The sequence below is a fragment of the Anas acuta genome, chromosome 3, assembly GCF_963932015.1.
Source record: "Anas acuta chromosome 3, bAnaAcu1.1, whole genome shotgun sequence".
In the NCBI taxonomy this organism is placed as follows: domain Eukaryota; kingdom Metazoa; phylum Chordata; class Aves; order Anseriformes; family Anatidae; genus Anas; species Anas acuta.
Window position 1 is genome coordinate 10623662 of NC_088981.1, and position 140228 is coordinate 10763889.

At 46.3% G+C, this 140228-nt stretch overlaps 3 protein-coding genes and 3 long non-coding RNA genes across 7 annotated transcripts; 5 read left to right on the forward strand and 1 right to left on the reverse strand.

Annotated features, from left to right (window-relative positions):
- The first annotated feature begins 31475 nt into the window (after positions 1 to 31475).
- LOC137853375 (dehydrogenase/reductase SDR family member 9-like) lies at positions 31476 to 46081 on the forward strand. Its single transcript, XM_068675662.1, has 3 exons — positions 31476 to 33613; positions 42010 to 42129; positions 43314 to 46081. Exons 1-3 carry the CDS (start codon positions 33214 to 33216, stop codon positions 43412 to 43414), a joined length of 621 nt encoding a protein of 206 aa, XP_068531763.1. The 5' UTR covers positions 31476 to 33213; the 3' UTR covers positions 43415 to 46081.
- Positions 46082 to 58509: 12428 nt separating this feature from the next.
- On the forward strand, positions 58510 to 73634 carry LOC137853376 (D-beta-hydroxybutyrate dehydrogenase, mitochondrial-like). The gene is made up of 4 exons (XM_068675663.1): positions 58510 to 59402; positions 65600 to 65752; positions 68212 to 68342; positions 70902 to 73634. Exons 1-4 carry the CDS (start codon positions 59066 to 59068, stop codon positions 71247 to 71249), a joined length of 969 nt encoding a protein of 322 aa, XP_068531764.1. The 5' UTR covers positions 58510 to 59065; the 3' UTR covers positions 71250 to 73634.
- Positions 73635 to 76020: 2386 nt separating this feature from the next.
- ANKEF1 (ankyrin repeat and EF-hand domain containing 1) lies at positions 76021 to 93863 on the forward strand. Of its 2 annotated transcripts, none has more exons than XM_068675665.1 (10): positions 76021 to 76342; positions 80992 to 81383; positions 81807 to 82006; positions 83388 to 83441; positions 84216 to 84339; positions 85192 to 86014; positions 88851 to 89077; positions 90404 to 90585; positions 91750 to 91893; positions 93353 to 93863. In XM_068675665.1, the coding sequence occupies exons 2-10, from the start codon at positions 81038 to 81040 to the stop codon at positions 93476 to 93478; spliced, it is 2226 nt and encodes a 741-aa protein (XP_068531766.1). In that variant the 5' UTR covers positions 76021 to 76342; positions 80992 to 81037; the 3' UTR covers positions 93479 to 93863. The 2 variants fall into 2 exon arrangements, with proteins under 2 accessions (XP_068531766.1, XP_068531765.1); XM_068675664.1 differs by having other exon boundaries at positions 76026 to 76342; positions 83388 to 83537.
- Positions 93864 to 101683: 7820 nt separating this feature from the next.
- LOC137853378 (uncharacterized) lies at positions 101684 to 104513 on the forward strand. The gene is made up of 2 exons (XR_011094452.1): positions 101684 to 103281; positions 103918 to 104513. It is a non-coding gene; the product is annotated as an uncharacterized lncRNA (long non-coding RNA).
- A 235-nt stretch (positions 104514 to 104748) lies between these two features.
- Positions 104749 to 105690, reverse strand: LOC137853379 (uncharacterized). Its single transcript, XR_011094453.1, has 2 exons — positions 105321 to 105690; positions 104749 to 105214 (listed from the first exon to the last, which is right to left on the reverse strand). It is a non-coding gene; the product is annotated as an uncharacterized lncRNA (long non-coding RNA).
- A 26320-nt stretch (positions 105691 to 132010) lies between these two features.
- Positions 132011 to 135666, forward strand: LOC137852952 (uncharacterized). Its single transcript, XR_011094088.1, has 3 exons — positions 132011 to 132238; positions 132631 to 133988; positions 135002 to 135666. It is a non-coding gene; the product is annotated as an uncharacterized lncRNA (long non-coding RNA).
- Positions 135667 to 140228: the final 4562 nt, after the last annotated feature.

Here is a 140228-nt window from a genome sequence, read left to right on the forward strand (position 1 = left end):
ATTTGTTGTTTCTTTCTCATTCCAGGCCCTGAGGACTGCTTCATTGTGCAGGGTTTGGGGTTCTCTTCACCACGTTTCCCATGAGGTGAGCCCCTTTGTTCAGCTTTTGGTGTTGCTGCACTGCAGTCTCAGATTAATGATTTATTGAGCAGCTTTGTTTTTTTCTTCCCTGCGACTTGAGGAGCGCTTCTGCATTGTCCAAGTTTTGGGGTTCTCCAGAGCACGATTCCCCTGAGGAGAGCTTCATCGTACAACTATTGGTAAGGTTTTCACCTTGTTGCCCCTGAGACGTGCTTCATCTTCTAACAGTTGGTGTTTCCTTTCTCATTCCAGGGACGGAGGATTGCTTCGGCCACTTCTTAGGGTTCTCCTCAGCATGATTTCTGCGAGGACAGCTTCATCGTACAACCACTGGTATTGTTTTCATCTTGTTGCCCCTGAGAAGTGCTTCATCTTCCAACATTTGGTGTTTCTTTTCTCGTTGCAGGCCCTGAGGATTGCTTCAGCGTGCAGTTTCTGGTGTTTTCTTTTTGCGACGCTGAGGATTCTACATTGTCCAACCTTTGGGATCCTCCTCAGCAAGTTTTTCCCTGAGGACAGCTTCATCGCAGAACCCTTGTATTGTTTTCATCTTGTTGCCCCTGAGAAGTGCTTCATCTTCTAACATTTGTTGTTTTCTTTCTTGTTACACGCCCTGAGGATTGCTTCAGCGTGCAGCTTCTGGTGTTTTCTTTTTGCGACGCTGAGGATTCTACATTGTCGAACCTTTGGGATCCTCCTCAGCATGTTTTTCCCTGAGGACAGCTTCATCGCAGAACCCTTGGTATTGTTTTCATCTTTTTGCCCCTGAGAAGTGCTTCATCTTGTAACATTTGTTGTTTTCTTTCTTGTTACAGGCCCTTAGGATTGCTTCAGCGTGCAGCTTCTGGTGTTTTCTTTTTGCGACGCTGAGGATTCTGCATTGTCCAGCCTTTGGGATCCTCCTCAGCATGTTTTTCCCTGAGGAGAGCTTCATCGTACAACACTTGGTATTGTTTTCCTTTTTTTGTGCCCCTGAGAAGTCCTTCATCTTCCAACATTTGTTGTTTCTTTCTCATTCCAGGCCCTGAGGACTGCTTCATTGTGCAGGGTTTGGGGTTCTCTTCACCACGTTTCCCATGAGGTGAGCCCCTTTGTTCAGCTTTTGGTGTTGCTGCACTGCAGTCTCAGATTAATGATTTATTGAGCAGCTTTGTTTTTTTCTTCCCTGCGACTTGAGGAGCGCTTCTGCATTGTCCAAGTTTTGGGGTTCTCCACAGCACGTTTCCCCTGAGGAGAGCTTCATCGTACAACTGTTGGTAAGGTTTTCACCTTGTTGCCCCTGAGACGTGCTTCATCTTCTAACAGTTGGTGTTTCTTTTCTCATTCCAGGGACGGAGGATTGCTTCGGCCACTTCTTGGGGTTCTCCTCACCATGATTTCTGCGAGGACAGCTTCATCGTAGAACCACTGGTATTGTTTTCATCTTGTTGCCCCTGAGAAATGCTTCATTTTCCAACATTTGGTGTTTCTTTTCTCGTTGCAGGCCCTGAGGATTGCTTCAGCGTGCAGCTTCTGGTGTTTTCTTCGCTGCGACGCTGAGGATTCTACATTGTCCAACCTTTGGGATCCTCCTCAGAATGGTTTTCCCTGAGGACAGCTTCATCGCAGAACCCTTGTATTGTTTTCATCTTGTTGCCCCTGAGAAGTGCTTCATCTTCTAACATTTGTTGTTTTCTTTCTTGTTACAGGCCCTGAGGATTGCTTCAGCGTGCAGCTTCTGGTGTTTTCTTTTTGCGACGCTGAGGATTCTGCATTGTCCAACCTTTGGGATCCTCCTCAGCATGTTTTTCCCTGAGGAGAGCTTCATCGTACAACACTTGGTATTGTTTTCCTTTTTTTGTGCCCCTGAGAAGTCCTTCATCTTCCAACATTTGTTGTTTCTTTCTCATTCCAGGCCCTGAGGACTGCTTCATTGTGCAGGGTTTGGGGTTCTCTTCACCACGTTTCCCATGAGGTGAGCCCCTTTGTTCAGCTTTTGGTGTTGCTGCACTGCAGTCTCAGATTAATGATTTATTGAGCAGCTTTGTTTTTTTCTTCCCTGCGACTTGAGGAGCGCTTCTGCATTGTCCAAGTTTTGGGGTTCTCCAGAGCACGATTCCCCTGAGGAGAGCTTCATCGTACAACTATTGGTAAGGTTTTCACCTTGTTGCCCCTGAGACGTGCTTCATCTTCTAACAGTTGGTGTTTCCTTTCTCATTCCAGGGACGGAGGATTGCTTCGGCCACTTCTTAGGGTTCTCCTCAGCATGATTTCTGCGAGGACAGCTTCATCGTACAACCACTGGTATTGTTTTCATCTTGTTGCCCCTGAGAAGTGCTTCATCTTCCAACATTTGGTGTTTCTTTTCTCGTTGCAGGCCCTGAGGATTGCTTCAGCGTGCAGTTTCTGGTGTTTTCTTTTTGCGACGCTGAGGATTCTACATTGTCCAACCTTTGGGATCCTCCTCAGCAAGTTTTTCCCTGAGGACAGCTTCATCGCAGAACCCTTGTATTGTTTTCATCTTGTTGCCCCTGAGAAGTGCTTCATCTTCTAACATTTGTTGTTTTCTTTCTTGTTACACGCCCTGAGGATTGCTTCAGCGTGCAGCTTCTGGTGTTTTCTTTTTGCGACGCTGAGGATTCTGCATTGTCCAACCTTTGGGATCCTCCTCGCCATGTTTTTCCCTGAGGAGAGCTTCATCGTACTACACTTGGTATTGTTTTCCTTTTTTTGTGCCCCTGAGAAGTCCTTCATCTTCCAACATTTGTTGTTTCTTTCTCATTCCAGGCCCTGAGGACTGCTTCATTGTGCAGGGTTTGGGGTTCTCTTCACCACGTTTCCCATGAGGTGAGCCCCTTTGTTCAGCTTTTGGTGTTGCTGCACTGCAGTCTCAGATTAATGATTTATTGAGCAGCTTTGTTTTTTTCTTCCCTGCGACTTGAGGAGCGCTTCTGCATTGTCCAAGTTTTGGGGTTCTCCACAGCACGTTTCCCCTGAGGAGAGCTTCATCGTACAACTATTGGTAAGGTTTTCACCTTGTTGCCCCTGAGACGTGCTTCATCTTCTAACAGTTGGTGTTTCTTTTCTCATTCCAGGGACGGAGGATTGCTTCGGCCACTTCTTGGGGTTCTCCTCACCATGATTTCTGCGAGGACAGCTTCATCGTAGAACCACTGGTATTGTTTTCATCTTTTTGCCCCTGAGAAGTGCTTCATTTTCCAACATTTGGTGTTTCTTTTCTCGTTGCAGGCCCTGAGGATTGCTTCAGCGTGCAGCTTCTGGTGTTTTCTTCGCTGCGACGCTGAGGATTCTACATTGTCCAACCTTTGGGATCCTCCTCAGCATGTTTTTCCCTGAGGACAGCTTCATCGCAGAACCCTTGGTATTGTTTTCATCTTGTTGCCCCTGAGAAGTGCTTCATCTTCTAACATTTGTTGTTTTCTTTCTTGTTACAGGCCCTGAGGATTGCTTCAGCGTGCAGCTTCTGGTGTTTTCTTTGCTGCGACGCTGAGGATTCTGCATTGTCCAACCTTTGGGATCCTCCTCAGCATGTTTTTCCCTGAGGAGAGCTTCATCGTACAACACTTGGTATTGTTTTCCTTTTTTTGTGCCCCTGAGAAGTCCTTCATCTTCCAACATTTGTTGTTTCTTTCTCATTCCAGGCCCTGAGGACTGCTTCATTGTGCAGGGTTTGGGGTTCTCTTCACCACGTTTCCCATGAGGTGAGCCCCTTTGTTCAGCTTTTGGTGTTGCTGCCCTGCAATCTCAGATTAATGATTTATTGAGCAGCTTTGTTTTTTTCTTCCCTGCGACTTGAGGAGCGCTTCTGCATTGTCCAAGTTTTGGGGTTCTCCACAGCACGTTTCCCCTGAGGAGAGCTTCATCGTACAACTGTTGGTAAGGTTTTCACCTTGTTGCCCCTGAGACGTGCTTCATCTTCTAATAGTTGGTGTTTTCTTTGTTGTTACAGGCCCTGAGGGTTTCTTCAGCTTAGAGCTTCTGGTGTTTTCTTTGCTGCGACGCTGTGAATTCTGCATTGTCCAACCTTTGGGATCCTCCTCGCCATGTTTTTCCCTGAGGACAGCTTCATCGCAGAACCACTGGTATTGTTTTCATCTTTTTGCCCCTGAGAAGTGCTTCATTTTCCAACATTTGTTGTTTCTTTTCTCGTTGCAGGCCCTGAGGATTGCTTCAGCGTGCAGCTTCTGGTGTTTTCTTCGCTGCGACGCTGAGGATTCTACATTGTCCAACCTTTGGGATCCTCCTCAGAATGGTTTTCCCTGAGGACAGCTTCATCGCAGAACCGTTGGTATTGTTTTCATCTTTTTGCCCCTGAGAAGTGCTTCATTTTCCAACATTTGGTGTTTCTTTTCTTGTTGCAGGCCCTGAGGATTGCTTCAGCGTGCAGCTTCTGGTGTTTTCTTCGCTGCGACGCTGAGGATTCTACATTGTCCAACCTTTGGGATCCTCCTCAGCATGTTTTTCCCTGAGGACAGCTTCATCGCAGAACCCTTGGTATTGTTTTCATCTTGTTGCCCCTGAGAAGTGCTTCATCTTCTAACATTTGTTGTTTTCTTTCTTATTACAGGCCCTGAGGATTGCTTCAGCGTGCAGCTTCTGGTGTTTTCTTTGCTGCGACGCTGAGGATTCTGCATTGTCCAATCTTTGGGCTCCTCCTCAGCATGTTTTTCCCTGAGGAGAGCTTCATCGTACAACACTTGGTATTGTTTTCCTTTTTTTGTGCCCCTGAGAAGTCCTTCATCTTCCAACATTTGTTGTTTCTTTCTCATTCCAGGCCCTGAGGACTGCTTCATTGTGCAGGGTTTGGGGTTCTCTTCACCACGTTTCCCATGAGGTGAGCCCCTTTGTTCAGCTTTTGGTGTTGCTGCCCTGCAATCTCAGATTAATGATTTATTGAGCAGCTTTGTTTTTTTCTTCCCTGCGACTTGAGGAGCGCTTCTGCATTGTCCAAGTTTTGGGGTTCTCCACAGCACGTTTCCCCTGAGGAGAGCTTCATCGTACAACTGTTGGTAAGGTTTTCACCTTGTTGCCCCTGAGACGTGCTTCATCTTCTAATAGTTGGTGTTTTCTTTGTTGTTACAGGCCCTGAGGGTTTCTTCAGCTTAGAGCTTCTGGTGTTTTCTTTGCTGCGACGCTGTGAATTCTGCATTGTCCAACCTTTGGGATCCTCCTCGCCATGTTTTTCCCTGAGGACAGCTTCATCGCAGAACCACTGGTATTGTTTTCATCTTTTTGCCCCTGAGAAGTGCTTCATTTTCCAACATTTGTTGTTTCTTTTCTCGTTGCAGGCCCTGAGGATTGCTTCAGCGTGCAGCTTCTGGTGTTTTCTTCGCTGCGACGCTGAGGATTCTACATTGTCCAACCTTTGGGATCCTCCTCAGAATGGTTTTCCCTGAGGACAGCTTCATCGCAGAACCGTTGGTATTGTTTTCATCTTTTTGCCCCTGAGAAGTGCTTCATTTTCCAACATTTGGTGTTTCTTTTCTTGTTGCAGGCCCTGAGGATTGCTTCAGCGTGCAGCTTCTGGTGTTTTCTTCGCTGCGACGCTGAGGATTCTACATTGTCCAACCTTTGGGATCCTCCTCAGCATGTTTTTCCCTGAGGACAGCTTCATCGCAGAACCCTTGGTATTGTTTTCATCTTGTTGCCCCTGAGAAGTGCTTCATCTTCTAACATTTGTTGTTTTCTTTCTTATTACAGGCCCTGAGGATTGCTTCAGCGTGCAGCTTCTGGTGTTTTCTTTGCTGCGACGCTGAGGATTCTGCATTGTCCAATCTTTGGGATCCTCCTCAGCATGTTTTTCCCTGAGGAGAGCTTCATCGTACAACACTTGGTATTGTTTTCCTTTTTTTGTGCCCCTGAGAAGTCCTTCATCTTCCAACATTTGTTGTTTCTTTCTCATTCCAGGCCCTGAGGACTGCTTCATTGTGCAGGGTTTGGGGTTCTCTTCACCACGTTTCCCATGAGGTGAGCCCCTTTGTTCAGCTTTTGGTGTTGCTGCACTGCAGTCTCAGATTAATGATTTATTGAGCAGCTTTGTTTTTTTCTTCCCTGCGACTTGAGGAGCGCTTCTGCATTGTCCAAGTTTTGGGGTTCTCCACAGCACGTTTCCCCTGAGGAGAGCTTCATCGTACAACTGTTGGTAAGGTTTTCACCTTGTTGCCCCTGAGACGTGCTTCATCTTCTAATAGTTGGTGTTTTCTTTGTTGTTACAGGCCCTGAGGGTTTCTTCAGCTTAGAGCTTCTGGTGTTTTCTTTGCTGCGACGCTGTGAATTCTGCATTGTCCAACCTTTGGGATCCTCCTCGCCATGTTTTTCCCTGAGGACAGCTTCATCGCAGAACCACTGGTATTGTTTTCATCTTTTTGCCCCTGAGAAGTGCTTCATTTTCCAACATTTGTTGTTTCTTTTCTCGTTGCAGGCCCTGAGGATTGCTTCAGCGTGCAGCTTCTGGTGTTTTCTTCGCTGCGACGCTGAGGATTCTACATTGTCCAACCTTTGGGATCCTCCTCAGAATGGTTTTCCCTGAGGACAGCTTCATCGCAGAACCGTTGGTATTGTTTTCATCTTGTTGCCCCTGAGAAGTGCTTCATCTTCTAACATTTGTTGTTTTCTTTCTTGTTACACGCCCTGAGGATTGCTTCAGCTTGCAGCTTCTGGTGTTTTCTTTGCTGCGACGCTGAGGATTCTGCATTGTCCAGCCTTTGGGATCCTCCTCGCCATGTTTTTCCCTGAGGAGAGCTTCATCGTACAACACTTGGTATTGTTTTCCTTTTTTTGTGCCCCTGAGAAGTCCTTCATCTTCCAACATTTGTTGTTTCTTTCTCATTCCAGGCCCTGAGGACTGCTTCATTGTGCAGGGTTTGGGGTTCTCTTCACCACGTTTCCCATGAGGTGAGCCCCTTTGTTCAGCTTTTGGTGTTGCTGCACTGCAGTCTCAGATTAATGATTTATTGAGCAGCTTTGTTTTTTTCTTCCCTGCGACTTGAGGAGCGCTTCTGCATTGTCCAAGTTTTGGGGTTCTCCACAGCACGTTTCCCCTGAGGAGAGCTTCATCGTACAACTATTGGTAAGGTTTTCACCTTGTTGCCCCTGAGACGTGCTTCATCTTCTAACAGTTGGTGTTTCTTTTCTCATTCCAGGGACGGCGGATTGCTTTGGCCACTTCTTGGGGTTCTCCTCACCATGATTTCTGCGAGGACAGCTTCATCGTAGAACCACTGGTATTGTTTTCATCTTGTTGCCCCTGAGAAGTGCTTCATCTTCCAACATTTGGTGTTTTCTTTCTCGTTGCAGGCCCTGAGGATTGCTTCAGCGTGCAGCTTCTGGTGTTTTCTTCGCTGCGACGCTGAGGATTCTACATTGTCCAACCTTTGGGATCCTCCTCAGAATGGTTTTCCCTGAGGACAGCTTCATCGCAGAACCCTTGGTATTGTTTTCATCTTTTTGCCCCTGAGAAGTGCTTCATCTTCTAACATTTGGTGTTTTCTTTCTTGTTACAGGCCCTGAGGATTGCTTCAGCTTGCAGCTTCTGGTGTTTTCTTTGCTGCGACGCTGTGAATTCTGCATTGTCCAGCCTTTGGGATCCTCCTCGCCATGTTTTTCCCTGAGGAGAGCTTCATCGTACAACACTTGGTATTGTTTTCCTTTTTTTGTGCCCCTGAGAAGTCCTTCGTCTTCCAACATTTGTTGTTTCTTTCTCATTCCAGGCCCTGAGGACTGCTTCATTGTGCAGGGTTTGGGGTTCTCTTCACCACGTTTCCCATGAGGTGAGCCCCTTTGTTCAGCTTTTGGTGTTGCTGCACTGCAGTCTCAGATTAATGATTTATTGAGCAGCTTTGTTGTTTTCTTCCCTGCGACTTGAGGAGTGCTTCTGCATTGTCCAAGTTTTGGGGTTCTCCACAGCATGTTTCCCCTGAGGAGAGCTTCATCGTACAACTATTGGTAAGGTTTTCACCTTGTTGCCCCTGAGACGTGCTTCATCTTCTAACAGTTGGTGTTTCTTTTCTCATTCCAGGGACGGAGGATTGCTTCGGCCACTTCTTGGGGTTCTCCTCACCATGATTTCTGCGAGGACAGCTTCATCGTAGAACCACTGGTATTGTTTTCATCTTGTTGCCCCTGAGAAGTGCTTCATTTTCCAACATTTGCTGTTTCTTTTCTCGTTGCAGGCCCTGAGGATTGCTTCAGCGTGCAGCTTCTGGTGTTTTCTTCGCTGCGACGCTGAAGATTCTGCATTGTCCAGCCTTTGGGATCCTCCTCAGCATGTTTTTCCCTGAGGAGAGCTTCATCGTACAACACTTGGTATTGTTTTCCTTTTTTTGTGCCCCTGAGAAGTCCTTCATCTTCCAACATTTGTTGTTTCTTTCTCATTCCAGGCCCTGAGGACTGCTTCATTGTGCAGGGTTTGGGGTTCTCTTCACCACGTTTCCCATGAGGTGAGCCCCTTTGTTCAGCTTTTGGTGTTGCTGCACTGCAGTCTCAGATTAATGATTTATTGAGCAGCTTTGTTTTTTTCTTCCCTGCGACTTGAGGAGCGCTTCTGCATTGTCCAAGTTTTGGGGTTCTCCACAGCACGTTTCCCCTGAGGAGAGCTTCATCGTACAACTATTGGTAAGGTTTTCACCTTGTTGCCCCTGAGACGTGCTTCATCTTCTAATAGTTGGTGTTTTCTTTGTTGTTACAGGCCCTGAGGGTTTCTTCAGCTTAGAGCTTCTGGTGTTTTCTTTGCTGCGACGCTGTGAATTCTGCATTGTCCAACCTTTGGGATCCTCCTCGCCATGTTTTTCCCTGAGGACAGCTTCATCGCAGAACCACTGGTATTGTTTTCATCTTTTTGCCCCTGAGAAGTGCTTCATTTTCCAACATTTGTTGTTTCTTTTCTCGTTGCAGGCCCTGAGGATTGCTTCAGCGTGCAGCTTCTGGTGTTTTCTTCGCTGCGACGCTGAGGATTCTACATTGTCCAACCTTTGGGATCCTCCTCAGAATGGTTTTCCCTGAGGACAGCTTCATCGCAGAACCGTTGGTATTGTTTTCATCTTGTTGCCCCTGAGAAGTGCTTCATCTTCTAACATTTGTTGTTTTCTTTCTTGTTACACGCCCTGAGGATTGCTTCAGCTTGCAGCTTCTGGTGTTTTCTTTGCTGCGACGCTGAGGATTCTGCATTGTCCAGCCTTTGGGATCCTCCTCGCCATGTTTTTCCCTGAGGAGAGCTTCATCGTACAACACTTGGTATTGTTTTCCTTTTTTTGTGCCCCTGAGAAGTCCTTCATCTTCCAACATTTGTTGTTTCTTTCTCATTCCAGGCCCTGAGGACTGCTTCATTGTGCAGGGTTTGGGGTTCTCTTCACCACGTTTCCCATGAGGTGAGCCCCTTTGTTCAGCTTTTGGTGTTGCTGCACTGCAGTCTCAGATTAATGATTTATTGAGCAGCTTTGTTTTTTTCTTCCCTGCGACTTGAGGAGCGCTTCTGCATTGTCCAAGTTTTGGGGTTCTCCACAGCACGTTTCCCCTGAGGAGAGCTTCATCGTACAACTATTGGTAAGGTTTTCACCTTGTTGCCCCTGAGACGTGCTTCATCTTCTAACAGTTGGTGTTTCTTTTCTCATTCCAGGGACGGCGGATTGCTTTGGCCACTTCTTGGGGTTCTCCTCACCATGATTTCTGCGAGGACAGCTTCATCGTAGAACCACTGGTATTGTTTTCATCTTGTTGCCCCTGAGAAGTGCTTCATCTTCCAACATTTGGTGTTTTCTTTCTCGTTGCAGGCCCTGAGGATTGCTTCAGCGTGCAGCTTCTGGTGTTTTCTTCGCTGCGACGCTGAGGATTCTACATTGTCCAACCTTTGGGATCCTCCTCAGAATGGTTTTCCCTGAGGACAGCTTCATCGCAGAACCCTTGGTATTGTTTTCATCTTTTTGCCCCTGAGAAGTGCTTCATCTTCTAACATTTGGTGTTTTCTTTCTTGTTACAGGCCCTGAGGATTGCTTCAGCTTGCAGCTTCTGGTGTTTTCTTTGCTGCGACGCTGTGAATTCTGCATTGTCCAGCCTTTGGGATCCTCCTCGCCATGTTTTTCCCTGAGGAGAGCTTCATCGTACAACACTTGGTATTGTTTTCCTTTTTTTGTGCCCCTGAGAAGTCCTTCGTCTTCCAACATTTGTTGTTTCTTTCTCATTCCAGGCCCTGAGGACTGCTTCATTGTGCAGGGTTTGGGGTTCTCTTCACCACGTTTCCCATGAGGTGAGCCCCTTTGTTCAGCTTTTGGTGTTGCTGCACTGCAGTCTCAGATTAATGATTTATTGAGCAGCTTTGTTGTTTTCTTCCCTGCGACTTGAGGAGTGCTTCTGCATTGTCCAAGTTTTGGGGTTCTCCACAGCATGTTTCCCCTGAGGAGAGCTTCATCGTACAACTATTGGTAAGGTTTTCACCTTGTTGCCCCTGAGACGTGCTTCATCTTCTAACAGTTGGTGTTTCTTTTCTCATTCCAGGGACGGAGGATTGCTTCGGCCACTTCTTGGGGTTCTCCTCACCATGATTTCTGCGAGGACAGCTTCATCGTAGAACCACTGGTATTGTTTTCATCTTGTTGCCCCTGAGAAGTGCTTCATTTTCCAACATTTGCTGTTTCTTTTCTCGTTGCAGGCCCTGAGGATTGCTTCAGCGTGCAGCTTCTGGTGTTTTCTTCGCTGCGACGCTGAAGATTCTGCATTGTCCAGCCTTTGGGATCCTCCTCAGCATGTTTTTCCCTGAGGAGAGCTTCATCGTACAACACTTGGTATTGTTTTCCTTTTTTTGTGCCCCTGAGAAGTCCTTCATCTTCCAACATTTGTTGTTTCTTTCTCATTCCAGGCCCTGAGGACTGCTTCATTGTGCAGGGTTTGGGGTTCTCTTCACCACGTTTCCCATGAGGTGAGCCCCTTTGTTCAGCTTTTGGTGTTGCTGCACTGCAGTCTCAGATTAATGATTTATTGAGCAGCTTTGTTTTTTTCTTCCCTGCGACTTGAGGAGCGCTTCTGCATTGTCCAAGTTTTGGGGTTCTCCACAGCACGTTTCCCCTGAGGAGAGCTTCATCGTACAACTATTGGTAAGGTTTTCACCTTGTTGCCCCTGAGACGTGCTTCATCTTCTAACAGTTGGTGTTTCTTTTCTCATTCCAGGGACGGAGGATTGCTTCGGCCACTTCTTGGGGTTCTCCTCACCATGATTTCTGCGAGGACAGCTTCATCGTAGAACCACTGGTATTGTTTTCATCTTGTTGCCCCTGAGAAGTGCTTCATCTTCCAACATCTGGTGTTTCTTTTCTCGTTGCAGGCCCTGAGGATTGCTTCAGCGTGCAGCTTCTGGTGTTTTCTTCGCTGCGACGCTGAGGATTCTACATTGTCCAACCTTTGGGATCCTCCTCAGAATGGTTTTCCCTGAGGACAGCTTCATCGCAGAACCCTTGGTATTGTTTTCATCTTGTTGCCCCTGAGAAGTGCTTCATCTTCTAACATTTGTTGTTTTCTTTCTTGTTACAGGCCCTGAGGATTGCTTCAGCTTGCAGCTTCTGGTGTTTTCTTTGCTGCGACGCTGAGGATTCTGCATTGTCCAGCCTTTGGGATCCTCCTCGCCATGTTTTTCCCTGAGGAGAGCTTCATCGTACAACACTTGGTATTGTTTTCCTTTTTTTGTGCCCCTGAGAAGTCCTTCATCTTCCAACATTTGTTGTTTCTTTCTCATTCCAGGCCCTGAGGACTGCTTCATTGTGCAGGGTTTGGGGTTCTCTTCACCACGTTTCCCATGAGGTGAGCCCCTTTGTTCAGCTTTTGGTGTTGCTGCACTGCAATCTCAGATTAATGATTTATTGAGCAGCTTTGTTTTTTTCTTCCCTGCGACTTGAGGAGCTCTTCTGCATTGTCCAAGTTTTGGGGTTCTCCACAGCACGTTTCCCCTGAGGAGAGCTTCATCGTACAACTGTTGGTAAGGTTTTCACCTTGTTGCCCCTGAGACGTGCTTCATCTTCTAACAGTTGGTGTTTCCTTTCTCATTCCAGGGACGGAGGATTTCTTCGGCCACTTCTTGGGGTTCTCCTCACCATGATTTCTGCGAGGACAGCTTCATCGTAGAACCACTGGTATTGTTTTCATCTTGTTGCCCCTGAGAAGTGCTTCATCTTCCAACATTTGGTGTTTCTTTTCTCGTTGCAGGCCCTGAGGATTGCTTCAGCGTGCAGCTTCTGGTGTTTTCTTCGCTGCGACGCTGAAGATTCTACATTGTCGAAACTTTGGGATCCTCCTCAGTATGTTTTTCCCTGAGGACAGCTTCATCGCAGAACCCTTGGTATTGTTTTCATCTTTTTGCCCCTGAGAAGTGCTTCATCTTCTAACATTTGGTGTTTTCTTTCTTGTTACAGGCCCTGAGGATTGCTTCAGCGTGCAGCTTCTGGTGTTTTCTTTGCTGCGACGCTGAGGATTCTGCATTGTCCAACCTTTGGGATCCTCCTCAGCATGTTTTTCCCTGAGGAGAGCTTCATCGTACAACACTTGGTATTGTTTTCCTTTTTTTGTGCCCCTGAGAAGTCCTTCATCTTCCAACATTTGTTGTTTCTTTCTCATTCCAGGCCCTGAGGACTGCTTCATTGTGCAGGGTTTGGGGTTCTCTTCACCACGTTTCCCATGAGGTGAGCCCCTTTGTTCAGCTTTTGGTGTTGCTGCACTGCAGTCTCAGATTAATGATTTATTGAGCAGCTTTGTTTTTTTCTTCCCTGCGACTTGAGGAGCGCTTCTGCATTGTCCAAGTTTTGGGGTTCTCCACAGCACGTTTCCCCTGAGGAGAGCTTCATCGTACAACTATTGGTAAGGTTTTCACCTTGTTGCCCCTGAGACGTGCTTCATCTTCTAACAGTTGGTGTTTCTTTTCTCATTCCAGGGACGGCGGATTGCTTTGGCCACTTCTTGGGGTTCTCCTCACCATGATTTCTGCGAGGACAGCTTCATCGTAGAACCACTGGTATTGTTTTCATCTTGTTGCCCCTGAGAAGTGCTTCATCTTCCAACATTTGGTGTTTTCTTTCTCGTTGCAGGCCCTGAGGATTGCTTCAGCGTGCAGCTTCTGGTGTTTTCTTCGCTGCGACGCTGAGGATTCTACATTGTCCAACCTTTGGGATCCTCCTCAGAATGGTTTTCCCTGAGGACAGCTTCATCGCAGAACCCTTGGTATTGTTTTCATCTTTTTGCCCCTGAGAAGTGCTTCATCTTCTAACATTTGGTGTTTTCTTTCTTGTTACAGGCCCTGAGGATTGCTTCAGCTTGCAGCTTCTGGTGTTTTCTTTGCTGCGACGCTGTGAATTCTGCATTGTCCAGCCTTTGGGATCCTCCTCGCCATGTTTTTCCCTGAGGAGAGCTTCATCGTACAACACTTGGTATTGTTTTCCTTTTTTTGTGCCCCTGAGAAGTCCTTCGTCTTCCAACATTTGTTGTTTCTTTCTCATTCCAGGCCCTGAGGACTGCTTCATTGTGCAGGGTTTGGGGTTCTCTTCACCACGTTTCCCATGAGGTGAGCCCCTTTGTTCAGCTTTTGGTGTTGCTGCACTGCAGTCTCAGATTAATGATTTATTGAGCAGCTTTGTTGTTTTCTTCCCTGCGACTTGAGGAGTGCTTCTGCATTGTCCAAGTTTTGGGGTTCTCCACAGCATGTTTCCCCTGAGGAGAGCTTCATCGTACAACTATTGGTAAGGTTTTCACCTTGTTGCCCCTGAGACGTGCTTCATCTTCTAACAGTTGGTGTTTCTTTTCTCATTCCAGGGACGGAGGATTGCTTCGGCCACTTCTTGGGGTTCTCCTCACCATGATTTCTGCGAGGACAGCTTCATCGTAGAACCACTGGTATTGTTTTCATCTTGTTGCCCCTGAGAAGTGCTTCATTTTCCAACATTTGCTGTTTCTTTTCTCGTTGCAGGCCCTGAGGATTGCTTCAGCGTGCAGCTTCTGGTGTTTTCTTCGCTGCGACGCTGAAGATTCTGCATTGTCCAGCCTTTGGGATCCTCCTCAGCATGTTTTTCCCTGAGGAGAGCTTCATCGTACAACACTTGGTATTGTTTTCCTTTTTTTGTGCCCCTGAGAAGTCCTTCATCTTCCAACATTTGTTGTTTCTTTCTCATTCCAGGCCCTGAGGACTGCTTCATTGTGCAGGGTTTGGGGTTCTCTTCACCACGTTTCCCATGAGGTGAGCCCCTTTGTTCAGCTTTTGGTGTTGCTGCACTGCAGTCTCAGATTAATGATTTATTGAGCAGCTTTGTTTTTTTCTTCCCTGCGACTTGAGGAGCGCTTCTGCATTGTCCAAGTTTTGGGGTTCTCCACAGCACGTTTCCCCTGAGGAGAGCTTCATCGTACAACTATTGGTAAGGTTTTCACCTTGTTGCCCCTGAGACGTGCTTCATCTTCTAACAGTTGGTGTTTCTTTTCTCATTCCAGGGACGGAGGATTGCTTCGGCCACTTCTTGGGGTTCTCCTCACCATGATTTCTGCGAGGACAGCTTCATCGTAGAACCACTGGTATTGTTTTCATCTTGTTGCCCCTGAGAAGTGCTTCATCTTCCAACATCTGGTGTTTCTTTTCTCGTTGCAGGCCCTGAGGATTGCTTCAGCGTGCAGCTTCTGGTGTTTTCTTCGCTGCGACGCTGAGGATTCTACATTGTCCAACCTTTGGGATCCTCCTCAGAATGGTTTTCCCTGAGGACAGCTTCATCGCAGAACCCTTGGTATTGTTTTCATCTTGTTGCCCCTGAGAAGTGCTTCATCTTCTAACATTTGTTGTTTTCTTTCTTGTTACAGGCCCTGAGGATTGCTTCAGCTTGCAGCTTCTGGTGTTTTCTTTGCTGCAACGCTGAGGATTCTGCATTGTCCAGCCTTTGGGATCCTCCTCGCCATGTTTTTCCCTGAGGAGAGCTTCATCGTACAACACTTGGTATTGTTTTCCTTTTTTTGTGCCCCTGAGAAGTCCTTCATCTTCCAACATTTGTTGTTTCTTTCTCATTCCAGGCCCTGAGGACTGCTTCATTGTGCAGGGTTTGGGGTTCTCTTCACCACGTTTCCCATGAGGTGAGCCCCTTTGTTCAGCTTTTGGTGTTGCTGCACTGCAATCTCAGATTAATGATTTATTGAGCAGCTTTGTTTTTTTCTTCCCTGCGACTTGAGGAGCTCTTCTGCATTGTCCAAGTTTTGGGGTTCTCCACAGCACGTTTCCCCTGAGGAGAGCTTCATCGTACAACTGTTGGTAAGGTTTTCACCTTGTTGCCCCTGAGACGTGCTTCATCTTCTAACAGTTGGTGTTTCCTTTCTCATTCCAGGGACGGAGGATTTCTTCGGCCACTTCTTGGGGTTCTCCTCACCATGATTTCTGCGAGGACAGCTTCATCGTAGAACCACTGGTATTGTTTTCATCTTGTTGCCCCTGAGAAGTGCTTCATCTTCCAACATTTGGTGTTTCTTTTCTCGTTGCAGGCCCTGAGGATTGCTTCAGCGTGCAGCTTCTGGTGTTTTCTTCGCTGCGACGCTGAAGATTCTACATTGTCGAAACTTTGGGATCCTCCTCAGTATGTTTTTCCCTGAGGACAGCTTCATCGCAGAACCCTTGGTATTGTTTTCATCTTTTTGCCCCTGAGAAGTGCTTCATCTTCTAACATTTGGTGTTTTCTTTCTTGTTACAGGCCCTGAGGATTGCTTCAGCGTGCAGCTTCTGGTGTTTTCTTTGCTGCGACGCTGAGGATTCTGCATTGTCCAACCTTTGGGATCCTCCTCAGCATGTTTTTCCCTGAGGAGAGCTTCATCGTACAACACTTGGTATTGTTTTCCTTTTTTTGTGCCCCTGAGAAGTCCTTCATCTTCCAACATTTGTTGTTTCTTTCTCATTCCAGGCCCTGAGGACTGCTTCATTGTGCAGGGTTTGGGGTTCTCTTCACCACGTTTCCCATGAGGTGAGCCCCTTTGTTCAGCTTTTGGTGTTGCTGCACTGCAGTCTCAGATTAATGATTTATTGAGCAGCTTTGTTTTTTTCTTCCCTGCGACTTGAGGAGCGCTTCTGCATTGTCCAAGTTTTGGGGTTCTCCACAGCACGTTTCCCCTGAGGAGAGCTTCATCGTACAACTGTTGGTAAGGTTTTCACCTTGTTGCCCCTGAGACGTGCTTCATCTTCTAATAGTTGGTGTTTTCTTTGTTGTTACAGGCCCTGAGGGTTTCTTCAGCTTAGAGCTTCTGGTGTTTTCTTTGCTGCGACGCTGTGAATTCTGCATTGTCCAACCTTTGGGATCCTCCTCGCCATGTTTTTCCCTGAGGACAGCTTCATCGCAGAACCACTGGTATTGTTTTCATCTTTTTGCCCCTGAGAAGTGCTTCATTTTCCAACATTTGTTGTTTCTTTTCTCGTTGCAGGCCCTGAGGATTGCTTCAGCGTGCAGCTTCTGGTGTTTTCTTCGCTGCGACGCTGAGGATTCTACATTGTCCAACCTTTGGGATCCTCCTCAGAATGGTTTTCCCTGAGGACAGCTTCATCGCAGAACCGTTGGTATTGTTTTCATCTTTTTGCCCCTGAGAAGTGCTTCATTTTCCAACATTTGGTGTTTCTTTTCTCGTTGCAGGCCCTGAGGATTGCTTCAGCGTGCAGCTTCTGGTGTTTTCTTCGCTGCGACGCTGAGGATTCTACATTGTCCAACCTTTGGGATCCTCCTCAGCATGTTTTTCCCTGAGGACAGCTTCATCGCAGAACCCTTGGTATTGTTTTCATCTTGTTGCCCCTGAGAAGTGCTTCATCTTCTAACATTTGTTGTTTTCTTTCTTATTACAGGCCCTGAGGATTGCTTCAGCGTGCAGCTTCTGGTGTTTTCTTTGCTGCGACGCTGAGGATTCTGCATTGTCCAATCTTTGGGCTCCTCCTCAGCATGTTTTTCCCTGAGGAGAGCTTCATCGTACAACACTTGGTATTGTTTTCCTTTTTTTGTGCCCCTGAGAAGTCCTTCATCTTCCAACATTTGTTGTTTCTTTCTCATTCCAGGCCCTGAGGACTGCTTCATTGTGCAGGGTTTGGGGTTCTCTTCACCACGTTTCCCATGAGGTGAGCCCCTTTGTTCAGCTTTTGGTGTTGCTGCCCTGCAATCTCAGATTAATGATTTATTGAGCAGCTTTGTTTTTTTCTTCCCTGCGACTTGAGGAGCGCTTCTGCATTGTCCAAGTTTTGGGGTTCTCCACAGCACGTTTCCCCTGAGGAGAGCTTCATCGTACAACTGTTGGTAAGGTTTTCACCTTGTTGCCCCTGAGACGTGCTTCATCTTCTAATAGTTGGTGTTTTCTTTGTTGTTACAGGCCCTGAGGGTTTCTTCAGCTTAGAGCTTCTGGTGTTTTCTTTGCTGCGACGCTGTGAATTCTGCATTGTCCAACCTTTGGGATCCTCCTCGCCATGTTTTTCCCTGAGGACAGCTTCATCGCAGAACCACTGGTATTGTTTTCATCTTTTTGCCCCTGAGAAGTGCTTCATATTCCAACATTTGTTGTTTCTTTTCTCGTTGCAGGCCCTGAGGATTGCTTCAGCGTGCAGCTTCTGGTGTTTTCTTCGCTGCGACGCTGAGGATTCTACATTGTCCAACCTTTGGGATCCTCCTCAGAATGGTTTTCCCTGAGGACAGCTTCATCGCAGAACCGTTGGTATTGTTTTCATCTTGTTGCCCCTGAGAAGTGCTTCATCTTCTAACATTTGTTGTTTTCTTTCTTGTTACACGCCCTGAGGATTGCTTCAGCTTGCAGCTTCTGGTGTTTTCTTTGCTGCGACGCTGAGGATTCTGCATTGTCCAGCCTTTGGGATCCTCCTCGCCATGTTTTTCCCTGAGGAGAGCTTCATCGTACAACACTTGGTATTGTTTTCCTTTTTTTGTGCCCCTGAGAAGTCCTTCATCTTCCAACATTTGTTGTTTCTTTCTCATTCCAGGCCCTGAGGACTGCTTCATTGTGCAGGGTTTGGGGTTCTCTTCACCACGTTTCCCATGAGGTGAGCCCCTTTGTTCAGCTTTTGGTGTTGCTGCACTGCAGTCTCAGATTAATGATTTATTGAGCAGCTTTGTTTTTTTCTTCCCTGCGACTTGAGGAGCGCTTCTGCATTGTCCAAGTTTTGGGGTTCTCCATAGCACGTTTCCCCTGAGGAGAGCTTCATCGTACAACTATTGGTAAGGTTTTCACCTTGTTGCCCCTGAGACGTGCTTCATCTTCTAACAGTTGGTGTTTCTTTTCTCATTCCAGGGACGGCGGATTGCTTTGGCCACTTCTTGGGGTTCTCCTCACCATGATTTCTGCGAGGACAGCTTCATCGTAGAACCACTGGTATTGTTTTCATCTTGTTGCCCCTGAGAAGTGCTTCATCTTCCAACATTTGGTGTTTTCTTTCTCGTTGCAGGCCCTGAGGATTGCTTCAGCGTGCAGCTTCTGGTGTTTTCTTCGCTGCGACGCTGAGGATTCTACATTGTCCAACCTTTGGGATCCTCCTCAGAATGGTTTTCCCTGAGGACAGCTTCATCGCAGAACCCTTGGTATTGTTTTCATCTTTTTGCCCCTGAGAAGTGCTTCATCTTCTAACATTTGTTGTTTTCTTTCTTGTTACAGGCCCTGAGGATTGCTTCAGCTTGCAGCTTCTGGTGTTTTCTTTGCTGCGACGCTGTGAATTCTGCATTGTCCAGCCTTTGGGATCCTCCTCGCCATGTTTTTCCCTGAGGAGAGCTTCATCGTACAACACTTGGTATTGTTTTCCTTTTTTTGTGCCCCTGAGAAGTCCTTCGTCTTCCAACATTTGTTGTTTCTTTCTCATTCCAGGCCCTGAGGACTGCTTCATTGTGCAGGGTTTGGGGTTCTCTTCACCACGTTTCCCATGAGGTGAGCCCCTTTGTTCAGCTTTTGGTGTTGCTGCACTGCAGTCTCAGATTAATGATTTATTGAGCAGCTTTGTTGTTTTCTTCCCTGCGACTTGAGGAGTGCTTCTGCATTGTCCAAGTTTTGGGGTTCTCCACAGCATGTTTCCCCTGAGGAGAGCTTCATCGTACAACTATTGGTAAGGTTTTCACCTTGTTGCCCCTGAGACGTGCTTCATCTTCTAACAGTTGGTGTTTCTTTTCTCATTCCAGGGACGGAGGATTGCTTCGGCCACTTCTTGGGGTTCTCCTCACCATGATTTCTGCGAGGACAGCTTCATCGTAGAACCACTGGTATTGTTTTCATCTTGTTGCCCCTGAGAAGTGCTTCATTTTCCAACATTTGCTGTTTCTTTTCTCGTTGCAGGCCCTGAGGATTGCTTCAGCGTGCAGCTTCTGGTGTTTTCTTCGCTGCGACGCTGAAGATTCTGCATTGTCCAGCCTTTGGGATCCTCCTCAGCATGTTTTTCCCTGAGGAGAGCTTCATCGTACAACACTTGGTATTGTTTTCCTTTTTTTGTGCCCCTGAGAAGTCCTTCATCTTCCAACATTTGTTGTTTCTTTCTCATTCCAGGCCCTGAGGACTGCTTCATTGTGCAGGGTTTGGGGTTCTCTTCACCACGTTTCCCATGAGGTGAGCCCCTTTGTTCAGCTTTTGGTGTTGCTGCACTGCAGTCTCAGATTAATGATTTATTGAGCAGCTTTGTTTTTTTCTTCCCTGCGACTTGAGGAGCGCTTCTGCATTGTCCAAGTTTTGGGGTTCTCCACAGCACGTTTCCCCTGAGGAGAGCTTCATCGTACAACTATTGGTAAGGTTTTCACCTTGTTGCCCCTGAGACGTGCTTCATCTTCTAACAGTTGGTGTTTCTTTTCTCATTCCAGGGACGGAGGATTGCTTCGGCCACTTCTTGGGGTTCTCCTCACCATGATTTCTGCGAGGACAGCTTCATCGTAGAACCACTGGTATTGTTTTCATCTTGTTGCCCCTGAGAAGTGCTTCATCTTCCAACATCTGGTGTTTCTTTTCTCGTTGCAGGCCCTGAGGATTGCTTCAGCGTGCAGCTTCTGGTGTTTTCTTCGCTGCGACGCTGAGGATTCTACATTGTCCAACCTTTGGGATCCTCCTCAGAATGGTTTTCCCTGAGGACAGCTTCATCGCAGAACCCTTGGTATTGTTTTCATCTTGTTGCCCCTGAGAAGTGCTTCATCTTCTAACATTTGTTGTTTTCTTTCTTGTTACAGGCCCTGAGGATTGCTTCAGCTTGCAGCTTCTGGTGTTTTCTTTGCTGCGACGCTGAGGATTCTGCATTGTCCAGCCTTTGGGATCCTCCTCGCCATGTTTTTCCCTGAGGAGAGCTTCATCGTACAACACTTGGTATTGTTTTCCTTTTTTTGTGCCCCTGAGAAGTCCTTCATCTTCCAACATTTGTTGTTTCTTTCTCATTCCAGGCCCTGAGGACTGCTTCATTGTGCAGGGTTTGGGGTTCTCTTCACCACGTTTCCCATGAGGTGAGCCCCTTTGTTCAGCTTTTGGTGTTGCTGCACTGCAATCTCAGATTAATGATTTATTGAGCAGCTTTGTTTTTTTCTTCCCTGCGACTTGAGGAGCTCTTCTGCATTGTCCAAGTTTTGGGGTTCTCCACAGCACGTTTCCCCTGAGGAGAGCTTCATCGTACAACTGTTGGTAAGGTTTTCACCTTGTTGCCCCTGAGACGTGCTTCATCTTCTAACAGTTGGTGTTTCCTTTCTCATTCCAGGGACGGAGGATTGCTTCGGCCACTTCTTGGGGTTCTCCTCACCATGATTTCTGCGAGGACAGCTTCATCGTAGAACCACTGGTATTGTTTTCATCTTGTTGCCCCTGAGAAGTGCTTCATCTTCCAACATTTGGTGTTTCTTTTCTCGTTGCAGGCCCTGAGGATTGCTTCAGCGTGCAGCTTCTGGTGTTTTCTTCGCTGCGACGCTGAAGATTCTACATTGTCGAAACTTTGGGATCCTCCTCAGTATGTTTTTCCCTGAGGACAGCTTCATCGCAGAACCCTTGGTATTGTTTTCATCTTTTTGCCCCTGAGAAGTGCTTCATCTTCTAACATTTGGTGTTTTCTTTCTTGTTACAGGCCCTGAGGATTGCTTCAGCGTGCAGCTTCTGGTGTTTTCTTTGCTGCGACGCTGAGGATTCTGCATTGTCCAGTCTTTGGGATCCTCCTCGCCATGTTTTTCCCTGAGGAGAGCTTCATCGTACAACACTTGGTATTGTTTTCCTTTTTTTGTGCCCCTGAGAAGTCCTTCATCTTCCAACATTTGTTGTTTCTTTCTCATTCCAGGCCCTGAGGACTGCTTCATTGTGCAGGGTTTGGGGTTCTCTTCACCACGTTTCCCATGAGGTGAGCCCCTTTGTTCAGCTTTTGGTGTTGCTGCACTGCAGTCTCAGATTAATGATTTATTGAGCAGCTTTGTTTTTTTCTTCCCTGCGACTTGAGGAGCGCTTCTGCATTGTCCAAGTTTTGGGGTTCTCCACAGCACGTTTCCCCTGAGGAGAGCTTCATCGTACAACTCTTGGTAAGGTTTTCACCTTGTTGCCCCTGAGACGTGCTTCATCTTCTAACAGTTGGTGTTTCTTTTCTCATTCCAGGGACGGAGGATTGCTTCGGCCACTTCTTGGGGTTCTCCTCACCATGATTTCTGTGGGGACAGCTTCATCGTAGAACCACTGGTATTGTTTTCATCTTGTTGCCCCTGAGAAGTGCTTCATCTTCCAACATTTGGTGTTTCTTTTCTCGTTGCAGGCCCTGAGGATTGCTTCAGCGTGCAGCTTCTGGTGTTTTCTTCGCTGCGACGCTGAGGATTCTACATTGTCCAACCTTTGGGATCCTCCTCAGAATGGTTTTCCCTGAGGACAGCTTCATCGCAGAACCCTTGGTATTGTTTTCATCTTTTTGCCCCTGAGAAGTGCTTCATCTTCTAACATTTGTTGTTTTCTTTCTTGTTACAGGCCCTGAGGATTGCTTCAGCTTGCAGCTTCTGGTGTTTTCTTTGCTGCGACGCTGTGAATTCTGCATTGTCCAACCTTTGGGATCCTCCTCGCCATGTTTTTCCTTGAGGAGAGCTTCATCGTACAACACTTGGTATTGTTTTCCTTTTTTTGTGCCCCTGAGAAGTCCTTCATCTTCCAACATTTGTTGTTTCTTTCTCATTCCAGGCCCTGAGGACTGCTTCATTGTGCAGGGTTTGGGGTTCTCTTCACCACGTTTCCCATGAGGTGAGCCCCTTTGTTCAGCTTTTGGTGTTGCTGCACTGCAGTCTCAGATTAATGATTTATTGAGCAGCTTTGTTTTTTTCTTCCCTGCGACTTGAGGAGCGCTTCTGCATTGTCCAAGTTTTGGGGTTCTCCACAGCACGATTCCCCTGAGGAGAGCTTCATCGTACAACTATTGGTAAGGTTTTCACCTTGTTGCCCCTGAGACGTGCTTCATCTTCTAACAGTTGGTGTTTCCTTTCTCATTCCAGGGACGGAGGATTGCTTCGGCCACTTCTTGGGGTTCTCCTCACCATGATTTCTGCGAGGACAGCTTCATCGTAGAACCACTGGTATTGTTTTCATCTTGTTGCCCCTGAGAAGTGCTTCATCTTCCAACATTTGGTGTTTCTTTTCTCGTTGCAGGCCCTGAGGATTGCTTCAGCGTGCAGCTTCTGGTGTTTTCTTCGCTGCGACGCTGAGGATTCTACATTGTCGAACCTTTGGGATCCTCCTCAGCATGTTTTTCCCTGAGGACAGCTTCATCGCAGAACCCTTGGTATTGTTTTCGTCATTTTGCCCCTGAGAAGTGCTTCATCTTCCAACATTTGTTGTTTCTTTCTCATTCGAGGCCCTGAGGACTGCTTCATTGTGCAGGGTTTGGGGTTCTCTTCACCACGTTTCCCATGAGGTGAGCCCCTTTGTTCAGCTTTTGGTGTTGCTGCACTGCAGTCTCAGATTAATGATTTATTGAGCAGCTTTGTTTTTTTCTTCCCTGCGACTTGAGGAGCGCTTCTGCATTGTCCAAGTTTTGGGGTTCTCCACAACACGTTTCCCCTGAGTAGAGATTCATCGTACAACTGTTGGTAAGGTTTTCACCTTGTTGCCCCTGAGACGTGCTTCATCTTCTAACAGTTGGTGTTTCTTTTCTCATTCCAGGGACGGAGGATTGCTTCGGCCACTTCTTGGGGTTCTCCTCACCATGATTTCTGTGGGGACAGCTTCATCGTAGAACCACTGGTATTGTTTTCATCTTGTTGCCCCTGAGAAGTGCTTCATCTTCCAACATTTGGTGTTTCTTTTCTCGTTGCAGGCCCTGAGGATTGCTTCAGCGTGCAGCTTCTGGTGTTTTCTTCGCTGCGACGCTGAGGATTCTGCATTGTCCAACCTTTGGGATCCTCCTCGCCATGTTTTTCTCTGAGGAGAGCTTCATCGTACAACACTTGGTATTGTTTTCATTTTGTTGTGCCCCTGAGAAGTCCTTCATCTTCCAACATTTGTTGTTTCTTTCTCTTTCCAGGCCCTGAGGACTGCTTCATTGTGTAGGGTTTGTGGTTCTCTTCACCACGTTTCCCATGAGGTGAGCCCCTTTGTTCAGCTTTTGGTGTTGCTGCACTGCAGTCTCAGATTAATGATTTATTGAGCAGCTTTGTTTTTTTCTTCCCTGTGACTTGAGGAGCGCTTCTGCATTGTCCAAGTTTTGGGGTTCTCCACAGTACGTTTCCCCTGAGGAGAGCTTCATCGTACAACTATTGGTAAGGTTTTCACCTTGTTGCCCCTGAGACGTGCTTCATCTTCTAACAGTTGGTGTTTCTTTTCTCATTCCAGGGACGGAGGATTGCTTCGGCCACTTCTTGGGGTTCTCCTCACCATGATTTCTGCGAGGACAGCTTCATCGTAGAACCACTGGTATTGTTTTCATCTTGTTGCCCCTGAGAAGTGCTTCATCTTCCAACATTTGCTGTTTCTTTTCTCGTTGCAGGCCCTGAGGATTGCTTCAGCGTGCAGCTTCTGGTGTTTTCTTCGCTGCGACGCTGAGGATTCTACATTGTCGAACCTTTGGGATCCTCCTCAGCATGTTTTTCCCTGAGGACAGCTTCATCGCAGAACCCTTGGTATTGTTTTCATCTTTTTGCTCCTGAGAAGTGCTTCATCTTCTAACATTTGTTGTTTTCTTTCTTGTTACAGGCCCTGAGGATTGCTTCAGCGTACAGCTTCTGGTGTTTTCTTTTTGCGACGCTGAGGATTCTGCATTGTCCAACCTTTGGGATCCTCCTCAGCATGTTTTTCCCTGAGGAGAGCTTCATCGTACAACACTTGGTATTGTTTTCCTTTTTTTGTGCCACTGAGAAGTCCTTCATCTTCCAACATTTGTTGTTTCTTTCTCATTCCAGGCCCTGAGGACTGCTTCATTGTGCAGGGTTTGGGGTTCTCTTCACCACGTTTCCCATGAGGTGAGCCCCTTTGTTCAGCTTTTGGTGTTGCTGCACTGCAGTCTCAGATTAATGATTTATTGAGCAGCTTTGTTTTTTTCTTCCCTGCGACTTGAGGAGCGCTTCTGCATTGTCCAAGTTTTGGGGTTCTCCACAGCACGATTCCCCTGAGGAGAGCTTCATCGTACAACTGTTGGTAAGGTTTTCACCTTGTTGCCCCTGAGACGTGCTTCATCTTCTAACAGTTGGTGTTTCCTTTCTCATTCCAGGGACGGAGGATTGCTTCGGCCACTTCTTGGGGTTCTCCTCACCATGATTTCTGCGAGGACAGCTTCATCGTAGAACCACTGGTATTGTTTTCATCTTGTTGCCCCTGAGAAGTGCTTCATCTTCCAACATTTGGTGTTTCTTTTCTCGTTGCAGGCCCTGAGGATTGCTTCAGCGTGCAGCTTCTGGTGTTTTCTTCGCTGCGACGCTGAGGATTCTGCATTGTCCAACCTTTGGGATCCTCCTCGCCATTTTTTTCTCTGAGGAGAGCTTCATCGTACAACACTTGGTATTGTTTTCATTTTTTTGTGCCACTGAGAAGTCCTTCATCTTCCAACATTTGTTGTTTCTTTCTCTTTCCAGGCCCTGAGGACTGCTTCATTGTGCAGGGTTTGGGGTTCTCTTCACCACGTTTCCCATGAGGTGAGCCCCTTTGTTCAGCTTTTGGTGTTGCTGCACTGCAGTCTCAGATTAATGATTTATTGAGCAGCTTTGTTTTTTTCTTCCCTGTGACTTGAGGAGCGCTTCTGCATTGTCCAAGTTTTGGGGTTCTCCACAGTACGTTTCCCCTGAGGAGAGCTTCATCGTACAACTATTGGTAAGGTTTTCACCTTGTTGCCCCTGAGACGTGCTTCATCTTCTAACAGTTGGTGTTTCTTTTCTCATTCCAGGGACGGAGGATTGCTTCGGCCACTTCTTGGGGTTCTCCTCACCATGATTTCTGCGAGGACAGCTTCATCGTAGAACCACTGGTATTGTTTTCATCTTGTTGCCCCTGAGAAGTGCTTCATCTTCCAACATTTGCTGTTTCTTTTCTCGTTGCAGGCCCTGAGGATTGCTTCAGCGTGCAGCTTCTGGTGTTTTCTTCGCTGCGACGCTGAGGATTCTACATTGTCGAACCTTTGGGATCCTCCTCAGCATGTTTTTCCCTGAGGACAGCTTCATCGCAGAACCCTTGGTATTGTTTTCATCTTTTTGCTCCTGAGAAGTGCTTCATCTTCTAACATTTGTTGTTTTCTTTCTTGTTACAGGCCCTGAGGATTGCTTCAGCGTACAGCTTCTGGTGTTTTCTTTTTGCGACGCTGAGGATTCTGCATTGTCCAACCTTTGGGATCCTCCTCAGCATGTTTTTCCCTGAGGAGAGCTTCATCGTACAACACTTGGTATTGTTTTCCTTTTTTTGTTCCACTGAGAAGTCCTTCATCTTCCAACATTTGTTGTTTCTTTCTCATTCCAGGCCCTGAGGACTGCTTCATTGTGCAGGGTTTGGGGTTCTCTTCACCACGTTTCCCATGAGGTGAGCCCCTTTGTTCAGCTTTTGGTGTTGCTGCACTGCAGTCTCAGATTAATGATTTATTGAGCAGCTTTGTTTTTTTCTTCCCTGCGACTTGAGGAGCGCTTCTGCATTGTCCAAGTTTTGGGGTTCTCCACAGCACGATTCCCCTGAGGAGAGCTTCATCGTACAACTGTTGGTAAGGTTTTCACCTTGTTGCCCCTGAGACGTGCTTCATCTTCTAACAGTTGGTGTTTCCTTTCTCATTCCAGGGACGGAGGATTGCTTCGGCCACTTCTTGGGGTTCTCCTCACCATGATTTCTGCGAGGACAGCTTCATCGTAGAACCACTGGTATTGTTTTCATCTTTTTGCCCCTGAGAAGTGCTTCATTTTCCAACATTTGCTGTTTCTTTTCTCGTTGCAGGCCCTGAGGATTGCTTCAGCGTGCAGCTTCTGGTGTTTTCTTCGCTGCGACGCTGAGGATTCTACATCGTCGAACCTTTGGGATCCTCCTCAGCATGTTTTTCCCTGAGGACAGCTTCATCGCAGAACCCTTGGTATTGTTTTCATCTTTTTGCCCCTGAGAAGTGCTTCATCTTCTAACATTTGTTGTTTTCTTTCTTGTTACAGGCCCTGAGGATTGCTTCAGCGTACAGCTTCTGGTGTTTTCTTTTTGCGACGCTGAGGATTCTGCATTGTCCAACCTTTGGGATCCTCCTCAGCATGTTTTTCCTTGAGGACAGCTTCATCGCAGAACCCTTGGTATTGTTTTCATCTGTTTGCCCCTGAGAAGTGCTTCATCTTCTAACATTTGGTGTTTTCTTTCTCGTTGCAGGCCCTGAGGATTGCTTCAGCGTGCAGCTTCTGGTGCATTCTTCGCTGCGACCCTGACGATTCTGCATTGTCCAACCTTTGGGACCCTCCTCAGCATCTTTTTCCCTGAGGACGGCTTCATCGCAGAACCCTTGGTATTGTTTTAATCTTGTACCCTCTGAGAAGTGCTGCATCGTCTAACATTTGGTGTTTTCTTTCTTGTTGCAGGCCCTGAGGATTGCTTCGGCCACTTCTTGGGGTTCTCCTCACCATGTTTTCTGCGAGGACAGCTTCGTCGTAGAACCATTGTTATTGTTTTCATCTTGTTCCTTCTGACAAGTGCTTCATCTTCTTACATTTGGTGTTGTCTTTCTTGTTGTAGGCCCTGACGATTGTTTCAGCGTGCAGCTTCTGGTGTTTTCTTCGCTGCGACCCTGAGGATTCTGCATTTTCCAACCTTTGGGATTCTCCTCGCCACGTTTTTACCTGTGGAAAGCTTCATCCTACAACTCTTGGTATTGTTTTCACCTTGTTGTCTTTTAGGAGTGCTTTATCTTCCAACATTTGGTGTTTCTTTCTCATTCCACGCCCTGAGGACTGCTTCATTTTGGAGGGTTTGTGGTTCTCTTCACTGCATCCCATTAGGAATTCTGCATCGTGCAGCTTTTGGGGATCTCTTCAGCACATTTCCCATCAGGAGAGCTTCTGCGTCTTGCTTTTGGTGTTTTTTTTCGCCTTGGCACTTGAGGAGTAATTCCTTGTGAGATCTGTTCATCTGATTCATGTCAATACAGGACAATGCTAGGGCCACATGAGGAAATGTGGCCTTCTGTCGTACATACCCTTGTATAACTACAAGTCCAAGAGAAGCAGAGTGGTTGATGTATACAGTTTCTGTATCTTGCAAAGGTGTGGTCTAGCAGTTCGTGTCAATAAGGGGGTTTGAAGGGTAAACCTTGAAACTCGGGTCTAGGGGCTAAGAGCACAGAGGGGTAAGAGCACTAAATAACTGCTAACTATCTCATGGGGCGCTGCACGGGTCTCTGATATCCGGCTAAGAGATGAGCAAATAAGGAGAAGGGGGGGGGAAGATGAATAACCCTGCCTTTTCCAAAAAGCGGTGTGGAATATGGATTAGCCTAGGAGCATAAAAACCAGCCGCCTGCTGTAACTTGTGTGCATCTTGCTGGAGGGGAGACTTCCGACACAGCCAACGCTGTTTGCTTACCTCTATTTGTTTAATAAATTGTAAATTTAATTGCAATCCTATTTGGGACTTGGTCATTTATTACATTCCTTGTGGAGCATTTCGTATTTTCTTTATCTTGTGGCCCTTGGCTCCACGGAGCACAGTGGAGCAGGGGCAGAGAGGGACCGAGAAGGAGCGGCGGAGCCCAAGTGCTCCAGGTTGAGCGCAGCCCCCATTGCCCGGTTCCCCTGCGCCGCTGGGAGGTAGGAGGATGGAGAGGGTGGATGGGGGAGAAATCTTTCTCTCTCCCTCCTTGGAGTCTGTTTTGCCCATCAGGAGAATTGCTGGGTGATCTCCCCGTCCTTATCTCAGCCCTTGAACCCTCTGCATGGCATTTTCTCCCCCGTTCCCTTGGGGGAGGGGGAGTGAGGGAGCGGCCATGGTGGAACTCGGCTGCCCACCCGAGTCAAACCAGCACACCCCAACACCTTGACTAAATTCCCTTTGCTGCACCTGGAGCCCTTTCTTCCTTGTCCTAAATCTATAAATACACCTATAAATTTGGAACATAACGCTCTGGATGCAGTGCAGGCACCACAAAAAGGGGCAACGACCTTGCAGAAAGAGCACTGCACAACGGAATGGTGTTAGATTTATTCCTCACCTCACAGGGAGGAGCGTGCACTGTAATTCATGGGGGTTGCTGTGTGTATGTAGATCAAATGGGACAAAGAGAAACAATCGGCCTGTGTACTTAGTGCATGGTGTAAAATTTTGCGTAGACCTGTGCTGTGCCAGGTTGTGGAATCGATGATCCTTTTGGGGCCCTTCTAACTCGGGCTATTCTGTGACTCTATAGTGATGCTCTAAGCTTTTCTTTCATGGAGTGCAACTGAATCACTCAAAGCGAACAACAACAACAAAAAGCCGAAACAAGCCCCCCAGCTCTACGTTTTCTTTATTGCCTATTTAACAGCCTGTTGGAGAAAGAACTTTGTCAGTAGGATGCTGGCATGGTCTTCTACCATTTGGGTTACCGTCAAGGTTGCCAGTGGGAAGAAGCAGCCTGTCTAGCTCTGGTTGGGATCGCTCTGAAGCCCTTGTAGGACAACCCGACCGAAAGCCCTGGGACAAATAAACACAAGAACCAGCGTTCTGTGCCATAAGCCAATGTATTACTGCGTGACACTATCTTATATAGTGTCAAAGTGTCCCACCCAGGAACCCAGGACCCCTCCCACTGTGCTCACAGGCACTCCAGACCCCTCCTTTCGTGCACGCAGGCACAACCCAGAATAATCCCACAGCCGTGGGTTTGAAGACGCCAACCAAGGGTGAGTTGCGTGGTGGGGCCTTGTTCAGCATCTTCATCGACGACCTTGATGAGGGAATGGTGTCTGCCCTTCAGAGGCACGCTGCTGAGACAAAGCTGGGAGGAGCGGCCCACACGCCAGAAGGCTGTGCTGCCTTTCTGTGAGGGCTGGGCAGGCTGGAGAGCTGGGCAGGAAGAAACCAGCTGAGGTTTAAGAAAAGGAATTGCGGCTGGGAAGGAGAAGCGCGTCTGTTAGTCCAGGCTGGGCGATGAGCTGCTGGAGAGGAGCTCTGCGGAGAAGGACCTGGGGGTCCTGGTGGACGACAGGTTGGCCCTGAGCCAGCAGTGTGCCCTGGTGGCCAGGAGGGCCAGTGGGATCGTGCCTCGGGGTGGCTTCGGGGAGACTCCTGTGTGCAGTGTGAATGAGACGCACCCCAGCTCTGTCCTGATCCGAGGTGACGGCGAGTGGTGCCCCGTGGGTGGTGAAGTGCAGAGCAGCACGTCAGGAAGGGCTGAGGTTAAGGCTTCCAAGGTCAGTGGGGTGGGGGCACAGACCCTGGGATTGTGCCTAAGGAGAATCCTTTGGGGAGAATGGTAAAGATTTGGAAAAACAGCCCGAGAGCTAGCAAAAAGAGAAAAATAAAAAACTGAAAACAGTTAGGTATGGTGTAGTTGTCTGGCCAAAAAAGCCAGTAAAAGGAATTTCAGTATTTTGGCCAAAATGCGGGTGTGATGAGAATTCAGGCTTTAAATGTGTATGTAAAACAGTAAGGCTCCCTTTTCCAGAGGAGGAATCAAGTTCTGCTCCATGTAGTCCTCCTATTGCACCGCAGGCAGCAGCAGCTGCTCCAGGAGGGGCAGCAGGGAGTGCAATTGGTGCTGTCCCTGCAGAAGGAGCGCGCTCTGGGCTCTAGCAAGAGTTCGAGCAATGCAGAAGAGCTGTGGAGACTTTCGCCTTCCCTGATACGAGCAGAACTAACGCCCCCGGGTACCCTCTTAGGGAGGTTCCCGTGGGACAAGGCCAAACAGGTTGTGTGAGCTCCCTCCCTTAGCAGCAGAGAGGTGAGGAGTTTGGAGAAGGCTTTTTTGGAGAAACAAAGTCTTGAATTGAGGACCCTGTAGGACTGGCAGCACAGTCAAATCTGTTTCTAAGGCCTTGTTTGTATTGCTGGGGGGAGAGCCGCCAGTCTTGGGTGTATTATTCCCTGGAGTAGAGTGCTTGGGAGGGGAAGGATTCTGGGTTCGTTGCTGGCCTGTGAAGTATCAGGGCTTCAGTGAACTAATGAAACCCTAAATGCGATGGGGGTAGAAGGGACTGGGATAGCAGTGCCACTGTGCGGGGACGCCAGGCTGAGGCCAGGGGTAGAACGATCACTGGGCAATTCCTGCATGCACCCGAGGCAGGGACTAACATGGTGGGAAAGGATTTGGTAAAGAAATCGGGCATTGAAATGTCAAATTGGTAGGCTGGAGTGACGGTGTCCCTAATGGAGGGCTCTCAGAGCCTGGGAGCAAAGATAGATTTGCCTTGGGGTGCAAAGACCTTGCCATGGGGCGGAAGGAACAGTACAGATGGACGATGCTACCTCAGGGACTTACAGTGCCACTGAACTTATTTGGGCAAGTTCTAGAACAATTTTTTGAGCAGTTCCAACCTTGGGAGGAGGTGTTCCTGTTACAGTGTGGGGATGATCTTTTATCATCAGGTCAGGAGAAAACAGCTGTGAAGGAAGCCACCAACAAGCTGTTTGACTTTCTGGGAAAGCAGGGCTTGAAAGTACTGGAAAATCAATGAAGATAACGTAGAAAGAGAAGTCGAGTGTTTAGGGCATCTGGTGTCTGAGGGAGAACAAAGAATAAATCCAAAGAGGATCCAGGGATTTGCTGAGTTACTCCCACCCCAGACTAAAAGGAAATAAACTGTTTTAGGAGAAAGAGGTTTTTAAGGAGTTAGGAATGATGAACTCCAAAGGAAAACAGATACTCCCTGAGGGGAGAGAAATGCTGAATAAAGTGCTACTGAAGCAAATATGAAGTATTTTCCATCAGGAGAGTCATTGGGGAATTCAAGGAATGTGTGGCGCTGTGCTGTGGCAATGTGTATGTGTAGGAATATAGAGGCTCTGGTGGAACAGGCGTGCAGGAGCTGTGCAGTGTGTCAAAAGGTAAACGGGAAAATTATCCGCAGTCAGCCCAAAGGGGGGCGAGACCCAGGAATGCAAGGCTTCCAGAATGTACAGGTAGATTTATAGAACTCCTTCGCAGAGTGGGTAGAGTTAATTACTTCTTAGTCTTGGCTGATCGTGTGTCAGGGTGGGTGGAAGCTCTCCCTTCAGCATCTGCTCCTGTGAACACAGTAACTAAAGAAATTCTCGAACAATAATTCCCGGGTATGGAATTGTTGAAAATATTGACTCTGAGCAAGGCAATCACCTCCTGTCAGCAATATTGCAAGGGCTAATGTGGAGTCTAAGGATCAAGTGGAAATTTCATACTCCTTTGCATCCTTCCTTTTCTGGAAGGGTGAAGCGGAGCAGGTAGTAAAGAAGCAATGGACCCAGTTCTGGTAACTCGGCCCCCCTGAATGAATGCTTACCTTTGGCACTTCTCTGAATTGCAACTGTCCCAAGAAAAGATGTGGGAGTTTCACTATACGAAATGTTATTTGGATTGCTGTACCTGGACAAAGGAATGCATTACCTCAATTTGAGACAAAAGATGCTTTTCTTAAGAACTATATGCTTGGGCTGTCACCTCTGTCATCTCTCAGGCCCTGTGGATCGTTAGCCCAAAGCCCACCCTTGGAAGCCCTGATCCATCCATTCCAGCAGGAGATTGGGTTCTGATGCGAACATGGAGAGAATTGAAACTGCAGCCTGTTGGGACAGACTATTCCGAGTGCTCCTGACTACTGGGACAATGGTAAGAATGGTTGAGAAAGGGCAGACTCCTTATACCTGGGCAAAAGCATCAGTTATAACTCTGATCCCTGGGAGACTGCAAGGTTAAATCTGTTGAAACCACCTGTTGTAATAAACATGGGATTAGAAATTAGAAAGCGATTGATTAAGAATGAATATGTAGGCAACACTCATTGCTTAATATGTGCTACGTGTGCGATGTGCCTGTGCTGCGCTTAGGCCTCCAGGTAACAGGAGCCCCTGGGACCCTGAGAACCAGATCAAACCAAACCTTATGGTTCGCACTGTGACCAAGGGCTCAGAGAGAAGGAAGACTGTTCTTAAAAAGGGACGTCCAACATGCAAGGCCTCGAGGTAACAGGGGTCCCAGTAAGAGCTGGCAGTCGGGAAGCAACGAGCTTATTCAGAAGCTTTCCTCCTGTCCTGCTGTTAGGGGCTAGCTGAGCCTTGTAGCTGTAGGATTTGCCTTTGCCACTCTTGTTCCTATGTCTGCGGTCTCCTCTGATCCCGCAGGGGCTACAGCTGCAGCAAGGAGCCCCGCTGTGCTGTGTACCAGGGGCATTTCCCCACGCAGTGACAAATGTACTCTGTGTGGCACTGCTCTGCTGCCTGGGGATTAGCTCTAGTCCATGGCTTCCCAATGCCGTGCACACTGCTGTAAGAAATCCCTACAGACACCACTGGCCCTAAAGAAGGCACATGGGAAATGCCCTTACATAACAAAGCCCTAAATTTCAGCCTGGTGGAGCACCCAAGTGTGCAGCAAAGCCAAGACAAACAGAGAACTGCTGTCTCCTGAAAGCCTGTGCAGTTTGGCAATCTCCGCTGTTGGTATATCCACGACCGTGACTCATCCTCCCCGGGGGCTCTGCCTTGCCTCCGCACGTTTCGCAACGCTGCCTGGCTTTATAACAGCCCGGCTGTGCACAGAGACTCCCCGCAGATTTCTCAGCTCGCCTGTGAGGGAGGAGGAGGCTAATCCTAATGATGATTTTCCTCTTCCAGCACTGGGTCTTGCTGGCTGTAGACTTGTTCCTTGCAATGACCCTTTCCTGCCTCCTTTACGCCTTTGTGTTTGTTTCCGTCGTCTTTTTGGCCTGCTGCATTATCTTCTTGTCCTTCGGCATTGTGGAGAAGAACATTGACGTAAAAGGGAGAGCAATTGTCATTCTCGTGTCCAACAGCTCCATTGGGAGGACATTTGCCAGGAACCTGGATAAAGCAGGTTTTAGGGTGTCTGCTGCACACTGGCCTCCTCGAGAGGAGGGGATGACCACGAAAGAAGAGTGCTCTGCGAGCATGGAGGTAGCACAGCTCCACATGACTGACGATGAGTACCAGAAGACAGTGAAAACCTTCATAGAAAGCCACTTGTCCCTGAAAGGTAACTCTGAGGGCAAACTTGCAGATTGCACCTACAGCATATATCAAAATGCGCAAGATTGTGAGGTCGTTGCAATTCACCAGCAAACAAGAGTGCTGTAGGAAATGGGCTATATACTCTAACTGCATTGCTTTTTCTTGTGCAAAACAAACATTTTGCTTTTTCCAGGGATAAGAGCCTACTCTGGTGGCTGTGAAAGGCCCCAGTAGACCCCAGTCCCCGGAGGAAGGCAAGGTAGGCCAAGGAACAGGGGAGATGGTCCCACCAAGGCACAGAGGGCTGGACTGACCATGGGGAGAAAACACAGGGATGAGGAAAGGGGAGCAGAGACTTGGGACAGTGACCTGTGTATGATTTTTAAGTTCTTCTGCATTAAAGAAAAAAAATGAGGTTCCTCTTGGCTCCTTGCCTGCTGTGGGATTCGTAAGAGCCAGGTCTGAGCTTTGGCTGCCAGGCTGGGACATCCTGAACCCCGTTGCTGCTGCCATTTCTGTGGGGCTACGGGACTGAGAGCGACCGCAGAGCCACCGGGGGGCCACGTGTAAGCACTCTGCCTTTCTAGGTGCGGGATGAAGGGTGCGGGTGGGCAGGCTGGTTCCCGCCCCCGCTCCATTAGCTCTGCTATCCAGGAGCCTCTGTCCTCACAGCCAGAGTTTTGTGCCACTTGGGAGCGACAGAAAATTCAGCCTTCGCTGGCCAGGCTGTAACCTCACCGCTCGCAGGGCTGCAGGGTTACAAGGGAAGAGGCCAGCCCTCTCCTCCTCCATAAGCCTAGTCAAGGCACGTCCGAGCAGTGAAGCTCCCTCACCGCCTCCCCATACTGCTTCCTTTCTTCTCCAGCTTACCTATTTCTTTGCTCTTTGCTCGGTGGTTTCTGCGGCTCACCTTGAGCTTCTCTGCCCGCTCACACCGTGCTGAAGTCTGAGAGCGTCCGTCTCTTACCAGGAGCGATAGCGAGACCCCTCGCGTCGCTGCCCGGCACTGAAAATTCTCTCTGTGCCCCCAGGCCCTGCGCAGGACAGCTGTGCTGGAAGGCAGAGCACTCACCAGGAGCCGCCCCTGCTGCAGGCACCCCCAGAGACACGGTAGGGAACCCCAACAACGCCGGCTGCCACCCGCAGCTGTCGGCGACCCAGCACGGGCTGCCTCCCGTCCCGCTGCTTCCCTCCTCAGAGGCACCCGGCAGACCAGAAGTGCCTGTGCTTGGATCCTGTGAAACTGTGCTGGCAAAACCTGCCTGCGTGGACAAGGCCTGACAGCTCACAGGGCTGAGCACCAGCACCCCCCTCCTCCGCAAACCAGTAAGGGAGACTTCCTCCACCAGTACGGCTCCAGGGGCCTGTGCTGTTTTAACTACAGGAGGATCTGGCCCAGTGATATCCTTTCTCCTTTAGGTTACTTTGATCATGGTATTGGTTAAATAAAGGCTCTTCCAAGTCTTTTTTTTTTTTTTTTTTTGATGGGGCTCTCTGCTGTAGGATCCATGAGGTTTTGTTTTCTGCTTAGGATCTCCTGCACTGTGTTCACATCATAGATGTGGATGTATTAAATGTATTTCCCACGTGCTGACCCAATTGCATAGCACATCAAAGCACTGTGCCAGGAATTTAAGGAAAAACAAACAAAACTTCAGACTTTTTGTTAATGATTTCAAGCGAGTGCTGGCATCTATTCTGTAAGGTTTGCTGTAGTATTTTGGCATAAGCTGGGTGAATTGGAACACCTGCCAGCAGCTGACTGGTAGTAAAACAAACCAAACCAAATCAAAAGACTACACTGGTAGGTTCCCATGTGCAACGTGCGGTTTGGTCAGCAGGGTCTGGACCAGGAAAGAAGAGAGTTTGCATTGTGGGGTGAAGACGTGGCAGAGCAATCATACATCTTCCTCCTTTTAAAGATTTCCCTTATGCACTTCATGTGTATGCAACTTTTGGTTTCCAAAGACTGGAATGTTCATATTTGATTGTGTATTTTCTGTTTGTTTTTATATAGCTGGTACCCATGGGAAGTCTTTAGTGCTATAACTGTGCTAGTGTAAATAAAGACATTTGTTTGATATAAGCACAGCTTCTGAAATGCAAAACGTGTCACTCCCAAAGTGACACAACACAGAGAGAACCCCCTAGCCACAGTTCCTTCTGGAATTAAAAGGCTTATTACAAATGAAATCACATATTTGCTATCCTGGTGCAGGCCCACAGATCTAAATTTCCAGGTAGGCTTACACATTTATTTTGAGGTTGCAGTATGAATGATTAAGGTGCTGTTAGGTGTAAAGAGAACATAAGGATACAGAGAAATGCAAGGCAGCCCCCTTCCAAATTCATACTATTTTGTTTGCAATAGCCTAATTTTTTTCATAATAAGTCTTTTGTTCTTATAGCTTTTTAACCTGTGGTACCTTTAGATCAGATGTTTAAATTTTCTGCAACCAGGAGGCCAAAGAGATAGAGGGGAAAGGGGGAAAGAGCAAGTCTTAATTGCTCACCTTCGGGAGCTGGCCGTGTACTATCAGACATTGCGAGAGCTCTTGGCCTGGCATCCCAGTGCTCTGGGCTCCAGCTACTTGAGAAATTGCTGCGCTGTGTTGCTCTTTGGGCACGCTGCCTGGAAATGCTGGCAATTGCTTCACGGCTTTCAGGGCTGGCTGCGGCGAGGGTGGGGCAGGACAAGGAGGAAAAGATGTGGAGATGGGCAAGGCCCAGCAGACCAGCACGAGAAGGGTTCAGACAACCGGAGTGCTCGTCTAATTAATTGCTGCAGCATGTTGGCGTTCAGCTAATCACACGCACAAGCACAACAGGCATGGGGCTAAGCAAAATTAGTATGTACTGCTCCCTGCCCGAAGAGTGACTGCCTTGGGCTTTGCCAAGAAGTGCAAGTCTCAAAAAACTGCCAAGGGTCCCCGCCCTGCCAGCCTGCACAGAGTTGAGCTCCCCACGTTACAGTGCTGGAGCAAGACGGAGTGGAGAAACTGCTGTTTCAATCTAGCCTCAGCCTACTCGTGTTTCAGAGATTATCTGAACCGTGCTTTTTCTTCAGCTGCTCCCAAACCACTTCTTCTATCTTGAGAGATTCCATCTCCTCTTTTTGGTGTCTTTAACCTTCCTCAAGTCTTTCTGTGCTCCAGGCATCTAGCATCTGCATGTCTGTGGATGGCCACTGAAGCACACAGAGCAGCCACTGTGGCAGTGTTTGGCAGAGTTCCCTTCTTGCTGTACTTCAGGGACCACTCAAAGTTGGTTTCACTGGCTTGCCACATTTCTTCCCATTCCTCTACCACTCCTCGCAGTATTTCATACTGTGCTGCCAACCATCACCCTTCCTAGATGTTCCATCCACTTTCCCGTTCCTTGTTTTTCTTCTGCAGTAGGTAGCAGCCATAGATGCTCTCCCTGTACCTTCATTCGCCGTGCACCTCTCCCTCAGCACCCACCTGCTTTGGTTCGCCATGCAGCTCAGCCCATGGAGGCACTCTTGTGATTAAGAGAAGAAGAAAGTGAGAGCCCAGTGTGTCTGAACAGGAGACACTTAAACCGCTCCTTTGTGCAGTGGAAGCACTGCACAAATCCTTTCACTTCATAAGGATAGCGGTGCAGTAAATCAGGTGGTTTTATTTGAAGATAACCCTTCCTCACTCACTTAGCCATGCTACGCTTACCTCAAGACAAAGGGCTAGGCCATACAATCATTCCTAAACTCAACGGAGGGAAAGTTTAGTTTTATTTTGCAACAGCATGGCTTAGAGCATGGCGCAAGCCAGGGAGAGCCACAACAACCTGCTGTTCTGGCTCCAGAGACAGATCGAAGAGATGTGATAATCATTGACGGCACTAAACTACTAGGCAATAGGAATTATGAATGAATAAGATAAATGAAATCATATACTCATGCAATTTTAAAGAGTACTGCATTATTTAACTTCACTCAGCTACAACAACGGCGGGCCACCTTGGATAAATCAGGCCACTTTCCACGCTGCAAATGCCTATGTTTGGAGTTATGACTCAAATGATTGATATTTGTAGCTATGTTTTTGTGCCTTTAATGTGGGTTATCTAGAAGTCTTTGAAAAACTGGTTTGCAACTGTATTGCCTTCCTATCTCCTGGGGATTTATTAGAACTAGAGCAGCACTTTGATACAGCAGCAATCATGACCATGCAGCTACTCAGAGAAAACAGATCTCATTCTGAAACTGTAGCTCGGGAGGAGCTATTTATTTTAGGATGAAAGGGAGAATGAGAGCTGTAACGTGAATCTATGCATCACCTATACCACCTGCATTTTCTTCCTCCAAAAAGAAGCTATACATCACCACCTATGGACATTTTATGAGGCCAGTTTTCCCTTTCCTGAAGTGCTTTTGTAATTCTCTTGTTTCAACAGACAACTTCTCTGCCAAGCACCCTGGACGAACACATTAAAAAAATAAACAAACAAACAACAAACATGATTAAAGAGTTGCACAAGCCAGAAACACTGCAGCAACACTTCTCCTCCTCCGTCCCCATCCCTCGCTCATCGCCAGTGGGCAGAGCCCAATGTGGGTGTGCAGCCTCCGTCCCCACACCACGTCGCTGCCGCTGACACTTGCCTGCTGCTGCCAGAGCAAGGCCGCGTGCTGGAAGGGGCCAGCACCCGAGACCCCGTGCCGAGTCCTCAGACACAGCCCCCAGACAAGGGTTTCCAAGCTTCATCAATCATTAAGTCATACAAGGCTGAAGAGTTTTTTCCAGGAATCACGTGAAAGATGCCTATATTTATGAAATATAGTTCTTGAAACAAACAAACAACACATTTTCATGCATTTGCAGTGGTAGGATTAGAGATGCAAGGTAAAATAAAAAACAAGTTGCCTGGGAAGCTATTTATTCATCTCCTGTGCATGATGCTAGACTAACCTCTGGTCCTGTAAGTCACAGGAACTATTCTGAGACGTAACATAATCTTTATGCCAATGTAAAACTGTCCCGAACTAGGGCTCAACTTTGCACCAGTTTAGAAACCGAGCACTGGTTTTCATTAACCAGAGTTGGACAGCTTCTGACCAGAAAAATATTTTGGAAAAACACCAGGTTTAGAGCTCAAAGAATTGTATGGTTTTATTTCCCCTTAGAGATAACGCAGTTTTTCAGAAAGAGTATTAAGAGTGTGGATGCCTCTATCTGTATTTTTTGTCATTCCAAGCCTTCAGAAAAAAAATTCTGGAGTAGGGTTTTGTTAGGGAAAGGGAACCAAGTGAGAAATGTTATCTGGAATGCTGTTTTCCCCTGTTACAGTGCTTAAAGGTAGAAACCTTCTGAGCAGTTCCATGACATACACTTAGAGACTTAATTTAAACTATGTAGTAAGACTGAACATAAATAAAAATTGAATACTTCTGTATGTGATAATTAAATGCTTCCCTAATACACACAAATAAACTACCTATTTTATTAGAGATCTTCTGAGTAGATTATTTTAAATCTACTCTCTTGAAATTCTCTATCCGACTGGCAAACTCTTTTCCCAGTACTTCCTACGCTGCAAGCTCCCAGGTAACACAGAAGAATGGCTGTGGCATTTTCAGTAAGAAAAGCCACAAAAGGCACAAGCTCCTTCAGAGCCCTCCTTGCTGCAGCACGGAGGACTTGGCAGGCCCAGCTGAGCCCCAGCAGTCTTGCTGGTGGCACTGAATTGTGCCAGCAAAATCCAGAATTCCTCCCCTGGGAGGAAACATCTGACAGGTTGAGGCTGTGCTACAGAAGCTGTGCAGATCCCAGCACAGAGCTGAACTGCAGCCTGAGCAGGATGACTTCGTAACATTTGCAAAAGAATCGCACCAGTTCAGACCGGGCAATGGTCTGCCACCAGAGGCTTCAATCAACCTGTTTTTCAGGTTGATTGAATTATAAATGCACGTGGTGCAAACCTCCTCGACTTGCTGCTTTGTTATAGTTAGTTAACTGATTTGTTACGAAGACTTTGTCCATAACCACAGCCTTCTTTCTGTTCTTGGGCCATTTGCCCTAGTTTCTGGGACTGCATTTATTACAGCGTTGTTTAAATTTTATTTTGCCATGTCCTAAAAGGTGGAAACTTAATGTATGCATTGTGCAAGTCCATTTAGGCCTTGGAGTTGTGCAAAAAAAAACCCACCCCAAACTAACCAACCAAAAAACACCCAGATTTTTTTCTTTTTTAATTTTTCTATTGCCCGCAAACCCATTTGGTATTTGAATTGTCCTTTTACTGTAAAAGGGCAAGTGCCTGTCCCCCACTAGGGGCTTGTTTTCCCCACTCCCATCTTAAGCAGTCATCGTGAAATTAATTGAGATGTCATTAACGTAAAACTACAGCTCCTTTCAGGTCATGTGTCTTCCACTCCGTCCTTCTGGCTACCTTTGTGGTTTGATATTTGCATATATTAAAAATTCATTTTCTCTCTTTTCTTGCTACCCAAGACTCGCACAGAATCAGGCAAGCTTTTAGTCCTCATCAGAAATTCGAATTTCCATCCTGCTTTCAATTTATGGAGACCGCACTTTCCAATGAGTAAACACACTGATGGAAAATTCCCAGTCAGTTCCCATAACCACGCACGCAGCAGTGACTGATTTACCAGGTCATGCCCGTAAAGGGAGGGACCATTCCCTTCTTCCCTATTCCTTCAAGAACAGCAAGCTTTAATGTTATTTATAAAAGGTCCAGAAAATAAAAATGCTGGCAGAAAGATGAGAATAAATGACATTCTTTTAAAAAACATGACCCCAAAGTCTGCAAATGTTTATGGGCTGGAAAAGGAGGTGTCAAGAGGAATGCTTCCTTCACCCATTTGGTCTCTGCACCTCTCTTTAGACATCTCTAGCAGATCTTTTATTCATGCTCCCAGCTACGGGGCACAGGTCGTGTCTGTCTGTGTCAATCGTGTGGAGTCACACTGTCTGATGCAAAACAAGGCAATGCAACCGACTCTGCAGCTAAAACCTGGCATCAGGTAAAATGAGACTAAGTCTCACTGCAGTTTTCTGAGAAGCAGAGGGGCAAAGGGGCCAGGACATGTCTTTTTGCCTACTCCTGGAGGGCAGCCCATGGGAGTCGGTCAGCCCAGGCACCGCCGAAATACAGCTGGCACTGAGCTTTGTGCATCGGGCACAATTCAGTGAGATATGATAAACATCTGATATATGAAAATGATGTAATGAGTTGAAAAGCAGGACAGACAGTTCGGTCCAGGTTAGATGTGCAGCAAAGATGTTGAGACTCAGTCACTTTTTCTCGGGGTCAGCATTCCGGCGTGAACGGACAGATAACAGGAGCTGAGCATTGGTTTGCTCCAGCTTTCAGACACCTGCACAGCTCCCAACACACCTGGCACAGAGAAGGCCAATTTTTGGCCATGAAAATTCATCCATAGATCTCCGTGGGCTCTTCCTAGGACACTAAGGCAATACTTCCCTCAAAACCTCATTCCAGCTCTCTCTTTCCCTGAAGCAAGACAAGACAGGTCACTCTTTTCTCAACTGTCTAACCAGCAATCACCCTTTCCCTAACATGCACTGTCTGGAGACAACTTCAAGCAGATGGGTTTAAAGGAAATATGGTGCTTAAGTAGACATTTTTAATGGGTCAGACCTATTTTGAAGCAAACCAATAAAAGTCACCTCTCAAAGATTATTCACTGTACCACAGACAAGCAGGCCCCAGTTCTGATTCTTGTGCCCAATAAAGTAGAAAACCTTTAAACCTGAATTTGTCCCTGGATGATGTTCGGATGCAAGAGCTTACCATTAAGAAAGGAATAAGTGCCTTGTTTTCTCTTGAAGAGAACAAGTTTCAGTGAGTGACGGTTTCTAATAAATGCAACTTGATTTTTCCTCGAGTATTTCTTGGAACATCCTTGCTTTGATTCTAAGAAAAAAAAATTGCTAATGTTTGGCTGGTCATAAAATTGATTTGACCTTGTACAAATGATCTGACATCACTGCATGCTGCTGAGCCTTTTGAAGTGCATTAAGTTATTCATACAATAGGGTTTTTTTCTGCTTATTCTGTATGGCCTCTTTGTACAACTGACAAACATTTCCAAAGCTCTCATAAAAATAACTTCAAATAGCTAGTAAAAAACCCTAAAGATTCTGAATTCCAATGGAGCACATAACAACAAATTTCAGTGGGTGGGAAGGATTAGCTGTCTCTTGACCGGCTCTATTTCTAGTACGTCTTGCAAAAGATGGCCTTCCTAATCCCTGGCATGGGTGGCTGCTACAGAGCTCGTTATATTCAGTTTTTTAATTGGAGTAATTGAAAGTGGCTGTATCATCTGCACCCGTTATGCCTTCAGAGGAAAGTCGTGATGTAATTCAGGAGTGAGCTGTATGAGTACCCTTAGCTCATACCCTGTTAATTTGGCAGGCATGTACGGGCTGATGAAGAAGCCGTCAATCTTGATATGGGAAGAAGAGGAGCCAGACACATGCAGGTCACCCAGGAGAAAAACCTCTTACACATGGAAAAGGGTTTTCAAGAGCCCAGGTAGGAAGCACTTGTAGAAGCTGAGTACAATTGGGTACACTGCATTTCTGCAGCAATGTCTAGGTGAGGGGGGAAATGTCTTTAAAATGATTTACCAAATAAATGTGTGTTTGTTTGTTTGGTTGTTTGTTTTCCCCAGTAAAAAATAGTTTTAAAAACATGTTAAGTGTCCCTGAGTGTTCAATATCTTTGAAAGCAAAGTCCTTTTTCTATGTCCCAAGCCTCACAGGGGTTGGTGATTGACAGCTTAAAACCTGAATCCAACCAGAAGTGTTAGCTAGTATTCTGGAAAACTCTTGCTCTCCAGCCTGGGCTTGTAATAAAATGACCTGGGAAGCAAAGAGCCAATACGTGCAGAATCATCTCTGCAAAGCCCTCCCTGTCCTGGGAACCACCTGAGCTCCCTCCTCTGGCGATGGAAAAGATGGAAACGCACAGTTCCTATTGATGAAACACAGCTGCAGCACTGGGATTTATCAGATGGTGAGCTTATCACGCAGAAGATACTTCTGCCTTAGCACTCACTGAGAGAGGTGTGTTACCAGGGCTAGCTGTTCGTTGGAAGGAGGATTTCCCAATTTGAAATAACCAGCTAATTAAAGTATGACTTTAATTACAAATGAATGTGTCATGTAAATACGCAGATTAGTCGCATTATAAATTTGTTTGTATTATAAATGACATTTCCTTGCATGCTAAATCTCCTTGGCAGGACTTGTCACTGTTCTGAAGTGTTCTTCAGGCTTGTAAGAGCCTCGATTCTTAAGGCAGACTCTGGCCTCGAGGGGATGTTTCCAGCCACAGCATCCCAGTGCTCTTTCCTTTCTTAGCAAAGAGAGTGATGACAAAAAGCTGGAAGAGCAGGCAGACAAGGCCTCCTTCATGAAACAGGAAAGCAAGAGGGCATCTTCTCCTTTTCCAGGTTATATGCGGTAGATATGGAGTATGTCACAAAAATAGATTGGGCACAGAACCAAGAAAACTGCCACCTAGCTCCCCAGATGCTCTATCTTTACTCTGGACATCGCCCTGCTCCTGACCCCCAGCCATTTTTTTTGTTTGCTTTGGTAATCCAAAGCCCATCTGGGCTGAAGGTGCTTTCCAGTTGTTGCTTTTTGAACAGTTTATTGTTTCCTTTTGCTGCTGGGCTAGTGGTTGACACAGCATCCCTTTTCTGTTTGCAGCCCTCTGTGTCGCTGTCCTCTTCTGCCCACTGAACTGTGCCCTGACTTCCCTGAAGAAGAGAGCTCTGCAGCTCCTTGTGCCCCTGAAGCCCAAAAACTGAGAGGTGAGGCAGTGTGCTCACAGCTCACTTACATACACCTGACAGCCCGCCAGCACCTCCCGCAAGGCCAGCTCTTAGTGCTGCTGGGACACAAAGGGCTGGGGGGCCAGGAGCACAGCGCAGAGCAGCTCCTGCACCTCCAGCACTGACACCTGGAGGACACTTCCTTTTCTTTCCTTTCCACGCTCATCTGGCCCTGAGGAGTCCAGCCTGGGGCACAGCCGCATGCAGCCAGCCACCTGGGGAGCTAAACCAAGCCAAATTATCAGAGGCAAAGTGTTAGGTGCCCTCTGGCATCTTGCTGGGATTTAAGATGCATGGTAGTTGCTTTTGAAGTGCAAAGCCAGCTGGTGCATTGCTGGATCATTCTGCCCTCATTCCTGTCTTCTCTCTGCTGCTCTGATGGCTCGAGCCACAGGTACTCCGGCACACACGTAGGAGAACAACTGGAATAGTGCACTCTTACACATCCCTGCTTTAGACAAAGCACCCAGAGCCAGCTGTGATTCACCCTAGTTATTAATCCAGGCTTTAGGACAGAGGAAGGGGGAAAAAAAAGCAAGCTCTTGCGTGAGAAGGATCCCCAGGTTGGTTGGTCTGATCTTTTCCTGCAAAAGGGGGAAGAGCCCCTGGATCTCCATCTGAACCTCTCCCATCAAGTGCCTAGTTCTCTGTAGCACCTTTCCTTTGATCTCTCTGAGTCTGGATCAAGCTACGTAGCTTGCTGTAGATGCTGTGTTGAACGTTACACGGAACTGAAGTCCATTCCCCGCGCTGCAAGATGCTCGGCAGAGGCAGCTGTAGGGACAGCGATACAGTGCAGGTGTGGTGAGGGAGGGCAGGCAGTGGCCTAGCCTGAGTGAAGCCAGATGAAATGACTGAATGGCACCGAACAGCTACAGCTCTCCCAGCATCTTTCAGCAGGGAAGGAGACCCAGGGGGCAGCACGGGTTGATTTTGTAACAGCACCCTGAGAAGACGCCACAGGAAGGAGCACAGCTGGGATCACAGGCGGCAAACTCCTGGCAGGGGAGAATATAAGGAGGGACTTCAATCCCAGGACAATGAAAAACTCTGCAGATGAAGACAGAAAGCAACTCCTGAACTGTGAGACAGCTCTCTAGCTTACCTGCAAACCTAATCTGTAAGGAAGAGGACACTGAAGTTCTGAGGTGTACAGTACAATGCTGTACTGGACACACTGGGATACATGCAGAGAAAGAAAAAACATACGAAGTGAAAGGGAATAAAGGAAAAACTCTGCTGAGAAGAAAAATGCTGGGGCTTGGTTTTCATTATCTGAAGCCCCAACTCAGAACTGTCCACCTGATGGTAAGAGGTGCCACCCACCCAGGAGCTGTGTCTAGGGAGAAAAAAGAAAGCTTTTACAACTGCTGCCATAAGACACTATATGAGCTTGGTATCCAGCCAGACTGAAAACAAATATTTTAATTCTACAACATCAAAGCACTGGGAGAGAACATGCAAAAGCAGAGAATTCCTGAATGAAAACCTTGCGGTTTTAGTGTTTATGCATTTGGCAAGTGGCCCATTATATGAATAACACCAATGCCATATATTCTGCAGAATATGCCAGGAACGGTTTCCTTTAGCCAGAACCCAGCGTTGAGCCACAGCTCTCAGGTCCCTCACTGCGTCATCCCCTCCTGCACACACAACCCGGTGCAATCGCAGCTGATAGCCATCATTTTCTCCCCCAGTCTACTGAGGGGTACTTGTGTGGGCTGCTCCATGGTACTGCTTTCCTCCCAAAGTGACCTTCACTCAAAGGCCAACACCTACCTGTGTGCACAGCAGCATTCACAGTCTGCCCTTGGAGGTGCTACATGAACAAAGCTCCCAAAGATTTCACTGGAGGTTTTGCTTGCCCAAGGACCTGAGGATGGCCTACCCAGTCCATTAGGATACTGAGAACTACTGCATGCAATCATAAAACTGACTGAGGAAATACCACCATGAGATAAATTACATCGTAGCTGCATTCAGAAGTGTGTTTAACACAAATTAGCTGTATTGAACTAACACTGAAGTTATAGACTAAGATTCCGGAAGCTGACTAAGGGATCTGAACACCTCAATGCTTTTAATTTGAGTGGGAACGAGGGATTTGAATTCCTTAAACAGACCTGAGTATTTCATCATCAATGTATAACAAAAAAGTAACTTGATCTTAAAGCCTAAAAACCTAAAGCCTAACCAAAACATTTTAGCAACACCTTTGGGGAAAACCTCCCCCCATCCCATCCCAAAATTACTGCTGTTAAAAGTAAAGGTTTTCAGAAACCCCTGCAAGTGTTCCAAGTTTTCAAGTCCTCCAAGAACATTTTCAGAAAAAAAAAAAAAAAAAAAAACCTGCAGCAAACATTCCTCAATAGATCACTTTCACCATTTCAAAATAATAATAATAAAAAAGTAATTAAAATCTATTCAAAGAGAACAATCCTTTCCTTTAGCACCAAGCCCTCTGTCCTACAACTCAGGATGGAAATAACTGATTACCCAAGACCTGCCTTTTCTCACCGACCTCCATTGCAAAGTTTCCATAAGTTTTAACCTTTTTAAGAAAGCACAGAATTGGACTTTAATTTCCTGACAGAACCAAAATGTTAGCGATGATAGAGAATCAGAGGGACCCTGCTTACATGAATGCATTCTTTCATCATTCAAAAATATATTAATAAAGAATCTGATTGATGCTCTTCCTTCCTGGATGTCTGTATGCCTGTCAAAAAACACTAAGACAAGGATCCCCCTGGGGTAAATACATCTCATCATTGCCATTCTCTTACTTGCAATACCTATCTTTTTTTTTTTTTTTTTTTTCCAAGCACTTTTCTGGAGATTGCCCTCTCCAGTGCAGAGGTTAGCCACATAAATAGCTGCACCGAAGCCAGAGCCCAACGTGCAGGTACTACGTGCCTCCACAGCCAATGCCTGGGAGGACTTCCAGACAGCCAAGGTCGCTGAGATGAGAATGTTTCATCCCCTGCATGTGTTTACTGTATTCTAGAAAAAACATTCAGGGGAGGAGAAAGAGGGAGGAGAGGGGAAGAAAGCAATATAATAATGGTAAGCATAATGTGATCTGCTCATCTTTATTAATAGTTTAATCAATATAAACATTTACTGAACCCTCTTATGCACTTGCCACGATCAAGGTGCTTTATGTTTAGCTTAGCACTTGTAAGCCCTGGTTAGTGTTGTCTGCATCTCTGCTGCCCACTGCCTTCTGCCACAAAACAGCAAGGGCTGAAGCCTGGGGCCAGGACCTGGATTTCCCAGTGCCTGAAAGCCCCACCATGCTCCAGTGCGTGCTGCTGGTGCTGGGTTCCCCTGCACACACGAGGTGGAGGTGGCAGGTCTCAGGGCATGCGGGGTGTGCCCTGTGTGCACAAGTGAATCACAGAGGTGCTGTGCTCCGAGGCACCACTTGCACCACGCACGGGGCGCTTCTCACCTGTGCTGGAGGTGGCCCAACACTCCTCAGGCTTTGCAGATGACACACAGTTGGATCCTGCACTTCTCACAGCCTTTCCTTAGCGCAATCACTTCGCAGCAGCACCTGCTTTGAGAGCTCATTAAGTAGATGCTGAAGGATATGCGAAATATATAAAGCAGCCAGATGCAGAGAGCTGGGCAGGGTGCTGGTGGCAGGGTGGGACAGCACCAGTCCCACAGAGCTGCCCAGAGCAAGGCTGGTGGTGCCACAGCTGCTATGTTGGGTTTTGTCCCAGAGCAGTTGTATTTGCGATTTCATAGCAGGTCATTTATGCTGTGTTATTGTTATCGTATCACAGAACACAGCACATGCCCTATGGAGCCACAGGCCTCTCTTACAATCCTTATTGTTCAGCTTGGTTTTAGGCAGAGAGCAAGATTGCCTTAAGTTTTGCTTTCATCTCTCTGAATAGATAGTGCTAAAAGCGCATAAAAACATCCTGTTGGGTTATCAGCTATAGGGCTAATTTAAAAGACTTAAAACTGGCTTTAAAATAAGCTGAGAGCATCTTCAAATCAATGACTGCAAGGGGAAAACAACAACAAAACCCAGCAAGGAGCCCCCAGTTCTGCCCCAGTGGGTGCCCCAGGCAGCGTCTGTGCAAGGACCGGATCCCATGTTCCAGCACACGGGAATGCTGAGTTGTGTAGTCATGGGATTAGGTGGCTGTAACGTGTCTGATTTATTTTGGCATTTCCTAGGGGAAAAAAATAGCAAAACCAACTACAGGCAGTAGTTGGAGCTTCAAGCTTCTCACCACACAAGCGTATCCAAAGAGAAGCAGATACTGGTAACTCAGCAAGATAGGAAGTGATCCAATTAGGAGGATTGGAATAACAGCACACCTGTCATGCTCAGGGCCACATTGGGTCAGCCAGCATCAACAAGGGCTTGGTGTCAGCACTAGAGGTCTCCGACTCCTTCGCTTCTTTTGCAGCCCATGCGAGAACCTGGCCCCCTGCCCAGGCAGCAGGTTACACGGACAGAAACCTCGTGGAGTTTGACAGAGGGACAGAAACAAAGCTGAGGGGGGTGGAGTCCTAATGCAGTGTCCTGGGAGCCATTTGTGCTTGTCCCCCAAACGAGCTTTGGGTAGCTCTGCTGAGCCACCATCCCTCAAACTTCTCACTCATGGCCTAGATACAGACACGAACCTTTCAAAAGCCTGGCTGAGTTTGGTGCCTGGAAACTCAGGTCAGGAGCATCAGACGTAGGTTATTCCCTCCATTAGTCAGCTCTCCTAAAGAGGAGAACTTGAGGGAACTGTTCTCTTGGGAATTTGTCCATAACAAGAGTGCAGAAGCTGAGCAAAAAATCTTTGTTCTTCCCTACTCGTGGTGCTTCCCTTTTTGAATACAAGAATGCATTTCCTTATTTGAAAGACTAAGAAATGCTCTGTAATAAATAAGTAAAGGAATGAAGCAAGAAGAAGCTGACTTAAAATGTCCTGGTAGATTTAATATCTATTTTCTTAAAAATAAGTAAATGACTAGATAAAGAGAATTCCCAGCTCCTTCAGGTAACAGGAGCAGGGCTTTCAAGGAGAACACAATCAAAATGATTACAGAATCCTATGTAAGTGAAACATCACATAGCCGGTTTCCTACTTGCACATTTAATGGAGCTGTTATGTGCAGACGGCTGTAAGGAAGATAATACCTTTGAGTAAAAATAAAAAGGAAGCTTGCGAATCCTGAAATTAACTACAGGAGAAAAAAATGATGCAAAACATTAAGCAGACTATGAAGGCGTGTAGATGAAAGGCAAGAAGAGCCCAAATGCTCATAACACTAACAGCATTCAGTGGACCATTAGATGCTGAAAATCTCTGTCTAGTCATCAGCTTGTCTGCAGTTATGAGGCTGCCATCTTCTATGCTTTGGGGAGCTGCAAGAAGCCCGCTCTGCATTACTTTCCTCCATCAGCCTCTGAAACGAGCAAAATCAAGGGGCTGAGGCAGAGTGAGATGACGCCAACAGCTTTTAGTTAACGGGCTAATTAACAAGTGAGGTTCAGGTTAGGCCTTGGGGCTTACTGGTTGTTTTGTGCACTCTCCTACCGTGTTCCTCCCTGGGCTCATCCCAGTGGTGACAGTGCTGCCTGTACATTTGGTGTGAGCCCTTTCTGCAACATGGCATTGTTTATTCAGTCAGCTTTAAGCCATCAAAACCTTTCATCCTGATGGATAAATCAACGACGCATGTAGCTGTTGTTCTCCGACCTGGTAGAACTATTTAGTAACCCAAATTAAGTGTTGCAATACGTACATTTATATTCAGCAGAGGGACTGGGCACTGTCCCACCTGAATGGCAAGTTGGTCTTGTTTTTCAGCCACCTCTCTAACTTGCTAAGAGCATACTGAATTCTAATCCCATCCCGTGTGCTCACAGCCTCTTCCAACATTGTGTCAGCTGCAAACTGAAATTGCAGCCCTCTCGTCTTACCAGCCAGATCACACACAGAAATGCAAGAAGCGCGCATAGACCAACCCCATCAGAACCTCCCCCAAAGGCCTCCTTCTGTCAGTTTGCCACCAGCCTTGGTCCCAGGTATTTTCCTCTGTGCCACCCTTAAAAGAGTGCTTATGAAACGGCTCCCAAAGCCAAAGCCATGTCAGCATGTTGCCCTAGATAGGGGGAAATCAGATTGGTCTGAACCTCTTGCATCTCAAAAAAAAAACAACAAAAAAAATCTACACTGCCCGTTACTCATCCTGATGTTTTCTTCCAGGTGGTCGCAAACAGTTTGGTTATTTGTGGAAGTATTTTTCCAGGAAACGAAGCTAAGCTGACAGGTCTGTAACTGCCAACCTGCCATTTAGCACCACTTCTGTACCAATGAGCTCGAACCCACACCTCGTAGCACCGGGCTCTGCTCCAACAGACCACTTTAGCACGCACTTAATTGCAAGAGAGAGAGACGTCTGTGGCTGCAGGGGGGAGGAGTCGCACGGCTAACGTTACACGTGTGCTTGGATATTCCTCCAGCTCCTAACCATAGGCACACCAAGGAAGCCCCCCCAAACCAAGCCGAACAAAGACAATACACATCTTCATACAGTGCTTATGACTTTATGAGTGCAAATACCAATAAATATCAAACATCGATGGCCATGGACAGCCAAAAAGCAGAAGTCATTCCTTGTTACCCTGCGATCACCTCCACCACGATGAATTCTGTTGCTGTTGTTGCTTTGTTACCTAGTTTTATTACGTCTTTCTCAAGTCTCCCTTATCTTAGTATCAGTAACATTGTGCCTGCAGCAAATTTTTAAGCCTCGTGAGTCCTTTCATCTAGGGAGTTAATGAATTTATCAGATGTCACTTAGCCTAGCACACACTGCTTCTGATACCTCTCGCAGCACCTTCCTGTGCATTTTAAGTGTATTTTATGGTTCTGCAAGACAGAGTACTGACAGCTGTGGAGAGCTGGACTAATCTCACTGGTAGGTCAGCTCTATCCAGCTCAGCTCTAACCAACAAAGCTATCAAACCCCGCACCTCACCTCCCAGCTGCAGGATTACCTGTGGCAATATCCTGGGAGGAAGCAGCGTGTGGAGCCACCCATCTCTGCTCTGTCACACGGCCATCAAATCACTTCTTGCTCTGCTCCATCTCCCTGCTTCTCCCTGCTCCTTGATTGTTTCTGGACATACTTGGCCAGGCGGGCCCTCTGCCACACCTCTCCTAGCTCATCCCTTCGCTCCTACCACACAGAGCACTTCCCCAGCTCAGCAAAGAGCCCTCAAAGCACACTGCTTATCCCAGGCTAAACTTATCTTATCCATACAGAGATGGGGAGGAACTCCAGCTACCAGAGCTCTCCTGCAAGCTAATTATTCTTCAAAGAAGTTTTAGGCAGTCCCAGAGAGCATCTAACTATCGATTTTCTACTCTGTACAATTTCCTTGCAAAATGTAATACTTCTCTTCTTGTCTCGCACCGTCACTTGTCTCTCAGAACAACCTGGGAACAATAAAAAAAAAAAAAAAAGGAATAGAGAGCACCAAGAAGGGCACTGTAAAAAAATCCCTCTGTACAAGCAAAGCCTGTAAAAGCAAAACCAAGAAATGTATGTAAAACTTGTTAAATATTTATCAGCCAGTACACTGTATAACTGAAAACCAAATGTAACTGTTATGAAAATTCAGGCTAGAAGGAAATCAAACGGGGACGGCTTTCTAAGGGCTCTTGCACTGCCGAGTTTCTCATTTCTGATTTCCAGCATAAATGTACCATGGAGAGAAATTTTATTGAATATATTGGTTGCTTACAAATGGCTAAATTTGTATATAAATTCACCTCTTAAAAAAGAGAAAACAGAAAAGGAGTTGACAATAAGAGGCTCCAAAGAAGAGGCTTAGCATAAATCTTATTGCTAGCACATGGCTTTAAGGAACAACAAAATAAAACTGGAATTGAGACCAGCAAACCTAAACCCCCTGTTGTGCAATATTAAGCTGCATTTTTTTTCCCTTAGCTCCCTGCCTAAAAAGTACTCAGATGTGTGATTATCTTCATGAACACTGAGAATGCCTTTTGACTTCCAAAAGCATCTTTACATTTACCTGCACACCGAATACTGAGGATTTTAGCAGAGGGAGAGGTTTATGCTGGTGCTCAGGTCTCGTGCTCCAGCCCACTGACGGGCAGCTTGGAGCCGTTCATCGATTCTGCCCTGTGGATCTGTGGGGCGAGGGATGCCCATAAACTTTCAGAAATGCTCCTTCCTACTTCCCTTAGGAAAACAAATTCTTATCAGAAGCTGTATAATGAAAGAAAGAAAAACCAAAAATGCCTGCTGCGGACTACGAAAAAGTAGCTGAGCAAATTTAGGTAAGCTCTGTCCCACTGCGCGGGCTGCTAGGCAGAGAAGTGAGTGCTTGGAAGAGAGCTTCTTTTGGGTATCAACACTTTGCTGTGCATCCTGGCATTCGTTATTTAGCAGCCTCCATGTGACACTGAGCTTTTAGAAACACGGTATTTGGCAACCCAGATAAGAGCTCAGCCCTGAGATGTTCTCCCTGCCGGCTGAGCACACCCCAACGGCTTCGCCTCGCACCGATCTGAAAGCACGGCTGCTCAGACAGCCCCACCAGAGCAATGCCAACGGGCTCTGCTCTAACCAGAGCTGGTTTCACAGGCAGAAGCACCATCACAGAGCTGAGCAGCTGTGTAGCATGCTGAAGTTGAGTCAAATTCATGTTCCCTTGTCTTCTGGCACCCTTGGAAACATGCCAGAAATCAAATAAAGGTCAAAATCCACGTGCAAAGCTTATCGTTAAAACCTTAGATCCCAACTTCCAAATGCTTAAAGTTATGCTCTTAGCTCCCTGTGAGGAGCATTGAAACCGACCTGGTGCAGAGTGAGCAGCTGGGGTCCTCTCAGCAGCTTTGAACATTGACTGTGCTGCCCCAAGGCAGCCCCCTTGCCTCTGCGGGCCCATTCCACAGGTGGGTGTTTGCACAACGACACAGAGCAGGAGGACCTAAGCTTAAATCAGACCTGGAGGATTTAAAAGACTATTTTCAGTTTCCCAGCATTAACAAGAGCACTCCCCTCTACACTTTCAGGCACCCGCATGCCAAGAGACGAGGGCACGATGCAGAGATGCTGCAAGCCAAAGGAGAGGACAGACTGGGAGGAATGCAAGCTTCACCCCGGAGCAGAACGGCATTTCAATACATTATGCTTGGGAGGGTGCCAGCCCAAACGATCTCCTACGCACTGCCTCGGCTGGAGAAATGAGCCCCCATACTTCTGTAACAGTGCAGTTACAAGTTCCTACCGATGATGCAATGGTTAGAGGAGGGAGAGATCCCTGAGTCAGGAGAACTGCTCAGCTGAGGGCTCTGGGCAAACTCAGCTTCTGAAAAACGGCTCCTGTGTCTTCGCACTAAATTAGGATTACATGAGCGAGCAGGTAAAAGGGGTTAGAAACTGCCCTGAAGAACAGCATTTACATCCTGGTGTGGCCAGAGCCCTGGTCCTGCCAGCCTTGTCCTCCCGCTCCGAGCACACAGCTGGCCGCACACGCTCCCTCACTTGCTGCAGGGCCAAGAAGGGAACCCTGTGCCTGCTTGGTAGCACTCTGGGGAGCTGCAGATTGAATGATATCAGAGAAGCCAAGCCTTTTTTTTCTGTGGGCTGTTACTTTGTAGGAGGAAACCAGACCTATTGATTAACTCCTTCCGCACAGTGTAGGCAAGGTCTGGCAGCAGGTGCAGGTGGCTGAGCAGCACCTGGTGCCTTCTGAGTGCTTCTCTGCAGGGCTCAAACTGCACCAGTGTGTCCAGTTTCAACACTGGCGTTTCACACGGCATGTTTCAACACTGCAACGTCTGCCCCTCCTCTTAAAGGCCCCCTAGTTACACTGTCGGCAGTACCTCTCCTTCTCCTGCAGCCCTCCAACTCCATGACTTCTTTAAAGAAAAAAAATTACAAAGCAAACTTTCCCCTCGAGGGGAGCTCATTCTGCACACGGGGCACTCAGTAAGCAAGGAGCCCAGGCTTCTCTGTCACACTTGGTCTCTGATTTGCCCGGTGTCCTCAGGCCACTTCTACTCCACTTCCTTACCCATCTTTGTACCCTTGCTATCAGCTATCCTACTGCTAATTAGAGGCAAATGATAATTAAAAATGCTGAGTAATTCCCATAGGGCTGTTTCTAGAAGAAATCAGTGTCTAGGATCCTCCATTTGGATCAACTGGCAAATTGTGTGCCATGTTCAGGGTTGTCCTTGAACAACTGAGCACAGGGACAATGTGCCCTCATACCAGCAGCCCTCTGATTTATGCCCTTAACAGTAAAATTGCCCGTCCTTAGGACATGGTTCTGCAGGCTGATAGACCTGCTGGGTGGGTGCTTCCCCAGCAGACTGAGGGCAAACCTGAAAGCACAACCTGTCTTCATGGGAAGGTGACTTTACTCTACAAAGATGCACCCATCTGTGGCTAGCCTCACGTACATCTTTGTCCCGGGATGAACAAAGCTATGCCCTGCCGGAGCTGGTAGGGCAATGGCCCCGTGGCGCAGAGCCCAGAGACACTGCTCCATGTGAGGCAGAGGAGGAGCAGCACCCTCTTGTATTCGTGTGCATTCAGCACACTGCAGGCTCACAGCAGTTTAGCCACTCATCAGCACGAAGCATTTTTTTGCTGCCTCCTGGGCCTCTCGCATTGCACGCCCCACTCCAGACTCTGCATTTTCAGGGATGCAGCTTTCCTGCACGCCCCTAAACCACCCCAGCCTGCCTGGCTTCTCTGGGGCATTCATTTCCTTGCTTCTCAGCTTGCCTCACCTGGGGGACCCTGCGGCACAAGTGGGCGCAGGCACATCCCTATCCGAGCTGCATGGGCCCCAGCAGACACCTCCTTCGCCTGCAGAGGAGAGGTGGCACGGTCACAGGGTGCTCATCTCCCGCAGGGATGAACAGGTCCGGGGTTTCTGCTGCCCAGGCTGCCATCTAGTGGGCCTCGTCTGGCACATGCATCTTCCTGGAAACGGCTCCCAGGAGCCAGGATCACCGCCCTGTCAATATTCTGCTCTGCTGATCCTACGCGCAAACCTATTTATTTCTTACACAAAAGCTCATACATGGAAAGGAGAGAAGATCCTGGCGCGTCTTATCTGGCTTCTTTGAGGATACTGCAGCTTGAGTCAGTTCTCACGTTTCCACCTCTCGCACTGTGAACAAAGCCAAATCAATGTAACCGTGCCCTCTTCTTTTTCAGGCCCTTACTACATAACATTAAAAAAAAAATACTGAAAGTTAATTCTGGGTAAATTTGGTGTGGGATGTTCGGGTAAAATTACTTTAAAAACTGCTAACACTTATGCTGTGGCACCCTAAATCTGTTTTACCAACCGAGTCTGAGTTTACAAAAATGTGCAGTGAGATTTTAATACAACTCATCGCATCATACAGAACCAGACATCCTGCTTGGTCTTCAGAGTCTTGATATTCCCCATGCACAGCCCCCATGCAACTCCTCCCACCCAATTCCATGCAATGATAGCCTCTCCACGATAGCTGAGCATTCGCTGTCTGCGTCCTGAACTAGGACGCACAGTTTGCCAGCTCTAAAAGCTGCGTGCGTTGCTGTTCAGAACGCCTTTGGCTGTCGAACTGCACCAAAAATACACCGGTTTAATTCTCTTCCTGGAAAGCTGGTTTCCCAGTCCTGAAATGCTTGTCTGCAGAGGCAGCCTTGCGCTCAGCTCTCTGGATAGCTGCAGCAGCAGTGTCATTTATGTGCTAGCACCAGAAGGCAGGGATGCAAACTTTTATCCAGATGGGCTGTTAGGAAGAGTTCAGTGCTTTTTCCCGTTAGATAAGCATTGTTTTCACTGCAGCAACACCAGAAGTCCTAGCTAAGGTCAGCAGCATGCTGTGCTGTTCCCTGGAGGATAGCAAGAGTTGAGCAAAAAGGTCGGCAGCCTGAGCTGGCGAGGCACAACGGAGCAAAAAGAGTCACACTCATGCTGAAGTGAGCGCAGCACAGCCAGCTCCTGCTGGTCAGAAACCCTGAGCCTGCACCCTGGACATCGTGGCACCAGCTTCAAAAGCACAAGAATATTAAACAGAAGAGGGGGCTGTGTTTATTGTTTTTGAGATTCGTTTGGCTATTTGGAGCTTTTAGGAGGCAGCTGGTCACACTCTCAGTGTTTTTCTGAAGCTGCGACAGAGACACTTCACACCAGAATGCTTCCTGTGAAGCCACAGATGGCTTTGCAGTTACCTGAAAGGCATCAATTTCATCGTCGCTTCAGAAAATAAAAAGAATAATGACTTCGACATGACACCGGAGAGCTGAGGCTGTAAGAAAGACATCAAATATCATTACTCCTCCTCCCCACCACCGAGAGTGGGTACCACTGAGCATGACAGATGGCAAATCTTGAGACAGCTCCAACTTGCAGTAAGACTGAGAGGAGGGGGAGAGATGAGGAGCTGAGGGAACAGCAAGGGAATGGGTAAAATAAACAGAGGTGAGTAGGCATGAAAATAGGCAAGGGGATGAAGGGCAGGGAAAAGCTCATTGCCCCCTCCCTCACAGCTGGATTTTCCTGGAGTTAGGCTGAACGGAGATCTGAACACTGCTTAAACAGCATGAAGCAAGCTCCGCTCCCCACAGCCACTGACCCTTTGCTCAGGAACTAGGTCAAGGGCAGATCTCTCTCCCCCGGGGGTCGAGCTGGAAGTCCCGGGGCGTGCTGGAGGAGCACAGTCCTTCCCAGCTTGCCTTTGCCATGTTCCTCTCCAGACACTGCCTGAGAACAAGCTGGCAGTCCTTTAGAAATTCCTTCCATGTTCTGAGGGTGAGGACAACATGGCAACACGCCCCTGCTCAACAAGCATCATTTTTTTTTTTTTTGCCATCTGATTTGCTTCAGAGTAGTAGCTAATAGAGTCAGTAAGGTCTGAGCAGTCATTTTTCCAAGAACCTATGCCTTCATGCACAATTTGGCCACAATTTGTGGAAGTGGCCTGATTTTCCAGGGTATGTAAGAAGGGCAGGTGCTGAGATCCTCAGCAGTGCAGCACCTTTGCATACCTAGCTGTCTATCTGGTCACCTGAGAAGAGATTCTGAAGCCTCCGAAAAGCTTTCTTTTCTTTTCTTTTCTTTTCTTTTCTTTTCTTTTCTTTTCTTTTCTTTTCTTTTCTTTTCTTTTCTTTTCTTTTCTTTTCTTTTCTTTTCTTTTCTTTTCTTTTCTTTTCTTTTCTTTTCTTTTCTTTTCTTTTCTTTTCTTTTCTTTTCTTTTCTTTTCTTTTCTTTTCTTTTCTTTTCTTTTTTCTTTTCTTTTCTTTTCTTTTCTTTTCTTTTCTTTTCTTTTCTTTTCTTTTCTTTTCTTTTCTTTTCTTTTCTTTTCTTTTCTTTTCTTTTCTTTTCTTTTCTTTTCTTTTCTTTTTTTTCTTTTCTTTTTTCTTTTTTCTTTTTTTCTTTTCTTTTTCACCTGGCCATGCTCTAGGCATCTAGGCGCAGGCTTGTTCAGTCCCCCAGCAGTACCAGCCTCCAGCAGCTTTCACTTCCTCACCTCTTTCCTTGAACTCCGGACCTTTCCTTAAACTTGCAACAGGAAAGCCACAACTGACTTGAGTTACATAGGAGGAAGAGCATATTAAGACAGGCATAAAATCATAAAGATTTTACTTAAAACGAGTTCTAAAGAAGAAAATGGGATTTGGGATACTAGACAAAGCACAGAGTTATTAATTCAACCTGCATATTAACACATGCATGCACAGAGTAACATGCGTCCAGAGAAAAGCACTCCAACTAACCGAGAAGCTGCGACGAGTCCGTACTGGAGACCTACGTGGCCTCCTTGACTGGACTGGGTCATCAAGAAGTTGTTGCTAACTGGGCAGGATAAGTTTTTACAGTTCTCATCCTCAACTTTCAGGCTAAATTATTCTGTTGCTCTGACAACATGCTGCTCCTGCTTTCGGATGAGAGCATGCCACATTTGTGCGCCGCATTTTTAATATCTTTCGAAATTTATTTGGAGTACAGACAGCATAATATTGAGAGGTTAGGAGGGTCACCTTTTGCTCTTTGGGAGAGTGCTTTAGGCACTGCCTGCGATCCTCAGGTTATTACCAGGACAAGAAAGCTGAGAGAACAGAGGCTGGTGGAGGCAGAAGAGAGCCGGGCAGGAGGCACGGAGGAGGCGAAGCTGGAGTTCCTCCCCATCTTCTCCTGCAGGAGGGAACCAGGCAGGGAAGCTGGCGGGAGGACTGATGGGTATCGACTCACGATTTGAGGGTTGCCTAATATTTTTAAAATGTAAAGAGAGTGCTTTGTGACTCGGGGTTGCAGAACATCGAGAGGTCTTTTGAAGGCTAAGAAAGGGCAGCATCTCCCAGTGTGATGGAGCACGAGCAACTAGGTGCTGCTGAGGACAGGTAGCAAGACAGGTTTTGGGGTTTAACCGTTCCATTCCCTGCTTTGTCTCCCAGCTGCAAAGCAAAACCTCCTTTTCCAAGCCACTTCAGGTGTTAAGTGCCATTAGGCCATGCCTACTGAGGACCTGGACAGCAGATCAGCAGTGAAATACAATAAATAGACGTGAATGCCTTGGCCCATGGAAAAGAGACTTAAACAATAATTACTCAGTTTCTCCTTAGAAAAGAGAAACTCCTCAGTTTCTCCTTCATTCAAAACTCGCTGTGCCAGCACAAAGGGCTCCCAGCACAAACATAAATGTGGCTGCCTCCAGGGACAAGTGCCATTTTTGGACACTCACGCCCAGCGCGGCTCCGCCAACTCTGGAACACCCCTGCCATGGCCAGAGACAGGCGGTATCTGTTTGACAGACAAGCTCCTAACAAGAACAAGGCTGACTGTGGAGCTACAGGGATGCAAATTAGGCAAATGCCTAGGAATATCCCTGTGTGTATTAAGTCCAGCTGCTTCCTCTGATGCTGTCTATGTGTCGATGAATGACTCTGTGTTTTTTACAGGCCAGCTTTAACTCACAGTCAATGATAAAGGCACCTGGTTCTTTCAAGCACTTCATTTTACTCAGAGGAGGCAGATGTGACATACCTTCCCTTCCGATAGCTGCTTGGAGAGTTCCTCAGATGAAAGCAAGGGCAGAGAACACACTGCCTAGCCAAATGTCTCCTGTAGTTTTGGCACTTGGGGATCTTTGCTCAGCAAAGCAGGACTGTCAGAAACAGAAAGGGAGCCCCTGCCGAGCAGTGCCTATAGGCACCTTTTGACACAGCACAGCAGACACAAACCTGTACCACAGCAAACCCCACTCACTTAACAGGCCAACTAGAGCATAGGAAAGAAGCTGGATTACAAATCCCGATCGCATGGATCCTGAAACACTTGAGATGCTTTCATTTCATGCCCTAGGGCCAAAATCTCCCGCAGTGCCAACACACACTCGGAGGACACCTTGCACTGCCCATGGGAGCTCCGGCGCAACTCCAGCTCCCGTCTGGCCCTAGCGATGCGGCCAGGAGCCAGCTGAAGCCACCACCCCTGGGCAGCGGGCGGGCAGCTCGGCGGGGGAACCCCCCGGAGACCCCGCCTGGACCGAGGGCGGTGCTTGAAGGGGGGGCACCCTCTGCCGGCCGCCGCCTGGGACCCACACGGTGCGGTGGGGCAGCATGTGGGTCACAGCCCTCCTCCTCCTCTTCCTCCTGCTGCTGCTGCTGCTGCTGCTGCTTGGACGACGAGGGGCGTCGCGGCTGGAGCCTGCCGGCCGGGCCGTGCTCATCACCGGCTGCGACAGCGGCTTCGGGCACCTGCTGGCGCTGCGCCTTCATCGCCTCGGCTTCACCGTGTTCGCCGGCTGCCTCTGCCCGGGCGGCGCCGGGGCGCAGCGGCTGCAGCGGGAGGCGGCCGCCGGGGCCGGGCGGCTGCGGGTGCTGCGGCTGGATGTCACCTGCGGCCGCGACGTGCAGGCGGCCAAGGAGCTGGTGCTGAGCCACCTGCCCGACAGAGGTGAGCGGCAGGAGGTCCCCCGTGCCGAGCCGGGGCTGCGGGAGGGTGGCAGAGGGGAGCGGGGCGCTGGGGATGTGCGCGCAGCGGGGCTGAGCGCGGCGCGGCGGGGAAGGGAGAGGGTTTGGAGAGCCGCGGGGCGCGTCCTGGGCTTGGCACCAGGGGAAATGCCAGGGGGCAGGGATCCCCCTGGGCCCCCCTGGGTGGCTGGCAGGGGGAAACGCCAGGGAACACCGCAAAGAACCAGAAGTGTGCCTGCATGGGGGGTGGTGGGGATGGTGGCACTTTCCTAGGCATGGTTTGTGAGGGAGTGGATGAGTCCATGGAGAGGGCAGCTGCTGCGCCACTTGCCTCCCGGTACAACTTGAGGTTTGTTAGGCTGCTCCAAGGAAGGGTTGCTTGGAAGGAAAGCTGGCAGTTTGGCACCCTATGAGGAGCATTCACCAAGGAGAAAGGACAGATTTCAGCTTGCACACTAAGTGTAGGCAACCTAAATCCTAAATGAGAGCATGTGATGCGGTACGCGCAAAATGGCCATGTTTACATCAGGGCAAACGTCACCCGCTGTAATACTGAGGGACGCACGCGGCTCAGGCACACTTACTGAGATCAGGCAATTCCCTCAGTTACAACCAAGCAGTCCCTGCTCACACAGGGAATACAAGCGGAGAATAAAGCATGCAGAGGGAGGATGACACACAAGGCCACTCTCTGCCTGGTTCATTAGCACCTTGGGAAGGGGTTGAAATCAGAGGTGAGGTAAGAAGAAGCCTCCATGCTGCTCATTAAGGATGTATATTTATGGTTGATCTTGACCTTATCTGATTAAGAGGCAGAGCCTTCCTCAGGCTCCTTCCAAGGTGTAGGGCCAGTGCAGATGACTCACAAAGCCTTTAGAGCCAGAGGGGGCACAGGATCTGCATCGCCTCAAACTCTGGGTTACAAATAATTTATCCTGTGGCTGTGGTGCCTTATGCAGTGGCCACGCTCATGCTAGCGTGTAGACTCTGGAGTCCAAAGTTCAGGACACCTTGCTAGCTGTCCTTGCTGCTTCTAGGCATGTGGACATGCCTCCAGAGCAAGGCAAATCTCTCCAGAGACATCAGGGCTCGGTGGAGGGGCCGGAGAGGACGTGAGCTGTGCAGCAGTGCGGATGCTGTGCATGCACTGTGTGCACAGAGAGGGGCTTTCGGCCTGGCCCTTATGCCCTCAGCGCAGTGCTGGGCACATGCTGACAGCACGCAGTTCTTAGGAAACCTTGTTCCGGAGGTCAGCTTTTCTGCTGCAACATCGTGAGGGTATGCTGCAAAGACAGAAAGGAGAATATAATTTTATAGATCCCGATAGAACATATGCCATTTGGGGAAACTCCCTATTATCAAGTAGTCTTCTTCCTAGGTTTATTAAATAAGAAGGCGCAAAGGAGTTATTTTAATACCTGGTATTAATGGAGTGAATGCCACAAGTTGTCTTCATAATTTATAAAGTACACAGGCATAAATATTTTTATCTCAAATGTAATGAAACTGTAAGGATACTCTATGGTCTTTATACAAAAAAAAAAAATCAGTAGGGATGTTCCCTCTTGGCATATCTGAAAACAGATGTGTTTTCTTTGGTATTTTAACTTTACGAGAACAGTTTCAATTTAATGATTCAACTAAAGGTTAACTCTCAAATGAGCCATTTGATTTGGTAAAGACAGTCATTGTAATTTGTTTACATTTGGGTCAAAGATTCTTTCAAATTTTTAATTCCACCTCCTCCCCCGCCCTCCCCCTCCCCCCCACACACACTGGAAAGAGAATTCTGAACCAATTGAAATGATTGAACAAATTGAAACCTTAGGGCATTTTCCCTAGTGGACCATAGAGCAGCCAGGGCCTACAGTATGAGACCAACCACACCAAAAATTGAGCACCTGTCAGACGCTTGTAAAAGAGAGAAAAAGAGCAGGTGATGAGCCCAGCAGACTGCTTTAAGAAGGCATTTGTCGCTATAAATCTGCTCTTCGTTTTTGTGCAAAGCATTCAAACCAAAGCAGAAATTCAGTGGGTTGTGTCAAAGGTAAATCAGCATGATTTACTCCGATAGTAAATCAGGGGTTAGCTTACTTAAAAAGCTATGGAAGCATCTGCCATTACAAAAGTTACTGGACGGGGTCTGTATGTCCGGGCCAGCCTCTAAGTCCTGCTGACCAGCTCTGGCTCTGCCTCTCCGACCCCTCCCTCAGCTCAGGATAATTCTGCTCAGCGGCTCCCTGCAGAAACTGAGAAAGAGGCTTCGGCCACCAGAGCCACTGGGATCTCTTTAGGGGCTGTTTCCTCTTCTCTTTACGCCATTTGTACTATGATCAGTTTCACTCATGTACCAAAGATGTTAAATACGTCACACTGTGCTGGAATCTAACTTCGGATCACTAAACCACTCCTGCGTCATTCCAAAAGTGGTCAAAAAGAAACAACGTCAGCCACCTGCAGGCTTTATGCAATGCATTTCAACCTAATGCATTTGAAGATGTACTGAAACGGTGAGAAAGCAGTTAAACCATTTGATGGCATTTTGGCGTGGCCTCAGTTTAGATAAGAAACTCCAAAGAGCAGTGAAATCAAAAACAGACATTCGAGTTCAGAAAATGTGGCTGACTTCAGGTATTACCTGTGTGCAGGCACCTGCACAGAAATGTGAATGCACACAGAACTGTGTCTTGCAAGCACACAGCTTGATTGACTTGAACAGGAAGAAAACTTGAAGAGTTTCTGGAAAAACATCAGGCACCTCTTGGGCCTAGACACAGACTTTGGATGTGTGCTTTTTGGCCAACATGCGCTGACGTGGAAATTATCTGGGAGGTTATGCAAGAGCGAGTGTTCTCCTGAAAGCCTCACTAATCTTAAGTTAGGTTTCCTAAAGTGATTCTTTAGATCCCCTGCTATCTCTCTTAATCTTTGTCCTCAGAATCCATTTTCCCAACACAGAGATCAGCGAAAATCTCTTTGACGTCCAGTTCTGCTTTCCAGTTTATTTATTCCCTGCCTGCTGTAGTCTGACATCCCTCTTCCCAACCGCTACTTGGACTGAGTTCTGTTTTGGCAGTCTGAGCAAATTTTGCCTTCTAGATCAAACACCAGCTGCTTTTTCCTACCGTGTCTGTGCATGGGCACTCTGACAAAATGTGATGTCTCTTTCCTTGGGCTGTTCAGTCTCACTTGTGCCGTGTCCTTCTAGGAGGCAGTGAATTGACTGGCTCTGGGTATGAAAGACTCCATCAGGCTCTGCCAAGGACATCTGGATGTCAGGACATCCAGAGCAGAAGGCTTTCACTAGATGCACACACCTTCAGATCTTCCTTGAGCTTTCTTATGGCCATTACATTTCCATATTGCAGATTGCCTCTGGATTTTTCCCGGGGATCCTGTTGTTAACATGAACACAGGAAATCCTCCTGCATCTGACCAGTCCCTAGGCTGGAAATCATGCCTGACAACTGCCACCAGGGATCCTTTCCCCTGCAGGATTCAGCAAAGCATTACGTGTGTGTGATACGTGGTGCTTGGGAATCTCCGTACAGAATCAGGCACCCGGGGAACAGGGAGCCAGGCTTTTTGGTAATTTCTCTCTAAGGACTGTATTGCTCAGGTTCCCCAAGCTGCACTTGTCTAAGCAAATATACAAAATATTTTGCAGGCAGGTTTATAGCATTATTTTTTACCTCAAGTGTTTCAAGAAGGAGGACTAAAGCTGATTTAAGTAACCTTACTACATAGCTGGACAGGTTGTTTTTCATGTGATAGTAGATTTTCTGAAAAAACAAAACAAAACAAAACAAAAACAACAGTATGTGGCAGTAATGAACTGCTCATTATTTGGGTAGAATTTGGCAAATTGATTCATACACAGTAGTGTCAGAAAAATTTGTAGAAAACTTCAGAAAATTTCCCCTTTGGAGATGCTAAAACGTTCTGCTGAGGAACAGTATGTTTCACTTGAGGGCAAATAAAGTGCTTTGAGCTGACCCCAACCAAAGGCTCTTTTTATGTTTCACTTAATCTTTTCCTCAAAAGAGTCTCTTTCAGTTTAACTCAAGCCACTTTTTCTTCTCTTGACTTTTGATCTGGCCACTGCAAAGAAAGAAGGAGCCTTTTTTCTGTGACCCCTACCTGTTTGTACACACGGGCTGACCTCAGCACTAACAACCTCCAGTCCTTGAAGTGCACAAGAGAAAGCTGGCAAGTAGCTGAAGAGAAAACTTTTGCCTTGCAAACCAAATTCTGCATTTCATAGTTCAGAGAAGGAGGAAGAAAATCAATCTCTTCAAGTCCAATGGCCATATTTCTGAAGTCCTAATGAATCCTGGGGTACATGGAGCAAGCGTTCTCGCTGCACTGTGCAGGATACAGTAGCAAAAGCAAGATGACTTTTTTGAATTAGAAAAGGTAAAGCTCAGAAGATCAAGGAACAGCTTTGGCCATGCTGTCAGGCCTTAGATTGTGTTGTGTTAGAGCTAGCTTATTTAAAAATAAACCTGAGTACAGATACCTGCACCCTTAAGTGGAAACTGATGGGGTATGCAGCTACTCAGTCCATCTGCAGATCAGATCGCAAGTGCAACTACTGATAATTGTCTCTTTCAGAGGATGCTAATCCATTGATCTCGCAGCATTTTACAAGGGGATCAGTTCCGGGGTGCTGCTTCCATTTTAAGATGGGGAAATAAAGCCAAAGAAGGATTGGAAGGCCTAGAACAGGGCAATGGCAGGGGAAAGAGGGGTCTCTTGTAGTAGTATACACAAGCAGTTGTGTATACTGCTACATATATATGTTAGGAGATCTTATAGAGCTCCGTTTTACAAACTAATTCTAGAAAATTGTCCATTTCAGCTTTAACTATTGCTGTGAATGAATTCCTGTATTAGCATTTCTTGGCAGGGCTCTGGAAGGACCATGATACAGTGAAGCCATCACAGGAGCTTTGTCAGAGAAGCTCAGAAAGAAAAGAGGTCAGCCCAAGGGGTTCTGCAGCACCTTCTCCAGGGTCACCAAAGGCCTCCTGCAAGCATCTTTGCCCCCATGGGTACAGGAGACATCACACACAGACTCTCTGGCCAGGGGAAGGAAGAGAGGCACTCTTATCCACTGCCTCACCAGAAACCTAGACCTGGAGGTCCTGTGGAAGGCATCAGAAAACAGTCATTTGCCTCAAACAGACATTCACAACACCTCTTAAAATAGTAAACTTAGCTATTTCTCAGGCCACTCCATGTATTTCTTAATTATCCCGCTGCTCACCTAGAAATCCCCATAGTCAGGATTTGAGAACAGAAACAGCAGTGTTTCCAGAAGCACCATGTCAATGCTTTACCACGCACCTGCAGCTATGGGCTCTGTGGGCCAGAAAAGTCAGCACGGCTTCATCAGCATTTAGGCAGAGTGTCAGCTCCAAACTGCCAGCACTGCCACACTCTGACACCAAGCACGTCCAACAGCCAGGGCTCTGTGCAGTGCTCACGTGAAACCGCCTGTGGCTTTGGGCTAAAGGGCTCAGAGCAGAGTTGGGTCAGAACAAGCTCCTCTGCCTGTAAAGATCTGCTTGAAAATGCTGAAATCTTCCTGCGTTTCAGGGGCTGGGCTCCTCGTGCCAAGCCCTGTTGTTGCCTGGGGAATAGAGCTAGCCAAGGCACAAAATCCAGAAAATGCTAGAGCTGCCGACCTTGGTTACGTTACCCGGTGCTGTGCCCATGTACCCGACTGTGGCTGATTTCAGAAGGAATTGATGCTCAACCTCCTGGAAAAGAAGCCAAGATGTAGGCTCCTAAATTAGTCAGGCACTTTGAAAATATTACCCCTTAGCCTTTAGACTGCTTAACGTAATTTTCACAAAGCTGCTCGTAGCACACAGTGGGATTCAAGTAATTAAAATAGCATGATACACCACATTGGCAGTAATAAGTAGTCTCCCAGATCATGTTATTCATAAATAACTTAAGAAGACTATAAAGTGAGTGATTATTAAATAGCACTGAGACTTACATTGTCCAGCTAATGGCCAGAATTACATTCCTTCATTAAACATAACATGCCTGTGCTTATCAGTAGAAAAGACAAAAATAATGCAACTGAAAAATTGCTTTCAAGGCTTCAGATCACTCATGGTTGTGTTTTCTGTAAAAGATGCTTGCTAAGATGTTTCTCTTCTTTAGGGTTTTGGGGGCTTGTGAACAATGCAGGAATATCAACGTTTGGTGAGACAGGATGGCTGTCTATGGAAAAATATGAAAAATTTACAGATGTGAATCTTCTTGGGAGCATCAGGACAACCCTGGCATTTCTTCCCCTTCTAAGGAAATACAAGGGTAATGCTAATCCACTGTTATTTAGAGTTGTAGAATAATTAGCTTACTATAATCAGGGTAATGTAGCACCTATAAAAGAAGCCTTAATTGTATCTCGTTGAACTGAAATGACAGCTTCCTTCTGCGTGGCCTGAAAGAGCAACTTGATCCTGAAAAGAGGGTAAAGTCATAAGGAGAAAATAACCCTTAAAGATTCTGGCTTTGCGATATATAAAACCCCCACTCTTTGCCAACAAGGAATTGTCTCAGTATTTGGCTCAAAACAGAGAGAAAAAGAAATGCTTACAGCAGGTTGTGAAGCTCAGGCAAGGCTCTGTAAGCACTGCCAATCAGGAAAAAAAAAAAAGATCCAATAAACTCCTGTTTAACTTTTTTATTTAGGCCTCACTGTTTTACTGTGTGGCAATTAGAAGACGAAGGATGATCCTACAGAGGTAAACTAGAGCCATCCCGCTGCCAGTTCCAGGCCTAGCAAGATCCTATGGCCTAGGGCAGGAAACTCCAAGTATGTGAACCAGTGCCATACAGAGACACATGGGTAGCAAATGGGATAAATGTGTTTGCATGAAGCTCTGTACGCATGTGCTTTGCCCTTTCTTCTGATCAGAAATGGTTCAAATAGCTCTCTGCAGCACTGCAGCATGCCTCAGTTGCTTTGCAGTTTGTTCCTTACTTGTCCCCCCCTGTATCTGGGAAACAAAGATACCCTTTTCCTTTCTCCCCCTTTTGCTTAGCTTGTCTGTTTAAGTTGTAAGCTCTTTAAGGCAAGGATTTGTTCCACTGTGCGTGCACGGCATCGAGCCCGGTAGGGGCTAGCTCTCATCTGGAGTCCCCAGAGGTCACTGATACACACGACGCTGGTAAGATGAAAGGATCCTCATTTTCACTACCTTGCTTCTTCCTGCTTGGTTGCCTTTGGCTGATATTTTGATGCAAGAAAAAAGAAGCCTTTAAATACTGCAAGCTGGATGTGTTTTTGTAAAAGAATGTCCCCAATGGGAAACAGCAGACGTATTATGTGGCTATTATGTGAGAAGATACCACTTTCTTTCTGTGATGTCCTACTAAATGCTAGAACTCTGCGATGCCCTAAAACTCTTTGATAACTCCTAGTATTCTCCTGGGAAAGCCAGGTTTCAGTTACCTGAGGTAAAGAGAGAAGTTAAATGATGCGTCCCACCTCCTGGGTACACGCCCCACGTTGCTTAGCGAGTGGGAAAAGGAGGCAGCGGTCATCCTACTGCCTCTTACCCAGCAGCCGTGTCCCTGTGGAAGTGGCTGGCTGCCATTTCAGGATGGGCGACTGTTCCAAGAAAAGCTTCAGGGTTATTGGTACTCCTACGGGGGGTATTTCCCTCCAGCCTAGGACCATGCATCTAACTCGGAGAGGAGCACCATCCCCCATAGCCTTCCCAGATAGCGAGGCCAGCTGATGCAGCACCTCGATCAGCGAGCTGGTCGTCCTTCTCCCACTGTCGCATACAAGACGTAGCCCAGATGCTGCGTAGGAAGGCAGGGAACCTAATTCAGAATGACAGTTTTCACTGCACTCCCACCATACCCTTTTGGTAGCCCCACACCATTTGGTTAGGTCTGGAACCCAGACGTTTTCTGCATCTGTGGCAGCAGTAGGAATGGCGCTGCGTTTTCACAGTGGTCAGCTACCAGGATGCTCTCTCTCACCTCCAGTATTTGTATGTATTAGATATAAATATATACACCACATTCGCACATCTCTTACTCTGTGGTATGACTGTCTGATGGAAACTGACAAGTAAACAATGGAAACAGACCGTAGCCCAATGCCTCAAATCAAAAATCTCTGCTGCTTAACGCATGCAGGGGCTTGGCAAGAGATACAAAGGGAAGTCACAGCATGGCAGGGTAAGGCTGCACACACTTTGTCAAGTCACCTTTCTCTGGTGAAGCTTATCGCTGCGCAATCTGATCTGGACTTTATATGCCCAGCTGTAAGCCAGGACTCAGCGCAGAGACATCATTAGCACAGAAAAAATGGTGTTCACAGGCATGTAGCCACCAAAAGGAAAATCATCTGCTTCTCTCCTCTGCAGTTCTTCTCCTATTACTAGTCTTTTATTACTATTTTTCAGTGTAAAGATTTTAAAGGAATGCTTTGCTTCCATCTCTTTCATCTTCTGTCATCTGAGTCAATTGGCTCAGAAGGAATAAGCAGCACATTGGGAATGTGTTATGCTTTGTCTAGTCCAGCATCTGTCACTAGATGGATTTTTTTTTTTTTGCATGAATTTCTCTGCTTTACAGAGCTGAGTGAACTGTTTTGCTGGGACTGCACATTTACACAGCCCAGCTTTGGCATCTTGCACAGTAAAATAGCAACATGCTAAATACCACATTGCTACCAGTTCAGAAGACTGCAGTACATCAATTCTGTTTGAAAGACTGAGAGTGAAAACTTATTTGCACTGTTTTCTTTCCAGGACGTATTGTCTTCATGTCCAGCATTATTGCCTATTTTTCTTTGGGAAATGGCATTTATTCTATGACCAAGGCAGCAATTGAAAAATTTTGTGATGCCTTAAGACTGGAAATGAAGAAGTTTGGTGTTCAGGTGAGTGATGCAGTAAGCAGCTGTTCGGTGACACCTCCTGCTATTTCAAATCTTGGTTTTTGTATGAGAAAGAGACACGTTTCACTCCTGAATCTTCCTCCAGAGCTGAAATGCATCGTTTTGTGGGAAGGAAGCAAGTAGCTTCTACCAATACTGAACAATGGGGGGGGGGGGGGGAAATTTAGGTGGAGGGAAGACCATCTCTGTAACAACTAGGCTACTTCTGCCTTTTCTCCACATCCTCTATAGTGGAAAAACTTTCTGAGACAGGCCTGCCTGAGCCGTGCCATGCTTTGTGAAGAGCCTGTAATAATATGAAACAACTGAAACTTTTCCAGAGTAGCTGCAGGAGCAAAGAGCCCAGGCGTGAGCACCATTCAGCAAGAAGGAAGGCTTGTCACCTACCTTAAGTTTTTTTTTTTTCTCTCTCTCTTTTCTCTCACATCAGTGCTTAAAAGCTCTTTTTTTTTTTTTTTTCTTTTTTTTTTCTTTTTCTGGGAACAGCCACGCTGCAAGAGGCAGTATTCATGCACAGTAATTTTTTATTCTCTTCACCTAAGAGGCTGTAAGAGTGCTCTTAGTGCTCTACCTAAGAAACACTGAGAGTCAAACCTGAAGCTTAGATCACTAAGTAGCTTCACTAGGCTTTTTCCTTGGAATCACTCCACTGCTGAAACACTTCTGAAACACTGAAAACCCTCCCTGGAGGGTTTACATTGGTGTACTTTTTACATGCACAGACTTAGAGCAGTGTTTGTAAGCTTTGTGTTGGAAGGAATTGCTGCTATGGCTCTGTTAAGTGCCCCTCTTGGATAAATACAACATGATATAAAACGCAAGTGATTTCACACATGCTAATACCACACAGCACGATGAGGATTTGAATCGATTAGCTGAGGATAATCTCAAATGGATGGAAGAGCTTAGTTTAACAGGTTAACTACTGTGGTGTTTTAGGATTTTTACTGTTCCCACCCCCAGAATAACCCTAGCACACAATATGGTAGCTCAGACTGACAAACATTTCCAGAATATCTATGGAAGTTATTTTTCTGTTTCTCACAGTGTGCAAGACACTGGCTGGCCTTTGCTGCGGGACCTACCCTGCAGAGAGCCTGCAGAACACACGCTTCCTCTTCACTTTGCTCCCTTCTCCTGCCCTGCTGCTCCCATCTTCCTGCCAGGAGGTGGTGGCCCAGGGGTGGCAAGGGACAGATGGAGCCATGGCTCTGTCCCACTGAACTCTGGCCAGGCAAGCTGGCTGCCTACAGGAAACAAAGCATGTTTTCCACTAGCAAAACCCTACAGAAAATCAGGGAGGAAAAAAAAAAAAAAAAGCGTAATCTCTTCTAGACAACTCCAAAAAGTGTTCAAAGCCTTTCTTTAAAGTGAATGTGGGAAGTTTTCTATTGGGATTAGCTTGGTTAATACAGAACACTGCTGAAAAGAGCACCTAAAGTGAGGGCTCTGCAAGATGCCCCATGGCCAGCCTGCCTGAGGCACTCTCAGGCGTTCCCCGCTGTGTGTGCTGCACCCCTCCTGCTGTCTGCATGTGGCCCCAGCACGTATCGGTGATGGTGCCCCAGCCTCTGGTAGATGGGCTGGAAGGCAGACTGGGGGCATCAAGGTTTGAAATTAACACAGATTTCCAAAGAATGTCTGTCGGATCCCCAAGTCTCTTACATGGCTCAGCACCCTTCTTCTTCCCACTGTGTTATAGTCTCTAGGAATCAGGTCAGTTAAATGCCACGGAGATTCTTTGCTTTGTTTGCACATCCACAAGCAGTTTTAACAAGCCAGCAGCTAGCTGAGGTATTCCAGGAAAAGTGTGCACACTGTGAGTGCCAAGCCTGCTCTGAAATTCCCTGGAAGTCAGCAGAACAGCAGAATAATACATGCAAAGGAAACAGGCTGAGCAGCAAAGGCTTTGTGCACTTTGGATTTAAGTCTACATGCACAGAAATCTGTGGAAATTTGCTAATGACTTCACTGGAGTGGGACCTTTGGCCCTCTTTGTACCGGTTGTATTAACTATACCTATTTCCTTTTAATTACACCCACTTGGGGAAAACAGCACTTCTTTCCCCAGAAGTTGCTAAGTTTCTTTGACATCCCCTTTTGTTCCAAACTGGGGCAAAAATTTGCCACTTGCAAGATTTGCCACTGAGTAAAAAATTCAAAGTATTCCACCTCGGAAACATCAAAGTCACACTGAAATGCTTTGCCTCAGTATTGTCACAACATTTACACTGCTAAGCGTGCCATACAAATCAGCGATGCACTCGGGCATTCTGTGAAGGTGTGCCGAGTAGTCAAAACAAGAACATGAATACCAGAGTGAAATGAGGAAGCCAGAATAAAGCACCTCTGCAACTGTAAATGCTTCACGGGAATATATTTGATTTCAGTGAAGTTTTCAAGGTTAAAATTTCCACAAAGCAACATTTTCTGGAAGAAATCTGTTTGCAGAAAGCTTTTGATCTGTTTTACTGTTTATGGTATTGAGTTGAATTCAGAATGACCGATTGCATTTTGGTAAGTTTTCCATTTTGCTTGTAGGTCTCTATTATTCAGCCAGGAAACTATGCACGCTCTACCAAAATTCAGCCACCAGTCAGTGCCGAAGAGATTTGGAATGAACTCAGCGAAGAGGAAAAGGCAGTTTACAACAAGGAGTATGTTCAAGAGCGAGCAAACTTTTTCAACAGCATTGTCAGCGAAGGAAGCCCTAATGGCAATGAAGTTGTAGATGCTATGGTTGATGCTTTAGTGTCTCCTGCACCCAAGGCACGTTACATGGTAGCAAGGCTAAAGGAAAAAGCACTGGTGCTTGTATGTGCTTTATTTCCAACTGCTGTGATGGATTTTTTTCTGTCTTACGCACTGAGTAAAGTCAAGCTGAAATAGCCAGCATTGGTATCATTTAGTGACTCAGGCTAGGAAATTTTTTTAACTGCGAAAGCCATGGCTCCATGTAATGCCCCCAGAAATCACGTTATGACACCGACTGACACAAACTTTGGAGGGTCTCCCTGCTCAGAACTGTCACTTGTTCGTACAGAAGAACATGTAGGGCCTCAACTAAAATTCACACAGTTGTCTAGTAACTGTATTTCTCTTTTGGAAAAAGAACAGGGCAACTTATGCTATTTTAGGTATTGCCTAGAAAATTTAATGCGGCTTTTCCTAATACAATACCAAATTACTGTGTTAGAGACGTGACAGAGGCAAAATGGAGCATATCCTACAGGGAAACTGCATACCTGAGATCAGTATGGCAGAGATGAGAGCATCTTATGTGTAGGAGCCTAAATAGTAATTTATTAGAAGTGATAGGAAGAGGCTGATGGAAAAATGGGGAATGAGCAACAGACCTTGAAACACTTTGAATGTAGCTAAGTGACTTTAGAAAGTTAGTGTTAAATGGGTAACGGAGTCTTATTCTTAGCAATGAAACAGTAGCTTGGCTAACTGCAGTTCAGTGCTTATTCAGGTGTTAGGGATAAATCTGTAACAAGGCCCATGTGTGATGGACTTTGAAAAATAAGTAGCACGTTTTATTTACAACTGAATATTCAATCCTAAATAAACTCTATCTATTTATCTGATGTCTGGATAAATCAACATACTAACCTAAAATGTAGTCAGAGGGCTAAACACCAGGGTGACAAGAAACAGAATGCAGCAGCTACCTGTAGCTTAAGAAGAACATACTAAGCCTGGAGTTCTGTTTTTAATACTACTGTAGGGGTTAAGGTCTGATGGAAAAAGTATCTGTTCATATGAACAGGAAAACTTCAGTGACATACGACAGTAATTGAGCACTCTGGCTTCATTAGCAGTCTCCTTCTACCTGCCGTGGAAAAGATTTCTGGTTTACACATAAATAGTTTTAGATTTGACTTGTTTGTGGCATGGCACAAAATCCAAGAACTACAGGAACGAAGATCCCAGAATAACTGGGATCAGCTATGGTGACAATGGTAGATACAGGGCAGCAGCATGAAGCATTAGCTTCCCTTGTGCCAGGTCTCCCATATCAAACCAAAGGCTCTAGTATAGTAATTTGGGGGGGGCTGAACCAGAAATCACATGCTACACCTGGGATGTCTTTCCTAATAGATGCAATTAATTACTGAGAAAAGTTTTTCTCTCTCTCATGGTGGGCAATTTGGACATCTGACTCAGGAGCATGGGGACAATGAGCAAACAGACTGACGATTCCTGGTCCTCTCCAGCCAGCACTTGGTGGTGGAACAGCCACCTTGTTGACCTTTTCTAGGCTGTGGAACATTTATTTCTCTTCCCAAGTGCTGGACCCATCCCTGCAGCTGACTTTAGTAAAAGGACAAGCCAAGGCTCCCACCCATTCCCCTGCCTGTCAACAGCAAGATTATCAGATGATTATCTTTCGCTCTCCTCATTTAACCACAACTGAGCAAGGCCAAGCAAGGGAACAGGAATGAGGCTTACTCCAACTGAACCAACTGATTTCTTGTATAGGAATTCCCCCTGCTTGACCTCAGGGATTTCAGCAGCCTTACATTGCTTGGGACCAGGGCGTTTCATGCTCTTAGACATTCTTTGTGCAGATTACCCTTCCTTACAGTAAGCAGCACTGAACTCAACAAGCAGCTCTGAAAAACAGATGTTTCCCCAGGAAACACACAACTCCCCCCTCTCTGCCTCGGAGATGCTGCTGCTTTCCATTACGTGCTCTCCCCTCTATCTCCGTTTCTAAAAGCTGCAGCAATACCTCAGTGCTGCCGAGAGCCTGCACCTTCAGGAGAGCAGCCTCCCAGATACGGACGGGATGAAGTACTTCCAACTGCAAATTCCTCCTTTATTGGCTGCGTATGTGGTGAAGCATCTGATCAATATTTCATTAGCCTCCTGTAACATCAGATGAGCAACACTCCAGAACATTTATTCCTTGGTCTTGAAAACTAAGAACATGCAGTGCGTAGTGCCTCACGCAGGGTACAGGGACAGGCTGGATGAGAACAGATGGGACAGATGAAGGCAGTTTATATTTTCATTGCTGCCTAACCTGCCAGTGTGAAAGCTAACTGAAAAACAGCCACAAAAAGATTATCTTTCGTCTTCCCCCTCAGATTTTTAATATTATGATTTGAAGATAAAGAACTAATCAAGAGAGAGTCAGAGCTTCACTTATTAACAGGCCTGATGCACTCCCACTGAAAGTCATCTGGAGCCCTCCCACTGCATTACACGGGCTCCAAGGCATAGCATTAGACAAGTAAACCCCCCCAAAAAAAACAAAAAAAAAAACAGAGAGAATGATTTCAGAGTCCCTGGGCTTAATAGGAGAGAGACCCTCAGAAGCAACATTGATGAAAGGGGTGCAGAACTCCTCTTTTGCAGGTCTCACAGAGCACAGAATTCACAGGGTTAGTAAAGGAAGCTTCTAGTGAACAAATATTGCTAATAATGCCAAGTTTGTGACAAACTCTGAGGACCTCCACAGCTGCCCATTCTTCACCCAAACTCCTGCCCATCTATTTGTCACTGGAAAGCTCACCTGGCTCTAGGATCCCAGTCTTCCTCCTGGCCTGTGCAGGAAGCACTTGCTGCGAAGTGGGAAACTGCTGGACTGCGCCACCATGCCCTTTGTTACCTTGCCATGCCGACGGGTGAGGAATGCCTCCTGCTTACCCAGTCACCCTAAGATCACCTTTACCTCAAGTCAAGTTAAAGTACAGACACATACAAGAAGCCTGCATTTACAACATCCAAAGTAAGCAAGTTACAGTGTTTTAGGAAAAGCATAGATGATAACGACCCCCAGAAGTTCACTGTTCCTTCCAGAACGAAGCTTTTCCCCTAACTTGAGGGGTGCGGTTTCAGAAGGGCCCTGGTGACAACTCCCCAGAGCAGGCTGAAGGCTGCCCCGGTGGGTAGCAGATCTGTCACTGTCGCTGCATCCACCCACATCTGCACCAGTCACACAGGCATCCTCCGAGCAGTAGTGGCTGCACTGCACCCTGCTGCAGTGCGATGGGCTGTGCAGGGAGTTTTTCTGACACCTAGCAGCACTAACACCCTGATTTACTGCCCTGGTTGGATTTTATGCTCCTTCAGTGTAACCGACAGCTGGCTGTAACAGTCCAGATGACCTTCAGAACTAGACAGATTTGTAAGCTTGTGTCATTCTTTCACACTGGCAAATCTGAGTGAGGAGATTTGGGTGTAATGCACCATGCAGCAGACATTTTGCAGTAGCATCAGAATCCAGAGAGATGAGTAACAGTAATAATTACTTGTGCTGTAAAAGGCTTAAGCATAAACCATGCAGCTCCCAAAACAGCTTCCAGCTAAAGTCAGGCTACCACCTAGCCCAGCTTTGACTGATGTCAGCAGGATTCTCCAGTGCCAACCAGCACAAGAGCCCTTAGAGTGCACAGCCTCCCTCCAGATATCAGCTGTGGGACGTTTATGGCAACCTTGTGCTTCCACATTGTCAAGTAAAAACCATCACAACACAAAGACAGCAAGTTGTACCGAGGATGGCAGCTATATTACTGCACTTGTTCTGTACAGGGGCTGTGTAGTGCTGTCAGTCTGGCACCTTCTGCTAGCACCAAACCAAACTTCACAGCCTTTAGCTTTCAAACACTTTGGATCAGCTGTTAAGCGGTGTAATCTTTTTATTTGTAATTAGACCACTTTGGAGCTTTAAAGTGACCATGTCATTAATGGAGGCTTTACCCATCTTGATGAGGTATGTATCTTGTAGGGCCAATTGAGGTTAATGTTTATGGGTGAATAATACAAGGGGAAAACATAAACTTCTCAGTAATAAATGTTCTTTGGAGCAGATGTGGTTAGGAGATAATTTACTCCTGATTATCTCACTATCAGGTGCTGGCATGGTGGGTAAAATCTGTGTGCCGTGAGCTCCATAGACTGCATTCATTCAGGTAACAATGAAGCCAGCAGAGCACCTCTGTGACTGTCCACATTCAGGACACAAGGTTGTGTGCTACCATGAAGTAGGTTCTGTATAATTGGCACTTCTTGCAGGGAAAATAATGAAATGCTTTATGTTAATATCTATCTGTATTTCTTGCTGTGATTCACCACTCAGTCTGGTGCCTTCAATCGCCCACCCTTCTGCTTTGTTGGACATGCGTCCAGCTGCACAACACCACTTCCCTGGTGAAACATACCACATTTCAAAAAATGACTTGACCTCAGACCTCCTAATATTAGAGGTGTTTTGTAAATAATTCAACAGCCTGTCCTGGCTAGCTAGGCAATTGCTGAGCCCAACAACAATATTAAGGGCCAATTGGCTACTGGCACTTAGAGGCTGAAATTAGCCATGACAGACGACAGAAAAGAAGTCCAGACAGCTTTGGAAGTCCCAGTGGTAGCGGTGTTTGTTTTTTAGGAGGGCTTCTCCTTTAACTCACTTAAACAGCATTGAGCATTTTTCCCTGACTGTTGGCACTGACATTTTTCCTGTTGATAAATAGGTTTATCCTCCCAGTCAGGTCTATGAGCAATTATGCTTCGATTCAAGCCCAACATGTTTAATTTATGTTACACAACCACACAGCCTCCTGCAAATAGCTATAAAGTTGGTTTACCCGCGCATCTTGAGCATAAGCTTCAGGGCTGACACTACTACATTGCACTGCCTCTCACGGGAGGGCGAGGAAGTTTTGCAAGAAAACAAGTCAGAAAACCACCAGAGGCTGTCACATCCCAGTGAGAGACCCCATGCAGGAGGGCTGGCATTGCCCTCGCAGCCCCTGGCCCCTGATCCTACAGCCAGGCCCTGCAGGCGTGGGGTGAGCCCCCCTTCTTCACCTCGCCGCCTCACAGCCTCTCCACTGCCAAGGGCTGGTGGCCAACGGCCAAGTCCAACCTCTGACGCCCGTCGTGTCGCCGTTGCCAAGGGCAGCGCGGCTGTCTGGGCATAATGGCGGGCACGGCGCCCTGAGGCGGGTTGGGGTCGGTGGTGGCGGCCGCAGGTGAGTGCCGCTGAGGGGCCAGGCGGGTGCGACAGGCTTGTTGCTGTGAGGGAGACATGCAGCTGCTGCAGGGCCCCGGGGAGGGTTGCTGGGTTTTGTAACCAAAAGGTGATTTCTGAGGCAGGCCGCCCGGTGCCACCTCTGCCCCTCACCTCTCCTCTCAGCGGTGCCCTGCAGCTCCTCGCCCTCCTGGCTGCGGCTCCAGCCACTCCCAGACAGACACTGGCACGGCAAGCTGAATACAAAAGGCACATCTTAGAAGAATAAACACGGCATTACAGGCTATTCATTATGCCAGGATTCAGTCTGAGGAGGATTTTGTTACATTGCTCCTGTTAAACGTTAGCCACAGCCAAAAATCCATAGTAATTATCTGTACAAAGCCAGAAATATAACGTGGCAGCGTTACCATATCAGTTTCTTTTGTACCAGCACAGAGGGCTCAGGCTTATCTCTACGGCCAGCATGCGAATGGGCCAAATTTAGAAAGTTCCAAGCTATTTTCTCTCACTAATGATAAAAGACATGAAAATTTTGTTTACTGCTTTGTGAATAGTGATAATTAAAGGGATGCTTTCTACTTGAAATGTTGAAACTGAAAAATGTTGCAAACTGAAAAAAAGGAGTCACAAGTGCTTCCAGCAGCGGTCGGGCACCAGGCTTTGACAGAAAGCGAGTGAGAGTGCTGGGCAGCAGACACTCCCTACCAATGCAGCTTGGCCACTGCCTGGAAAGCTTTGTGAGAAACCAGCCTGATTAAAATGCCCTTCCTAATACTAGGTATACTGGGAAAAGGGTTCATCGGAATTGGAAAGAGTTCATGCTTTCAACCAAAACAATAACAGAAGCTGGCAGGATGAAAGCGGCGATCCTGTTGATGTTTGTCAACAGATAAAGTTGCTGCTCCACAGATGTTACAAGCCCAGGATTTATGATTATAGCTTCATGAAGTGCTCCCCAGAGTATGACTGTCTCAAAGCTGTGTCAACAATCCTTTGTTTTCTGTTAAAAGGTCCTACGGGTTAAGTGATATAAACCCTATGAAATGCACACAATTGGCAGCATTTATTTAATGAAAATCCCAGGATGCTGTAGTTACATTTTCATTATAAAAGGCTGTTTCACTTGCTTGCAGTTTTACCTGACTCTGGGTATAAGCTTCTATCCCACCTGTCTTATTTTAATTCTGTTACTGTAGAAATTTCTAATAAAACAGGACCCAATCCCTTTAAAGAAATACTAAAAAGAAATATTAACCATCACAGCTAAATTGTTATGTTTGTTTTCATGTAAATTGTTGGTTCTTAATGCTCTGAAGCAGACTTTAAACTTGCTAGGGGATCTCACTGGTGGGTAAACTGAGATAACAACATACTTCACCATTATGTCGAAAATAATTTCACTTATGTTTACAGAAATAATTTTGTTTCTGTGTGTGAAGTACTAAAATATTGCCAGGATAAGCATCTCAAAACCAACAGGAATCACTGATCATAGTGCACTGGGACTAACATTGGGATAGAGTATAATACATTGCCCTATGAGCAAAAGGGAAAGCGTGGAATAAGTGGAAATTGTGCTGTGAGTCCCATATCATGAACGAGGCAAAGGTTTTGGGGAGCAAAAATAATACCTAGTCACATAGTTCAAATGCTTATTGGACATATATACAGGGATATTGCATGAATAATGCATGGTTTGTTGTTTTTCAACCATATTTTGTGGTGTTTACCACATGCAGCACGTCTGTTTTCCATCAGTGCTGGTGATTCTTCGATTGCTTCTTGACACTGCTGCTGTTCCTGTGTAACCCTGTGTCCCTCTTCTGTGTCACTGCTGGGGACACTGACAGCAACAACACCAGTGATGGCAGGTGTTTACTTGCAGCTAGTAATTGCTGAAGCATGCAAGATGTGCTTCAGATTCAGACTTGCTTTCCAAGTGTGTCACCTTGCCCGCTGCAGAATGGCATCTTAGGATGTGCTTGTTCTGGATATTTCAGATGCTGAGTGTGATGGTTGTACTAGATGTGGCTCAGGTACTGTTACGAATCTCAAGGATAATCCATAAAATGAATCCAAAGCTCTATGCACTGAATATTACATTCATTTAAACCTTCATTGGATGTTACTAAAAAAATGTTATCAATTATGATAGTGCTCTTGTGCTCTTAGCTTTACTAACCTACTTCCAGGGAGAACATCATTTTTTTAGTGTTTGCAGCTTCCTGGGGGAGAAAGAAGGGAAAAATAAGACAAGTTTTGATCTTAAATAAGTTCCTGAAAAAATGCTGTGCAAAATCCAGGTGTTTGTGCAGAAAGCGCTAAGAAATACAGGAAAAATCCTCAAACACAAGATCTTGTCAGTTCCTCAGACAGTGTCAATAGGTGAGTATTGATTTCCTCGGAGCGCTGCAGACTGGGCTGGCTGCAGGAGCATGCGGCTGGCACCCTGCGGGTGGTCTCGGCAGCAGTAAGCCAGGCTGCAGACGAGCCCTGCAGCTTTTTTGGGGGCCACAGCCCCAAAGGCAGCGAGGTGCATGCCCCTGCTGCTCTGCAGCCTACGGTGCTGGCTGGGGCAGAGGCAGAGCAGAAGCATTTCAGAAAGAATGGGGCAGAGCTGCGATCATGCCCAGCCCTCCTTCAGGGGGGAAGCCCATGGGCTGTGGAATGGGCTCACTCTGTGCAGGCTGCCCAGAAGGGATCAGGCAGTGTTTTGATCATTTAAACAGCACCTAAGGAACAGGAGCCTTGGCTCTTTGTGTGCACGCAGATGCAGTGGGAAGAAAGGGCCCATTTTGGAAGTGAAACCAAGTTTGTTACAGCTACAGGGTGGTGCGGAATAGAGAGCAAGAGTACAAGAGAATAGTTTAAGCTTGTCAGCTCCACCTAACCATTATTAAAAAGATTTTTCTTTCTGAGCTTCAGAGTCATAAACAGTGTAAGAGCCTTCCCTGTAGTACCTTTGTGCTGTTCCTCGCTGCAGAGGTCACACCGCTTCACCAGAACCCAGGACAAACGTCCTTGTCAAGAAGCTTTGCTCAGAAATGACTTCTAATGTCTCAGGCTCTAAAAGCTAGACTCCGCAGGGTACTCTGTTTTCCTTCCTCCCAGGGCTTTACCCATAAGTAGCCTTATTTCTGAACTCTAAACATTAGGACTGAGTGCTACTATTGTTGTAACCCCTACCAGAAAAATATAATAAAAAAAAAAAATGCATTTATTCCCTTTTACAGGACAACGTACAAGAAACACAACATAGTAAGGATTTAGGTGACAGATTTGAGTTATTGATGCTTAATGATTTAGTCATGTGTTGTAAGAATATATTTTGTATATGATCAGAATGAGAGTTCTGATTTCAAAAGAAATGAAAGGCAGTAGTTACAGGAACAACTGACATGGCATACCTGTGGTACAAAAAGTACTTTCACCTGTTCCCAATATGGTTAGCCTTTATTCACTCTATTTTTCCTGCAGTTTTATTTCAGATTTCCTTTCCAGAAAGGGAGGTGGTGACACAAAAAATCTGTTGAAATTGTGCATCCTTCTGAATCATTCCTACAACTCACCTCTTCTCAGACAGCCACAAAACACTCAATAGTAGCCAGGAAGATTGCTAAGTGGTACAATTTACAGCCTATATGGATAATAAAATAAAATAAAATAAATAAAATAAAATAAAATAAAATAAAATAAAATAAAATAAAATAAAATAAAATAAAATAAAATAAAATAAAATAAAATAAAATAAAATAAAATAAAATAAAATAAAATAAATCCCTAAGGGGACCTGTTCTTCCACATTTTTTATTGTCTGTCCTATAAGTGTTGTTTTTGAAGCACAGGTTGATCCAGGGCTTGCTTGAAGCTGATAGGAAGCTTCCCATTCACTTAAGCAAGCTCCAGAAATGGCCTTGACCCTTGCTTGTCCCTGCAGCCACAAGTGCTGAGACTAGCTAACAGAGGATAAAAAGTCTAAAAAATAATCACAACCGAGGAAAATGCAAAGCTGGTATCCTGCAGCACACTTTCCTCTACAAGTATTTGTTGCATTACCTGGAGGAATCTTTTCCCATGTCAGCATCTCACTGCCTGCACCTTTTTTCCCTGAGGGATTTACCACAGAGAAACACAATTTACCCTTTTATGCATGCAGCCCAGCTGGAAGTTCATGCATTAGATACTAACAAGGGAAGATGCTCCGGTATTGACGAAGTGATCCTAGCATCTATTTTATGCTTTAGCAAAACTCGTAACTGGGACATGTGATTTTTTTTTTTCTCATATACTAAAATGGCAGGTGATCAGCCTCAACTTGGGCCTCCAAGTAATTATAGATTATCGCAGTTCCTTGAATGCGAAGCAGTTAGCTTACAGTTCCCTACCTTAAGTTTCACCTTGGAAGGGATTTCTTCTGAACAGTTTGATTACTGGAAAGAGCAATTTGCAAGGTGCTTCCTGTGTTTATGTAGTCTCTATATGTACCATATACACTAAATGAGAGAAATTCACTTACAGCTCTGTGCTCTGTCAAGTTTAAGTAGGTAAGTAGATATTTTGCGTGCCTTGAACATAGCTTGATACCTGTTCTTCCTGGCATGTCAGAGTAATCTCATCTCTGTGTTTACATGTTTTCCTCTCTCCCAGTGCAGAAATTCCTTCCTTAGATGAAGCCATTTTTTCTTACTCAGGGATGCTACCAGTAGATGACAGACTTCAAGACTTACAGATCTACAAACTTCTCCAGTGTGTCCACCAGAAAGACAAGAAGCAAATAGAAAAGCTTGTCCAGCATGGCTTCCCCAACCTCATTAACTTCACCGAGCCTACAGATGGGTACAGCGCCCTCTCTTTGGCCTGCTCTAAGAATGACACCGACATGTGCAGCTTCTTGCTACAGCTGGGAGCTCATCCAGATGTCCAGGACAAAATGGGACGTACTCCAGCAATGAGGGCAGCCGAGCTAGGCTATGACTTGGTTCTGGACTTACTAGTAAAAGCTAAAGCAGACATGACTGTTGTTGATAACGAAGGGAAAGGTAAGTAAAAAGGAACCCAATCAGACCGGAAATAGCACAAAATGGCTCCTTACTGTGTTATGTGCTTGCTATGTATGTCATGCTCACTCTGAAGAGAGGAACCACAGTGGAGGGTAATGCTTAAAGCTCAACATAAGCTATTGGCCTTTGGTAAAAATGAAAATTATTCTCCCTGAATCCAGGCCTTTAAATCATAGATCCCTCCAGTGTGTTCTCCGATGAGCAGCCACATACTCAATTCTGGTAAACTCCCTGAGTTCAGAGGTCCTAAACTAGAAATCCTTTTTACATTTATATATGTGAGAGAATTTAATGGGCCTCTGATGAAGGAGTCTCTGCCCATTCTTCTGTGAAGTTTATAGCATAAATAACCTTTCTTATCATTTACCATTACACCATAATCCTTGATGTTTTTCGTTGCAGGTGTTTTGTTTTACTGCATTTTGCCTACACGACGGCATTATCACTGCACTCAAATTGCCCTGGATTATGGTGCAGATCTTAACAACTGTACTACTGATGGGAAGCCTATATTTCTACAAGCCTGTGAGCAAGCTCATGATATTAAAGAAATATGTCTGAATTTATTGGAAAGAGGAGCAAATCCCGATTCAAGAGACCCAGTATGAATATTTTGGTAACTAAGAATGTGTATACAGGAGTAAAGAATGGTCACCAGACTGGAATGTATAACCATAAATCCTCACATTAAAATTGCACAACAGTGGCAATTTCATTACTCTGTGGGGATGTCTATTCCCTTTTTTATCAACATTTTTTTTGCAGGAACAGAGATTTAAGTCTTCTGATTGAATCATGTATCCTGAGTCAGATTTTTGTAGGTTAGAGTGTAAATATTTAAAAAACAAGGGGTAAGTGTGCCAACTCCTAAGAGTTCTAGTTCACTGTGCTTCAGCTGGATGTGCCCCAAGGTTTTCAGGGTTGAAGTAATACTAAAAAGGTGAGTCCAACAGAAGAAACATGAATGGGGATCAAGGTAATGATGAGACATAAGAAACTCTTTTCTCCCTTTTGTACATCTTAGTCATGTATTTGTTTACTTGCTAAATTTATCAATGGCATTAAGGACATGAAGCCCTGTGCTACTGATCAAGTCATAGAGTCATTAAATCATGTAGGTTGGAAAAGACCTTCAGGATTATCAGGCTTTCCCTTAGAGCTACTCCTGGCTTTTGCTTTTGTCCTAGCATTTGCGGCATCCTTCCTAATTTGTAGCTATACCAAAACATTTTACACTACCAATATTTGGACATCTTTATCACATCCTCTGAGGCACGTTCCCACCTTCTGCACTCTGCATGCCTGCAATATGATGAGAAATCTGAATCTTGGGTCAAATACTGTAGACACATACCTGGCAACATAATGGGAATGTTTTGCTAGGCCCAAAGAAAGATATCAGGGAACAAATCATGGTTCAGTACAACGAAATCCACAGCTCATTGTCTGCTTCCTGCCCTTCCTTTATCTCTGCCCCTCTGTATAGCAGCAGGTGAGAGATTTTAAGAGTTGGTGTGGGACATTAGGTTAATAGAACACTATCCCTGAGCTGAGAGGTGCTTTATTCTTGAGACAGTCACCGAATCTACCAAAGTCATAGTTACTTATGTTCTTTCAAGATATAATTGGTATTTTGTGTTAAATCTTTATACACAAGAGCATGCACCCAGAAAGAAAAAAAAAAAAAAAAAGTATTTCCTCAAATAGGGAATTGATTTTTGTGTGGCTATTCAGGTGAGTCAGGTTACTAACATAATTGAGTCACTAGGATTTGACTACTCCTGATTTAGAAGCATTAAGACTAGATTCCTAAAGTTTTCATACAAATGCTGTTGAAAGTATTAGACATGTCTACTTTTTTCAATAACACCTAAAAGAAGCCTTCATTTTATGCTGCCCTGCAGCAATCAGATCATGTTGGACTCTTTCAACCTGAATTAGCACACAATGCAAATTCTGAATTGTTTTCTTGCTACCTTGCAGGCTACGGGTCGCACAGCCTTAATGGAAGCAGCACGAGAAGGTGTTCTTGAGCTGGTACGTGGTATACTTGAGAGAGGAGTCGACGTTAACCTATTTGACAAGGAAAGACACAGTGCTGCACATTTTGCAGCCAAAGGAGGCTTTTTTGAGGTATCATCATTTGTGGTGTTGAACAGCTTGCTGCAAATCCAGGCCGTTATTTATTTATCTATTTGGAGTCCAGTATCTCAGCTGATCAAAGCACAGTAATTAGTAGTTAAAAGCCACTTCTTTTTGGGTATCAAAGGAAAGCCAGAAGTGACAGAATCTCTCTCATAATTGCAGAGCTTTTTTGCCAAGGTAACCCAGAGTGTGTGTGCTACTGTGGCTGTCTGGTGTCAATTTGAAGAGCTTGTTTCCCCCAACATGTAGCATGTCACAGTTGCATAACATAGATGAAACCTTCCCATTGTAGGAAAGGCAGATACAAATAGCTGCAGGGAGGCCATTTCTTCCCTGTATCTTCCCAACTACTGTCTTTATTAAATTATGCAATTTTTATTATGCACACAATGATTACACATAGGTCTTGAAGATGGCAGGCCTGCAATAGTGAAGGTTGTTCTTGATATCTACAACTGAAGGAGATTTCTAATTCCTGAGTAAAGTAGGCACGTACTATAGAAAACATGAGTGTCATGTGTGCTTTGATCAGCTGGGCAAGGGAGAGAAGTTCACTATGTAAACCGGGAATATACGATACTGCATTTCATTTGTAAATCAGTCTCACAGTTCCCCCCTCCTAAGAAACACAGATGACTTTTGGTGGTAATGTTTTTGCTTTTCTAGATCCTGAGGATTATTTCAGCTTATAATGGAGACTTGGGCCTGATCGCTATGAACGGTAACACACCACTTCATTACGCTGCAGAGGGAGGATTTGCAAATTGCTGCAAGTTTATAGGACAACGAGGTACATTAAGAAGTTACTTCATGACTATTGTATATATTATTTTTCTGTGTTAGAGGAAAGACTGACATCACTCGGGCATCTGCGAAGGAATTGTCTCTCTGGGGTATCATGTGACAAGTGCGATTCTCATTAAGAAGTACCTAACATAGGCTATTGCTGTTCACTTCTACTAGTGTGGCTATGATGAAATAAAACATTTCTCAAGAAAATCAACAGAAACAACACGGGTTTGTGTAACTTAGAACTGGACAGCATTAAGTGGTTTTGTTTCACTGATCATTTTAACAACCTGATCTCACTGTAGTCATGGGGAAAACTTAGCACCCGTGGGTATTAAAACATACTCCAAATAAGCTGTGATGATTTTCTAAGTTACTCAAATGATCATACCACTTCCAATTGTCTTTCTGTAGGACCACGTACAATCCTACGTTATGTTCTTGTGGTCCAAATATTTAGCTTACAGTCCATTACCAAATCACAATGTTGGGCTACAGAAGAGTGAGTAACATCTTAATCTTAGTTGGTTTCTTCTTAAACTTGGTTGCTACTTTAAGTAAAAATGTAAAATTTTCACTGAACTTCTCTCTTCCCATAAGTATTCGTGAGTAGATGGAGTAGAGTATGGGTTGCCTAGTGAATCTCCCTTTGGAAAACAAATGTGGCTGTGTGCCTAGCTTTCCAGGTTGGGATCACTGATACGGTTGCATTTACTATTGTTATTTATAGTTAAGACTTTATAAAATTGTAGACCTGTGCTAATTAGCTACACAATTACAAGACTGTTACGTTAAGTAATTGCCATTTATTAATTCCATTGCACTATCAGTGAAAGTGTGTCTATATTGTTAGGCTGCGATCCTACATGGACAAACTTGTTGGCAAAGACTCCAAGAGCAGTTGCCAAGGAAGGCGGTTTTAAAGCAGCAGTAACTGAATTGCGCAAAATTGAAAATAACTTTAAAAAACAGTCTAAGTCTGAAGCTAAGGAGAAGAACCCCCAGTGGGCACTGAGGCTGTACGACTGGTCCTTAGAGCACCAGGCTGCCCTCCGGAAGGCATTTGAGGCCGTTGACCAAGGAGATGGAACAGTAGCTAAGGATGATTTCATAGCAGTTATTCAGAAGCAGTGTGCCTTTGTGGACACTGAGCAAATACAAACTATTGCTGAAGCGCATGAAAGAGCTGACCCTGAAGGAATCAACACTGAAGAATTTTTTAAAGGTTCTAAATACTTGCAGAAAAACTATCTTATAACATCTTATGGACCCAAAGGGAAGAAAGGAAAGAAAGGGAAGAAACGAAGAGGCAAAAGAGGCATTGCTGTCCCCATGCCAATTTGCATTATTCCAAAGAGTGTGTGTCCACTTAGGGAAGACGGCTTCCCTGTATACATGATTGAGGCTGTTCAGAACACTGCTGATAGCTACCGCTTTAACCGAGACCACCCATCTGCCCACCCCGTGCATGACGACCGTGCCTGGTATATAGATGAACCAAGGAAAATGTACATGAACATTAACTTCCTTGTCAGGGCAGGAGACATTCTGTCTCTAGAGAAAGCATTTGAGGAGGGTGTGCCAGTAGACATAAAAGATAAGTATTACAAAACACCTTTGATGACTGCATGCGCAAGTGGGAACATAGACTTCGTGCAGTATCTTCTGGAAAAGGGGTAAGATCATTCCAAAGATTTTCTTTAATTGCTATTTTGGGAGCATAAATTTCCAATAAACATTTGGATGCAACAGATTATAGTCTTTGTATGCATGCTATTTAACATAGTAATTCCGTAAGATGCTGAGTTACAGAGGTTTAGTTTATTTTTTTTTACATTTTAGTAATGAGGAAATAAAAACATCTAAAGGTAAGTTTCACAGATCTGAAATTGTTGGTGTCTGAACTACTGACATTTCACTTAGATGCAGAGCACCTACATGTAGTCTATTGGAGCTGCGGCTAGTTTATATCCATGTCTCAAGGAGTGCATCTTCAAAATAACTTTCAAAATTACATGAATGATTTTTTGAAAATCTGACTTAAGTGGCTAGCCTGAAATCATTGAGATACTTTTAAATGAATCATCAAGGAAGTCTCAGACTTCCCTGTTCCACATGCCAGAGCTTTTGCATGCAAATATTTTAAGAGAATCAGCTCTACCAAGAATCACTTTCCTCTGCAGCCTCAGCAGGCTGAGGCAGCAGGATTTACTCCAGAAGTGCACGTTGCTATTTAGTCTGTTCCCCTCTTCAGAAGTGCTTCAGCAGTTTTGTAGCCTACAGATACACCTGTGGAAAACCTTCATAACAGCTTAAAAATGAAAGCAATTTAAGAAAAAATCAGTCATATTTATGTAATAGCATAATCTCTTCTTTTTTTTTATGATCAAACTGCCACAGTCCTACATTCAGATAACTGCTTAAGAGAACATTTTACAGAGACAATATTTATGTTAGCTATGTTCTCTACCTGTTGCTAGAATTTATTTTAATGTTCATTTATAAGGATAAGTGTCTCTAGCCATTGCTCAAGATCCTGCAGAGACTTAACAGCATGTACAAATTTATGCACCCTGGTAATTACACTGACGTTCCTGCAGCGTATGTAAAGCTGTGTAAGTGTGTAAATTCAGGTCTTCCAAAGATAAGGATGCAAGAGTTATCAAATTAATCTAGCAAATTTATCTCCACTGCTTTCATCAGATCTCACTAGACAGTGCACTAGTCACATCTCATTGTATTTAGACCTATAAATGCAATAATAGTTAAAAAAAAATAAATCTAGTTTTGATATTTTAAATTGATTGAAATCAGAAAGGAAAGTTTTCAGTACAGTTTTAGCTTTGCATCTTTCAACATTGTGGACTTTCAAACACTTTCATTTTGGCATGGGAATTTAAATACTTTTTACAATATGGCCATTTCAGTATTATAAATGCATACCAAATGGAAAATTAAATACTTATCTAGAGCTATAAAAAATGCTGAGGTTTAAGCATAAATCAGTGGTATCTACTTTCTACCTTGTTCCAGAAAGACTCAAATAAGGCAAATTCACCCATGTTTGATCCAAAGAAAATGTTGAAGAATTTTATGCCAGCACTGTGTCTTTCCTGTTCCCTTCAATCAGTTTGTTTCCCACAGAGTGAAGTTAACAAAAGAGAGTCAGGGACAGAAAGAGGATCAGTCCAGGCATGGGGAGTGGGTAGGGAGAGAAAGTAGAGTAAGTGTAACCCTGCATTTTAAATGAGAAATATAGAGGAAATGACATCTGCATACAAGTAAGTCAGAATAGCTAAGCAACTGCAAGATAACAAAGATAAAACCGTTAGATCTGGGGAATTTACTGCTATATGATCTCAGCAAAGGCAGAATTCTGAAACAGATTAAAAATTTAAGGAAGAAGAGATGAATAGATTAGTCTGTTCTTTTGATCCACAGTTAAATATTAACCATCTGATCAGATAAGCAAAAAAGCTCTCTGGGCAAGCAGCTTGCTTCTTAGTTTTTCTTCCCTCTACCTCCTTCCGTGTCTTTCAGGCAGACATCAGTTCTTTGTCCCTTGAGTAAACGGGACTGTCCCTAGTGCAGTTCAGGACCTGTAGGCTGTCCTAAACACAATGGAAAGTAATTGACTGTGCAGGAGTTTTAGGGGATTCCCTCAGTTTTGACCCCTTCTGAACCCATGCATGGCACACGAGGGAGACAACAGATCCAGGTATGGTCACGGACCATGGTTTGTTCAAAGACATGAGGAACCATATTTCTTCCCTTTTAACATGACAAAGTGTTGTTTTTTTTTAACACTAGTGGCTCTTGTTCCCCAAGCCTCACCTTTCCATGCCCCTGGCTGAAAAGCTCCCAAGGCAGCCAGCTGCTAAAGGGCTGGTAATGCTTTTCCCTGAGATTCTTCTGAAGGCAGCACACTGCAAATATCACCCCAAAACCAGCTCTTGCAGCCTCCAGAACACGCCATTACTAACCTGGGAGGCAGAACGATCTAGACCAGTGACACGGTAGCTGAAAAAGTTTTAAATCCTTGGCTTTTCTGTAATAGATCTTCTCTAACTCATTTTTAAATAGTGCAGGAAGCAATTTTGCCATGTATTTTGGAGCACGTGTTCTTGGCCCAGAAGTTTTCTTTTTTGGATTCTTTAACCTGCCTTTGGCCATCCTCAGGGAAGCTGGAGCACAAACACTACGAGCATTTTTCAGAAGGACTAAGTTGCCCCAAAGCTTATTTTTCTCTGTACGTGTGAAAACTTCCCTGGGGAGGACCCTGTGTCAGCTTCGAGAGGACCATGATCACCACCCAGGCACACACAATGAATATGACAAGCTACGTATCACATTCTAAAACAGTTTCAAAGTAGCATTAGCAATATGAAAATACTTATTTACATTGCATATGCCACTATCATGCAGTTGTCATTGATTGTACTTAGAGCCGTGGAAGTAAACTGTATTTAGTGTCTGGCATCATCTGCCACAACCCCTCTTACTCTTTTGTAGGGCCGACGTGAATGCAACAGACAATTTCATGTGGACTCCCCTCCATCATGCTTGCTATAATGGACACCTAGAGATTGCTGAGCTGATAGTGAAGGCTGGAGGAGCAGTGGATGCACCTGCAATAGGCAGTGCAACCCCACTAATGAGAGCCATTGAGATCTGTAGATTGGATATGGTACATTTTTTAATCAATGCAGGTGCTGACATCCAAACAACAAACAGCAATGGTAAATATCAATGTCTCCCCACAGGGACTGCTTAAGTGCATACAAGTTTTATAAGAAAAATAAGTTATTGGAATGTTTTGAGAAGTATTCTGAATTTATGACTGCTATCAGGATTATGATGAAGGTAAAGTTAAGTTCAACTAGTTTTCTACAGTATGGAATCACTATTCTAACTAGTCAGCTTTCCTGCTTATTATATGTCTATAAAATAAAGTTACATAATGACATGATTAATAAGTACAACCTCCCACCCCAAGAGTGTGGCTGAAAACATCCCTGATAGCTGTTACTCCTCACCTGATACATTTGGAGATGAAAGCGACTTTAATGAAAAAAAGATCTAGGCAGTTATTAGTATTATTGAATGGAAAAGTAGATTTTAGTTTTGGCCAGTGTGCATTCTGCCACACATTTCAACTGCCTGTAATATTGCATGCACAGACAACACTAGTTAAATAAAGAAATTCTTGCTGCTTAGCCTGTAAATACTTGTCCCTGAGATAAAAGCAGCTTAACAGAAACACAAATCTGAACTGATACTGAAGGGTTGCCTCCTCACAGCAGACCTTTCAATGACTATTATTGTCTCTATTTTAAGAGCAATTTAAACAGTTAACATTGCTTTTTTGGCCCTTGCTGTAATGTAGGAAGCAATGTTGCTACGTAATAAGACTTTCCTTCCCAAAATGCCTAGAAGGTGAAACCCTGCTTGTAGAAGCACTGTGTACTCTGCATTTCTATTATAATGGGAAATTCTGTATAACTGATGGTGGCAGTTTGGTTTCACCATTACTTTAAGGCCTCATCTCATAAGATTTAGAAGAGTTTCCCCCTTTATTACGCTCTGAAGGGGTTCTGAAGGGGTTCAGCCCCACTTAGACCACAGGGCTTTCCCTTGACTCTGCCAGCCACAGAGCAACCACTAGCAGAGGCAGATACCAACAATAACTTTGTCTGAATTCCAAACTCTGTAATATGCTAGCCATTCCTAAGTGCTAAATGCTCTCACCTCTCAGAGATCAAAGTGACAACCTGCAGGACCAGTATATTAAGATGCAAACGTCAGGACATTAAGAGCAAAGCAACCACGTCCAAGAATTCCTTCAATATCTTGTTTCAGGGCTCGTTTCTGCAAGCCCTTATTTCTGCAAGCAGTGCTGCTGACTGCCAGCCCTCACACCAACATCAGGCAGGCTACTGGCACACTGAATGGCTAATAAATTAGATGCCTAATTAAGTTCTGTTGACTGTAGTGTCATTATCCAGTTACAACAAGTGCCAAGATTTATTTTCATGGCTTAAACAGGTATTTATTTTCAAATACAGGAAAGAACGCTCTTGATATTGCTAAGGTGTTTGCAGATTCTAGAATAATCGATCTGCTTCAAAATAAACTGGACAATTTGCTTATGGTATCGGAAAAAAAAGGAGCAGAGAAAGAAAAAGTTGCAAAGCCAAGGCCACCTTCTACAGTGACACCTGCAGAGATGCAAGCTGTGAAAGAAGAGGTATGAGAAATGGGGAGAAAGGACTGATTTATTAGTAGTGTTTATTTCTTTAGTTGCCATCAGTCTGTATAAAGCAGGAAGTTAAAGTATTCTCAGAAGCAGGGCTTGTTTTTGCCAGTACTACTACTTGTTAATTGTTCAAAACAGTAATTTGGTAATTTCTATGGATTTTGTGCCTTCTCTAATCCCACTGCAGAATTGTATCCTTTACCACTGACAAGGAATGTAAAATCTTTCCTCCTTTCCTTCCCCCTAAAGCTAATGATCACCTAACTATGATGTCCAAATACTGAAAACTGCTAACTGCAGTTTCTCAAAGGAAGCATGTATTTCTTCAAAGGATACGACCAATTCAAGGCCCTTCAAGTCAGTAGAAGCATCTTTTTCCTCTTCTAAATTGAACATACTGAGTTGATATCAGTCTTGCTGACTTCTGATTTTCCCATTTGTCTCATATTCTTCTTCTACCGTCGAGAAGAGTCCTATTTCTTAAAGCCCACACCGACGCATTTGGCTGCTGTACTTGCCGATGCATTTTCTGCACCCTCCTGGAGCCTTGAGTACCTTACTATTTTCCCACCACCCACACAGACATCAGCCTCAGTGACCATATTCTGATTACCTTATTGTGGATGAAGTCTTCCTGATTTACCAGTGTTAACTGCTAATCAGACCTAATCAGTGCTATTTAGAGAGAAAATGCCATTTTATCTGCATTGCTGGCAGTCTCCATCATCAGTCCCACCCTGGATGTCATAGTCAACGTGTTACAGTAGCCACATGCTGATTTCTGCCTTTTGAACATGTTTTAAGTTTCTCGGGGGTAGCATAGGATTTTCACAGAAGGGAGGATGACAACTTCTGACACTTACTCATCATCTGCCACAGGATGGAAACACCAGTGGCACTAGGTGATAGTCTAGTGAGTCTTGAAGAGCAGTTAATGTTCTAATGTCCAAGAAGGAGAGTCATCCCCTACCTTTTAAAGTGCTTCCCTCACAGATTTCTGATATATAAAAAAAGCTTTAAGAAAAACACATCCTGAACAGATTCAGAAAACACACACACACACACAGTGAATGGATGGTAAAACAAGTATCAGAGGATGTATGCTTTGTTTCTAAATGCAACATGTGTGCAATGGATTAACCACTTCTCTTTTAGCTTTCACAGGTATCTCTGGCAGTTATAGAAAAACCTGATCTTGAAAAGGCAGCACATTCCCTTACGGACAGTGTTATTTATCTGAACTCTCTGATAACCAGTGGTGCTACTAAGAAAGAAGATATCGCATTCGAACCCAGAAAAGTACGTACAGTAGCAAACCTTAACTACAGTTTTATGTTAAAGGTAGACAGATCACTTTCTTTGCAGGTCAGTATGAAGAGTTTGGTCATTTAATTAGTGAAAGCTGGACCAATTATACTAGCAAGGAGTCTGGCCCAGAGTCAAAGTGCATTAGCAAAGCACCCAGCATTTTGCACAACGTGCAGCTCAGAGCCAGGGCTTCATTCCAGTCATGTCTTCAGAAGCTGACATCTCTCACATTGTACATTTCTGAACAGCTGATTAGAAAACTTGGCATCCCAACAAAATTTAGTTGGAAAAAAAGACAATGGCTTCACAGTTTCAGCAAAGAAGTTGTAGAAGGGTTCACAGTTGATTCCAGTTGGTTTGTATTAGATCTTGTTTGCTTTCTCCTTCAGTTACTGAAAGTCAGGAACATAGGAATGGCTTCTTTCAGAGAGAAAGATCTCTTGAAAAGTAGGTGCTTCCAACATGATTCAATCCTGGATCAATTCTGTTTTCTAGCTACCTATGATTATTTTTTTTCCCCTTTGTGAGCAGGCCTTACTGTAGGTCCAAAACAACAACAAACCGATGAAAGGGCTTCACAATTTAACTAACTAATAGGTGATATGACATAGAGTAAAGATTGCCACAAAACAACAATAAACCTAAAAGGTGATATGTATGTCCATATGTATTATAACAAATCACAGAAACTGAGCCCTTACCAGTTTTAAAACTAGGATGAAAGCAGACCACATTAAATACAAATGCAACCATGTTCACAGTTGCATTTTAATATTCACACAGAACACTTAAAGGATAGGAGTCCTTGTTTAAGGGACCAGCACCAACTTCTGATTTACCTTCTCAGTCACTTATTACCTGATTTCTTATGTCAGTGACACTGAGTGAAATGAATCACAGCACAATAAACATTTAACTCCTGGAGTTAAAATAATTAAAGTATCACTTTTGTATTAGGGACCTGTTAATGCTCACAAATAATTGAGAAAATGAAACAGGATCATGGAGATTTTTATTATATATGAAACAAATACCATTGCTGACCAAGAAGTTTTGTTTGTTCAGAATTTACCATTTCCCTAACTCTGATTTGAGCTTGTTTCTGCAGTGGTCTCAGGGAAATAAGCCTATGCTGCCAGTGACTCTATGGTTAATTACTGTTTTCCACTCAGAGGATCTTGGGCCTGAATCAGTCATTCTACATAAAAAGCTTTGGGTCTTCTTCCCTGCCATTAGCCCTGAGCTGGGCCCTCAGCATATTACAGATTAGAAGTGACAGGAGTGCTCTGCTTGTATATACAAGATGATGTGGTACCTGCACGGAAGCTGCACTGGTTTTGTTCTACATCTCAGGATAGAAAGGAGGGCTAAAACATAGCTTGGTTTAGCCAAGTGTTTTCTTATTGCAGAAGCCCTGCCCAAAGAAACTACAACTAATTTTATTTTATAGGTTTGGACCCCTGAAGCCACAACAAAGGAGCTGATAAGAAAGCAAGAATTGCTCCGGGAACGCTCTACTCTTGCTGGCAACTCAGAAGCCTTCCTGACCCCCTTTAAGAGAACAGTTACGGAATAAGCATATCAGCTACAGGAAGCTACTTCTACACATATTTTGAGGGGACAAAGATCAAAGAAGGCTACACCTTTGTAAGAAAGGAATCATGTGGTGCTTAGTAAATGCATCTCAGTTATGAAAAAATGTATAGCAAGTTTTTCTCTGCAAATTATACTGCTTATGTGGACTTTTGTTAAGAGCTTAGTACTGGAAAAGGTTTATCCTCATTATTCTAAGCACTGGAGCTCAGTGTATTTTATGGAACAGCAACTTGTGACACATTCGTTTTAAGGGGATTGCTTTATGAAGCTATTTTTCACCCCAAGATAAAACTTTTTCATGGACAGTTATAAAGGTTACCCTTCCCACTGAAAGGGCATTAAAATATAAGGATAGGAATATGGTATTTCAGATTTCAGACATGTTCTTAGTCGTCTGCAAAGTCAAGAGAAAGTACAGGAGTTAAAGCAGTTAATAGCCCGGACTACTGCTGTTAACTATACTGCCTTAATGTTCTGTCTCATACACATACCTCTTCCCTCACTCACTGAGGTTGTATTACCCAACTGCACTGTTGCAAAGCTGTTATCAGGATAATAGGATATTTTCAAACTGGCCTACACATTGAAAAACATTCAGAAATTTTGTTAAGGCAGGTTCCTGTATTAAGAACTACATACAAAACCAATCCAAGTCAACCCTTGCCCCCTCAAATGAGGTAAGTCATTTGAGATATGTCCTGCCATTGAGATCTATGGGTGGGGAAAAGTTAGCATCTTAAAAAAATGATCTGGCCAGGCTGCTGTAATTTAGTGTAGAGGTTCTGCAATTTTGTTGTAGGAAGCATATAATGTCAAGATTTGTGTTATGACCAGGATGAAATTGCACAGGTTCTGCTGAAGGATGCAGCATCTCTTGAATTCTGTTCAGTGTATCTGCAAGAGAGTTGAGAGCACAGAAGTGAGCTTGATTTGGAGCTTCAAAAAGGTAATAACAGATGAGCTTTGGGTAGGCAGAGGCTGAAAATACTGGAAACATTTAGCTAAGAAGTGGGAGGGAATGCTATGAAGGATATCTGAAGCAGCAAAGAACGTGGAGAACTGAACTGAAACCTATTCTTTTGTAGGGTACAAGAACAGTCAGAACACTGAAAAAACAGGAAGGCAGCACACATTAAATAACACTGTATAGTGTGTAAATATCCTATGGAACCCTCTGCCCAATTATTGTTGGAAGCTTAAAAAAATATTTACGTAGATTGTGAGAAGAGTCTCGTTAGCTAAAGCATAAGGGATAAATTCCCTTGTGTTTCAGGACCTCAGCTAATTACTATCTGCACATAGTACAGAGTTTTCTAGCAATGCAGTGCACTCCTTGATCATCCAGTGTAGTGATGTTCATGTTCCCCAGGAAAGAAAGCCACTGGCCTAGACAAACACTGTGAATGTGATCAGCATCTGGTTTGAGAGCATGCATTTTTAAAATTTATTTTTATGCTGAGATAAAATATGCTGAGATGGCCTCAAGAGCCATCTGGCTGCAGAAAACAGCTACTTTTGAAGATTTGTTTTCAATTTTACTGATTTTTAAACTTCAAATCTCTGGAATCTGAGCTTCAGAAGGTGTTCTTCCCTTCTGGTTGTATTATTTGTAATAAGGACAGATTTTTGCCCTTGTTGGTGTGCAATACAGCATTTCCATGAGTTTGTCTAGGTATGAGAAGAGCAGAAGTGCTTTTGGTGGAACTTCGCTGGGGAAAGACTATGCAGTCACCTTGAAAACACCACTGCTTGCACGACACCACATGCAGCAAACCCATTTCAACTCTAGCTGCATATCCAAATGTAGAATTCAGACCCAAGACAAACACAAAGCAAGGAGATATAACTAGTGAGGTACTATTTGTATTTTCAAATACCACTACTGAACATAACATTTGAATGAACACAGTTGTGTATGATTAGTTTATGACAAGTTGCTTACTTTCAGAAAATTTCCCTATATGTTTAGCATTTTAATAGTCCAGTATGAAGACAGACTTTGAAGGCAAGTGAGATACCATTTCAACGTATCAGCTGTCTTGGAATTCTTAACATCAGCATATCATCTCTGCCTGTCAGCATAAAAATTCTTCTTGGCTGCAGATGACTGCAAGTAACAAAAATAAGTGTTCAAGCTGGGTGCAGAAGGCAGTGCAGGCAAGGAGCAGGATGCCCATAAACAGTTATAAATAAAAACCCATCTCTCAAAGGAGAGGCATGGGGTCAATTCACTAAACAATAGCCATCAAAATAAATCAAGCAGGACTGTCAGAAACTCCTAGTTCATCCTACAAGGTAAAACTCTTTCTGGCAGAGCTATGCTGTGGAGGTTAATCAGCAGAGTTCTCCACCCTCAGAGAGCTGCTCAGCTCTCCGCTGCACACGTACTGCAGACACTCCTCACTTGGTAACTCAGCCTGTGTCCATTAGGGTAACTGTAGGCAAATGGAAGGGAAAGTAAGTGCGAAGGGAACTAGCTAACCTGGCCAGCAGAAGGGGCCATAGTTCAGATCACGATGTAGAAGTTCGGTTTGCTGGCAGGTAGCCTCTGAAAAGATCCCCTTCCTCGCAGCTTTTTTTTCCTCCCAACAGCCATTTTCAGCACAACAAATCCTTATCAGCCTCATCCTTGAGATTTTTCATTCCAGGCAGAATAGGCTGCGAAGTCTCACACAATCTTCACACATTGTACCCCCCCAAAAAGGGGGGAACTTGTGCTTCCACTGTAGGCAGCACAATGGAGGAGTAGAAATACTTGTGCTCCTTTCACCTGTGTTACTGTTCTACACAGCAGGCAGCCACTCCATCCCTGCACAAGTATTTGTGTGCTTGTGGCCCGAAGCAGACAGGATGCCTCCAGCTTGGGTAAGCACTTTTAGGGACTCTCCCAGTCATGCTACATTACCACGTGTACAGCACAGAGGTGCCTGGAGACACGTCCTTTGTGTGTGAGTGCATTGTGCCATCAAGATATCCAGGTCTGGCAGTGAAGCAGGCCTGGATAGACCTCTATGTGAAGAACAGGGCAGTCAGCATCCATCTGCTCAGTTTTCCTGTGCATAATACAATGTTATGCCACGTATTTCCAAATAATGAATAACACCAGGCACACACACACAACAAATTCACACAACAAAAATCTTAGTGAACTGGATGCAAAAACATCACGTGGTCCTTATACACCAACAGCAATCACATTTGTGCATCAATATGGCACTGTAAGAACGAGCTGTGCTTGTTTTGCCTTCAGTATTGGTCTGTAGGTGTTACAGCCTTTATAATTGTAAGAAGCCAGCACCCTGTGCGAACAAAAGATGTGCACAGGTAAAGTCATCTGTTCATTTATTTTGAAAGAGGGGTTCATATATTGACGACAGAAAACTGCATTACTAGAAACAAGCATCCCAGGTAAAGCAGAATGTATCAGCACAGCCACGGCAAGGGGTTCTTGCTGCTCCTCTCAGCCACCCCAGTGTAGGGCTGGCTTCCTGCATCAGCACAGCACCAGAATAATGGAAGAGGAAGAGAAGCGGCACTGCACGCAGCCTGAGGTGAGCCACCCAGCTGCACGCAGCTGGAGACAGCTCGCTTTGTGCAAACACCATGATCTGCACAGGAAGGGGGTTTGATTCAACATTTATACTTCTGTGATTTACAACTATTTTAAGCCCTCAGTAACAGAGGGCTTCCCTGCCCAAGGCACTGTTTGCCTTATGTCACTTTGCAGCAATGGGGCCGGAGCTGCCTGCTGTCCCTCCCGAGACACGGAGCAGCAGCTTTTCCTCATTCAGACAGAGCCACACAGGGCTCTCCCCTCCGCAGCTCCAAACATACCCAAGGGACATTACATAGGACTCCCTGACCCAAGATTTTCTATTCTCACCCCCAGTTGTTTTCTTTGGCTGGTTTGGTTAGGGCTTTTTGCAGATTATACAAGGCTGTGTTATCGTTTAGGGCTTTCAGAGTCTGTCTCAACATTAAGAGTGGATGATCTGAGCAGCCACAATGCTGTCTGCTGATGGTATCAAACAATAAATGGTGTCACTATTACATATCAGAGCCTTCCCTGCTGTTCCTGTACTTGTTTCCAGGAGGAAAAGGCAGTGATGTTTATTTTTCAGCATGTAAACAAACACATAACTACCTCGTGGCATTTTCAGAGAACAGAGTATAATAAGCATCTAATGCTGACTTGATTGGGTGTTAGACGTCAAAACACCATTAAGGAATTCCAGTGCTCAGAAAGCATTTCTGCATGAACAGCCAACTGCTTCAGGTAGCCTAAGGCCAGCAGCCAGCGGCTGGGCTCTTGCATCTTTTCTTTTTAATGCTACTGCAGCCTCACTGAACAAGTAATGCTGTGCCAGGAGAAAAACCTGGATGCCAGCTTCTGTTAGAGCAGCCGGCTGCGCTGAGATGGAAGGTGAGGGTAGAAAGGGTCTAAGGCTGAGCTAAGCTCTCAGACTCTCAACAGAAGCCAGCCACTAAACATGTGCTTTTGGTTAAAAACAAACAAAAAAAGCAACACTAACCCCAAATCCACACCACACAGATATTCCTGAGTCCCAAGTCACATAGGAAGCCATAGAAAGCTCTTTGCCACAGACACAACAGGTCTGTATGCCAAGCAAAATGGGTTAGTGACAGCTGGGAGGGTGCTGAGCAAAAACCAGATGCACACACTGAAGAACACAGGCAACATCTCTGGCAGCCTGCCATTATAAAAAGAAGGGAAAAGAGACCAAGTTTAGCAAGAGCCATGTATTTTGCAATAGTTTTTGCAATATTTATCAGTGCTTTAGCTCTGCTGTCCTCAGATAACCACATCTAACCAAGTACAGAAGTGTCAGAAGGGTTTGATTCAGTCTGGCCTTAGACAAGCTCACACAATTTGGGACACCACAAGTCAGCACAGGTGTAAGTTTCTTGAGCCTGTATAACTCCTATTCACAGCAGGGTTACAGTCAGTGTTGACTGAACATCCTCTTGGTCCTCAAACTTAGCAGCTGCATCCAACTGCTCCAGTAGTAAGGAAAAGCCTGGAAGCACCCATTCATTATGTTTTGGCCTCCTACGTAGGAAGGGAGATACACCACAGTTTGGCTACAACAGAAGAGAACAGTAAGTCAGATTCCACAGAAAGAAAAGGGTAAAACCCACAATCCATATTTATTCCCCACTCCACAGTTTTCCACAAGGAAGCATTGGCATTTATTTAATGGTCTCTCCAAGGCAGTTTGTTCTTTAGCCAGGGTGGTCACCAAGACCAAGTAAGCACCAAGATTTATTCCCCATGAAAGCCAACATGTCAGCCTAAGGCAAGCATGGTGCCAAACACATGCAGGTCCCTATGAAAGCATTCAGAGATGACTTTCTCCTCCAAGTTGTGAGGCCCAGCATTTGCCTCTCATGAATTCTGAGTTCCCACAGCTTGCTGCTCATCCTGCAGCACCCAGACCCAACAAAACGAGCGCACATTGCAGCTTCCTGCCTGGGAGGGATGTGTCCCCCCAGTTGTTAATATCGCCTTCCCCTTGTGAGAAGGCTGACAACATATATTCTTGCTTCAGAAGTCACTTGAAAGTCACCTGAACCTCCTCAGCTGGCAGCAGGGTTATCAGGAAACCTGGATGTAGACCAAGAAACAGATGAGAATCAATGACACCCAGCTTACAAGGCTGAGCAATAGGTAGGATGGGGAAGCTGTCCAGTGGAGAGAGGAAAAAAAGGACTGGAAAACTGTCTTCATATTTGTTGGCCTTGAGCTCAGTGAGATGAAGGCAGGTATGAGAAGAAAAAACTGAGGGGTTTGGCTGGAGTTTAGAAGCACCTTTCAGGATTGTCACCTCGAGCAAGGTGATGAATATGTGTCCAGACTGTCCTTGTACACCAGAGAGAGAGTAGGAGAGTTGCATGATGCAGCATCAGGGTAAGAAGTTTTTAGGAATCCGTAAGCAGGTATCACAAGGGGAGTCGAGCTGCAGAATTGGTGTCAGAGGAAGGAAGGGCTTGAAGGGGAGAGAGAGACAGTGGTAATGGACTGGTCACTGAAAAGCTGAGTGGTGATTTGATGGACAGTGTTAAAGGGTACCAAGTGATAGGAGACCTTGGTAGCCAAGAGTAAAGCACCACTCTCCAGGTGAGGGAGCCTTCTGGAAATCTGGATCAGCTGTGTGCCAGAAAAGGTATCAGGAAAAAGGAAACATACAGGTAGGAGGTCAAAGAAATTGAGGCAGAATCGTGATTCTCTTGATACAGGCAGCACAAGCGAGAAATAAATCAAAGCAGAAAACCAGTGCAGAAAAATTAAGCAGACAGAGGGCAGCAACACTGGAAGGAGACGGAAAGAGCACCTCTGCACATCCATGCAATTTAGGACTAGAGGCATTGTACAGCAGTTTTGGCTGACAGTCAGGCTGTAATCTAGCCTTAGTCACCCTTTACAATTTTTCTTTAAAGTTTAAGATACTTTTGAAACCTTGAAATCAATTCTGAAAATTGGTTCAAACTAAGGGAAGTAGCCAAGGAAGCCTCAGTGCAGAGTAACAAATTCAAAACTCACTAAGTAACACGGGACACAATAACAACAGTGCACTGAGGTACTTTTGATGGACAAGACCTCACTGGATTATAAACTTCTTCAGGCCTATCTTGAACTGAAGCTTTGCAATACCTCACCACTGTGCTCCTTTCTTCTCCCACACAGGGATGTGTATGAAGCCAGCTAATTCCCCTCTTCATCACTCCCCCCACCCAAACTCACTCATTTCTACCTGATGCCACAAGCAATGTGCCCCCTTGTGCAGATCCTGTCCCTGAGGCTTCTCTAAGCCACGAGGTGGTTTCACCAGCTTGCCTCCACTGTTGCTGTCGAAATACTTACAAGCTCTGACCATGTTGTCTAGGCACACAGTGGAAGTCAGCACCTAGGGATGACAACATTAGTGCAGCTTCTGTAATGGCCATGAAACAAAATACATCTGGCGAGAAGTCCTCTCACCTCTGACCCCATGTAATCTTACAGGCTTCCCACATTCAGCCCACGTAGTTTTTCCAATTTGCCCCCGTTCCACAAAATACATATTTATGAATTGAAATGTAAGTGCATGGTTTTTCTTCCTGCTTCCCATTTTCAATACATTTGCTATTCAAAACTGTTTTTTGAAGGCAAATTGCAACACAAATATTGTTCCAGTCACAGCAGTCTATTCCCTTAGACTAATACAGAACAGGCAGTACAAGAAGTTGAATTCCTCAGCTGGTGTAAACAAAATGGAAGTAATAAATATGGTTACGGCTTAGGACCTTTGAATGGCTCTCAAATAGCCCAGATTATGAATTGTTTGAGATGGAACCACAGGAAATTTAATTTACCCTTACTACTGCTACAACTCACTTGCCGTAGCTCCAAGGAACATCTCATTTATAATAACAGATCAGGGAAGAGTTCCAGCAAAAAGAACTGAAGAGGCTTTAAAGAGCTGGAGGAAGGAGGATTTCCTCATCCCCAAGCAAGGGCTCCCCTGGCATCCCCCAAAATGAACTTGGCTTGAACAAGACTAATACATGATACACTGTCATTATAAGCATTAGAGACACCCAGAAGATAAAAAAAAAAAAAAAAAAAAAAAAAAAGCAAGAAACATTATATATATATATTAAAATAAGTTAGTATGCTGTTCCCAAAGGGGTAGAGGTGAGGAAACCCACTGTGTGCACAGACCTGACACCCTGCTTACAGCAAAGAGAGCTCACATGCCCTGAAAGGAGAAGATGGAAGAGCCACAGAAAGATGAGGAGTAGACTGTAAGAACAGGAATCTGCTGGGCTAGGGCAGCACAGCTCCAACCTGCTGGCTGAAAGACACAGGAGAAGCCCAGAATGCTACAGGGAGCTGCTGCTGAGCTGTACGACCATTACAGGGGGACAACCAGAAACATTCCCGTGCCCCAAAAGTAACTTCACATTGCCTGCTAGTTCTGAGTGTCCATGTCAGCAGCTACTCTCTGATGGACCAGAATGACCTAACACCCACTAAGGAGAAAAGGAAGAAATTAAATACAAACATTTATTTAAAAGGAATAACTAAAAACAACAACAAAAAAAGACATTTCATCATGACTTTCATCCCCTCCCTCCTGTAATCCCCCAGCACCCCCATCCTCCTGGCAGCACCTCCCTGGAGCAGCCTGCACCTCTCCCACCACCCTCCTGCCCAGCTGAGGGCATTGCATGTCCAAAGGAGCACAGCCCTCCCCCTCCCAGCTGCCTCTGGTTGACCTGGCTGTTAATTGCAAACCACTGGCTTCTTCCCTTACCAGCCTCGGAGTTTCAGGGTTTCTGTGCCCCTTAAAGCCTCGCTGCTTGAACAAATTTCATTTTCTGTTAACTATGAATAACTGAGTTCAACAGTCAAACCTCTTCCTGTGTGCTGAAAGGCACCATCCATTTTTGAAACACTCCCTTGCATTTTTTTTTTTTTTTAAAACAAATTTGTTGAGGCTGGGCTCTTAACCCCGTGTGGTTTGCTTTCTGTGAGCAGCTGTGGGAGGGAACTGCTCCTGAATACAGAAAATATGCAGTGAAAATGAATTTCAGAGATGCGTGTTGCTTTGTTTACAGAAACCAATTTTAAAATGAGCCTTCAGCATTCACAGCGAGACCTGCTGGGGGATTGCTGAAAAGATGTTGAAATATTTTCCTCAATACATTTTTGATGAGGTTTGTAGTCAAAAACTTCAAAACTGGAAAGCTGGCCATTTTCTTTTGAGCTCCAGATAAGATTGTAAATAACTTAAAAAAAAAAAAAAAATCATCCTTAAAATCTCCTTTTATCAGGCTTTTCAGAATTCCCACTAATAGTTTTCACCCCAATTATATGTATACCTGTGGCCTTTGGCCAGTTGTATTTCCTTCTCTATATTTACATGCTTGGGAGAGGTGGGATTGCTCCCAGGGATGAGCGAGCCCTTGGCAGAAGAGTGGGTCTCCTAGCTAGAGCCCTACATTTAAAAATCTGCTCCAAATCTTCAAAAAATCTTCGAGGATGCCAACAAACACCCTTCGACCCCTTATGCTATGGCCCTTGTCACCTGGCAGGGCTGCTTATTTATCTCCTGCTCAGCACCTCAGGGCCCATGTACAGAACACGCCTGAGAAACTCCCCAGCACCCATCCTCAGTATCGTCACAGCTGCTGCCAACATTTTCAGTCTGAAACTTAGCTGCAGCAAGAAACGGTGGTAAAGACGGTGCTGAGCCCACTCGTGTGGAGATCCGTATCTGGAGATTGCCTGTCAGTCTTGCATCAAAGAGGCAGTGGGGAAAAAAGAGCTGAATACCCCTGCAGAGGAAGGAGGAAGAAGGATGCAACCCCGGTATTTCCCAGCAGAGCGCAGAGAAGCAAGAAGCACCCTGCTCATTCCTTTCGCAGTGAGAAATGCCTGAGAGCTTACAAGGCTGATGCTGCAGCAGCTGAGATTTCAGGACTTTTTCACCAGGTTTTCTGCCTGGGATACTGACAACTGTCAGAAACTTGCCTGGAAGCAATAAACTAAGCCCCAAAAAATAAAGCATAAGCGAAAGGCACAAGTGAAAGTCATATCTGAACAGGCGAGACACCGTGCCAAAGCAGTCAGCAGCCCAGTGGATATTTTAGACTGTTTAATCCCTCAAAGATATGCCAAATATATATCTGCAAGTCCTCAGCAGACAGCTCTGCTTCAGGGAGAGGCTCATGCCAAAGAAAAGCAACGTTGGTGCCTTCCTTCTGCTGCAGCTTCTGGTAAGCAAAAGTTATAATCTAATAATTGTCATACGGTGGAAATAATTGGAGCCCTAATGACCCTGTTCTACAGCCCAGCAAGTAGCGTTCCCAAAATGCAAAGCTGAATCACTTTATGAGGAAATTCCCCCACGTTTGAGGCAGCCAGCAGAGCTGGGGCAATGGATACCCAGCGCCTTCCCTTTGGTTTTTGGTAACATTTCCTGGCCTGCCTTGCTGGGCAGTGCCCCATATAGGTGCAGCAGCCTGAGAAAGGGGGTGATGCTGATGTGCTGTGCCGCTCGCCGGTGCCGTGCTGCACCCTGCTGCAGAGATCTGCTCCCCTGCTGCAAACCTGCATGAGCCCAGCCCCAGGAGGCAAGCAGGAGCTGCCCGGCACCGTCTTGGTCGGGTGCCTGCTGCTGAAGCCAAGGGAGGGAAAGGGGCTGACTGCCGCCATGGCATGAACCCAAATCGCTGCCGGGGGAAAGGTCCCTCCTCGAGGCTTTTCCCTCCGCTGGGCAGGAGGCACGGAGAGCATTTTGCCCGCTCTATTTTCCTGGCAGCTCAGAGCAAGGCCTGGGGCGCGGGTGTCATTCCGAATTGCTTTACTCCGTTCCCTGCAAACCTTTAACCACCGCGTTTTCCTCCTGCCAGCCAGCGGACAGGAGTGAGACCTGGTGCAAGGCGCAGGCCGAGAGGCCAGAAAGACATTTGCCTTCCTTCCAAGTGCACCAGCGATGCAGGGCTGAGCCCTCGCTGGGATTTCTGAGCTGGTTGGGAACCAGGAGGGACCGGGGGGACCCGCACCCCCTCTGCAACCCAGCGGGTTGCTCGTGTACAGGCACAGCGGGGATAAATCCCCCCGCCCCTTCCCGGCCGCTGCCGCAGCTTGCTGTCGCCTTTTTTCTTCCGATCTCTGCCGCCCTCTGCCGAGGCAGAGAGGAGAGAGAGCCCTTGCGATTAGCCCGAGCGTCAGGATTTTGCTGCAAAAGATCATGCTCATCCTCAGGAAAACGCCAGCGCGGGCATCGCAGCCCGTGTTCTCCTCCTCTTTGTCCCCAGCATAAGCTCCGAAGCCACGAAGCGCATCCCCGAGGGCGGTGTTTCTTCTTTCATCACGGCACGGTGCTTTAGGAGTTCATTCATCATCACCGCCTTGCATGAGGCAAATACTGGTTTAACCGATTTACAGAAAAGTAGGGAAAAAAAAAAAAAAAAAAGGTGTGTGTGTGTGTAAGAAAAGGGTTAAAGGCTCTGGCTTGAAACCAGGCCCCTGCACTTCGGATTTTGCACCTGAATTTCTCCCTGCCCCTCAGGAACCCTTCTGGGAAATTTAGCCCTGAGCCATCTGCGGCTGCTAACAACCCCAATTCACAAGGGGCATCTGCTTCCCATCAGCAACCCCATGATGAGGCTGCCCCTTGCACAGGCTTGCCTGGGCCCTGTGCAGGTGTCATTTTTAAGTAAGTTAAGAGAAAAAATGGGTTTTTGAAAGAGAGAGGGAGAGAAACACAGTGACAAGCGAGCACGGCTGGAGCCACACAGCTACGTGTGTACATCAGGCACCAGCATTTCCTGAGCGCTGCTGTTCCCATCACCTGCTGCAAAACAGAGGCTTGAACCGTGCGCAGACTGCTTCGCTTCTGCTGTGTGTGCAGAATCCAGGGAGGAGACAAAACCCCTCAGGCAGGCTCCTGTCTGCAGGGGCAGACCGAGAGCCTGGTGCCCAGCAGGAAAAGCTCCCCCAGACACCTGCTGGAGAGCCACAAAATGCCAGCGAGGCTGCTCCCGCACAGATCCGCTCAGCCGTGGGAGGGAGGCAAGGCAGCACAGCAATCCAGCCCCTCGCTTCCCTCCTGCACCTCTAGGAACAATCGCTTCGTTCCTCGACGCCCGAATCTTCCCCTCTGCAAAGCGAGAGCACCATTTCCATCGTAAAGCTGCTTGAGAGCTGTTGGTAACGAGATTTATTATTATTGAGGAGTTATTTAGTGCAGCTTTTAGATCCTGCATCATTGATTTTGCTTTACAGACTCAGTGGCTCCTGCTGCTATTACCGGTTAACTCGCGCCGGCCACTCGGTAGCTTCTGGATGCTGTTTCTCGAGCAGGACCCAGCGTGCTTGGAGCTGCACAGGGAGGAGCATCGGCTGCGACCACCAGAGGATTTGGGAGAAATGAGATCCTGAGTATTTCTGATGAGCTCTGTGGAAAGCGGCAGGTGATGGCAGCCCCTAGAGCAGGCCTTTCCTCATCGTTCCTGCTGCCTGTAGGCCCTGCAGCCAATTCAACACCTCTGAGCAAGCTCTGCCACGCTGTGCTTCTCTCCTCCATATAACCCCTTGGGAAGGCTGCAAAACAACCGTGCAAAGGGAGATGTCCTGGTCAGGTTTTGTTACTGGGTTTCAGGTGGGGAGGTGGGCACACACCTGGTTCACACACCTGCTGGCTCCAGGCCTTCGTCAGCTTGCGTGGCTTGGATAGCAACTTGCAGTTTCCCCCCTCAGCACAATCCGTACCATTTGGCTTAGTGGGATTAATAACAACCGGCAACAACAAGAAAGCAGGTTTGCCACAAGCAGATTGCCTGAGCATCCTTTGTGTTTCTGAGCATGTGAAGGACAAGATCCTGAGTCACCAAAGAGAAAGGTCTCAGGAAGCCCAGACAAACCATGAACCACTCGGCAGCATTTCTGCTTTGTTTGCACGGCTGTCACTCAGCCGTACTCACAAAACTATGTCTCCCTCTAAGCAGCTGAGCTGCCAGTTTGTGGTCTGGTGTGAAACAGCACAAGTTCAGTATTGGTGCTGCCAGTGCTTCACCTCTCTGGCCATCAGTGCCTGGTCCTCACAGAAATCCCACAGCTTCAGTTGCACGCACCAACTTGATGCTCTCACAGGCAATGCCCTGAGGAAGGCAGAAGATGCTGCCAAAGCCTGAGGTGCAGACTGTGCCCAGCTTTCCATGAGCAGGTGAGGAAGAGCATGCACACAACCCCTTTTCTATAGATGCTAGGCTCAGCAATGCTTCTGACGTATCCTCTGAATGCATCATCCTACCTTATGGTTGCTTTTAACCCCCAAACAAAATCCCAAGCAGGAGCTCAGAGCTTGGCTTCCAGTCCCCAGGGCTGGGTTTTCATTCAAGCACATTTCTGTGTTGCTCTGACCCCATTCACAAAGCGATGCAGGACAGACGGCGTCTGCAGGCAGGAGACGTCGCGGCAGCAGACGTGGAAACGGCCTCGTGGTACCGGGAGATCTGGCGTGCGCTGGAACAGCTCAGCAGCAGCACTGAGCCCTCTCCTCCCCAGGACACAAGAAATCATCGTTGAGCCACACTGACAGATTTTGATTTTCATATACTGGGTGAGAATGGTCAATTCTTAACAGGGTAATTGAAGTTCCTCTTTAATAAACCAGCATAAAGCATTTTATGGCTCCCGGCTAGCGTCCAGTGTAACTGAAGTTCAGATAAAGGCATCGACAAAGAAACATCTATTGCATCTAATGTTTATTGACCAGATATAAAAGCAGCAGGCTGTGGCAAGAGTTCTCCAGAGAGCTCGCTGCTTCAGCTCCAGTGGGGGATGTCTTTGCGTTTTGGCTGGCGCTGCTTTGCTGCACGCAGCGAGCGCCTTTGCAGCTCCCGTCTCCCCACGGGGAGATCTGAGCTCCTCCGTTTTTTCACCACCCGCTTCCATCCGTTATCGTGACGGCGGCTGGAAGCTGGGCACGAAGCAGTCTGCCTCGAATCAGGCAGCGAGGCTGAGCTTATCGCCGCCGAAACACAGCTCCCCGCGTGCATGGCTGGGCTGCCGCACTCATCGCCTCACCCGAGGGGCTGCGGGAGCGCGGGTGCGGTGCAGAGGGGCCAGGTGGAAGCGTGATGCTGGAGCCCGCTGCTTTATTTAACTCCAGATTTCTTCGCCTCCCTACAGAGGCAGCTTTCTGCCTGCACTTCTCTAACGCTCTCTCCGTCTCAGCCCCAGGCATCACAACAACTTTGATTTCTTAAAGACAGACAACTGTATTTGTACTGCATTCTTTGTACCCACGAATATCGCAGAGGTGAAGACGGCACAAGAAATGAGACGGCCTTAACAAAACCAACCCCCACGCTCAGAGCCCTGCCACTGCAAGCTGCTTGTGAATAATCTGGAGTTTTCAGGTCAAACTAAAGGCTCGAAAATAACATCCTAGCATCGTCAGATGGCAACAGCACAGTGGCCTATTCCTGCTGTAATTTTTGCTGGAGAACAGACTTTCGCGGTTTCTGCTACCTGCTTTCATCTTCCCTTTGCGCTGCTTTAATCGTCTCTGCCCTCCTACCTCATTGCAACCACGGAAACCCATCCGTCCTGCTCATTTCTCCTCTGCCCCATCGCATCCCTCCCTCCCCTCCTCCTGAGCACCCCACGCTGGGTTCCCCTTCCTTCCCCGGGATGAGCACCCCTCTTGGTTTCTCCTCCGCTCGCAGTGGTGTTTCCTCTACATCACTTCCAGCACCGTATGCTTCTCCCTCTTGCATCTGCCCCTTCCTCCCCACAGTTGCCTGCTTTTTATGTCCCTCCTTGCACTAAAACAGGCAGCCAGTTGGTATTCCCACCCGGGAGGAAGAGCACTGGGCTCCATTCTTGGGTACGGTTTTGAATTCCCATTGCTAACACAGCCAGTCTCCTCCGGTTACCCAAAAGGGAGCTCAGCAGACGAGTTTTCAGCTGCCAGCTAGGAAGCATCCTCAGGAGTATTCTCTATTTCTGTCGATAGCTCCTCCATTGCTGCCACCACACACTGAGATCATATATCCCAGTACTTTTCCAGGGGAAAAGACAAATTAGCTAGAAATTCGCAACTTTCAAGCGGCAATCCTAAATTATCTCAAGCCTAACAAGAAGCAGCACAAGTGCAGCAGCAACGTGACGTGGGCTGGCTTTCGTGTCCAGTATCTGAACACAACACCACAACAGGCCACACCTGTCCTGAGCAGCCACCAGCACAGACAGAGCGCAGCTCGGGGCCTAAATGGACTCGGTGGACGTGTTATAGGGGTGGCCTGCAGCCTATGGGAATGACATCTGTATACCAAAGGCCAGGAAGGGAGCAATTGTTGATGAGGACGCACTGGGTAGTATGGGACCTGAGCATGACACAAACGGTAAGGAATGAAGTGTGGAGATTGTTCTGATTTGGCACTGACCTTCCCAAGTAGCCTTTACACGCGATGAAGCCCCATGATGCTTTCCTAGAAATGGCTGAACATCTGCCTGCCGATGGGAAGCCGTGAACGAGTTCCTTATTTTGCTTTGCTTGCGTGCACAGCTTTTGCTTTATCTATTAAGCTGACTTGATATCAACCCACGAGCTTTCTCACTTTTACCTTCCTGATTCTGTTCCCCATCCCACTGCGAGTGGGTGAGCATGCAGCTGCACGGTGCTTGGCTGCTTGCCGGGGTTAACCCACAACACAGTTGCAGTCAGGAACGTCTCAAGGAAACTTGTAGCTTTTCATGCGGTGGGACACACGCAAACATTCGTCTTGTTGGCAGGATTACAACTTGCATCTGTGCTGCTAAAACGCAAATGCAGCTGTGGACCAGCTGAAAGCTCCAACCCTTACAATATGCATGACTGAGTGGCCTTGGCCACTTTGCAGTTATACCAGGAGCCCAGTGGGTTCCCACCTTCAGCTCAGGCCAGCAGGATATACCTGGAGACTGCAACATGACCAAGCAACCCAGTTCCTCCAGCCTAGGGCTTCAGGGAGTACTGCCTGGATTGACCAAGGGAGGTGAGGAGAGGTGTGGGAGGACAGGCAGCACAAGAGGCCCAGCAGATGTGTCCTACCAGAGCTGTCAAGCCCTCCTCACTCTCCTTCTGCTGCCCGCAGGCAGAGGCCCCTGCTCCCCATCCATCAGCCCTGCCCCAGGCTTGCAGGACACCTGTGGTCCCACAGCTGGTTCCACAGCTCTTCACCTGAGGCTTCGCAGAGAGCTGCCCGGGGTGCTCTGGCTGCAGCTTTCAGCCACTCTCCAGTGCTCGCTTCCTAAATATATTCTGTTAGCACAGTATTTCGCAGGGGCTGTTGGTGCATAGAAGTAAGCAGGTTTAACAATCGCCATCACGCTGGATTTCTGAAAAGCCAAGTGCTACGTGCAGCATTCCCTTCGGTGAGTTTAAGTGCTCTGACCTTTACAACTCCACAAAGCGTTGGGAGGCAGGGAAGGGGAAGCGTGGAGAGGAATAAACCCACCCACTGCTGCTGGTGCCGCTGCTGCCTCCCCCGTGCCCCAGGCGGCTCCTCTCTTCTGCGTGGGTTTGGCTGCACTCTGCAGACGTGCTGGATGCACCAGGCTCTGAGGCCGAACCCCATGGAAAGCACCAGGGCTCTGCCCTCAGGGCTCAGAGGGCTGTGGGTAAGTCACAGGACAGGAGGAGAGATGTGATGTTCACAGTCTCCTCCACCCAAGGAAGCTCAAAACTCCCTCCATGGTAGGGTTGGCGACTCGCCAAGGTTCGCGGTCCCCAGGAAATTGCAGTGCTTGCTTTTCCTGGAAAATATACATGCTGCTTTTATCAGAGCTGGATCTCTGTAGTCTTCTGTGTTAACTCACTGCGCTGTATGTGATATAAAGACAGCTCTCACAGATGGATCTGTGTCTCTGCAATCACCAGCCACATGCCCGAGCCTCACCTCCCTTTGGCAAAGGTGGGATCCAAGGGACAACAAAGGTAACAGAACCTCTCCAAACTGTTAGACCAGGCTGTTTGCCTAGCTACACATCTCTAAGAGGCAAAAAGAAATTCCCTTCTAGAGATTGGCTGTAAATGGTCATACACATAAACTACAATTACGTATATGTATGTGAGCTTTATATATACACACACACAGTCTGTGTTTACACACATGTACACATTAAAGCCTTTGGTAGTGTAGATTGCTTCCTACAGCCTGAGCTAGCTGGATTCCTTGAGATAAGGCCTCGGCACCTAATGGTATTCACTGCACTGGGGACATTATGCTACGACATTTGTATGAAAAACCTCCTATTTTTCAATAGTTGAAACTCTTAAGGCCTTAATCAGGTTAGAGGGATTTAGAAGCTAGATTGTGATCTGCACCATGTTGGAAATCAAATTGCTTTTTTCTAACTCCCTAAAATAATGATTTGAAAAGGAAAGAAAATCCCACCATTCCAGCAGGCTTCTCTTCTCCAGGTCTGCATAAGACTTGCTCCAGCAGCCGGGTGCCACCCTTCTGGTTTCCAGGAGCATTTCAAGGCAGTATTGCAGGAAACAGATGTATTTTTATGGTAATCATTTTAACACCTTTGACATTGTTTTGTAACTACCTTGGATTCTGTTACGCTTCACAAAGCTGGAGAGAGAGATGAGGGCTGACAAGTCTAAATTTAAGGAGCAGGGCAGACCTGATTCACTTTCTGGCACTGTTGCTGGGTCCCTCCGTGAGCGGTTAAATCTCTGGTGTCTGTGCAGCATCTCAGCTTCACTCAGGTCGGCCCAGGAGCCCTTTTTGCTTCAGCCATTTGTGCCAGGAGAAGCTTTCGTGGTGAGAAGGTCAGTGGCATGCAGGCACAAGGCAGTACGTCCCCACCACATGCACGCAGGGTTGAGTCCGAGGCCATGGCTGGTCGGGGCTAATGCAAGATCTGCCCAGCAGGACATTGTGTGGGCAGGCTAAGCCTAAACCCAGTGCTTTGCTGCAGAAATGCCTGTGCCAATGTGTGCCTCAGCGGCAGTGCCTGTGCTTGACAAGTACTCTGTTTACAAGATCCACATATTAGCCTGTCTTTCTTATGCCGCAAGTATTCGCCAGGTCTTTTTAGAGGGAGGAAATCAGTGGCAGGTTGATGATAACATCTGCAATGTGATTTTGTTGTTAATATTTCTGCACTGTGACTTCTGCCACGTCCAGTGTCAGCGGTGCTCCTTGGAGAGGGTCTCCTCCAGAGCCATCTGCCTGCGTGGGTGATACCTCACCTACCCGAGAGGAAAGGAGCAGGGAGTCACGGCTGCTCCCTTCCCCCTGCCCAACCACCCGCAGCCAATAAAGGCTAAGCCAGGCTAAGGAAACAAATATCAGGCTGGCATACCAAAGATCTCACTGCCCTGAAACAAAGTAAATATCTCGAGTATTTACAGTACCAAAGTTATATTGGAAAATGTTCCCACGGAGACACTGACTCAATGGGAAGTGTTAGGGGGGGTTCAGCTAGTGCATGGACTCAAGGCCCTGCCGCAGAGCCTGCTGCCATCTCCTAAGGAGAGGAGGGCCAGGGATGTGCAGCCCCCAGCTGCCTGGGTAAAAAGCAGCAGAGCATTGCTAAGAGCTGGGGAAAAGAGTAAAGAATATTCAGCCTCCATTTGTCCCCAGTGATATAACTAAGGACCAGCTTATAATTCACATGCCTGCTCCACTGACCCCGTCACCCTCCTGCTCATCATGTTGCCAAATCCCTCGCAGTGCAATAGCCCGGAGCCGTGGGGCCTCGCTGCCCGGGCACCCAGACTTCCCCAACCACCCCACGCCACACCAGCAGCCTTGCTGCAGGCACGGGGCGGGGGCTGGCTGGGATTTGCTCTCTCCTGGCTGCCAGGAGGCCGGGTCTGCCCAGCCGCGGGGCTGAACGCAGGATCTGGCAAAATCTGAGGCTGAGCAACTCACGCTGCTGGGGACAGGGGAAGGCAGGGATTTACCTCTCGCTCACTACACCCCAAGCCCTCTGTGAACATGTTTTGCTGGAGCTTCAGGCCCTCCGATGGCTTCAGTCCCCAGCCGTGGAGCTGCAGGCTCTTGCTGCAGCGTCAGATCAGTATTTCCTAACGTGCTCCTGACTCAGCCTCGGGGTGCAGCACGTAGCAGACAGGGGCTGGCGTGCCCTGCTCGGCACGCTGCTTTCCCTGCGTAACTTTCCTCCCAACGTACCTGATTCCTGAATCTCAAACAATCAGGTTTCATGAGGAAGGCAAGAAAAAGAAAGGCCTTAAGGGATTTGCTTTGTTTCTGGGGAAATCAAAGACTGCGAGGAACCAAGATAAATAACCCTCAGCAGTAGCGTGGAGCAGCTGCTCCGCACGCAGCACCCTTTCTGTACCGCTCACCCTCAGCAGACCGCACGGAGGACGTGCAGCCCTGTCCCAGGAGCCTCACACCTCTCTCACAGAGAAAGCAGCAGCCCACCTTCCCCAGCATCTCATTCACAGCCCTTCCTTTTGCCCTCTCGATGTACACGGGTGGTTTCAGCTGCCAGTCCCCCTTCACTCCTCCAAAATCCTCCTTCCCCAGGTCTCTGCAGGCCCTCCACCCCCAGGGAGAAGCTGCTCGCTGTTCCAGCACCGTGTCTGTGGTCCCAGCTCTAAAAGATGCTCAGGGCACTCTGTTCTGTGACCCAGGGGACTCCCACACTGAAAGCTGTTTGGTTTTTGTATCCCACACCCATTTTGTGCTGGGCGATGCTGCCCGGGGGAGCAGGGCTGCAGAAAGCAGCACGGTGAGGGCAGCTCCTCAGGCCAGCCACCAGAGCAGCATTTCTAGCACAACAGGTAAAGAAAGGAAGGAAAAATATCTATTTTCATTCATATATAAAAGTAAAACCTTCCTAGGCTTAGAGTTCCTTGACTCATTTTGCTCCTCAGACCCACTCCAGTGCTTTCAGCCTGCTTTTGGGGATGGGTTGAGAAGGATTCCCCTCCTCAGTTATTTCCCAGCAGGTAAAGTCCAGCTGTAAAAATATCCACGTTTACAGCTTCTAACCACATCGCAGCTACCAGCTCATCCCAGACAGACTGGAATCAGGATCCTTCGACATCCTCTCTGTGCTCTGCCTTCCCCTCCTGCTACTCAGTGCATCTGGTCAGCCAAGGAGCTCTCTGAGTTTCCCCACTTGGTGAGAGAGCATTCACGTCCCACTTTGCTGCAGAACGGCGTGTAGGTGTTTTCTCATTGCCAGCCACCCCCTCAGCTCTCCCGAGGGGATGCTCACGTCCCCTGAGCTCGATCTGTGTGCCGAATCCACCGACGCTACCGGCAGTCTGAGCATTTATTGCTAATAACACGATTTCCTGGGGAGCGGAGAGGGAAAGTAACCCAGACAGCCAGAGGAACAAGCATAGACCTGAAATGATGAATCAGAGAAACACAGGATCACCGAGTACAGCAGGGCTTACCGTAACCACCTCCTCTAAGGCAGGAAACCACTCCTGGGCTCTGTGACTTGCATTCCTCTCCATCGAGAGGGGGAAAAAACTGCAAGTACTGACAAGGGACTCAAACTGCAGGATTTGCCCTAAAAGGGGCAGCTTTCGGTCTTGTTTTGGCCCACCAAACTTTGGAGCAGAGCTGGCTGCCCAGCAAAGCTGCTGCAGTGTCTGCATCCCTGCATGGGGCAGATGGAGGCGCCGAGGGGACAGCAGCTGCTGCAAAAGCCAAAAGGCTGCACTGCTTGCAATTCATCTGACTTACAAAAACGAACTCACCAAAAGCAGCCAGACTGTGGCTAAAAATGTTTACCTCCCTCACTCTTCTGTAAGCTTAACATTAACAGCAATATTGGATTTTATTTTTTATTGCTTCCAATCTGAAACTTCACTTTCTAAATTCCAGCCCAGCCCAGCCTTCCACCGCTGAGTTACAAACCCTGAAATTAGACACTGAGGGATATGTGACTGCAATAGAAACGATGGCACTGCCTCAACTCAAAAGGGACAGGATCACGGCTTATAAATATCTTCAAGGTGACAGTATATGAGAAGGCTGGGAATTATGAATATTTTTAACAGATAGCAGGAGAGGGAGCATTTGCTTACAGGTAGTGCGGAAGGAAAATATCTGTAGCCAGGGGGAAATTCTTGGTAGGGAAGGGGTAGAGAAGCTCACTGACAGAGGCACCTTGGGCCTGTTTCCTGCCACTCAGCTGATGTGAAGGCTGCCGGTGGACAATGGGGCCAGGCCCCTTTCATTGGCCATGCCATGACTCAGATTTATAACCTGGGTACAGATTTATAACCTGAGCTACAAAAGGACAGCAGGCCACAACCAGCCCACGTGTCGGCACACATCGCATTGCCTTCGGCTTCCAATGAAAGGTCACCAGTACATGCCATCAGTAAGTTTGTTTTTTCTCCTCCACATGGAACAGCAAACCCCACCTCTAGCCATCTCCACAGCACGAAGAAACTGAAGCACCAAAGGTAGGTGTGTCTGCTGCTAATTTAATAAATCAACCAAGGTCACAGCATCCCAACTCGTTGGTCCGCCATTGCATTTGCAGGCTGATTAAAGAGCACAAAAAGAGGGGGACTGACTTTTGGGTGAGGGTTATCACGTGCCCTTGATAAGCTCTGCGACACCTCGCTGCTGCTGTTGGACAGTTTGACCCAGGCAAGCCTGCAGCGTGCTGGCCTTTGGCACATGCAGTGTTGGGCTCACACAGAAATGCATGACCCACACTTACACCTGCTGCTTAAGCTGTGGAGTGCTGGTGCCTCCAGCCTGGTGTTTCTAAAAGGTGGAAATAAGACATTAGAAGAGATCACATTTTCTTTCAAGGACTTAACAGGTCGCTTGTATTTCTTTGCAGCTTCTCCAGCTTACAGCTGCAGCACAACAGCCTTCAGCAGCAGCACAACAGCCTCTGGGCCCACTCCAAATCTATGATTTTCTTCACAATTTTCCACGGCAATGCTTCACGCTGTCAGTTTATGTCTGCATCCCCATCATCCTGCATACATCTGGGCAGGAGGGAAGGGCTTGGGCAATGCTTCCAGCTGCCCTCGGCTTTGCAAGCAGCTTCGAGACTGCTTCTTTCACTACGGCTTCAATGTTTCTCTCCTGTTTGAGAGTCTCTGCACATGATGCTCTACTTTGGCTAATTAATTTTTAAAGAAGCTTTGTATATTAATGCAAATTCTATTAGTGATGCCTCTTGGCAGCCTGTGTATTAAATGTGATGCCAGTAGCATGACAACACTTGACAGTCTCCACAGTGGTAAATTACATATATTATTATTTCATGCCCCTTTTAATGCTTTTAAGACACATCCTTAAAATAAGTCAGGACTGTTAGCATGCTTCTCCTAAAGCACAAAAATATTGCTTCTTAATTTAGCAAAGCGTATGTTCCTATTAGAGCTATAGATGCCAGATAAAGACTGGCACACACCATGTGTGGTGTGAAATGGCGTAGTTGTGTTGCCTTCAGCGGGACTGCAGAGACTGGTATCAACAGAGACTCTGACCCGCTGTTCCTCCGTGACTGTACCTTGATGTTCCAAGCTGGGTGATCATCACCAGGGGTTAATCACAACATCTAATAACAAGCCCATCTACGCTACAAACTGTTTTTGTGATATGAGTTCAAAAATCTCTGCTTGTGTGCCAGCCTCTAAAGAGGGGCAAAGGGAGATGCTGTGCAAGCGAGAATCACCGCTTAGGCGAGTTCATCGCACGAAGCTCAGTGCCTGCGCTGGCTGCCTTGGATTCCACCACTTCATGTTAAGGGAGAAAAATCTGCTGACAAGTTGCACACACAGTGAATAAATCGTGCTGACTGCTCGTCATCCAGCAAACCTTGGACACAGGAAGGGCACCGTGCAAGATCCATGCATAGATGATCAGAAGCAGGAGGTGTTACAGAGGGACAGGAAAACTAAACAGGGTCAGGGCTCAAATGAAGGGAACATCTCTGGGCTGCATTCATGGGATCAGCAGGGCTGAAAGCCTGGGATGGGTCAAAAAGCAAGAGGAGAGAGGAAAAAGAGGGGAAGAAGGAGCAGCTTTGGAACAGTTGTGGACACAGCTGGCCCCACAGGGATCAAATGTGAAAGACCCTTTAAGCAGTGGGAACATGTTCCCCCAGAGGGGAAACAGAGGCTGACAATCACTGTGTAGCCAAATAAAACCCAACACATTGGCCAATGCCCTCTGCCTTTCCATGCCTGGTCCAGGTATTCAACACTTTACTGCTCTGCTAGTCCATAAAAGTAAAACTAATCAAAAGATCTCAGCCCCACGTAGGTGTTAAATGTGATGCCACACAATAAAACTTATTGATTTCTATTTGGTTGTTGTTTGGTTGTATTTTTTTTTTCTTTAATATATAAGGAAAGACATGCACAGAGGACATGGGAACACTACCAATTAAGCTCTCAGAAGCTGGGACATGCCAGAAGCGAGGCCACGTGGGTAACTTTAACTCAACCCTCCTGACCTTGAGCTGCACGGTCACACCCTGGCTTTGTCCTGGCTCCGCTCTTCACTGTGAAATACTGGCTGTTTTGCTCCAGCAAATGTTGTCTGCCATCTCCTGCCTATGACTTGGTAACCTTAGCATCCTTCAAACGAAAGGGGCAGATCCACTGATAAGGTCAAGCTGCTCTCTGTCCCTGAGGTCTCTGTGGTTGCTCAGAAGACTTTACCTAGGTAAGACAGGTATTGTAACAGAAGGCGAGCAGGGCCAACTGACAAAACATGGCCAGAAGATGTTACGCGCCCTTGCAGAAATGATTTGTGACTGGGTAACATTTTGCCTGTGTCAGGATCCAGCAAGATAAAATAGGTCAGCTTAGCTTTACGGCCGGCTCCTGCTACAGATGGACCTTCTGGAGATGTTGCTGCCTGCAGACATCTTTGGTTGCGCACATGATGCTTTTGCTTCCCCCTGCAGTTTGTCAGCTGTGACGCTTGCAAACACCACAAAAGCAGCCAGCGCACTGTGTGACCACAGAGGCAGCTGGCTCTGCAGTGGGCAAGCTACTAAAAAAAAAAAAAAAAAAAAAAAAAAAAAAAAAAAACAGCCAAAAAAAACAACCAAAAAACCACCACACTTCTGTCCATGTTCACTTGCATCTTCTCCATCCCCTTCTTCACTGAGAAATAGATAAAACATGTCCTTAGCCACATCAAAAAGGAAGGGAGAGGGGAAAAAAATAATAAAAACATTGGCACAGCTGGGCCCAGGACCATGGTATGCTGCTCTGTGAGTTCTCCCTCTTGCCCTCTGAATTACCACTTCTGTTCACGGCTCGCAGACATAGCGATCAAAATAGTGGAGGAAAATTATCCGTACTTTTCCCAGCTGTAACTATGACATCTCCAACGCCAGCACCTGCCCTTCCCTCTCCCTCCTCACTCTGAGGCAGACGTTTCTTTTCCACTCACTGAGATTTGATTGGTGGCGAGAGACACTTTGGTGCAAAATCCTATTCTGAAGCACATGGCGCATATGAGATATCAATGGCAATCATCCCACCCGTAATGTCAGCCCTAAAGAGAGATTTAATCCTACGATATTTGAAGACTTTACAAGAACAAGTTTCCTTTTTTTAATTTGACTGTGGGATTTCCTGTGACTGAAATAATCTTCAAATTATTCTTTCCTGTTGGAAAGAAAATTTTGCTTTACAAAACATACAGTGATGCCTCAGAGCACTTCTTAACTTACCTCCTAGGAACAAAAGGTCACCACGAGAAAAGTGCAGGAAGCGGAGAACTTGCACACTGCAAAGACCAAATGTAGGTCAAGCCTAACCTGCTTTGATTTTTTTTTTTCCTCTGCACTGAAGCAGCAGAGGTCAGCTCCTCCACAGGCCTTGCTGTGCTGGGAGGGAGCGTGGCTCTCCTCCACTTCTAGGCTCCTTTCTAGGCTGCAGTTCAAAGCAGCCCCAACTCTTGCAGCCAGCAGCAGAGCACAAGAATTAAAGAGATCTCAGCCCAAGCACTTTGGCTTTTCCTGAAGGATGGGGATGCAAAAGGCAGGCTTATCCCAGACAGAGCATTCATACAGTAACTGAAGCTAACTCAGATGGGCTCACACAGCTGCAACCAGACCTGAAGCTGCAGGACACGTGCTGCAAGGTGCTGGGGGTGTTGGTTCCCCATGGGTCCCAGCAGAATCAGCTCCACCATCAGGTCAGTGAGCTTGCCTCTGCAGACTGCGCTCTGTTCCTGCAGCGAACCAAGCTTTTCAGCACTGCAGCAGCGGACTTCAGGGACTCACTGAAGGCAACCTCCGTATCTCCATAAAGAGAGATTAAGGCTGCAGTCAGGAGCGCTTGCCAACAGCTCATTCACAAAGAGCAAGAAGTAGGGAAAAAGCATCCATCAACATTGGTGTAAGTGCCTGCTTGCTAAAAAGCAGGTGAAGCTTGAAACCTTGGAAGTGGTGTACGGGAGAGTCTTTGAAAGGCCTGATCCAGTCCGGAGTCTCTGGAAGTGCCTGGCACGAAGGGAACTCAGCAAGCAGCAGTTTCAGCAGTGCAGGGGGAAGCAACTCATTCTGTGACAGAAAGCGAAGGCTCCCGTGAAACACCAGTGTGGAAAAGAAAAAACGTAAGTCTTCAATGAACCCAGCTTTACATCCCAGAGTTACAGGAAACCACTTGGAAGTGAAAGCAAATGAAAATGCAACTATCCTGGATGCTGACTGGTGACTCTAGGGCAGAAAGGCTTTTTTTTTTTTCCTCTCTCTCTCTAAAGGAAAGAGGATTTTGTCCAGCAGGGACAGACCCAACAACCAAGCCAAAATCAGCTCTGTAAGGCAAAGGCCCCTTCTCCCCAGTAGCCGATGACAAGACGTGTGGTGGCAGCACAAAGCTGTGTCAGGGGAGGGTCAGATAGGGCACAAGGAACAGTTTCTTTGCCATGAGGGTGGCCAGACACTGGGACGGGCTTCCTAAAGAGGGTGCTGATGCCCTGTGCCTGCTGGCATCAAGAGGCACCTGGACAACACTCTCAGTAATGCACTAACTTTTGATTAGCCCTGAAGAGGTCAGGCAGCTGGACTCAACCTTTAAAAGGCCCCTTCCCGCTGAGCTATTCTAAAAAGCTGAAATCCAGGAAAATCTATTGCCATCAGCCCCTTCCTCAGGTTGTTTGAACTTAATCCATCAAGGAAAATGAGGCAAGTTTCCTCATTCTGCCAGTGCCCAGCCTCTTCGCTGAATCCCCGCTGAGCCTTCCTGAACGTCTGTCAGTAGATGACAAAACGTTTCTTGAAGTGCAGCTTACAGATTGCTGCACAAAAATAGTTTATTTGCTTACAGTGCTGGGGATGCAGCATTACAGATGCTTTCAAGTCACTTGATGTATAGTACGGCTACAGCATAAGCTACTGGAGCAGAAAGCCTAAAAAGGGGGTGGGAACAAAAAAATTCAGGCTGCCTTTAATGCCACAATGTTTTTGTGTTGTTTTTCTTTTTTTGTTCCCTAATGTGACACAATAAGCTGCTTAGGAGCGCAGGGTAACGTGGCTCCTGCACGGATCCCTTTATTGATAAAACAAAATTAAAACTGCATTTGTAATGGTCAAATGTTTCTTTGCATTTATAGAGTAACTTTTAACATTAAGCCCAAAGATTTTTCTTGACTATCTTAGTCACAAAATGGCTTTTGAGGAAGTTTCTGGATACTCTGTGAAACCCCAGAAGATCACGAATTAGGGCTGCCTACATCACAAAATTATGCTCATCAACTGAGTCAGCACTGGAACAAGATTAGCATTAAGACTTGATAGACAATAACAAGACGAATTTAAGGTACTGCAAAAAGTTTATTACGGCACAGATGCACCGTGCAATGGTTGGCACTGGAAAAATTACTACAGTGTGCGTTGAAAAGCTAATTTTCAAAAATGTTTTGCATCAACTTTGAACGCTTGAATGAAAAATGGGTGTTGCAGAAGTGAGAGGGTTTTGAGCCAAATTTTGCTTTTAGCTAGATGTGCTGTTACTGCAGCTCTTAATGAGATCTGGTCTTAGAGCTGAGAATCAGAGCAGTAACACGCTCTTTTTTTTTTAAAAAAAAAAAACTGAAATAGTGTTGATTCAGAGCTTGGTGGAGGAGTAGAGTTATATAAAAAGAGCTCTAAAAAATAAATATATTTTTTACACCTGTGTCTTGGTAGCTGTCAGCCTTTCATAAGTTAAAACAGGTCAAATTCTCCACAACCTCCTTCTCTGAAGTGACCCATTGTCATTTGGGATACCTTGACTTTTGCCTGCCCCCCAAAACCCCCTCAGAGAGCTGGCTCTTTCTGGAGGATGACAGCCCTCACTGCTTCTGCAGACCGTCTCCTCCAAAAGCGGGGACATTATGCCATCCACATCCAGAGGTGACAAAAACTAGGGACCATTACAATGATATTTCTACTCTGTGAGCACCCCTGAGGCCTCAGACCTTTAGGGTGAAAACAGCTTCTACCCCTAGAAGTGGGTCTGTGCCCCTTTGCTGGACTTAGCCAGTGGGGGAACATCACTCCTTCCAGCACTTGCCATTCAGCCTCCTTTCTCCAAAGCCATTCTGCCTTGTTACTGTTTTGCTCCAATTTTAGCCATCTCTTACACGGCTGCTGAGAATCAGCTCCCCAGGCCTCCCCTGGCAGAGCTAAATATGTTGGTGCTATAGGAAAAACAGCACCATATGGCAGTTGTTTGATCTCTGAGCAGAAGTTACAGTTTTTTTGAAAACTGATGAGCTCCACCTGTCTGGAAAGTTCTCCCCCTCCCAGGTACCGCAAGCTTGTTTGTGCACTGCACATGTCCCCGGTGTCCAGGATAGGGAAACTTTAGAGGTTTATTCTATTCAGTCACTAATTCCTGACATGTTACCCACAGGCTGCAGCAGCAAGTATTTGTCTTGCAAGACGATCTAGGGTTGAATTTTCCTCACCAGGAACATTCCCAGTCTTTGATACTCAGGCATCCATAGCCACTGTGGTTTTTTTTCCTGCCTATTTCATGGGGTATAGACCCAAACTGCAGCCACTATATTTGCACATAACCTCAGGGACATTATATATAGCAGACAGTTCAACATTCAACTACATGATAGGGACATACCGCATTAATATTCTACTTTTAAGAGCCTCGGACATTATCTTGGGCTAATTCTGCAGGCCAACAACTCTCGTTGAATACATCTATGACATTTGTACCCACACTGAAATCACTTCAGTACAGCAGGACTGAGTCTTTCCTGGGACACCCCAAGGCACTCACTGACCTGCCCCACAGTGCCAACAGGAGGCAGATGCCCAGTTGGGTACGCTTTGTGCCTCGCATGCTGGCGTGGACTGGCTGCATCTGTAGCACAAAAAAGGCCTAGCTAAGACACGAGGAGAGGGAGAGTAAGCATGATTTTCCTGTGCAAGATGCTGGCTCTGCTTTCTTTCTTCATGCTGTGCAACTATTTGCTAAAGGAAATCATTTTGCTAAGACGCTCCACTTCCTTCGTGAAATTACCCTTTAAATGCTGATTCTCCATCTGGTGCACAGCTCCAGATTTTGAAAGATATTTAGGGACCTGGCTCCCAACAATTTCAAATAGATGTCTGACTTGTTTTAAAAACTACATTCCTCTGTCTTTACGTGCACATATGAGTTTACCACTTGATTTTTAGTGGGGAGTCATCACTATAGAAGTCACGCAAGAAAGACTCAACCTTGAAACAAGACGCAGATCATTTACCTTTTGACCACATCTGGCTCCTACACAAAAATAATAAGTGGGTTACACCAAAGAGTTCACCTGTTTGTAATAGGTTCTCAAGCACAAACACAAGAAAGACAAAAACCTCTTCTCACCATGTGCTTCAGGAGAGGGCTTACTTTAGATAAATTCACTTGCCTCTAACATCTGGCTCCCAGGAAGCTTGGCTTGTAGAAGTACCTACTTCCACACCAGCCGAGGTATGTGGAGTGAGTGGAAGTTGGGAACTGCCTCAGTAAGGACTTCCCTATAGGTTTGCCTGTCAAAGCTCCTATCATCTTGTGGGGGGCAGGCATGGAACCACAAGGTAGGGCGGAAAGGGCTGGAGACACCAAGACAGGAAGTGCTCTCTGGTCTTCACTGAGGCTCCTGGACCTCCACCCCTCACCACTGCCTTCACTTTAGCCCTATGACAAGTCCACAAGTCACTGATTAGAAAGATGCCTTGATAATAAATAGTCTTGATAGGGCTGAGCTGCTGACTGCTTGCACATTTTCTCCTTGTCAGTAACTTGGAAATATTGCACCTTTGCCAGAGGAACTCCAGGAGTTAAATTTCCCTGGACTGTTCATTTTTAAACAGGTCTTTTTTATCCACATATTTTCACACTCACACCATATTTATACATGCATTCACATTTTGAATCCTTCAGGTTCTATAATTTAAAGGAAGTTATTTTAAAGACTCTTTAAAAAGGAAACACTTTTTGAGTCATCTATCCATGAAGTTGAGCACTTTCACTATCATGAGTCTATCCACAGAGGGCTCCAAGGGAGACCAAACCTAAAATGAATAGCTGTCCTAAAAACCTTTTGAGGTGTGAACAATAATTGAAGACCAATCTGTAAGAATCTTTCATGGCTGATGAATGACTTATTGGAAATTTGAACTAATCTCCCCATAGGTGAAGGTCCCAAACAGCTTTCTTGTTTTTTATATGAAGCCTGAACTCAGACATCATGGCAAAAGCACATAATGCATTTAGCACAAGAAATGTAACAAATCACTGTAAGTCAGTCGTATATTCTACTTTTCTGTCACCATGGGATCTTCCGGAAAATTGGAATCTCACTGCAGCTTTCATTTCTCATCACAGTTCCAACAAATTGCCATGGAGCCGATATGCGGCTGTTTTAAATTTTCTGTTGAAGCAACTAATTCAAGCCCATCGTTCACCCTCTGTATAAAGATTAAGATTCAGCACAGTGCCAGATTTTCTTCTTGAGTTTGCAAAGGTCTAAAAAGTTTGCTCCAAGAAACGATTAGCTCTTGCATTCACCCTGGGACCTGTTCATTCTGCAACCAGATGACTGCCCTTCACATTACCCGAGCTTTTGGGCACTGTCCCTCTCACCTCAGGATAGCACTGGCAAAAACTGAACCACTTAAAATCACTTAAAACAATGTAGTCAGATAAGACTGCACGTCTATGTTATCCATTTCCATAGGTCATTAAATAAAAACCTTTCACATTTGTTTTCTTAACAGCTTTGTATGTTTTGCCACATTTGGGTGAAAACTACCAAACTGCTGCATCTCTTGAGAGATGACACCAATAACTTTGACATACAGCCTAAGTTCTGCTGGTGTTTAGAGAGTGGGGCATTTTTGGTCCCAGCAGCCCCACAAGACACCCATGTAAGCAGCAGTCACTGCCTGCAGACCACACTGGCACAGCAGCTTGGGAAGGGCTCTAACATCCCTCACCAGGGTTCTGGATAGTGCAGAGCATAACCCTGCTTCACCCCTGGGAGCGGGCATTCAGGGAAGACAAGCAGCAGCCCATCCTTGGGGAGGCAGGGAAGCCAAAACCCCACCCCAGGGGAAAGCAACCCCAGTGGGCCAAGGGCAGCACAGCTTCCATCACAAACTCCAGGAAGAGGATTTTCTTCCTGAAGGCAAGGCTGCGGTACAGAGGCCGATGGAGAAGTCCTGGTGAGGAAGAACCACTGTCCTGGGGAATAGACAGAGACTGGGTTAAAACCACATCCCCATTTTGGTTATTTGGGGTCAGAAAGAGAGCCCTGGTCTTTCCTCATTACCCTTCCTTCATGACGGAAACGTACTCCTCCTGCCCCTTGCAGGTCTGCAATACTCATCTCCCCCATGCTGGGGTTTGGTGCAGGACCAGGCGGTGGCTCCCAACCAAAGCGAAGCCTGCTGGCCACCACACAAGCTGCTTATGTACTGCTGTCCTCAGAGTCCTTTTTATAGCCACTGCACCTGCTCCCTCAGACCCAGGGGGAAGAACAAGCGGCGCTGGTGGCCTGAGGGAGTACCGCAGTTGTTTTGCAGCAGCTCAGACTTGTTGTACTACATCCTCAGCTGACAGACTTCAGCTATGTCAAGCAGCAGAAATTCACCCACTGCCAGCGGGGCAGTGCTGCAGGAAAAGCAGCCTAGGCTTTGGCAGGGTGGGAGGGGAGGGAAGAGAGCTGAGGATGTTGTGAATTGTGCTGTGCTGCTGGCCTCAAACACTCACACAGCAGCGCCTCAGTGGTTCTCACAGCCTGCCAGGATTAGCTCCTTCCTGAGAAAGCGCTGCACTTGGGGGAGAGCTGTAGGGACAGGTGACAATCCCAGAAATGCCATACCTCTCCCCAAATCTGGGGTCTAAAGAAAGCTCTTCTCCCCCCACCCTTGCTGTCCTCCTCCCGTTGCACTCCTTGGTGTTAGAAAAACAAGTCAAGTGCCTGCTCAACACCACACTGGAGCAAAGGAAAGAGCACCAAGAAGCACTGGCACACGTGCCAAGCCAGGTCTGTGGCAAATCCATGATGCTGCCACACAGCAGTGATGTGTTGAGCATGGTGCTGTGTGCTTCCATCCATGGCAGCAGCAGCCCCACTGATATATCTGGTGTTTTCCATCAGGACTCTGGTCACAGCTTGAGATATTTTGCTTCCTCTTTAGCGTGGTATCCAAGAAGGAGGCAGCCGAAGAGCACAGAGGTCTGGGATTTATCGATTCAGACAGGTTATTTTGTTAGCAGGGTGCATCACTGCTCTCACCGGCTGCCTCCCACCTCTTTGTCCTTCCCCCACATGACACTCCTGATGCTTAGGTGCTAATGAAGAAGCTTATGGGACTCCGAGGACCACTTATCAGAAATTCTATATCTATTTTAAAGGCCTGTTTCATTCACAAATGTAAAAACTTCTCTCCTAAAGGTACTCCTCATCAACTGATTTACTGGATAGAATGGATGCAATTTAGTTGAAAAGTAGAGAAATGTCTCTGTTGCGTTACCATGAAGAGAGGGGGTGATCAATATTCACCTTCACACTTGCCCACTACCCTACAGGACAGCTGCTCCAACACATGGCAAGAGATAAGGGCACAAAAAAAAAAAATTATCCTCTCACCCCCTTTATAGGGTAAACACAACTTTTAAAAAGGCAAAATAGAGACTGCTAGAGCAGTGCAATCATAGCCTGGAGTTTTCACCTGCCATTCACAACTCACCACTGATGCTGGACAAGCAGCACAGAGGGGTACTGATGAATTTAATCCACAAAGCATGGCTTGGAGAAGAATGAGGTTGCTTTTGGTAGGTTATCCTGTAGCCCACTTAAATAATTTGGTATCAGAGGAGGCTTTGGTATCCTGCTTGCTGTAGGAGAGTCACAGACCCACAGAAATAACACAGATAGCAGTTACCTTTACATACATACACCAGCATTTTGAGGTTCTCAACCAAACTAGACTCAAGAATGGATTCAGTCAACTTGAAGGTTCAGATCTCTAAGCTGGTTGGAAAATTCAGCCTCACCAGCCTGATGGGCCCAGGGATTTGTGTTGCCTCAGGTCTATGATTGCTCCGGTTTTAATTTTGCCCTGCCTGGAAGAAACAAATTGATGAGAACAAGGATAAGATACATTACCAGGGGATGGTGGAACCAACAGCACATCCCTCTTTTCCCAGGCTGTCCACATCCATGTATCCCATCAATGCTGTGTGCTCTGGAACTGCTCACTCCTAGAGGGACTGAGTTTCAGCAACTGAAAGAATCCTAAGAGATCTCTAAGGGAATAAAGCAATGGACTTGCCCAAGCTGTGCGACTTTTGAAGACTCTACAAGTGAAGTGATCTGTGCAGCCACAGGGAATAGAGGCAGCTCTGTTAGCTGGTCTGCCAGCATTTCAGAGATCAATGCAAGCAAACAGACAACTGTCAAAAACGGGGAGGGGGGGTAGTGTCAAGTACTTGCTGTCAGGAGGGATTTTCCCCAGAAAGTAAGCTGAACAGTAATCCTGCCCCAGCATCAGTTAGCAACTGACAGTTGGTTCTCCTGAAAGCTCATTTAAGCTCTGATTCCAGCAGATCCTTACACAGACCTGCTGTGGGTATAAGAGCATGAAGTACTTTCCTCCCTTCGCACCACCCTCCTACAGCTGCTGTGGGATTGCAGCTAAGAGCTGCAGAGCCCTTCAGAAAGGGACAGAAGACATATATGCAGCATCCTAAGCAGTCTTCTAGCCAGCCCAACCAATGCAGTTGGGTTTGCACACAGTGAGCAGCCACCTGCCCCTCATTAAAAGCCTTGCTGTCGCCCACTCTTCCTGGGAAAGCTAGCTGTCACCATTGCAAAGAACTGACATTACAAGCTGGTGCCAGTACTGGTGCTTTTCCCTTCCTGGCTAAATAAATAACGACAGCAGTACCCTTCATATGAGAAGGAAACCTGCAATTAAGAACTCAGTCAGGTTCGGATCTAATTGGCTTCTCCTAGGGGAAGGGGAGACTCAGCAGTGTGTTGCGTACACCGAGAACCAAACAGGACTCCAGAAAATGATACCTTAGGACGTTGTTGGGGTCCTTTCCAGCAGGACAGGAAGTGCGAGGGAAGAGAAACATACATAATCCACTATCAGAAGAAAATAGTTAGGGTTTTTCACCTAATATTTACAAGTTTAGTGTTTTGAAATGGATGCCTCCTCCTCTGAAGACTCGCGACTTGCAGGACTCAATAAAAACATGCCTCCTGAAGCAGCCAGCTGCTGCCTGCCATCTCCCCTCCACCAATACAAAAGCAATACAGAAAACAGGCTAAAATACTGCAGCATCTTCCCTTGCTTTGTTTATTTATTTATTTTTTATTTTCCCTCTTTTGTTTTATTTTTAGCTCTCCTCCCCCGGTTCCCAGAACAGCTCCAGCACACCCCTGTCATTTCAGACTCATTTCCCCCAGCGGAGTTCAGATTCTTGTGATATTTCAAGTATCCCTAGATGGTGTCAGGACAGATTAATTTTATTTTGCTTGATCTCGGTACCCCTTTTAATTTTTTATTTACTTCCACCAGGCTTCTGAGAGGTATTTTCTTCTGAAGACACTGATAGCAGGACCACATTGCACAGTCCTATTTCTTCTACCCAGAAGGTTTGATGCTGCTTAGGCAATGCTGCTACAGCACAGGTTACCCCAAATCAGCCCCTTCCACCACCTCAAGCCAACAAACCAGTCTTGGTCCACGTGCTCCGAGAACAGCAACAGAACACTGGGACTTCCTCTACCATATAAACCATAGCTTGGAAGTGGAAAGGATAGTTGGGCAAGTTACCCTTTTAGTTCATTTCCACCTGAGATTTCTATCTTATTATCCACTGTTGATACAATTTCTCATTAAACTACCCTCGAGTCTTAAACCAGCACATTCCTCGCAGCAGGCTTCAGAACATTTTCAAGCCTCCTGGTTGTTTTTGACTCATGGAAGAGCAAACTACAACACCAAAAAACAAGTAAACCACCACCAGGCAGCCTTTCTGGTCTTGTAACCATCACTGATGTTTCTTCCATAACCAGCCATCCAGGGAGAACCTGGCAGTACATAGGTTGATTCCCCAAAACTGAGCTCTGAATTTTGCTTACAAGAAACGTGCAGCACTATGAAATGAAAGACTTTACATTTTGAGACATAAATCTAATCCTCCTTTCTCAGATGAAAGCAGCTAATTCATAGATATTTACAGGCAAAGCTTGTTGCGCTAGAGCAGGGGTGTTGTGATCTTCCTGTTCCTTCACAGCTTCCACCAGGATGAAAGATTTGAGCCAGACCTTGACCTGATGCACCACCCTAGGAAGGGAGCCATCAGAAGGAATTTGCACTTGGTTGGCTTTGGTAAGCATTGGGTTTTGAGGGTTTCATTGACATTGACTACTGGTAAGTAAGTCCATCTGAAAAATGCCAGACCTAACATAACAAATAATATTTTTTTTAAGATCAGAAAGGATGTTACATTAATGAATCACAGATTTTGTCCTGCCAAAACAGGTTCCTGCAAGCAGTTTGAGAACCGTGAATGAAGCTCATACCTTTATGATTGTGTTTTTTTTTTCTACATACAAAGCTTGCCTGGTTTGAACCTTTTCCTTCCTTGCTCCCATTCAAAATAAGTTACACACACTTACAGATGTGCATATACACATCTGCAGAGAGCCAAAACCTAACAATCCACATTAGAAGTAAGACTGATGACAACTGTTAGACCAGCCCCCCACCAAGCTGCACACTGGCTCAGAGCTGCCACGCCAAAGAACTGGCACTACACGGCCACACATCCTGAAGCTGTTGTCTTCACGATCTTCCTTAAACCTGGTATTTTAGGCTTGATGGTCATTGGGAGTTCCCTTAGTGCTTCTGACTCCTTTTTCCTATGGAGTCTTCAGGTTTTCATCTTGTGGGCTGAACTGGAGTCCACAACAAAACTTCTTATTTGAAGAGTTTTTGCTACCTGAAGTCCTACGTACAGAATATATACCTCGCCATGACATGCTACAAGCCCACGGGACACTGGGTGAGCACTTGACCCAACGAGCTGCCCAGTTCCTGGTTTGTTTGCAGGCCACTTAGCAATGCAATAACTGCACCGTCCTACCAAGCATTCCCACCACAGCACAGCTTCACACATACCCTGTAACCACACTGGGAGACTGCAGACCACTTGCTTACAGCACAAGCCCTGCACCAGCTCAAGAGGAGGAGGCTCCGAGGGCTGCTCAGTGTACAGCTGTATTCAGTTTGCAAAGCACAGGTTATCTGTGCAAGGACACTCTCCACAGGCAACAACATACATGCAGAGGAAACCTGTGCTGTATGGCTCTGGCGGTAGTCTAGCCTAATATGTAGAGTAGGAGCAGTAATGAGGAGACACAGAAAATTAGTCTCTTCCCACCCATATCATCTCCCCAGTAAGGCAGTTACAAGACTCTAGAAAATCAGCACCAGGAAAGATCGTTTCCTCAGAGAGGCTGAGCTATGACCAGCAGCACATCAGTGTAAATACCTCCAGAACTCCTGAATTAAAAATAACCATTCCCTGGTACAGCCTGGGAGTTCTCAGCATACAGGAAAAGCCTACTGCAAGCAGGAAAGCATAGAGCAAAAACGGCTATTTTCTACTGCCTTCTGCCAGGCATTAGACTGCAGATTCACTGGGCAGGGAATACCTCAGTCATTGTATTTGCACACGACAAGCTGTGCTCAGTCTTGCTTCAGGCACTACTGCCACGCTAGTTATTTATATCAGAGTTATCTTCAAGTTGTGATACACCCACCCCTCCCAAAGCCCCAGTGCTACCCCTCTGGGAAAGTGCTATAGGCCAAGAAAAAAACAGAGGCTTTCTATAGCGTTTTAAAAGTCAATGTATATAACTCGATAAAAACAGAACCATAACTTTAAAAGATTCAGGTTATATCCTTCTGAATTCTCCTGCATTGAGAGACAGCCACAGCACACACTGCTTTACTCCAGATGTTGTCCCATAAACACTGACTGGGGCAAAACTACAGTTTAGCTCTATAGGATGGCTCGCAACAACAACAACAAAAACTCTGCTGGAAGGCTCGTTCTTTCCTGCATTCTGATTTTTAGTGCAGGCAGGTGGAGCCAAGGGCTCCAGCCAGCACTGTGTTTTGCTGGCTAGGGATGCAGCAGTCTGAACAGAGATTGCTCAGAGAGCACAGGAAGGGTTGCTAGCAGATTGGTTTTGAAAGATCTCTAATACAGGCAAAAGGATAGAATTCATTTACTCAGAAAAGGCGGACCATTTTCAGTATTATCAATAAAATCTTTCAATCTCTACCCCCAAATCCCCACTGCAAATTTAGCAGGGATTTATTATTAGCTGGCTGAGACATGCAATTAAAATACAACATTAGAAGATACCTAGGTGAATTCAGCACCTTGTGTGGATATGTAGCAACAAATTTGTTCTCCGGCAGTGTGTGGGAGAATTCCTCCCTGCTGTGGATTCATACCCAGTACCAGCCAAAGCTCCTCCAGCTTATTGCCAAATAAGCAGTGGGACTGGTGCATAGGATGGCAGCAGTCCCAATCTCTGTGCAGGAAGAAAACAGTGCCAGTGCTAATTTCTCATACAGGTAAACTAGATGCATCTCCTGTTCTCCAAGGAAATGGCATGCCAGATATTAAGACATACAGGCTGCTTCTCCCTTCAGCCTGTGCTGTACTGTTTTCTGTGTATGGGTGAAGATAAACAGAGAAGTGCAGAGCCTTGACCCCCCTCCCAAGAGGAAAAACAACCAACATCCCCCCCCCCCACAGACCATTACATAGAGTTAAATCCCAATACCTTTGCTCACACACAGAGGTTCCTTTAGCTTTTAATATGAATAAGGCTGTGCAAGGAATGATGACCACACGCAAGGAAGCTTTAAGTCTGTTTTGTTCAGCAGCACCTGTGCCAACACAGGAGGGCACAGCAGATCTGCCCTACCCATGCAGGGTCACATCCTGGCTCCTAACAGAAGCACAGCTACATGGGGAACAAGGAAAGCAGTGGAGAAGCCAAGAAAAATTCCTGGGAGGACTCCACAAAGCTAATCAGGCAGAAAGCTTCGCATATGATCCAGCTCCCCCGACACCAGTAAGGCAGCTCCTGCACTGTCGCAATGTTTGGTCCATTTTCACCCCCTGTGGCTGGAGACATAATGCAGGAAGCTGGGTGTTTAAATAGCTGAGAGCTGGTAGCATGCTCCAAAGGGATCACTTTGAATTGCTTTGAGGACTGTGTGTTTGGGGCTGGATGCCCAACGAAGTCAAATAGCTGAGGTTTCTGACACACCAGCACTGCTGAAGTCTCCCAGATGAATGATTCCTGCCTTGAAAGGACCTTGGCTCCAGCGAGAAGCTATTTCTGCCTTAGTGTGATCGATCCCACAAGCCTGCTGGGTTTGTGCAGAAGCTCTCGGATCAGCTGAAGGGTATGTTCTGCAGAGAGGCTCCAGCACCGAGACAGAAAGCAATGCACGTAGCAAGGCACCGGGGCCACGTGCCAGGTGACTCACAGGAGCAAGGGGAAGCTCAGAAACCAAATACAAGATCTTAACTACTGTCTAGGCCTTCCCTGCAGAGCTTTCAGACTCAAGGGAGGCTTGTGGGGCAGGCTTCCAGCCCTCTGCAAACAGGAGCAGCTCAGCTCCCTCTGCAGCACAACAGCTACAGTCCCACCAGCCCCAGGGGCTCTGCATCACATCGGGGCATGGCTGGGAAGGCAGGAGGGACATCCTGGAGAAAAGGAGGAGGAATGCAACCAGGATATTTTTAATATTTAGACTTCGTGCATGAAAGCAGATGTGGACACTGCTCAGCTGAATATCTCCCCTGCTTTGGAGACAGGGATGAAGCTTCACCCCTTCTCCCCCTTCAATTATTACAATCAAGGGCCAGATATAAACCAAATCACATCATAACCAGGCTTACATGGGTGCAGAGTGCTAGAAAACCCCACAGGAACAGATCATGCCCACCTCATAACTCAGATCCACTGGTGACTATGTACTGATGGAGTCTGGAGTAAGAACAAGAGAAAAGCAAATGCTCAAGTATGTTTGGTATCGAGGGATATTCAGTCCTGTGACAGCAGCCAGGTAGTGCTGAGAAGTGGAGATTGTATTGAGCACTCTGGTGGGGCTCAGCCTTTGAGCAGAACCCCTTGCTTCCTTAAGGGAAGAGAGAGAGAACCAGCATAGCCAGCCAGTAGATACACCAAAGGCTTAAGCCCCCAACTCTGGATGTAGGAGAAGACAAATAGCAAGCCATAAATCTAAACCATGACCAGGAAAGGTGTGGGAAAGAGGCTGCTGTGCCTTGCAGGTGCTCCAAGGGCCACCCCACCCCTCATTCCTGGAGCAACCAAGGAACCCCAGCCCCTTGCTAAGCACATGACTACAGAGGTGATACCAAATCAATTTCCCACCCACCTCCCCCTGCACCTTTTCTTCTACCAAGCCTCACGGAGGCTGCAGAGAAGCACATGAGGAAGCCCCGGCTCCTCTACCCAGCCACAGAGCCAGCCTTGCTCCCAGCACAGCAGTCCTGGCCCACAGCAAGCAATGGGAGCACCAAATGCAATGGTCTACTTCAATCTCCCAGTTATCTGCAGCAGCCTGCTCATGAGGAATATATTATTCACAAGCTATGGCTTAAGAACCATTGCTTAAACTGTAGTAAGCAACACTAAAGTAACAAGCCAAACAATTTATATACGTTATCATCTCTCTAGTCACCTTTTAACTCCACCTCTTGCCTTGGAAAAGTGCTGAGGGTGAATGAGGAAGCACCAGTCCCCAGATAACTTTCAGAAGCAGATTTGACACAAACCAGACAGATGCCACAGGCCTGCTCTGAGGCCAAAAGCAAGAAGCAGCACTGCTGGAGGTTCTGGTGGGAGCTGGGAAAGCAGCTGAGCCTCATAACGAGGGCTGTAATGGGCCTCACAGGGGTCACATGGCAGGCACATCCACCTGGGGGTGCTCGTTTGTGGTCTGTGCAAGCTCTGAGGGACCCCTCTTAATAAAGGGTCTTTTTTATTTTTATTTTATTTATTTTATTTTGACAGATGAGAGCTGCAGTCTCAGTTGTGGGTGGTTGCTCAGACAGTCATCCAAGTAACAAGAATCTCTCCAGCTCGGGAAACAATATAAAGGACTATTGAAGTGACCCGACAGCAATCCCTGCCATCCCACAGTCCAGAGCTGTCCACAAGAAAACTCCTTTGGATTTTGGATCAGACTTCTGCTTTCTCCAGTCCTTTGTTTTCTTACACAGCAAGAGCACACCGTGATCAGACAAGATGAGAGCTTTCTCCTCAGTGTGGTAATGCACCCCAGCCTGACCTGCAGCTCCCCCTGCCAAGCCAGGACTGGGCTTGGCAGTAGTGCAGGCTGCCAAGTGCCATCACGCCCAAACAGTTGGGACCTGCGTGAGGTGTGCAGGGGGAGTGAATGAAGAAATGGAGATGAGGGAGTAAGCTGACATCCCCCAGGTTCAGCTGTGTATTATCCATATGCCCATGAGAAAGCAAGGCTTACTAATTACTCAAGAAAAGCCAATATCATACATATTTTTTAAATAGACAGGTCCAAGAACACTCCTTAAAATACACTGGGAGCAAGAATTGGGTTAAGAAAATCAGAGTTTTCCTAAGCTGAGCTCTAGTTCCTCAAAATAATTTGAGTGTTTTAGTTTTTCATGAGAGAAGGTAAAAATATTCCACATTCAGAAATTGGGGATTTCTTGACAGATTAACTCCTCATCTGCAAGTTTCTCCATTCAAAAGGTATTTGCAGAACATGAAAAGGGAAGATGGGAAATTGAAATAACTCTCAGGAAGCTTGCAAGACAATTTTCACTCCCATTTAAGATTTTGGCCAAAAAGCAGAAAAATCACTTTTTCCAATCACCCTCAGGTGTATTAAGAGATTGACCTGTAAACCCAGAGATGGACTTTCAGTTAGACTGATGCATAAAATGCACTTTTGCCTTAAAACAGGGTGAGACTCGCTACCAGGTATAATTTAAACCTACTTCCACAATATATGAAAGGTGAAGGAAGACAAGGGTGAAAACCTTAGGCTAAATATCTTGCTTCTGTATCTCAAAACTCAGCCTTTCTATTGTATAGAGCAAGCCCGGCCTCCTTTGAGTCACCTGAATTATCCCAGATGCGCAACCATGTGACGGAAAGTCCAAATCATTGCCCAGAGGAGCACTTGCTGTTTCCCCTCAAGTAGGTTCCTGACTGATATATTTCCCCTCTGGGCAAAGATTAAACAGACTCATCAGGTGTTCCCGAGAGCCCTCGGTGACAAATGAGCCTCCAAGAGGATGAGCAAGCTCACATCTTCCCTTCATCCAACAACAGAAACCTCCTCTCCAGGCAATTGCCCTGTTGCTTTCCGGGCTCTCCTCAGAGAGGTAAGTTACAGAGACTGCACCAAGTCCCACTGCACTGAGCACGGGCCAGATATATAGTAAACAGATTAAGAGAAAATACCTACTGGCTTAATGGGGGGAGAAAAAGCAGTGGGAACAGAGGCTCTGAGACAGGTGCAGCCCCAGTTTAAAAAGGAGGAGGGACAAATACAACCACAGCAGCACAGTGCATTCTGTAGACCAGCACCAAGGCCTGTGCTGCTTAGCCTTTACAAGGGGAGGTAACACTGCCATACCTCAGCCCAGAGCACTAACTTTCAGGGTGGAAGTGACTTTTTCCAGAATGGCACAGAAAGACTAAGAAAAAGCCTCAGGTCCCTGCCATTCTCCTAGAGCTTGGCCTCTTCCACTGCTCTGCATAGCCATTAGCATGAGGCTTGGCCAAGGAGAAGGCACCATTTCTTGCACAGACAAGTGCAAATGAAAACCAGAGGAGTTACCCACCTGTGTATGTACAATAACCCTGTTCTGATGTGCAGCAGACACTTGTGGGCTCCATAAGGAACAGTAACTCAGCCTGTCTGACATATACAACAGCATTAATTAATCTAATCTAGAGCAACAGCTACCAGCGAGCCACACAGCCTGTGTCTGTGTATACTCAGGAAACAGATGAGGCCCATCAGTCCGAGCCCTCAGCCTTTGAATCCCCGAGGCCTGAAGTCCTTGAACAGCTCACCTCGAGCTGGGCTCCAACTTCATCCTCAGAGGGCCTCAGCTCAACATCACGCTTTCCACTGAAAGCAGCAGCAGGGGATTGCTTAGGCAGCCCTAGAGCAGCACGGTCTCATGGGCAAAACAGTCCCTGGGGCACGGCCTGCATTAAAAATCACATCAGCGTGCTCATCTGGACTACACATCTTGTGTCATTTAGTCTGAGGGTGATCTGAAATACTGTTGGTACTGCATGGCAATCAACAGCTCTCAGATAAATCTTGCTAATACGTGGGGAAGCCTTTACTTTTTTTTTTTTTTTTCCTGTATTATTTCTACAGGTGCCTGAAATGACTGCAAACTATTGCATCAACACTGTGCCATTCTTTCCCATGCATATCTAAGTACAGCCTATCCCCTTTGTAACGTTTTGTCATTCCATTGAACCAAAAATACAAATAATAGGGAGAGGGAAACCATCCAACAACCTCACTTTCAGCTTCCTGAGTCATTTAGCCTCAACTTGAATTTTAACTACACAGTCAGACAGCAGCACTAGCTGTTACATCAGGGCTTTGGAAGCAAAGGGAAGGGAGGAGGTGAAGCAAGCCCAGGAGACAGCCAAGAGGAAAACATCTTTAAAGCTCCCCTGAATCAGTGACACTTACCTGTTTGTTCTGTTCTATGCCTCTGGGTTTCTCTGAAATGGAGAAGAGTAATTATGAAGTGACCCACTTTCCTCCTGTTTAGCGTAAAGAGGAAATGGGGGGAAGGGGAAGAAGGGGAGGAGAGGGAGAGTTGCAGAAGGAGAATATCAAAGGGGAGAGAGAGGAAAAGAAACTTGCAGAAGGTAGGAGGGTAAATTGTGATGACCCAGTTTAAAGGAAGAGCAGGAACTAGACCTACTAACAGTCAACACCTTCCCACACACTCCAAGGAAAGGAAACAGCAAGGGAGAGGAACAAACCTATTGCTCATAACACTTTTTTGTGCTACAAGCTCATAACTCCAGGACAAGTCTTGCACAGGGGAAACTCCACAGCAAAAGAGGGGACTGCTCCCATCAGCCTTTTTATCTGCTGGTTGCAAATTCCAAAGGCGAGGTCTCCATGCCCTCCCTTAAAACCTCACACAGTATGACCAGGTGCAACTCTAACAAAGTCAGTAGTGCTGCACCAGTTCACGCCAGCTAAAACTGGTGAAATAGATAACGTAGTAAATACACGTATTCTGTGGGTGGCAGTTATAACCATAAAGGAAGGATTATCCCTCCCCTCATCTCCAGGTGAGTGTCACCAGTCAGCTTGCTGAACTCACCACAGCTCCACTGCTTTCAAAGCCTACACACCATGAATTGCAATCCTCTGTTCTGTAAGTCTGCTCACGGTTTGAAATAGCTGGTGTTTCCTGCAAGCAAGCAATATTCCCAAAAGTATAACCACATTTTAAGTATACAATAAACCAGTGGCTTAACTTGCACTCACTTTAAGCTTAGTGGTCAAACACAGTATATGGACACAATTATGTGGGGAACTGCAAATAAATTAGCATTGCTTTACTGTATTTCTGTCCTCATGGAAAAATTAGGCAAAAGAAACAGAACTGTTTTACTCAGTAGACTGTTAAATTTAACAGTGATGGGACATTAAAGAAGCCTTCAAAGGACAAATTTGAATATTTGTTTTCCAACTGCTATCCCACATCTGTGTTGTTGTTTCCAGAGGCAGAAACTGCCCACGATGCTGTAGGGCAGTGAGTGCACGAGGCACCAGCCTGCCACGGCTGCTGGGAGCTCAGGGTCCCTGCTCCAGTCACTGGCTGGGTTTCAGCTGAATGTTGAGTTTGTCCCTGCAGCTCACGGTTTGAGGCAGTCGGTGCTGGACTCCAAGCACCTGGCATCTCCCTCCTTTTCCCAGGCTTGGAGGTAAGCCCCGTTTGGGAACAGCTTTACCCAAACAGGCCTTACCTGTGTGGTGCTGGCAGTGCCTGGCAGTGCAGCTGAAGGAGCAGCAAACAGAAATACCTTGTGCCTTTAGGTGGCTTCAGGTCTGCACAGCAGCTAGGAGGGGCTTTATCCCAGGCTCGATGTTCACACCTCTCAGTGCAGCTTTCTGTCCTTTCTTTAATCAGCTGTTAGACAAGTTTTGAAATGGTTCCCAAGCTAAAGTCACACACACAGGAGGGGAATTCAAATCCAGTGAGGATTTATTTTATTAAAGCAAAGACTGCTTTAATGAAAAATGGAGTTGAACCCTTACCTGCTGTCTCTCTCACAGGCACTGGCACACTTGTGTGTATACCTACTTTTGTCCATAAATCACAAAACAAAAGGTCCTATTACCCCTTCCTCGCATCCCATACCCTTGTCACTCTCTCTGAGCCCGGTGTGACTTTCAGAGAGCCTTCTCACATCAGGAATAAGTTGAAGTTTTATCATGCGTCCTGGTAGCACTCCACTATGGGGCTGATTCTGACTGTGGAGCTTCCTCATGCTACAAGACACCTTCCTAGGAGAAGGAAGGCTCTCTGTCCCTCCCTGCCATGCTTGCTGAAGTTAACCCAGTTGGCAGGGATGTTTTCCTTCTGTCACCTGAGGGTCTACAGCTCATCCCTCTGAGCCTGAGGACAGCAGCCTCCTTTTCAGCTGTTTCCCATGCCTTGCTGTTGGGCCTGGCCTAAAATCCCCATTGGCAAGGCTTCTGGAAACCTCAGGCCAGTCACACCTCCTTGCCAAATCATAATCCCCAGAAATTTGATTATGCTGTGGCTATTTCCCCTTTACACGTTGGATAATAGATGTTAACATCTGGCATGGTGGGAAATGCCTCGGTCAAAGCAGGCTGTATAGCTGTGGGAAGGCGCCCAGCCAGGGCTGCGCAACGTGGGGTCAGCGGTGGGCACTCAGATGCGCTAAATACTTAAGTCCTATTTGTTCATCAAGCAGCTCATCAGGAATCAGATAACAAAGCACTTTGGGATAGGGCTCTGCATGTCTGAAAGAGTAAGAAAGAAATCAGTGGGGACTCGTCTCCAAAGGTTTATGTTAAAATCTTATTTTAAATCTCTCTACTTTTGAACAGAAGCCTCAGAGGAATCTTGGCTTGGTTTGAATTGGAGCACCCTATTATCGACAGGTCCTTAGAAAAGGCCACAGATTATCTGTATATCTGGAGAATCTGAAAATGCAGAGGAAAAAAAAGTAACTTGGGCCTAGCTACTCGCTCAGATTTAACTAGAAGCAGCCTGGGGCACACAGATGCACCTGCCACTGATGGCCAGAATTCACTGGTTACATAAACAGCAGTAAATTCCACAAAATGATTAGAAACTGGGCATAAAGGGCTCAATCCTCAAACTGCTCCACTTGCCCAGACTTTTAGAGTCTAAGTCCAGGAAAATGCAGAAATTGGAGAGGCTATGAAATGTTCACTGCCAAAGCAGGCACATTTTTCTCCTCTCCTTCTTTGACTAGATCAATTAGGATTTATTTCCCATCCACATACTTGAGGCACAGATGAGCAGCACTGGATAAAGAGGGTATTTCCCTCTGCTTAGAGAAAATGGAAATGCCTGGGGCAGGTGGAGGGGACCGAGGCAGTCTCAGTGTTACATCTTACTTGGGGAGAGCTTGGGAATGAACATCCAGGACCTGGTGGCACTGCTCAGCATTTTGGCATTGCGCTTGCTTTCTGCCTCACTGCACAGCTCTGCAGCATGCAGGCATGTGGGCTGGAGGCTGAAGGTGATTCTGTGAGCAGCCAGTGAGCTTCCACTGCGATCAGACCTCGGACTGTGGACAAAAAAAAGGGCTGTTGTTTCCTCCCTGCTAACATGCTGCAGGCTCTGCCCTTCGCTGGCTCCTGGCTGGTAAGATGGGAACCCACAGCATGGCACTCACACACAGCAAAGCATGTTTGTTCCCTGTCTCATTATTCATGGGCTGTGCCCACAGGTACTAGTTGTTCAGCTTCCTGAACATTTGCCTGAATAACTGGTAGGAAGCTGAATCATTCTTAGAGCAAATTCCAGTTTTCTCTCTCTTCCTACTTCATTTTCAGGCTTCACTTCTCACAGCTCTCCTGTACCCAGCGTGAAATGAGTGTTTAAATACTATCAGATAGAGTCAATAAACTCCCGATGTGTGTTGTGTTTTTTTTTTTAATACCATCCTCCAATGATGTTAGCGAATCAGCTAAAATTGCTTAGTAGCACTTATTGCGACAGAAATCCCGGTGCTGTGGTGCAAAAGGCTGCCCCCCTCTGCATCTCCCGGGGTAGAGGCATAGACTCTCTCAGCTTAAAAATAACTGTAGGAAAGGTAGCTGTTCCTGCTAAGCTTAATGGGCAATGTTCGTGATCCATTTAATGATTCTGCCTTCTGTTGTTTTATTAAAATACCTGATTTCTGCTGCAGCAGAGCTTGAAAATTAATCTGAAATGGAATCCAGTTTTCTCACTGGAAACCTACCTCTCCTCCTCCCACCCCCTCCTTCCTCTGTCTTCCTTTTGCCATCCCTTAGCCCTCTTTCCCGAAGTTATGCTGCATTTTACTTTGCCTTCACTGCATTTTCCTCCCAGGCTTTTGACACCAGGAGCCAAATTCATCCCTGCTGGTATCCAATGGACTGAAATTCTTCTCAAAGGTATTATTCAGCTGAATCCAGACGCAGCCAGGATTTTGCAGTGCTGGTGGCTTAGTCAGAACAACAGTTTATAATTTCTCTTTCGCTTCCCTTATCTCCCATCAATATGAATAATTAATAAGACCTAGTATTGCTCTCTTGAAAATCATACTTCATTTCAAAACCACCTATCAGACAAGCTGTCTGAAAATTTCTTCTTAACTTTCTGTGTGCACTAGGAACTCTCAAGGCACAACACATGCACATGGACAGCCTGGATTTCAGACCGAGCTGTGCTCTGGGATTCCTGCTGCCATCTGCACTGCGTGCCGAACTGAAGTGCTGGGTACACTTACCCCATGATCCAGCCGGGAAAGGTTTGCTTTCCCAAACTGCCATTTCTGATGCTAAATCTGTGCCCTCGTCAGGCTGAAGAGGGCTGCTGTTCCAGATCCCTAGCCTAGGAGGGGGGGGTGTCTGCAGAGCGTTAATCTTAGGCTGCCAGGCTGCCTTTACAGCCCTTAAACCTGACAGGTTCTCTCCTTCCCTGCGGTTTTCATGTGCACAGCTCATTAGATACTCTAATGCAGCAGGGAGCCCCTCTTGCCTGAGAATTCCTTTGTCGTATATTTAGCAAACTTTTGACTGTTTCCTTCCAAATGAGACTGAAGGACATATTTTCGTAGGAGAGGGTGAGAATTGCAAAGCACGATCTGCAATCACGTTTTTCTGTGGGGAACTACAGAGCAGGGGAGGAGGAATCACCGCAGCTCTCTCCTTCCCCCCCGCGCCTTCCCTCCCGTCCCGCCCCCACCCCCGTACAACCATAACACGAGATGAACGCGCTCCAAAATACAGCTGCATTGCCTTCCCTCTCTTCCGGTTTTCCCTGCCATGGCAAAAGGGAGAAAAAAAAATGATTAGGGTAGAATTATCGCTAATGTGG

Bases quoted from the DNA above. Each gene is read 5' to 3' on its own strand.
- LOC137853375 (XM_068675662.1), top strand. From the start codon at position 33,214: ATGATGATTTTCCTCTTCCAGCACTGGGTCTTGCTGGCTGTAGACTTG. The intron at 33,614-42,009 runs GTAACTCTGAGG...TTAATTTGGCAG, and splicing joins AAGCCACTTGTCCCTGAAAG to GCATGTACGGGCTGATGAAG. The intron at 42,130-43,313 runs GTAGGAAGCACT...TTCTGTTTGCAG, and splicing joins AAGGGTTTTCAAGAGCCCAG to CCCTCTGTGTCGCTGTCCTC.
- LOC137853376 (XM_068675663.1), top strand. From the start codon at position 59,066: ATGTGGGTCACAGCCCTCCTCCTCCTCTTCCTCCTGCTGCTGCTGCTG. The intron at 59,403-65,599 runs GTGAGCGGCAGG...TCTCTTCTTTAG, and splicing joins GAGCCACCTGCCCGACAGAG to GGTTTTGGGGGCTTGTGAAC. The intron at 68,343-70,901 runs GTGAGTGATGCA...TTTTGCTTGTAG, and splicing joins TGAAGAAGTTTGGTGTTCAG to GTCTCTATTATTCAGCCAGG.
- ANKEF1 (XM_068675664.1), top strand. From the start codon at position 81,038: ATGCTACCAGTAGATGACAGACTTCAAGACTTACAGATCTACAAACTT. The intron at 83,538-84,215 runs GTATCATCATTT...TTGCTTTTCTAG, and splicing joins CCAAAGGAGGCTTTTTTGAG to ATCCTGAGGATTATTTCAGC. The intron at 91,894-93,352 runs GTACGTACAGTA...TTTATTTTATAG, and splicing joins TCGCATTCGAACCCAGAAAA to GTTTGGACCCCTGAAGCCAC.